Here is a 142004-nt window from a genome sequence, read left to right as displayed (position 1 = left end):
TATTTAGTGATTTAAACCTCCAACTATTTTTAAATCGGATGAAAAATCTTCAACTAAAATTTTATGTTTTTAAACCATTAATTATTAAACTATTTCTAACCCTCCATTAACAAAATTGTCTATTATGAACGGAGATCGGTTAAATTGAAACGCGAAATTTTATGCAATTACAGAAACGACACGAGATGCTTACAATCAACATATATTTTACTAGATTTAAACCTCGAATTGTTTTCTAAATCGGATGAAAAACTTCAAACTAAAATTTTATGTTTTTAAACCCTCAACTATTAAACCTGCAATACTTTTAACCTTTTATAAAAAAATCATTTTTTCTGAACGGGGACCCGTTAAATTGAAACGTAATGTTTCATTTAATCACATAAAACAATACAAGATGCTTAAACCCTATTTTTTCAATGGGCAGAGAGACAGTCATGAAAATTAGGCTTCTTCTTTCTTTCAAGAACTATCGAAGGTGAAATAAGTCAAAAAGATCTCTCATTTTATCTATATTCATTTCACACTCAAAATTAGGGTTCTTCTTTCTTTCAACAACTAGGTATGTTCACTTCTTTCATGTTCACTGCACAGTAAAATCTTATCTATAATTCATTTTCCTGATAAATTCTTGGTAAAATTTGGAGTGTGGAGAGATGGATAAGTGTGGAAATGTGGATAACCTAGGTTACTTAACATTCCAAAATTCATCGTTTTGATAAATAAATAAACAAGAGATAAAGCATTAGGATTAGAAACAACTGAGTTTATGATTTATATCACCGTCATGGTTTTTGAAAAGGAAGAAAAACCCTCTTTTTTTTTGGATTGAATTGTGATTGTCTCTGCCCATTGATAAATGGGGTTTTAAGCATCTCTTGTCATTTTCCAGTGATTAAACAAAATATTGCGTTTCAATTTAACGGGATTCCCGTTCAGAAAAGACGAATTTGTTTATGGAGGGTTAAAGTCATTCAAGGTTTAATAGTTGTTCCTCTCATTTGTTCTCAGTTCAGCCTTTCTTCACCGATCACACTGTTCATGTAGTTACAAATTGACTTTCTTAATAAATATATAAAATAAATTGAAAAGGAAGAAAGAGGTTTGAAACGGATTGACTAGACCAGAGGAACGTGTCACAGTCACCGTCACGATCAGAGTCACAGACCACTGGTCCACTGCGATGATTTTTTATCAGTATTTGCCTCTTTGGCTATGACCTTCACCGTTATCTTCTCTTTCTTTTTCCAGTCATGTTAAGTCAACTAGTGGGCTCCACGTGGCGTGCGCGCGTGCTGTAACATCTGGACCCTACTTGTTCATTCTCAGAGTCAGAGCCCGAATATGACACTTCATCATTTTCTTATACGTTTACTAATTAACAAAATTGTATTAATATTTAAATCTGATTTATAAGATCTTTAGTTTTTTCACTGGCCACCTCTCTAATCATTTTCATTGGCCTAATTACTTTGGTCTCTCTACGCAAATTCTTACGTTTCCAATTCTCAACGAGTCCGACAGAAAATTGAAAGTCACACGAATATTGAATTCTGCTGTGGTTTTAGGCATCCGTTTTTGGATTATAGTGGAACAGTGTCGAAATATATCACATTCTTTTACAGCCGCTAAATATTACTAGTATGTTTGCTATTTGCATGATCCTGTTCTATCTAAAAAATTACATTCGGTAAGAAAATTAACTTTTTCTTTTGTAAACACATTATTTTTTGAAAATTAAATTAGATTCCATTGTTTTGTTTACACTAAAATTTATTTAGGGCATGTCCATATTTTGTCCATTAAAGTATTTGAATAAATATTTCCAATACAAGAACAAACAATTATTCACAGCAAATCATATTCATGTAGTGGAAACACCGTAGTCTAGTGGTTAAGGTTTAAACACTTCTACACCTAGTTTTGGGGTTCGAATCTTATACTACGCAATTTCTTGTACATTACAGGAAATTCAGGTTTCAAGTCCCGGAAAAAACGATTTATTAAAAACAATTATGCAGACTACGAAAAAGCTTATAAGGGATCTTCAACATGGTGCAAGTAAATCTGGTCAGACGTGGATCTTCATAGGACGGCTCATGTGATGCAGTTAGGCGTAGATCCTCATAAGGCATGTAGTATTGTCGGTTGTTGAGTCGTCTATATAATCTTTCTCATATCATAATTGTAATATCATAATAAATCAGCGTTAAAAAATCATATTCATGTACAAGGAATATTTCCAATTACATCAAAATTAAGAAATAATTTGCAATACTTCTTTTAGTTTGATGGATAATTAAAATTGATAAAAAAGTAAAGAAAGATCCGAGTCTCTCTCTACCTATATATATACATGTCTTTAGTCAACTATAAAACTATCCAAAAACCATAATATATACATAAATTCATAGGTAATATAAGAGAAGTCTAAACTTTTATCTTAATCTTTTTGTTTTTCATTTAGGATACTGTTCAAAATAAAATCTTTGCACCATAATAAATAGAGGCTAGCTGCTGATAGTTTTTTTTTATGATTCTGCTATGCTAATAATCTTGGTTAAATATTTTAGGGTTTATGTAAAACAAACACATAAGAGTATAAAACTTAAGCAAACGCCGATTATTTATTTACCTTATTTTAAAAGTGTTAAAATAGCTTCTTCTTCTTTTGACTCATGGCATTCAATAAAAGTTTAGTTTTTCTAAGATAACTATATTAAAATTACTAGAGTTACTAAGATTGAAGTACTAGTTATTACTTATTACAACATTATAGCCTTAGGGTATCTCCAACTCTTCTCCATTTTTTATTCTAAAATGGAATGAAATAGAGAATTGAGTAAGAAATGCTCCAATCCAACTCTATATCTTACTCCATAATAGAGTTTATTTCATAAATAGAGTAATCTATTTTTTATTTATTCATTATGGAGTGGAATATGGAGTTGGGTTAAAGCAATTTTATTCCATTTTCTTACTCTATTTTGGAGAAAGAAAATGAAATTTTACATTGGAAATGCTTTTAGAAGAATAAAAAAGAGATCCACAGTTGTATTCCATTTAATCCTACTTCATTCGACGGCTTTTTAGCATTGTTTTGGTTTTGATTTCCACTTGATTTTACCGTCTAAGATTATTGAGACAAAACATTTTCACATATATAATTTTCTTTGATGAAAGACCTTTCCAAACTCTTTCTTTTTATCTTTCATGTTTTACGTATAATCGAATTTTTAGTGTTAAACATTATAGTATTTGGTTAGGGCATAACTCAAAAAGATAGGTAGATATTTAGAAAACAAGTTTTACAAAAATACTACCATGAATAAAATACTATGATATATTTATTTATATTGGAAAAAAAAAGTCTAGTGGAAATATGATAATTAAATTTACAGCACCAAGCCATGAAACTTGAAGTCATGAGTCATATGACCATTAGAAATTTACTGCTTAGCTATACTATTTATTATAGATCAACTCATCTTGATGTATACATACTACTATTTTCTGAGAATTATATTAACACCCATTGCATTGTATACAACTTTGTTCGCTATACATTGACAACGGCACTACAGAAACTAGTATTACTGCTTATGGAGAAAAAGAGACGGGTCGCAATGGAATATAAACTAAACTTGTTAAATTGTGCTGATATCGATCATCACTCCATAAGTTATATATAGTTACATATACCAGCTTGTGTCATACGAAATGCTAATTAGTTCCTTTTTGGCAGTCCAACTATACTCGTAGCAATATCCGTTGGTATAACGTATTTAAGTTTTATATATTCAGAAATACAAACAATTAAAATTGGTCTGAATTTTTACATTACACGTAGGGAGCTAGAATGAGGTAGAGGAAAACGTCAGAATGTCGTAAGCATGCGGTGTAATAAAAAGACTAAATATACAGAGAAATAATATTTTAACATATGAAAATTGTACACAGAGCATTTGAGAAAGCAAAGAAAAAGCTGAGAGAAAGAGAATATCGCGGAGACAACCCACACGGCCTCCCTCATGGCCTTCCATCATCCGATCATCGACTACTTCTATTTCATTTTATCCTTTTTTAAAAAGAAAGAACAGTTCACTTTTATTAGTCTAGCTTCCACTCTTTTAGGACCGAAATGAAATCAGTATCGCCGTGGTCTAGTTGTTTTTACTAGAGTAAGAGTTGCTATGTTGAATTACATCATGGATAGATTTTCATGTGAAATTTCTTACGGTCCATTTAAATACCTGGGAGAAAATTCATCTTTAAGATGTACTTTCCACCCAAAAATTATGTCTGTTTTTTTAATAAACATGAGTTTAACCATTTCCTTAGTAAAAGAATGAAATCAGGTTTTCAAAAATTCAGTTACCATAAGAAAGGCTATACATAATGATGATAAAGAGTATAACGTGTAACATATACAAATATTATGCAGTAATTGGAGAAGATATTTCTCTCTTTAAAATTAATCTTTCAAAAAAAATCTTATTTCTAAATCATGCATATATATGTATATATATATATATGATACACCAGCATAAAATCTTGCACGTTAAATATATATATATACACATCATTATGTGAGTTTGTGTTTCCATACCTAATCGCCCATGATTTTGTAATTTAAATATAAACTAACGTTATTAGATAATAAATATACAGTTCATCACATGTTTTCATATTAGAACACAGTCGATGAAATTTCATAAAGATATAAAGTAATAAGTAGTAAGATAAAAGTAAATGGTTATATACAGTCCAAAACGATCATCATCATTACTCCATGAGGAAACAATATAAATTAATCAGATCTCGACCGTCATCATTTTTTGGTTTGTAAAATTTGTGTACACACACACTTATGCTCTCAAGTCTCAACCATTCTTGTCGCCTCGGTTTGACGTTAATCTCAAAATTCTTCTTTTGAAGTCAACCTCTGAGTGATTTAATCGTTTACACGTTCTGTGTTTCGCTTTAGTATTTTATTCTTTTGACTTTAATTTCTACTTTAGTTGTAGATACATATTTGGCAGGAGTATTTCTAGTTGTGCTTCAAATGTATATATAGATATTATAGAAATTAGAAATCAAATTCATATAGTGCTCTTGGATGTTACCGAACTTAAAATATGGTGCATGGTGCAAATCAGTTCGACGTCGACGATACTCAGTGCCGTGCCTACTGAAGCAAATTTGAAGCACTCGCTTCTGTTCAATAATTTTTACAAAAAAATCATAAGGCATATATTTATATATTTTATTTTATACATACATAAACAAACTTTCTTGATTGGTTCTTAACTAAACTACATAGATTAACAAATCACTAGCAATGTTCTTTTCACTGATTCTATAATACAACTTAGATCATGTTTCTATAATCACTTTTTACCATATTAATTTCTTTAATTTTTTTCTTCTTCTTTATATAATTTTGCTTGCTCATTTTACAAACTTAACAGAAAATATGTAATTAAAAGACTGATTTGCATGTTTCAGTTTTATATTTGTTAAATAAACATAAAATGATAATAAATATTTTTGTATCTTCTACCAAAACTTTTTTTTAAATGATTACTTATTATATATTAGTTGTCATATCCATAAGATCATATGTTAAAATTATATACTATTTTTATTTTGCTTACGGCATCAAAATCCTTCGCACGGTTCTGACGAAACTGTAATAAATTATTCCAAGTGAAGGTTAGATACGCATGTCATGTGAAGTGACTTGTCCTCATATATCTGTAACTATTTTTACATATACATAGAGTTAACTGCATTTTAAATATATTTATGAGCCTATAGATCAAAAGGTCTTATTATAGTTAACCAAATATTTTTTTGTCAAATTTAAATAAGATTAGTAAAATTTCATAACTTAGAGGTAAATATTTGATTGACACGAAGAAGCAAAGTCGCACCACCATTCATATTGTCGTCGTCAAAGGTTATATATATATATATGCTTCCGTTAATCATTAGATCAAAGAAAAACTCACATCTTTGCTTTCACGAATTTTAGTTTCTCCTCTCACCATGATTTCGCTATATACATATATATATTATTCTATAAATAGCCATTTATATGCACATACAAAACAGCCATACGACTTCTTTTCTAACTAGGAGTTATATATAAAACCAAAAATCATTAGATACATATATAAAATTTAAGTGACTTTATTCAACTAATTAACTACCTTTTCCCAGAAATGTGAAAAAATGATTTCAAATCAGTAAATACATGTTTATGATCACTTTCTTACAACATTGAGCTAATACGATCTTGGCCTGAAAAATTTGGGTAAGAGTATTAAACTTCTACGATTTTTATTTCATTAGAACGGTATACAAAGCTTATTGACACTAAATCAATGTAGATTAAAATATTTGTAATTCATTACGGCTAACTTTTAAGTTCCACATAAGAAGCGATTTGAAGATTATAATGTCCATTCATCATTAATACATGAATTAATCCATAGAAACAAAAATATGTGAATGTCAGATATATTCAGCGATTAAGACCCATCTCCAATGAAATACTATTTTTTACTTTATATTTTATACTAAAATAGAGTAATTCTATTATAAAATTGGAGTTACTCCAATGGTTTACTTTATAACAGGGTTACACTATGAATGTAACTGTAAGTCACTTAGAACGATAATATTATAAAATTGGATTTATTCCAATGGTTTACTTTATAAAAATTTAATCATTAGTTTATTCTTTTATTCCGGTTACTATTTAACAGATTGTAAGACACCAACTATTTTTCTCTTGGTTTTAGAAGTGGAAATGTCAGTTACGCTAACTTTTTATTTTTATTATACATTATACATCTTATTTACTCTATAACTTTTATTCCAAGTTAGTTTACTTTAATTACTTTCATTTACTCCAGTGTTTGTCAATCACACTCTATAATAGAGTGAAGAAATATAGAAGAGTGTTGTTTTTTCAATTTATATTTGGAGTATAAAAAGCAATATTAATATATATTTCACTTTATTATAAAGTAAACTATTGAAATAAATTTAACTCTATTATAAAATTATTCTATTTTAATATAAAATATAGAAAAAATAGTATTTAATTGGAGATGCCCTAACAATAACATTTTCTATAGGTACTAAATTAAATATTGACGGAAATGTAGGCATAGAATGATTATACAATTAAATCGTTTGTAGCTTTATGTTATTGTTATTGTTTTTGTTTGTCATTAAACTCGTCGCTATCAAAACAAATCGTAGTAAGTGCATGTACGAGGGAGTTGTTCAGAATATATATATATATATATATATATGTAGAGTATGTATGTATACAAAATTATATATGTATATAGTACACAGTAAATTAGTAATATAAGCCGCCCATAAGCACTAGTTAGACGAAAGAAGAAGAAAACAAAATGAGAGCTGACCGAAATAGAAACAGCTAAGACTTCCACTTGGGCAGATCAAATATAATTGTTGTCTATCTTAATATGTCTTATAAAGGTCATAATGTGACAAAACCCCTTTTCTTATAGTATAATACTATTAATTTCTTAAATCTTCCAACTACCTTAGGATATTAAAGATCTTAGTTAATTAATCATAATTTCGCGCACTTAATTCATCGATTGCTTCATTATTATTACTTTCTCTGTTTTTAAAAGATGAATATTCTAGACTTTTCACAATTCACATATATTAAGGTTATGAATGTTTAACGCGTTCCGTAGCGGGACGAAGCGGTCCGCAATTATGTGTTACCATTCATATGCATTTTGTTTTCTTGGGTAATGGGCAAAGTAAAATAATAAACAAAACAAAATATTACTTTATAGTCTTGTCAAGGTAAAACGCAGGGTGTGGTCAATATGTATGTATAAGGTGTGGTTAGCTATACTGTAGGTGGTTTAAATATTTTTCATTTTTTGTTTCTATATTAAAAATGTTCATAAAACCAAATTTCTCTATACTCTCTTGTATTATGTATCATTGTATTTCTAAAGAAAACTAATATCAACTTTACAAAATATGAATGCTAATGCGTACATTTCTCTGTTATTTACATTAGACTTAGACATTTTATCCGAACTCGAAAACCTGCACCGGAACCAATACGAAAATACATGTTCAGTTTAAATAATATTTTATTATTTTAAATCTAAATATAGTTAATATTTTTATATATATAAACTATATTATATAAATTCAAGTACTTATTCGGTTCTCGGTTTGGTTTCGGTTTTTCAGTTTTAGAAATATAGGATCAACTAGTATAATTGATAGAATCCATACCCAAACCAAACCTAGTTTTTGGTTTGGTTTGATTTTGTTTCAGATAAATGTGCCAATGACTAGCTACAATTTTAAAATTTGAAATACAATATTTAGATGAAGAAATATGTGGATATGATTTGTAAAGTTTTTCAGATATATAAAGATTTTTATAAATTAAATAACAGTTGTTTAAATTCTACCAGCATCACTGGTATCTAAATTTATAATCTTTTAATAAATTAATAAAATATTTTTGGATATTTTAATTTAATTTTGTTTAAAGACAACTAGCACAATTATAATTTTTTAAACATAAAATAAATGCCTATAAATCTCATTTATAGCATATTAAATTTTATATTTGAGATATATAAAATATTTTTAAAAGAAAATTTATATTTTTAATAATTATACTAGTATCACTGATTTTAGTTTGTAAAATATAAATATATCATATGTATCTCGCAGTTGCACTATTTATGGTATATGTCACCATTCATACTTTGTTTTGAACCATTTTTTTAAACGAACCGCAGTTATTCCGCAGCATGCGTTTCTCTTATACAAACCGCAGCTAAACCGCACCGCAGTATCCAATCCGCTTGTCCCGCACCGTTCAAACCGCTGTTACCATTCGGAGCCTAAAAAAACTCATTAAATATGCATTGTTTTTTGTGAATAACAAATTTTTATAACTTTTAGCCAATAGAAATTTAATAAACACCATTAATTTTTTTGAAACTTACAATTTTTCATAAAATCATACACTGAAAAAGTAAAAAATGTATCTTTTTAAAACAATTTTTTTTTCCAAAACATACATCTTTTAGGAACGGATAGAGTATTATTGTAGTTTTGTTTTTTCTTTCTTTCTTTCTGTCAGACATATCTCTGCCGTACTTGCTTATTCTAGTTCTTTTTTTGTCAACTGAGTTTTATTAATGGGTCAAAGCCCTAAACAGAACCAAGCCCACAACTTAAAAGACAAAGGGGCTCAAAAGCCCAACCGAAACAAACAGACTTTGGGCTGTCAGCCCAAAAGTATAAACCGTTGCAGAAGGAAGCCGACAGGTCACCACCACGTGTTCGATCGCCCGGCGATCAGAAGACACGGGTCAGGCTGGGAGTCAGCTTGCTTCCGCCGGTACCAAAGAGGAGATGCGACGGATCCCCGCCGTCGGCGGAGACAGGATGAAGAAGAAATGCTCACTCGGAGCAGTCTTCAACCAGATCCAAATCGATCACCAGATCGACGTCTCGAGAAGAAAATACAATCGTCTTCAATCAACTCTACAATCTTCAATCTTCCTGCATGACAAGCGGTCATCTTTAATGATAAAAGAAAGCTCGAAGATGAATCGGCCCTAACAAAGGGGAGGAAGAAGCCATCGAAGATAATAGAAGAGAGACGATTGAGAGTAGAATAAGCAGAAAACGCCAATCGAACATAACCGGGATGATCCCGGTGATAAGCCGCCGCCAAACACCATGGGAGCTTGACGCGGAGTCAAAAGCCGGCCGTCTATCACCGGAGGAGAAGGGATAGGCGCCAGAGACAAAAGCCAAAAGTCCACCAAGAGATAAGGTGCGACTTCGGAGGCGATGACCGGTCGGAAAAGCCGAAGCCGGTTGAAAAACGCTGGAAACAAACCGACGATATAAACAAAGGCTTCATCAGATCTCTAATTTCGTAAAAGATAAAGGTGAGAGAACGGAGTAGAGAGAGAAGCTCTTTGTTTTTACCTATTGCTTATTCTAGTTCTTCCCCCACATAAATGTAATGATTAATTGATTATTCTGTTATAAATACATTTAAATGTATACGAATTAGATAATATGTAAAAGTTATATTTAGGTCAGCTAGTGTTAGAGTTCATATCTTGATTGATGACTTCTACCTTTGGATAATTCAATATTAGTTCTGATTTGTTGGTAGATATTAAAAAGGTGTTTTCTCACATTTATAAATTATAAATAACTGTTTTTATTTTTTCCTTTAATTTGATATTTTAAAAACAAATTTAATAATCTACAAGAAAACAAACCCAACCCCATTCCTTTATTTTTGTTTATATAAAAATCTAAACAAACCCTATGCATATATGACTGTCTTCGGCTTGGCCACTTTTGCTTTTAAATACTATTTAAAACTATGTTGAAACATTTTATAACTGAATGTTCAAAACGTTTTATAATAAAAATATAATGTTATGTATCATAACTTTTTCTGATGACTATAAAATCTAATTGAGGTTTCTAGTTAAGCCTAAATATGATCAGAATTATGAATTTAGCATTTTTTTATCAATAATTAATTGATCAAGTAATAATCGAGTTGTAATTTATCAATAAACTATAATGCATTCATCGTCACCAACTTTCACACCGCCCAAGCCATGTAGACCAAACCATAGTTCTTCTTCGTAGAGCTGATTAACGATTTGAGTAATAAATGTTCACCACCTCGTAAATAATATATTATTGACTCTGATACTGATAAATTGAAATACACATACACTAGAATCTCTATAAATTAATAATGTTGGGACTTCAAAATTTTATTAATTTATAGAGATATAAATTTACAAAACTTTCTTTGTTTAGATTTCATATTTTAAAATATATTTATTCTAAGATAAGAAAAATATTTGATTTTAGTGTATAGACATTAATTGTTATTTTTTTTAAATTTGACATTTATATTAATTTTATTATATTATTTGGTGTATGTAATATATATTACATAGAACTTAAATGTGGTTTTAGAAATAATATTACTAAATCTCTTAAAACATATATTAAGTGTTAAGAAAATATAAAGATAATTTCATTGTGAATATAAAACAAACAATATAATAATAGGTTCTTACTTATATAAAATATATATACATATAAATTATTAATTTATAATTTTAATAGGACCATATATTTACATAGAATTTTCTAAAAAAAATCTTATTATTTTATCGATTTGTATCGAATTTTGATCCGGCCCAAGTTGGAACCGACAAAATTTATTAATTTATAGAGATTACTAGAATTTGATCCGCGCTTTCAAAGCGCGGGATCGTTTATTCTTAAAATGTTATTTAAATTAATAAATATTTGTTTAATCTGTATTTTAATAGATTTTATATTTTTTTATAGTCAGTTTTTATTTTATGAAACTAATCACTAAATACAGTTAATATGATTTACAGAATATATGGTAACTAATATAAATTCAATTACCATGTCAAACATAATATATGGCAACTAATATAAATTCAGTTACAAAAATGGATGTTATAGAGAATATTCTTGGAATTAATTTATTTTGAATCCGAAAATTTATGAGTTTCTATTTATTACTAATATAATTTCAGTTAACATGTCAAACAGAATATATTCTATACGTAGTCATCAAGTTAATTTAGTTAAATCAAAACTTTTAATTTCTATATATTATCTTTTGAATTTATTGTATTTAGCAATTACGAAAATGGATGTTATAGAGAATATTCTTGGAATTTATTTGTTTTGAATCCGAAAATTTGTGAGTTTCTATTTATTATGTTTTATATTTATATACCAACTTTGATAAATATTAATATTAAAATGTGTTAAATATTATTTGTTGTTTAAAAGGTCAATAACATTGAGAACCAATGATTTCAAAATATGCTAACCCTATATTATTGAAAGGCGAATTCCATATAAGACACAAGCATTATAATGAACATCTATATATTTGGTTTGTGTTTTTTGGACAACGGGTTTTGATGGTGTTAATAGGGCTTGAATAGAGTTGGGGTTTGAATAGAATTTTAGGGTATGGGGTTAAAACACAAACGAATATGGATATGTTAGTATTACTAACTTAGTAAACATACACGAAATGGGGTTAAAAAATGATGGATAAATTATTTAAATTATTTGGCTGTTTTATTTAGTTGGACAGAAACAAATGTGTTGGGCTTTTAATTTCTGAAAACAATTGAAAAAAGAATGGAAATTTATGTAATTAATTAAATTAATTGAAAAAGGTAATGGAACCTTTTGTAATTAATTTGAAAAATCAGGGGTATTAAAATGTCATTGTTCAATTTTAATATTATTTCTAATTAGATGAGGATGTGTTTCAATATTTTATTATCTAATATGGTTTTATTTTTATAAATTGTAATTCTAATTAGTGTGAGTATGTGTTTGAATAGTTTATTATCTAATATGGTTTTATTTTTATAAATTGTAATGCAATTTATGTGTTATTAGTAAAATTGTGTTTACACATATAGGACTGCAAATCTGTCGTTTGTTTAATTCTTAAATATATCACATATATTAATTTGTTTATTTCTTAAATGTAAAATCTCAGCTTAAAAATAAAACTGGTTTTTTATGATTCTAAGTATAGATATTTTACACAAATTGGCATAATGGGTTAATATATTTGTTTATCTCTTAAATGTATAATCCCTATATAAAAAAATAAAACAATCTTTTTAATGATTTTCACTAAATATATTTTAAACAAAATGGGCCTAATGGGTTAATAATGGTTCAATTTGGACCTATCAAAAGGACTTTAAATTTTTGTAGATCATTAAAGATATTAAAAATAGTAGTGGTATGTTTTGTAATTTTTTAAAAAAGCCAGGGGCATAATCCTAAGAAGGATTCTGCTTTAATAGTATAGATTAATTTATCGAGTATTAATTTATAGAGACTCTAGTTTAGTTATTTTGAAGTGATTTAGGACATATTTAATTACTGTCCACGATGTATTTTTATAGGAGTTTTATTTAACATCTAATCTGTTAATTTATAGTTTTATTTTTAGCTACCATTAACAAGTTATAGTAGGATCACTTAAAGAATTAGTTAATATATCTAATCTATTAAATTAGAGTTCATTTTTATCTACCATTAACAAGTTATAGTAGGACCACTTAAAGAATTAATTAATACATTTGATTATTTACATTAATTATAAATTCGAATTTTATTTTTTTAATTATAACAAAATCTGTTGATAAATAATCTAACAAAATCTTACTTAAAAATTTAAATATTTTTATAACATATTAATTAGTTTCGTAATTAGTAATATAATATGTTATAAACCAATGCTAACTAAAAATTTATTATAAAATAAGAAATAAATTTTTTTTATAAATTCTATAATTATATTATGTATTATATTGAAACAAAAGTGCTATATGAATTAAATATGAAAAAATTATATTAAATAGGTAAATTAAGAATTTTTTTAATTGTTTCATTTAAATAAATTATCACTCATCATTAAAATGGGTTAAAATTCGTAAATTATATAATATTATTATAAAAAATAATTTTATGAATATAGGTTATACTATTATATCTATAACTATATATTATCTTTTTATTTATTTTGAAACTCTCAACAATATATTGTTTTAAATGTTTATATACAAAATATAATAGTATATAATAACCTTTAGTTCATATACTCCATCTGTAATAAGTGTCAATATGACATTTTTCACATACATTAAGAAAGTTGTTGAAATATATGTAAGTTATTATTAATTACACCTCTCCAACCAATAGTATTTGAGATAAATAAAATTATTTATAAAATCAATGCAGATTGTAATTAATTTTCAGCAGAAATTAAGTATAATTTGCATTGTAATTGTAAAATGACACTTTTGGTGTAACAAGAAAAAAAATGTTAGAATGACAATTATTATGAAACAGATGGAGTACTATTTAAAAAAATATGTTATGAGAAAACTATGAAAATTTAGTAATTCATTTGAAATATTAATAACAAATACATTTTTAATTATATTTTTTTATTTTTAAGTATAACAAAATATGTTTAGAAACAGTTACCAAAAAATCAAATATTTTTATAAAATAAATGTATTAATTTAGTAACAAAAACAAATTCAAAATTCATGTAATCTTCCAAACTTAAAAATTATAGTGTAATTTTTCAAAGTTTTCTTGAAAAAATATAAAATTTTGAAAATAAATATTCAAACTCAAAATGATAATATTTCAAATTTTACAAAAGAAACTAGATATTTTGTAAAATTTAAAGCAATTTAATATTTTTAAAATCTTCATTAAAAAAAAGAAAACTTAATATCATAACATATAAAAATATCCTATATCAATAATATTTACTAAAATATTAGGGCTATATTATTTAAACAAAATAGTATTTTTACTTATAAATCCCGTAAAATACTAAAATAATATATGTTAAAGTATATTTTTAAACACAACATGTAAATATAAATTATCTTAAACATATTTCTTATCTATAATATAAATAAATAAAATTTAAAAATTCAGTATAACAAAATGTATAAATTAAAGAAATAACATATTTTAAAGGAGGTTATCTATTTTATTATTTCATATTTTTATTTTATTGTACATAACTAGAAATTAAATTATTAAATAATAAAAATTAATAACTAAATAAAATGTATTAAACAAATCACTATATATTAATAATGCCGAATAAGAAATAAAAATAATAATATTATAGAGTTACATAATATATAATACTAAAATAAAAATTATATATTTAAAATATTTATAATAATATCAAATACATTTATAAAAAAAAAATATCTGCACAGACGTGCTGGTTATAATCTAGTAACATATTAACATCTACTTATTGAACATAAACTTTTAAGGACTGAATGATTGGCGATAACGAAGGCGACGGCGACTCTGGTTCTACGGAAATCGCGATAGCGAAAGGAGATGGGGGACTACTGGATATTACAGATCTCGGTGTTTCTCAGAGTAAAGAGGGGGGAAGAGGAGAATCTCCCGTTCGGAGAAGTGAAGCGGGTGATATCGGACCCGAAAAGGTCTCGTACTCTGCTGCGCTGGTAGACGGGAAGTTAGGGTTGGATCTACAACCCGATTTTGTTGTTAAGGAGGGAGTCGCGGAGGTTTCGATTTCGAAGGAGGTGTTTGCAGATGTTGAGCCTTTATGGAAGTGTTTTGTTGTTGGTTACTTTATGAATGATGCTCCACATATTGGATCGATCCACGCAACAGTGAACAGGATTTGGAATCCACCTGGGAAGAAAGCTAAAATTGATGTCCAGTTCATCGGGAAGACGACAGTACTCTTCAGAATTGAGGATGCGGCGGTTAGAAACAGAATCCTTAACAGGAAGTTCTGGCATATCTCTGAGGTTCCGTTGATGCTGGGCGAGTGGACTCCGGAAACGGCTCACTCCCCTCCTGATCTCTCTGCTATGCCTCTATGGGTTGATTTGCTGAATGTTCCTGGATACCTATATTCGAAGGAAGGTCTAAAGTTTCTTGCCAGAACTTCTGGTAAATTCATTAAGCTTCACCCAAACACGGAGCGCTGTATTCGTATGGATGTTGCTAGAGTTTTGGTGGAAGTTGACCTAACCAAGCCGTTACCAAACAAGATCAGTTTCCAGAGTAGGGAGGGCCTCCCTGTCTTGGTACCGATCAGCTACCCGTGGCTTCCCCCTCGGTGTCTTACTTGTTCGAAATGGGGCCATTCTGCTACGGGCTGTAGAGTGCAGAGGCCACTTCCCCATGTTCAGCCTCCGACCGAAGATGCGACTACAGGCTGCGAAACTGACATAGTAGAACTGGAAGGTTTTTCTTCTAAAGATAATGTGGAGAGTTCTAGCTCTGAGATTGTAACAAAGCTTCTCACAGAACTGGAGTCAATTTCTGGAAGGGAGAACCTGTCTAGTAAGACCCCACCGGTAGAGGCTGTGGATCTGCGGAACAGTGAGCAGCAGGTAGAGGAAATTAAAGAGAAGGAATGGGCTTTAGTGACACTGAAGAGTGGGGGAATGGCATCACCTGGGAAGGTTGTCAAAGCGGTTCAGGGCTGCACCTCTTTGAACGGCTTCCAAATACTGCAGGACTTGAGAGAGGAAGGTGAGATTAATGAGGATGATGTGGATGACGAGGATGATGATGAGTCTGTGGATGAGGTTGGCGCAGTTGTTGTAGTGGAGGAGGATGGTGCTCGGGGAATAGGAGGTCAGGATGCTGGCAACACTACTGTCACCGCAGCTCAAACTGAGGTAGAGGAGGCAATAGGCTCGAAAATCCCTCCGAAGAATTCTTCTTCTATCAGAGGTCGAGGCAGAGGATCAAAACGTCTGATAGTGAGCTCAAGGGGCTTGGTACATGCTGTGGTACATCAACAGAAGGTGCAGAATTCAAGCAAAAAAGCTTCCTCCAGGAAGCACTGATGTCGTCGATCTTTGCTTGGAACATGCGTGGGTTCAATAAACCATGCAAACAAAGGGCAGTTAGGAATTGGGTTAAAGCTGCTAAATTATCTATTGGATGTTTGATTGAGACTAAAGTGAAGGAAGAAAATTTTCAAAAAGTGTTTGATGCGACGTTCCCGGGATGGAGTTGTGTGCATAACTACGCAAACCATAGACTGGGACGCATTTGGGTATGCTGGTCAGATGAGGTTGAGGTGTGTCCACTAGTATGCAGATGATCACAGTATGGGTGAAGTATAAGGCTTCGGTGATACTTTTCTCTGCTCATTTGTGTATGCTTCTAATTATGCAAATGAGAGAAGAGAGCTATGGAGGGAAATGGAGGTGATAGGCTCATCAGTGGGTAACAACCCTTGGGTTATACAAGGGATTTCAACGTTGCTCTATCAACGCAAGAACACTCCCGTGCCACGGCTTCTAGAATGGATATGAATGCGATCAGGGAGTTCCAGGATGTGGTGGAGAAGTGTGACATGATGGATTTAGCGCAAGTGGGGCCCTCTTTTACATGGTCAAATTGTCAGAACGACAATCCCATTAGTAAAAAGCTTGATCGTGTGATGATAAACAGTGTATGGATAAATGAGTTTCCCCACTCTTTCGTTACTTTTGAGTCTGGGGGAGTTTCTGATCACATGCGGATGCACACACAGTTGCGAAATGTTCCTCCGGTTAATATGAAGCCTTTCAAGTTTTTTAATCATCTCACTGGCCATCCTAAGTTTCTTGAGGTGGTCGAACGGGTCTGGAATAAATCACCACCTCTTTTCCACTCCCGGTCGGCACTTGGTATGTTTCAGGAGAAGTTGAAGGCTCTGAAATTTGATATGAGAGGACTAAACAGAGATCTATATGGGGACTTACCAGGACGTGTGAAGCTGGCTTATGAGGAGCTTTGTGCTAGACAAACTGAAGCTATGCAGAATCCGCAAACATCAACGTTTGAAGCTGCTTCAGACGCTTGGGAACACTGGCATCACATATTTGGGATTGAGGAGCAGTTTTTCTATCAAAAGTCACGAGTACAGTGGCTTGGAGTCGGGGACAGGAACTCCAGATTCTTCCACAAGATCACACAAAGTCGAAATATCAGGAACACGATAAGGAGGATTGTCACTGGGGATGGTCGGATCCTCACTGCCCCAGCAGATATCAAGATGGAGGCCGAAACTCATTTTGAGTCCTTCCTAAACTGCTCTACTCCTCCAGGGCAGCATGTTTCTCAAGAAGAAATCAGTGAGCTCATTGAGTATCGCTGCCCAGTAGAGATGGTAGCGAAGTTGCAAGCTCCGGTCCAGGCTGCGGAAATAAAAGAGATCCTCTTCTCAATACCAGCGAACAAGGCTCCTGGATCAGACGGTTATCCTATGGAGTTTTATAAGGCAGCTTGGTCAGTTGTAGGAAGAGACTTTGTTACAGCTGTGCAATCATTTTTCATCTTCGGTTTCATGCCTCGTAGTATTAATGCGACTCTGCTCTCTCTGGTCCCCAAAACTACTGATGCGGAGAAAATGACTGATTTCAGGCCTATTGCATGCTGCAATGTCATCTACAAAGTTGTTTCAAAGTTAATTGCTAGGAGACTAAAGGCTACACTCTCTGAGGCTATTGAATTAAATCAATGTGCTTTTGTTGAGGGCAGGCTTCTCCTGGAAAATGTCCTACTAGCCACTGAGCTTGTCAAAGACTACCACAAGAGCTCAGTTACCTCCAGATCAGCCATTAAACTGGATATCTCAAAGGCATTTGACACTGTCAGTTGGGAGTTTATTGAGAAGACTTTGAGAGCAATGGGCTATCCGGATCTGTTTGTTACTTGGATTATGCGATGTATTGATACTGCAGCGTTTTCGGTCTCGTTAATGGGGAGTTAGCAGGGTTTTTCTCCAGTAGCAGAGGTATACGACAAGGGTGCTCGCTGTCTCCGTATATCTATGTTATTGTCAGCAACGTTCTCTCAAAGCTCCTAGACAAAGCGACCACAGATGGTCTTATTGGTCCTCATCCTCACTGCAAAGAGATTAACCTGTCGCACTTGAGTTTTGCGGATGATATTGTTGTCTTTACCAATGGATCCCCGGAATCGCTCAGGAACACACTGGAGGTGTTTGATAAGTTTGCAAGTATGTCGGGGCTTGCTATCAATGTAGCAAAGTCAACTGTTTTTGCTGCGGGTAGAGGGAAACAAGCACTTGAAGCTGCAGCAGGGGTCTCCGGTCTCTCCATCTCTGCGCTACCCATCAAGTATCTTGGATTGCCCCTCACCACGAAGCTTATGAATAAGACTGACTATTAGCCCTTGATCACAAAAATCAGGAAGAGGTTCCTGTCTTGGACGAGCAAGGCTCTTTCTTACGCAGGCAGGTTGCAGCTCATAAAATCAGTAATCGCGAGCATCACTAATTTTTGGTGCGCTGCTTTCTGTCTCCCCCAAGCTTGTATGGATGAGATAGAAAGTATGTGCTCTGCTTTCTTATGGAGTGGATCCCCGAACAACACGTCTATGGCGAAGGTTGCGTGGGCTGAAGTTTGCTGCCCTTTTAAAGAAGGTGGCCTGGGGCTGCGCCGTATTCAGGAAGTAGGTACCGTCTTTGTTTTGAAACTTATATGGAGGCTCTCTGCTCACTCATATTCGCTCTGGGGAAAGTGGGTGAGACAATATCTACTGCGAGGTGAGACTTTATGGGATGTGAAGGACACAGGGTTGGGTTCTTGGGTCTGGCGTAAAATCCTCAAGTTCCGTACGCTCGCGAAGCAATTCCTGCGTATGGACATTAAGAATGGCCAAACAGTGAAGTTCTGGACTGATGTGTGGCTCCCTGCAGGGAGACTGATTGACCTTGCTGGTGAGATTGGAACTCAAAAGTTAGGCATTCCGAGAAATGCGAAAATTTGTGAGGTTTTCGATGGGGAGGTTTGGAACCTAAGGGCATCACGCGATCAGCACATACAGCAGCTGGTGCAGGTAATTCGCCAGTTCCCTTTATCGCTGACTGTAAATGTCCCTGATGGAGTCATGTGGAGGAACGGCCCTGACGACTATGGGGATAAGTTCATCGCTTCTGGTACTTGGCAACAGATCAGACAGAGTAAAGATGAAGTTCAGTGGAGCACGATTGTCTGGTTTTCCCAAGGGGTACCTCGGTTCTCTTTCATCACTTGGCTAACTCTCTGTGATAGGGTCTCAACAGGTCATTGAATGCGCAGATGGGGTCAACCGCAAGTTTGTATATTCTGTGGCGAGCCAGATGAGACGAGAGATCATCTATATTTTGCTTGTTCGTATACTTACACTCTGTGGTTGAAAGTTGTGGGGAATCTATTTGGTGCTGAGCCTGATCCGGATTGGGGCATCACTATATCGCGGCTGATCACAGGTACATATGATCGTCTTACTTTCATATTGTTGAGACTGGTTTTGCAAGTAGCCATATACTACATCTGGAGGGAAAGAAATGATAGGAGACACAACAACTCTGTTAAGACTGTGGACCAGCTTGGCCGCATTATAGACAGGACAATGAGAAGCCGGATAATGTCGACCAAGTATTATCAGAAACAAAAGCTGCAAGGTCTGATGTGCCGCTGGTTTGAAGCTCACATGCCTTAATTCTTTTACAGTTTAGTACACTAGTTTGAAGTAGTATGAAGTCTTGAGGATCATTTTTTTTGTACATATACATTCTTTTGCTTTGATCAATAAATTAAACATTTCATCAAAAAAAAAACATCCACTTATTTTAATTTGAAAATCACATAACAGGTTTACAACTTACAATTCAGCAGATAAATATGTGATAACATATCCTTTTTAGGAGTCGACATATTACTTTGCTTATTTTCTATTAGGCTTTGACTGTATAATTTATCAGAGTAAAAGCATTTACTCCACTTTTTTCTTCTCTAATTACTATTCAAGCAAAGAAAAACACACTCAATTTTACTCCATAATTTATCAGAGTAAAAGCATTTACTCCACTTTTTTTTCTCTCTCTCTCACCATATTACTCTAATTATTTTCATTTCTTTTCACCAAATTTTTATACTCTATTTTATTCTATTTTTACCAATCACACTCTTAGTGTTTTCAAATAAACATCTTTGAAGCATCCATCACACAATATAAATATTACTTTATTTGATAAGGATTTCATATTATTCAAAAATATTTTAAATGATATATTTAAAAATATTCTAGGATGTAATTTTTAACTGATAAAAATACATATCTTAAAATATTTTTGTTATTTAAGAAATAATTGAAAACTTCCCAGTGAAGATAATCTTACATCTAGGCTAAAGTTTATTGCACTGGGCCATCACTTGATATCGCATATATATTTTAAGTTGCAGAAAGATATTACATACAAAGTAGTTTTTCATACATATTTTCTTATCTTTTTTTTTTTGCTAAACTGATACTTACATATTAATCTCTATAAAATCAAAAGTACGAGGATGATCGTCTATATTTGGATAAGAGCATAAGACATATTATTTGTTTTTCTGCTCGCATGATAGCAATACCTCATTTTTGCATCATATATAAAATATATCAATTAAAGAAAATATCTAACTGATAAACAGAAAACAATTTTTCACTCCAGTAAAGAAAAAAGGAATAAAGGACTGATGATAACAATACGAAGAGAGCAAATAATGGAGAGACTTTTTGTTTCAGCTTTTTCGATCTGCTATGATTGATTATATTCTTGAGAATTAGCTTGTTTATAATACTCAGTTGAATAATCCTAAAGAGAAAGTAACGCTATTTCTTTAACATTAGTTATTGAACTTGGGCATTTTTTGATAATCACATAATGATTAACCTATGAAATTACAAAAGTGTATATAGTTTGCCTATGCTTAGATATAGATATATTTAGCTTTTTGTATCAAAAGGATTCTATCTTTGTTACGAAGGCTTGCAACTAATAAAACTATGTTGTTGTCGGTACGAAATAAATGGTGCAAATGCTTATTCTTTTGATTTACCAATAAATTTGAAATTTCATCGAAAGGGTGAAAATATTGAAACATTTTAGTTTAATTATATGAATTGTTCAAATGAATCATTTAGCTTTAAGTATATGAATTGTTCAAATGAATCAACTTTACAACACAAAAATCTTCAGTATTAATTAGGTTCTGATAGGAGAGATGAATATAATTCTTATTTAGGTTCTTGTGTAATTTTCTTAAAACCGACAAACGTCTTTTTTGAATCTAAGAAACAACCATTTGCTTTAATTTCAGTTTTTTTTAAAACTGAAAAAAATTAATACAAATTCATAAGGTAAAACTTTGTTCAAAACCTTGAAATGGAAGTCTCTATCTCAAACGGAGGGTCTCCAAGATGTTCGTAAAGAAAAGAAACAACAGTACGATCTTTCTCAACTTTCTCAATACACAATGGGTCTTTGGGTGTTCGATTTGGTAAGTTTCCTTCAGTTTTCAGTATTTTAGATAAAAATATATATGAACAGTTTGGACATCGATGAAATAAATTTAAATTGGTCTTGGTTGAGTTCTTTCTGGTTTTGGTTAAACAACACAAACAAAACGCCTTTGAACCTGTTATACAAAGTGAGTTGCGAATAACATACTACAAATCATGAGTTTTATCATGCTGATGATGATGATGGTCAGAGTCCTGATGGTATATTCTACTAAAGCATAGCACAGAAAAACAGTTTTGGGCCATTGTGCAAAATTACACTCTTTTAACACTTCAGTTATCAATATACAAAACATCGTCTTTGGATAAGTTCATTTTCCCATTCTTCCTCCTCCCTCCTCTCCTTTGACCTCCATCAGATTCTCCTCCTCTCTATTAAAACATACCTGAATCAGGGAGGGAAAGAACTAAAACCGAAAGAAGATGAAAGAGAGAAGACAAACCTTCCTCAAGACAAAAGAGAGGTATAGATATGCAGCATCCCATTCATCAGCTGATAACGTGCCTGGATATAAAATGGTCCCAAACATATAGTTATGTTTCTATCGCAAATTTGGTTCAGAGTCAAAACACTAAGACTTACTCTGGTCTTGATTACCATCACCCAAAGCACCAAGCCTTCTCATGAGTTCTACAAACTCCGGTTTTTTCATATACTCATGGACAAACTCGTGTGAGTTCTTCACAAACACCAACTCTAGATCATACTGTTCATGGGACAATGTCAACCTGCCTGAATGATAAATAATGTTTGAACATGGAGAGGAGTAAAATTAGTTACCTCGTCGGCTAAAGACTTGAAGATGTTAAAGGGCACAATCCATTCAGGGCAATCAACAGCATCCTATCACAAAACATCTCTAAAACTTATTCTACATGCTTCAGTTTCTGAGGTAAAGTACTAAGTGAGTTACTCAAGAAGATTGTAGTACCTCAAGATGAAAGACGTATTCAATACCAAAGGGGCTGCTAGATTTGAACTTCTGAAGCATAAAAGAGAATCATCATTAACATGGAACAAGAGAAAACTATAAGAACTTTGTAAATAACAGAAGAAGTAACACACCTTTTGAGAATATTCTTCACCAAAACGAATCCAGTACACACTATTACCAATCTCCATACCTTCAGCTGTGTATTCAATATAGACAAAGAAACAGATAAGCTGAAGAGAACTCCATGTGTATAAGATCAGTGTGAAGACTTAACGCACAACTAAAATGTTTATAAAATCAAAATTTAAGCAAAAAAAAAAAAAAGGAACCTTGTCGAAGTTTTTTAATAATAACATTGGCATCAGGCATTGTTCCGATAAAGACGCCTCCAGGACGAAGAAGAGCTGAGACATTAGCCAAAGCTCGTCGTGCACGTGCCTCAGTAGTCCATGAGTAATGCATTGCAAACTACAAATTTAAACAATAATTCATTATCTTTAACTACACATCATTCGAATAACTATTTGTACGCAACCTAGTTTTAAAAAGTCGAACTAGATTCCACCAAACATGTTATGTGGAACTGGATAATGAATCTTTGGCGGAAACAAATGACTTATGAAAGATGAACCTGGCAACTGCAGATATCAAAAGGGGCATCCTCTTCAAGAATCTTGTCTAGTTCTACCTGAGATTGACAACAAATGAAGCTTTGACTTCCCTGATAGTATCATGACAAGAAACTAAAATCTAGGAGCTTATACCTCAAAACAATCACCACATAACAAACGGGAGGGAAAGCTGAACTTCTTACGGCGTTGGTGATGGTCTGCGTCCCCATTATAACGCGTTCGACAATCTTCAATCTGTCCCACATAAAATCATTACACATATCTATATATAGAGATACAGAAAAAGAACACATACCGAGCCTTCAGCAATATCGATTCCAACATAGTACCCGATCCTTGCCTTGTCCCACTTGATCAAATCACCACCCTGGCAGATGATAAAGCAATCAGTCTTAAGAAACATGAACACAACAAGAGTACAATAACCTTCCCACAGGCAAGGTCTAGAACAGCATCGTCAGGACGAGCATAAAGCTGGATCAACACACTTTTAATCTGTTTCGTTTTTGCAAAGAGAACAACAAATAATCAATATATATCATTGAAACAACAAAGAGCGGAGTGAGTCATCAGCAAACCCAATTGTTAAGTTTCTTCAAATGAATGATGGGACTAGCTTCTCTCTCTTCCAAGGTTTGGTTGGTTCTTCGACTGTAATGATCAGCTACTTTCCTCGCAAAGTTCTTTGTGCTCTCCTCTTCATCATACTCTGAATCTCCTCCTGATGTCCTCAACCCCAAACCAAAATTAAAAAAAGAATCTGACTTTTTAAGCTTTACAAATTATATTAAGCAAAATATTCCAAACCTAAAACAAGTAATCTCTTACAGTGTCAGAATAAAAGCTTGACACACCCAAAAGAAAGGGAAACAACATTCAGTGGAATCGATTCGAACCTGGAGGGTTGGGTTTGAATCTGGAGGAAGGAGGAGGAGGAGTAGAGCTGGAAGGAGATTGGGAGAATCCTCGTTTCATACCAAATTCAAAGTAAGCAAAAAGCCCCTTTGCTTCCTTCCTATATCAATCAATGTCTAATTAGCAGCAGCTGATTTGGTTTGATGCTTCTCCAGTGATTAGAAACCCGAGAGAGAGAGAGAGATGGAGTTTGTACTTGTTTCAATTGAATCTTCAAACCTTCGAATCAAAGCAAAATTGGTTTATATTAGTGTTGTTTGTTTCAGCAGCCGCAGCTTGTTGTTCCTTTCTAAACTGCAGGATATTGCCTCAGCCGCATCCGCAGCCGCAGACGCAGAAAATAGATTTAGTTCTGTTCGTTTGGTTGCTGCGGACGCAATTTTCATTTATTTCATATTTTAATTTTATGAATTTTTAAAATTATATTTTAAATAAATATTATATTATTAAATTGTAAAATATTGTAAAATTTCATATTTTAATTTTATGAATTTGTAAAGTTGTAAAATTGTAGATTTAACAACATTTTTTATCATAAACAAAAGCTAAATAATACATCAAGTCTTAAATAAATAAAACAAATATTTCAAATATCACATAGAACTGATAATCAAAGTTATAAGCAAAAAAAAAGAAGTCATTAACTCAAACATTTAATACGGTAAACGACCTCTATCATATTCATCTGTGATGCTCTTACGCAAAGCTTCCATCGCTCTATCACCGGTCAGCTCATATACAATATGTCCACCACCACCACCACCACCATCATCATCATCATCATCATCATCATCATCATCATCATCATCATCATCATCATCATCATCATCACCTTCTTTTCCTTCTTCATCACCATCAGCTCCTTCTGCTTCTCCTTCTCCATCATCATCACTTTGCCATTGTACAAAATCATGATTTTCTCGATGTGAATCACGTATGAAGTTGTGTAGCGTCATCGTCGTTGTCACGAGCTTAATCCACTTGACCAGACCATACTTTGGATGCTTACGATCCAAAATCCTCTATTTTGCTTTCCATACTCCAAATGTCCTCTCAATCACTGATCGCAATCCTGAATGCTTGCGGTTGAACAACTCTCGTGCACTAACTGGTCGGATATCCCGAGTCAACTAGATAATATTTTCCAGGAGGAGGATGTGGGAAAGAAGCCTCATTCTTCGCATAATGAGTCAAGACCTTTGTATCATGTGCTCTACCAGGTACACCAAGATATGCGTATATGAACTTCATGTCGAAGTTACATATAGCAAGAACATTCATTGTAGGATCTTGCTTTCTACCTTTATATGCTTCTGCATTTTAACTTGGAGGGCGAACCGGCACATGAGTTCCATCGAGTGCTCCAACACAATCTCTGAAATGAGGCCAATACCAATCATCATTCCTCAAAACAGGACTCACTCTTCCAAACTCGCCTTCTTGTGGTCTTAATGTATCATGCGCAAACTTGAGAAGAGCACTCAAAACTTCATCAAGCTTCCTTTGGACCGTATCCACTGATCTTTGATACCTTGCAGTAATATCCCGCTTCGTCTTATCTTGACCAACAGTCTCGAGAAACATCGCCACAGATTCTTCAAGGTAGACATGGTGAGTCTCTTTCAATCCATATCGCTCAGCTAGCATTTTGCACAAAACTTCAAAAGTCCTTTGATTCATTCGAAGAATGTCCTAACATTTAACCTCTTTGTTATAATAAGTCTCTTTGTTATTAGGTCGGTTGATAAGAAATCTGTTGGCTATGTCTATCTAGAATAATATTTAACCTCTGGTTCGGAGATTGACAAAGGAATATAGATTTTTTTTTCTTTTTTGAGAAATAGATTAATGATAATCTGTCTACAAAAAAGAATAAGGGCAATCGGGATGGATTAAAAAACAATTTCAATCATCTGAATCTCTATCTATCACCGTAATTATTGTCATCATTTCTTTTACTTATTAACCAAATATATAATATTCGTTTTCATATTTTTGCCATCACATCTTTCAAACGCAACCACCATCTCTTTGATATTTAGGTTAGAATTTATATTTCTAGTTTAATAAATAGAATTTATATTTCTATTTAAGTTTAGTGATTAATGTTTTGGGCTTAGTGTATGCAAAGTTTGGGTTGATGTTAGGGTAACTATTATCTCTTTACCTCCAATCATACAATTTAAAATTTAAACAATACTAGTGGTTAGTCCGCCCTACGGGCGGGATAATTGCCATTTATATTATTAAACAAAGAAAATTAGTCATCAAATAAGATTTTTAATTGAACTATACTGTTGTAGGTGCTTTCTATGTTGAAGGTTTTTTTTTCTTTGTTAGATGTGAATAGCTGATGGAGCCGCTAGTTTTAGAGAAGCTTGATGATGAGTTTATTTCAATATAGTAGTATGCATAACACAAAATGTTTGTTTGTTTGACATAGTGGACGTATACAAATAGTTGAACATATGGTAGAAGTCAAGAAATGACACTGACGATTTTTTTATTGAACAGTAATTGTTATTAGTCCACACATTAACTTCACCCTATTACAACTGTCAAGGTAAGAAAATGTGAATAAAATTTACAGATTTATCCTACTTCATTTTCTAGTCTCCTCTCTCTCTCTTTTTTTATCTTCCACTACCTCGGCCAAATCCATTTTTTTTCTTTTTGTCCTCGTTTCCTGTAAAAGAAAAGCCTTTCTTCTTCTACTTCAACACCACCTTAAAATTCTAAAAAAAAAAAAAATCCAATTTTCAAAGTGACGACTGTTTCAAATTTGACTTTCCCTATCACTTTTGTTAAGAAAGTTCCTAAAAAAGTTACGAAATCTCATATGCGTATCTTCTGTTTCTTTCTTTCACATATAGCCTTATAGGTTTCGTTTTTAGCAGAACGGTGTCTGAACCTGCCACTTGTCAATGGGAAACTGTTGAATGGGATGGAAGCAACCTGGTTACGATGATTTGGCCTAAAACAAAAGAGATTCGTGGAACTCCTGATCTTCACAACCTCACGGATTTGACTATGTTGGAGTTCTTTGAGTATCAGATTTCTGGTTCGATTCTTGATCTCACCGGTCTCACTCGTTTGTAGACGCTGAATCTAGACAACAATCTCTTCACTCTGATCCCAAGAATCTACTTTCTGGCATAAGCTCGCGTCAAAAAGCGTAACGATCCATGAAACTCTCAAGGAAGCGCGTCTCTCAAGAACCTCCCCTCACCAATTGAACGTAACCGAGACGATCCTTGATGTCTTCAGGTCTCTTCTCGTCCCTCTCTGAAATATATGTCATGTATAACACAGCCTCGTGTACATAAAAGTGTTCTCCTAATGGCTCAGTTTCATCGGGTTTGCTATAATCTGAAGACATGACCAGACAAACTTTTGTCTCTGGTGTAACGAACTCTCATGCCGGAACAATAGCTTCTCCGGATGACTCAATGACTACGGGTGACCCGTTACGTGCTGTAAGTATACACTATGCCATCCAGATATTAACAGAAAACCATGTCAGAAAACACAACGCTTATGTTTTTTAAGAGTCAAACCTTGTTCATCGTGCAGTTCTGGTTATTCGTCAGGCATCTTGGTACACATCATGATCGTTGTCATCACCATGTCTGGTAATTATGTTCTTGATCTTCTTAGCTTTTTCTTCATTTTCTTGTATATTCTAGTGGTAACATTCTCTTGAGGAGCTTATTCCTATGATCCCACAATATATAAGGCAAACCCATTATTAAGATTGTCTTGTTTGATTTCAATTATGGCTGCGCAAATGTATATACCTGGATGGAGAAATCATTCATGCTCTGACTGCCAGCAACAATCCTATTATGCTTCTCGATATCTACGGCCGTCAAGCAACACCCCCTTGCTTGCACTTTCTTGACTTCTATATAAATTCTTCTTCTCGTTGAAGTTGTTCTGCTCATCGCTTGAAGGTTAGAAGATTTATACTGAAATTTTGTACAATGAACCCTTGATAGCTTATTTATAGGATCCAAATCCTGAAGAATCCGAAGAGATCGAAGGTTCTGGTGAATTTAGGAGTAGTGAGGAGAGAATTTAATGAGATTAAATGTTGTGTTTATGGATTGAACATAAATAGTGATTCAGTTACTTGATCTCGCGATGAAGAAGATATTAGAGTTTCAGGATGCGGCTTGAAGAAGGGGAGTGGTTGCAATGGGCCAAAAGTAGAAAAAGCCCAACACAAATAACCATAAGTGAAGCATAAAGAACCAAGCCCAGTCAATAACACAACACAAATCCGTAAATTTTAAACGCGTGAGAGGGAGCTGACGTGCCACTCTCTCTTTCCTCTGCGGTGCCTGACGTGTCCGAATGCAGACTTCCTATTGGTCGATTTTTTTTGTGGACAGCCTCCCTACTCCTTATATATCCCTTTTAGTATTAGTTAGATGTAATATGTTATTTTGTTTGTTACAATTCTATTTTAATAATGCTTCATATATTATGTACTATATGCATATTTTGATATCCAGGTTAGGCTTTATATTTCTTTTAGGATTTAGTGATTAGTGTTTTAAGTTTAGTTTAGTGAAAGTTTGGGTTGACACTGGGGTAAACATTACATCATTTTCTCTAATACAATTCATTTGTTACTATTATATTTTAATAATGTTTTTTGTGTCATCAACTTAAATAGACTCAAATTGACTCTGTAAATATTTTAATAATGTTTTATATTATATATTATTTATATAGTTTGACATTTGGGTCAGAATTTATATTTTCTTTTAAAGTTTAGTGATTAGTATTTTAAGTTAGTTTATGGAAGATTCGGATGTTCATCAAACTATTTAATAATTTTATTAATATGAACTATACCATTTAGCATATTTTATTCTATATATATAATACCATCACTATCATCGAGAATGCTATAACCACCGCAACTCTAACAACACTTTTTCATTTAAGTGACATGGTATTACCGTCAACTGGCTTTGGAAAAGAAGAAAAACAGAAGGAAAAGAGAAAAAAATGTTCGAAAATCTAGTTACGTCAACATCAATGCAATATTCTTAATTTTGCTCTTAAAATTGGTTATTACATAAATTAACCCAAAAATAGATAAAGATATAAATTTCCCATTTTATGTAATACTCCATCCATTTTATTTTGATAGATTTATAATGTTTTCATACGTATTAAACACATGTTAATTTTTATCATTTATACTATAAAATCATTTGGCAATTATGCGAGTAATATATGTCATCCAACATTTTCATGATAAAAACTGTATTAGCTTTTATAAAACAAACTAGTTTTATCAAAATGTGTATATTTTCTAGTATCCCATAACTGCGCCTCTTTTCAGTGTCTTCTCTGTCAAAGGGTATTTCCAACCCATAATATTACTTTAATAACATTGTTTACAAACAAAAGAATATATATTATTTTAATGCAAAATCATATTATTTACTTATTTCAGCATTAAAATAATGTCCTCAAACACAACACCAAATTTCACATCAAAACTAAACTTTTTTTATATTATTAAGTTAATTTTTTTATTATATTCTAATATATAAAATTTATTATGTAACTATCAAATGCTAATTACTTGTGAAAACGGAAAATTTACCTACTAATTTTACTTGTTCATAGTGAATCACTAGTTACAAAATACAGCCCACTAGATAAAGAAAATAAAATAAATTGTGGATATAAAATCCAAAAAAATATCCTATATGAAAATAGAATCAAGTTTTTATTATAAAGAAAATTAGATTATGTATGTATGTATGTATAAGGATACAGTTGAATAAATCAGAATCTAATCTAAAATCATATGTTGGTTCTGCTTTCTTTTACGAAACGTATTCCAAAGGTTGTTTATACACATTTTTTTTGCATTATTATTTTCAACACTTAGTAGGGGTTATTGATTGTTGTATTTTAATGGATTTGAAAATCCGAACTAAATCTAGTGTTATTAGTTCTGTGATTTTCAAATCTGTATTAATATCATGTGTTATTAGTTTAATAATTCATAAATTCAATATCAAATCAAGTGTTATTCAATCGTACAGATTTACTAGTATATTTGATTTTATAATGGATTTGAATGGATTTGTTTGGATTTTTTAGTTAAAAATACAAAGACTCAAATCCGAAATAAAACCTCTGGATTTGTATATTTTACTTGGATTTATAAATAATATATAGATTTATTAATCAATCAAAATATATAAACCAATAACATATCCTTACCGAACTGACTAGGCATGGGCATTCGGGGTCCCAATCGGGTTTCGGTTTTATCCATTCGGGTTTCGGTTTTTCGGGTTTATCAAAATCAACCCCATTCGGGTTATATAAAAGTTCGGTTCGGGACCGGTTCGGGTTCTATCGGGTTCGGGTCGGGGTTAGTAAATCTTCAAAGAACCGGTATAACCCATTGTACTTTCGGGTTCGGGTCCCAATCGGTTCTTCGGTTTAAAAATACCTGATTTGTACCTATTTTGTAACTAAAACATAAATAAAATCGGTTTTTCGAATTTAAAATACATGATTTGTACATATTTTAATAGCCAAAACATAAGTAAAATTGATTCAAAAATAAGAAAAAACATCAAACGTGATCATTCAAAATCAAGCGAAAGATAAACATAGTTAGTGATATAAAGAAAACCATATAAATGAAATCATAAAACAAAAAATAAGTTCTCATGAAATGAGAAACATTATTCAATAAAAACAAAACCAAAATCTAAAAACTTCAGGCATCAACCGCCACATTCCACCATCAACCTTCATTTGATGTAACAGATAATTATTTTAGAAGTTCAATAATATCTTAAAGTATTTTGGATACATATTAAGAATTAAGATCATATATGGTAGAAGTTTTTTTGTGATTTTAAATGTTTCGGGTTCTATCGGATATCCATTTAGGTCCGGGTTCGGTTCGGATAATACCCATAACCCAAAATACCAAAAAACAGGATCTATTCGGTATTTATGTCGGGTTCGGATCGGTTCGGATTCATTTTTATCGGATCGGGTTCGGTTCGGATTTTCGGGTTCGGTTTATTTGTCCAGCCCTAGAACTGACAAAAGGAAAACTAACTTTCTCAGCAAAACCTTTCAGTTTTACTCACGAACCAACTGAAGGGTATTCCGGTCAATATAGCGTATAATGCGTCCTCAGAGTCTTTATTATAAACCGTTGATCCTTATTTTCATCCAACGGCAGCTACGTCGATCCTTGTGATTGTTTTCTATTGGACGACAATCACTCAGCCTCTTTACGCACTAGTATATAATAATAGATCTACGAGAGTCTTTGCGTCCACTGTATAATTTCGTACGCTTCCTTCCCTCTCTTGGCATTTAAAGTTTTTCATTACTTCGTCTCTCTAGAAATGGCCGGCCGTGGAAAAACTCTCGGATCTGGAGTCGCCAAGAAGGCGACGTCGAGGAGCAGCAAAGCCGGTCTCCAGTTCCCCGTCGGCCGTATCGCAAGATTTCTCAAGAACGGCAAATACGCCGAGCGTGTTGGTGCCGGAGCTCCGGTTTACTTAGCCGCCGTTCTCGAATACCTCGCCGCAGAGGTAATTAATTACTAAGTTCTTTAGATCTGTGTAGGGATCAATTTGGTTAAAACCGGTTTGAATTTTGGGGTCTGTGTAGGTTCTTGAACTGGCTGGAAACGCGGCGAGGGACAACAAGAAGACAAGAATCGTGCCGCGTCACATTCAATTGGCGGTGAGGAACGATGAGGAGCTGAGCAAGTTGCTTGGGGATGTGACGATTGCTAACGGAGGTGTGATGCCGAATATTCACAATCTTCTTCTTCCTAAGAAGGCTGGTGGTGCTTCCAAACCTTCCGGTGACGACGATGAGTAGATCTAGAGCTATGTGTTGTTGTTTGAGGATGGTTCAGTGTGTAGCGTTTAGATTTAGATTAGGTCGTTGTTTTATCTCTTCTGTTGTGTAGAAGTCCTTTTCGTTTTGATTGAAATCATGTGATCTTGTTATGTTTTGACTCTCGGTTTAAACGAACCCACATGCGAATTTTAATTCACAGACCAATAAACCCAAATTTGAACTGGATCAAAGATGCTAACTTTGTGAAATTCAGATTAAGAGACCACAACTTAATCTCTTGTTCTGTATCTTATAATCTTGGTTTCCCACAACGGTTGTAGTTTGTTTACTTTTATCAAGTCTCAACTGTATTGCTTTTTTTTTATTTATATTCAGTTGTTGATCGGTTCTTTCAACAACTTCTTTTCTTCTATGCTGATATGATCTGTTCAAAACAATGATTGCCTGACCTTCCTAGGTAATCAACATAAACTCTCTCTGACTGGTCTTAAAGATTTGATTAATCTTTAACTTGTAACAAGTTTCTTTGAATTCACCATAAAAGAGATATAATCTGGTAATGTGTAAGGCTAAATCTGAGTAGTCCTGCTCTGGCTCAAGATCGTTAAGAACCAAGGCGTGATAGGCTAAACAACAACTATACATTAGATTGTGCATTTATCTAAGATGAGAAGAAACAAGCACCCACGATGGAAATAGAAGCCAGGGACGATTGAGCAACATCAGATAGCATTTAATACACCGCAACAGTCTCTCAAGGCCTGTTCTTTATCAAAAACACCGACCCTTTTATAGGGATCTCTCTTAATCCCAAGGAACAAGAACACACTACACATTGGACAGTTATCAACTACTTCTTCCCAGTGATATTAGAAACCAAATCCTTAAGGAACTTAGCTGATTTGGTGATAGGTGAGTTCATAGCCATCAAGTTATACAAAACAAGCTCAACTTCCTCCATAGAAGGCCTAGCTTTGAACTGCGAGACCACTCTCAAAGCCCCATCCCCTTCTTCCTCTTCAACGAGAACGTTCCATCTCTCACCACTCACAACACCGTCCCTCACACACTTAAAGATCACTCCTTTCCTCTTGCTCAGTATCCCCCTCACTTCCAAACCCGTAAACGCGTAAACCACATCAAACGAACCCACGAAGTCGTCTCCAAAGCTCTTCTCCTCCTCGAACAACCACCTCGGATTGATCATCACCACAGGCTTCGTGGCGAATCCTTCTGTAGATAACCTCACGTCTTCAAGCTGCGATCTCTCGGGAGCCATGAATACCGCCACGTCAGCAGATTTTAAAGCTCTGTTGAGTGGTTCTGAAACGGGAGACATGGCGATGTGGTTGGTGTTGTCGGAGCGGAAAGCTTTGACTGCTGGTTCGACGAAAGAAGGGTCTGGCCAGAGGAAGAGGAGCTTGACGGAGTTGGAGCCTCTTCTCGAGATGGGCATGTCGCTAAAGATCGAAAACGCGAGCTGGGAGAGAGAGGAAGGCGAGTCGTCGTCTAGGATGGGGATCTCGAGACGGAACCGGGGCTGTTTGAGTTTCTTGAGCTTTGGGGAAGCGAGCTTGGGGTTGTTGAGGGGTTTGAGGAGACAAGAAGAGAGGCAAGTCTTGGCTTGGAGGATGGCCTCTTCTTTGGAGGCGGGAGTAGAAGAAGGAGAAGGGAGAGAGGAGCAGAAAGGAGCCAAGAAACGAGTTCTGGTGGTGGATTCTTTGTTGAGCCGTGGTGAATGGCGTGAGAGTGATGTGGGGAAATGAAGATGTGAGATTCTGGACGTAGGATGGTTTGATGAAGGAGGTGATGGGTTTGGAGTTTTGAAGGTCTGTGAATGGAACTTGAAGAGGGTAGAAGAAGCCATGGCTGCTGACGAGAGAGGACGAACAAGAAGGAAGAGGATAAGGTCACTCAAATAAGAATTTCGCATGTACGAAGTTATCCTCACACGTGTGGATTTAAAAAACATATTCAGTAAATTAATGTTGATATTAATTGATAAAAAAAACTATAATAAAAAGATATACTAATAATTATGATTCTAAATCAGGTCAGTATATATTATATATAATTAAATAAATAATCAAATTTAAATAATTTATGTAAATATACGGGTTCAAATAACATCATAAATTAAAATTTAAAATATATATAAGATTGTGGAAGTAAATGTTATATATCTACTCTATTAAAACACAATCATGTCCAATTGATAGATGTTTGGTCCAATTATTTACAATCCACTTTTTAATAATTAACTAACAGTATTCAACATATTAATATATATCTATAAACGCATTTAAACTGCCACTTATTTGCAAACTATGTATGATTTCATACTCATTGACGTTTAACGTGAGTATGATTTCATATAACAACTTGCATAGGTAATGGGTATATGGATATGGTTATACAAACTTGCCTAAGTAAAAATATTACATACGGGTAAAAAAAAAATTTAAATTTGATATCAAAATCAAAATGTATTAACACAACATTTATTATTGTGCCAGACTATCTTACACAATATTGCATCCGTAGTGACATCGTGCAATAATAATTGAAAGAATTTGGGAGAACGAATACGCCCGATAATGATATTGAAAAAAACTGTAATATATAAAGAAAACATACGATATCAATTCTTGTGGGGGGGGGGGGGGGGGGGGGGAATGCAACTTAAAGGCTAACTAGTTCGTAATACGAATATAAATCGAAACTGTAAAGTTTGCATAATCAATTAACTTTTCTATTGGGCGACATTTCTTTTTACTACGTAATGCTTCAAAAATGTTGGGAACATGATTTAAACTCTAATATCTTCTAGTTTTGCATATTGTCAACCCTTAGATTTTAGTTTTATCTATTTTTGTTTTTAATCAGCTTTCCACATTTGCTTGAGACTTGTATTAATATTAATGCTCCACTAACCAAATGTTTACTCTTTTTCTTTAGAATCATCACCAAAACATGCAAGCAAGTCTAGTGAACTTCCAGTAATTTTTTTTTTACCAAAAAAAAAAATTCTTTGATTGACGTATTTACCTTTCTAAAAATAGTAACAAAAATTGATTTGTAAATAACCAGGTTTTTGTTATGGCTGGGCAAATAAACCGAATCCGAAAACCCGAACCGAATCCGATCCGATAAAAATGAATCCGAACCGATCCGAACCCGATGTAAATACCGAATGGATCTTGTTTTGTGGTATTTCGGGTTATGAGTATTATCCGAACCGAACCCGAATCTAAATGGATATCCGATAGAATCCGAAACATTCAAAGCCTCGAAAAGATCTTGTACCAAACATGATCTCAATTCCTAATATGTATCCAAAATACACTAAAAAATATTGAACATCTAAAATACTTATCTATTATATGAAGGTTGGTGGTTCTATTATATGAAGGTTGATGGTTGAAGATGGCCATTGAATCTTGAAGTATTTAGATTTTGATTTTGTTAAACAATGTTTCTCATCTCATGAGAACTTGGTTTTCGTTTTATGCTTTTATTTATTTGGTTTTCTTTTTATTAGTAAATATGCTTACTTTCCGCTTGATTTTGAATGATCACGGTTGATGTTCCTTATTTTTGAATCGATTTTACTTTAGTTTTGGTTACAAAATAGGTATAAATCAGGTATTTTAAAACTGAAGAACCGATTTTACTCATGTTTTGGTTATAAAATATGTAAAAAACTAAAAATCATGTACTTTTAAACCGAAAAACCGATTGGGACCCGAACCCGAAAGTATATTGGGTTGTACCGGGTCTTTGAAGATTTATTAACTCCGATCCGAATCCGATATAACCCGAATCGGTCCCGAACCGAACTTTCATATAATCCGAATGGGACTGATTTTGATAAACCCGAAAAACCGAAACCCGATTGGATAAAACTGAAACCTATTGGGACCCCGAATGCCCAGGCCTAGTTTTTGTATAGTAAAGTTGAATGAACTTATGTCTACCTCATTTGCAAACAACGCTTTGATTTCCCTGTCCTTTTCTTTTGAAGAAATTAGCTTTGAAACGGTTGTATAATATCCAAGTGACATCTTCTATCTGAACAGCGCTTAAAAAAATCAAATGATATAGATTTGAGCAGAATATAAAAAATGAACAGAAATATAGTAGTCACAAACCTCTATTAATTTTTGCTGATACACTGAAAATTGGAAGAAAAAAACTGAGGAAGAATATGAAACATGGAGAAGAAGGAAGAGAAAAGCAAATATATATAAGTTGAAACTGTTTGATTTTTTGTGCCATAATTTGGGAGTTACATATGACGTTAAAGTGATTGTGGAGATTTGAGAAAATGTAGGATCTGAAAACTAAAAAGTCTGTTTATTTATTTTTTTTGTTAAAATCATTTCTCTCACAATTGATTTATTTTTTTGTTAAAATTAACGTAGCTTCAAATTTCTGAAAAAATAGAAGTGGACAGTTAATATTTAGACTGCAGAAAAATAAGGGATGCAAATAAATTTTCAATTATTTTTATTTTTAATTGTTTTGATTTTTTTTTCCACATGTCAATATTTGATTTGCCAGTCGATTTATAATTGCATAAACTGATAAATACTTTAATTTTAACATTATTGATTTATTGTATACTAGTGTTTTGCCCCGTAACTAAGATATATTCACTGTGACTATCTTACACCATAGTGCACCAGCTTTCAAATGAGTTACTCTCTCATTAAGAGAAACATATTTGGTTCACGATCGAGACCAAGACTTCATAGTAATTTGTATGAAATGAATTTAGGGTATTTAGGATCTGGGTTCTGATATCATGTTAGATTCGAGTTTAATTATGGGCTTCCAACTTAAAACTAATTGGAAGCCCATAATTAAACCTGAATCTAACATTCAACAACCTCATGGTAGTCTAATGCAAGAAGCACCTTTATAATTCCCTAGTCGTGTAGACGCATTAGAGCCCGTAAAATTCGTATATATTTATTTACACCAAGATCCAAGCTTACGGATATCAAATAAAAAATGTGTAGTAACTTTTTTTTCTAATTTACTGGTATGGTTTTTTTATTTAGAGTATCGCCAAAAAAAACTCTTCTATTTTAGAGTTTGTAAAACTCTAAATTTGAAATTTGAATTATCAAGGTATTCTTCTAAATTTGAATTTTTAAGGTATTCTTTTAAATTTGAAGTTTCAAGGTATTTTTTTCCAAAAGCAAAACTACAAACCTAACTTCAAAATTATATGTATTTTACACTATGGTCTTTATATTTGTTATAATTAATATAAATCCAAAAAATTATAAATATATAAAATATTACAATACTACTAATTAATAAAATCGTACATTAAATATATAAAATTATAAATAGAAATACATAATTAAATATTAAACTACAAAAATACCATATTATTTCATAAAATTATTTCCGTCACGCTCCATCTTTGGATACACAAAAAGTTTTGGACAATATTTTGAAAATTTTGAAGGTTCGAGAGCAAATTTACCAGACTATTAATGTTGTTGTAATATTTAAAATTTTCTAATAATTATGTCTTCATGTATCTTATTTAAAAGTTTTTTTTATTAAGTTTCTTTTATAATATTCTTGTTTTCTAATTATAGTCTTATATTATAAATCTTATTTTAATTTTTTTATCTGATTTTATGTGCAAAATGTTAAATCATAAAAACAAATTTGAAATATTTATGATTTATAAAAAAATAAGGATTAAAACAATAAATGAAAAAATACTTACTCCTAAAAACTTTAAATTTGAAGTTTTAAAATTCTCTTTTGAAGAGGAGAAAACTCTATATTTGAAGTTATAGAGTTTCTTTTGTCAATGCTCTTTGGCCCACTAGATGTATTATTGATAAGACACATATTTTGAAGTTTTATTATTGATAACATATAGCATGTGATGTGATCAATGATGAGAATCCTGAACTGAACGTGGGTATAACTTTTTGTTTTGCAAATTTTTTTTTTTGTTTGCTTGTTATAGTTTGTTTGGTTCAGTTGTTTGAGTATTAGCCATTGAGATTTCATGCAACTTAGTTGATGATTGGTGATTAACTTCAATGTGTTTAGTCAAATTGGTCCAACTTTAAATTATTTTCTCCATAACACCGCATTGTCAGTAAAATGAACATCAATCTAAAACCAACTCCGATGTTGGACATATTGTCCCTAATACACACCAAACTCAATCTCATTCCTAATGCAAATCTAAAATATACTCAATGGTTAAATCAAGTTGTTCTTGTTTAACCGAAGATAGATTCATATTAGCTGCACCAAAAAGTGAAAAGATGGAGAAAGAAGGCATACATGGTCCAAACTTCTCTCTTGTACGTATGATCAACAGTAAAAAAAAATCATTTGATGATTCCTTAACCATACCAATAAGTATATTTCTCTTCACAGACAAGTCAGGTCGATTACACAAAATAAATATATTCCTATGAAGAGTGGCATCATCCACAAACTAGAGCTCAAATCGTAGATTTGTAATTTTGACATGAAACACCTTTCGAGCCCAAGGCATGTGATAAAGCAAATCCATGTCCAAATAATAGAGGCAAATAATACACAACTCAGGTCGAGTCAGATAATTCACACGTGCGAACCGCGTATCCCACGCACGTGCCGGCATTACAGTAACAACAACATCCTCAAGATCCCATAGAATTGATTAATCAAGAAAGAAAGACGCAACCTTTATCGATCCCACGACGTCTTTGGCTCCAGTTTCTCGGATCTGGTGGGGGGATCGATCGTACGTAATCAGAGAAGATCATCGGGGGTGAAAATGGAGTCGATACTGGCACGGGCCTTGGAGTATACTCTCAAGTATTGGCTCAAATCATTCACCAGAGATCAATTCAAGCTTCAAGGCCGCACCGCTCAGCTTTCTAATTTAGGTCCTCGACTTCTTCTTTAGTAGTTGGGTTGTGTCTTTATGAATCTGAGTTCGTTTGTGTGTGATTGCAGACATTAATGGGGAAGCTATACACGCCAGTATGGGTTTGCCTCCTGCCCTTAGTGTCACCACTGCCAAAGTTGGCAAATTGGAGATCATGGTTTGTTCTGTTCTTCTGACTCTTTGGTTATCTCATTTATTTAGCTACTCAAGGAACATCTCATTGGGGCTAGTTAAGGAATCTGTAGCTTTAGGATTTATTCTCGAGTTGATTTTGTTGGAATTAGAACTCTCTAAAGTCTGTATATCTCTATACCTTTTACTAGATATAGGTTTAGGATTGTACAATTTTGACTATTTGGGCAGGGACTGTCGGTGGGATTGTAATAGATCTGTTGATTTTGATGGGACGTGATCCATTTTCCAATTGTACCTGACATATAGAGTATAGATTCAAGATTCTGAACAAGTAGTTGGGTCAGTTTTGTTTCTGTTAACGTCTGTCATCTCTGTTGTTCTCCACAAGCACTAATTTATTTTCTTCTTTCACTCTTCTGCTCAAATAGCTTCCATATGTCAGTAATGTGCAAACGGAGCCTATAGTTGTGCAGATCGATAAACTCGATCTTGTTCTTGAAGAAAATCCTGATGCTGATGTAACAAAGGGTCCAAGCAGGTAGGGGAACCTACTTTATCTATTTTGCTTCTACTCAGTCTTGATCGAGGCTATTTTTTACGTTCAGTGCTCAGTCTCCTACCGCCTCTGGAAAAAGTAACGGTTATGGATTCGCTGACAAGGTGAGGTGTCTGCTACGTGGTCAATATTTTCAAAAATATACCAATAAAAGCACGGCGGCAATATTAGTTTTCTACTGATTCAAAATAGTCCAGCCTCTTCTTGTTGATATTTTGTGATTCATGCAACCGATAACTATCATCATTGTAGTACCATTTGCCACTATATTGGCATATTGCTGATAATGTTTTGGCCAACATCTGTTTGTGAGTCTTACTAAAAGAGCGAGTCCGAAAATTGAAAAATTGAAGTTATGGTGTTTTTATCACTTTTGTGGTTTCGTAGGTGGTTTCGTAGGTGGTTTCGTAGGTGGTTCATTTTTGGTCTTTCTTGTACATATGGTTGAAGACTAGTTAAGCATATATTCCTTTTGTTTTCTTGGAGCAATCTTGTCAATTTGCCAGAGTGTCTTTCTTCGGGTGTAAAGTTCTATTCATTTTCGACTCAGAGGTCCTCAGTGCAATTATATTCTTTCTTTATGTTTTTCAGATTGCAGATGGAATGACTTTACAAGTTAAGGTGGTGAACCTTCTTCTTGAGACTGGTGGTGGTGCTCACCGTGAAGGAGGGGCAGCCTGGTAAGCTGTTTTTACTTATCCATTGTCTCTAGCAGTTAGAAATATAGCTTTACGTCTATGGGTGTTGGAATCTCGTTACTTTGTGTTCTTTGATGCCTTACTTTTAATCACTTCAGTTAATTTATGAGTTTCACATTCGACCTGCCTTGTTAATACATTTGGATTGTTGCTATTGTATGTCTAAGCTCTTATACTTTGTATCTAGGGCTGCTCCACTGGCATCTATTACAATACGCAACCTTGTTCTGTACACCACTAATGAGAATTGGAAGGTGAGCTCTGCGAGCATGATGTAGTAAAATCCTCTTCTGGAAGAATTAGTATTTCTAATCTGAATGAATTATTGATTGCAGGTTGTAAATCTGAAGGAAGCAAGGGACTTCTCTACTAACACAGGATTTATTTATTTGTTTAAGGTATTGATGTCAATTTTTTAGCTAGTTGTCCTTGATACTACTATATTCTTTGATGGCTCAAGATTGGGCACTCCATGTTAGCAAAAATAGTAACAAATAATCGATATTCTGTATGGCGCTTGCTTTCCATTCTGATTATCTTCTTTGAAGAGACAATTTTTTACATTTTTTATTTTTCTACCTGTGACGCATATACTTTCCATGTCAGAAACTTGAATGGGAAGCTTTATCAATTGATCTCCTGCCACATCCTGATATGTTCACTGACGCTAATTTAGCTCGTTCTGAAGAAGCAAATCTGAGAGATGATGATGGCGCAAAACGAGTTTTCTTTGGCGGAGAACGCTTTCTAGATGGAATTTCTGGCCAAGCGCATGTAAACATTTGTTTCTGAATTGTATTTTACTTGCATATTTAGCAGGCTGCTTGAAGTCATTTAATATTTTGGTGTGCAAATTGTTAACCCTGATGGTGCCCTCTTGTTTAGATCACAGTTCAGAGAACAGCACTAAACAGTCCACTTGGGCTTGAAGTCCAGTTGCACATTCCAGAAGCTGTTTGTCCAGCGTTAAGTGAACCAGGTTTGAGAACACACTCCCTCTCTTAGTTTTTAGAATGCTGGTTGGTGGATATGAATAACTAAGCCTACCTATTATTCTTGGGAATAGGGTTACGCGCTCTTCTCCGCTTTCTAACTGGAATGTATCTATGCCTAAACCGAGGAGATGTGGATCCAAAATCTCAGCAGGTCTTAAAATTTTATATTCCATGTGGATCTTTAAAAAGGAAAAGTTCGATATGAAATCTTTTTTTTCACTCTTTAATGGTATGCCTCAAGCAGTCTGCTGAAGCAGCAGGACGGTCTTTGGTCTCTGTTCTTGTGGACCATGTGTTTCTTTGCATTAAAGATGCCGGTGAGTTTCTGTATATGCTTAAACTGAAAATATCATTTATTTGGCTGGGTTCAGAGTCTGATTCACTTGTTAGTTAAGAGTGCATTTTTGCATGGAACCATTACTCTCTTCTTTTTTTTTGGTTTAACTTTTTACCACTCTCCATGGCGTTTCAGAATTCCAACTGGAACTACTGATGCAATCACTCCTCTTTTCTCGGGTATGCTCTCACTGATTTTTGGATTATTAGCTAGTAACTTTCATGATATCGTTTCCTGACAGTATATGCATTGAAACAGTTCTGAAAATCGTAAACCAAATTTCAGGAACTTTAGGTTGTATGGTTTTACTGTATGCATGTATAAGTTTAGTATGAGTTGGAACATGAAACACACATTATCTATTGGATTCTGAACGAAGGAGTTCCATAAGTAAAAGATCCAGACTAGACTTGCTCTCTCATTAAAATTTCTTATAGTAAATATTACTATATTTCTCTTCCATTGATGGTTTATGCTCACTAGAAAGTTAAATCTCCTCGTGAGAATAGATGCACTTCATTACTCTGAGAATCTTGTTATATGGCTCGGAAAATCTAACATCGGTAGCCATATATGTCTGCAGGCCTGTGTTTCGGACGGAGAATCAGCCAACTATTTGACTAAGATTTTGATTGGTGGGCTATTTTTAAGGTAAATAGGTCGGACCAAAATCTCTGTTCAGAGTGAAATGTGTAAAGCCTTAATTAAAGATCAAACTGCTTCCTGACATGATGAGCACTTTGTAATTACTGTTGATCTTCAGAGAATTATGTTTTTCTTAGTTGTGACTTACCCTTTTACATACTCAAAAATCTTAGTTTCTGATGACTGTTTCGAGACTTTATCCTATTACCTTTTGTTACCTACATACCCAAAGAATTGCTGGATAGTATATTCTGAGACGCGAAACAATTTCAGTTATTATGGAGTGCTATTTTCCCTTCTTCATTTATTTGTTTCACATACATTTGCTAGTTAGGTGAACCATTGCTTTATGTTTATAATATTTGATATAGTTTCATGTGCATTTGTTGTTTCACAACTTCGAATTTAAAGTTCATGGTTTAAATTCAGGGATGCTTTTTCCCGCTCTCCTTGTGCTCTTATCCAACCATCAATGAAAGCTGCTGCCGAAGACCTTGCAGTTCCTGACTTCGGTATATATAATTCTGAACTGTATATTACAATAAATTATTCTTTTGTGATTTGTTGAAACATCTTCATACTGATCTATTTTCCTTCATACATTTGGGGCAGCCAAGAACTTTTGTCCTGTCATATATCCATTGGACAACGGGCCGTGGCAATTAATCCAGGATGTACCCTTGATCTCCTTACACTCTCTTCAGGTCAAGCCATCCCCAAAACCCCCACACCTATTCTCAAAGACGGTTATCCAGTGCCAACCACTCATGGTATGTTTGTGTATATCAAGAAAAATCCAAATCTTCTCTTTTCAACAAAAGTGTTCACCATTCTCTCTTGTGATCTTTCTAGGTTCATCTTCAGGAAGAAGCTTGTTTAAGGATCTCTTCTTTTTTGGCTGATGGCATAGTTGTGAACCCCGGTGATGTTTTGCCAGATAATTCCGTTAACTCTCTTCTTTTCACCCTCAAAGAGTTAGATGTCTCTGTTCCATTAGACATGAGTAACTTGGAAGACTCAGCAATCAAAGAAGATCTTTCAACAAAAAAGATCTTCTCTGGAGCAAGGCTTCATATTGAAAACTTATCTTTTGCGGAATCTCCTACCCTCAAAGTTCGGTTACTAAACCTGGAGAAGGATCCTGCTTGCTTCTCTCTATGGCCGGGGCAGCCTATTGACGCCAGCCAAAAGAAATGGACAGCTGGAGTCTCACATTTTAGTTTGGCTTTGGAAACATCTCCCAACTCTACTGAACATCAGAACTCTCGTGGTCCGGAAATGGGTTTATGGAACTGTGTTGAAGGAAAAGACGTGTGTATAGAAGTTGCTATGGTTTCTGCGGATGGGAAGCCACTGATAACAATTCCTCCTCCTGGTGGTATTGTACGCGTAGGAGTTGCTTGTGAGCAATACATTTCGAATGCTTCAGTGGAGCAGTTATTTTTTGTGCTGGACCTCTATTCTTACTTTGGTAAGGTCAGTGAAAAGATCTCAATTGTTAAAGAAAGCAAACGCCAGAATACTGCTTCTTTGACTGGAGGGTTGTTGGAGAAGGTTCCTAGCGATACAGCTGTAAAATTAGCTTTGAAGGATCTGCAGCTGAAGTTTCTCGAGTCTTCCTTTACTAGTACTCAGGACATTCCACTCGTTCAGTTTCTTGGCAAAGATCTTGTTGTGAAGGTAACTCATAGAACCCTTGGAGGCGCTATTGCAGTATCTTCCAACGTATACTGGGAAAATATTGAGGTAGATTGTGTAGATACCGAGGTACAACAAGAACATGAGAATAGCTGTAATGGTGACTTAGTTGTCTGTAATGGGTCAACCCCATTGAGGCGTGTCTTTTGGATTGTCAACGGAAGACATGATGGGCATAGTGGCAGCAGTCTTGTGACGCCTTTTCTTGACATAAGCATAACCAATGTGATTCCCCTCAGTGAAAAGGACATGGAGTGCCATAGTTTAAGTATCATGGCTTGTATTTCAGGCGTGCGTCTAGGAGGAGGAATGAACTACACTGAAGCTCTTTTACATAGATTTGGAATTCTGAGCCTTGATGGTGGTCCAGGAGAGGGACTGTCTAGAGGGTTAGAGCATTTATCTTCTGGACCGTTGTCAAAAATTTTCAAAGCATCTATTGTTGATGACAGGAAACAAGGTACTGGAATGGAATAGACCTCTTTATCATTGGCACTCTTATCATGTTCAAAAAGTATCAAATATGCAGATTTTTCTCGTTTACAGCTTCAGCGCTGCTAACCTTTATTGCTAACATATGCATCTAGATGGAGCTCTAGGAAGTAGGAGCGGAGATGCTTTCGCACATTTGGGAACGCCAGATGATATTGATGTCTGCATTGAGTTAAGAGACTGGTTGTTTGCTTTGGAGGGTAGAGAAGGTGTGGCAGAAAGGTGGGGGTCTATCGATGATGAAGATATTGGAAGGGAAGAAAGGTGTTGGCACACGAATTTCCGTTCTTTCAGAGTAATAGCCAAGAGTACACCAAAGCTTGTGGATCCAAATGTGACAGAGACCAAGAATGATGCTCACAAATTTCCTGTAGACTCAATTATTGTAAGTATCTCTGTACACCTTATTTTCTCCACAGCTTATTTCCTTTCCTGAACTTTCTGAGGTTAATGATAACAATCAGAGCTGCCTTTATCTTCCTGGTGTCTGACAAAATTACATTCTTATGTACAGTAATGACTGTCAACATTGAGGTTACTGAGCCTTATATATTTTATTTGTAAAATGCATTATAGGTCAATGTGGAAGGTCTACAGACACTGAAGCCTCAGATGCAGAAAGAAACCATTCCAAATGGACATCACGAAAATGGTCACCTGCCTGGAGGAGTAAACATTGAAGCTAACATTGTGGCATCTGAAGACAAATCTGGTCATGATGACACGTTGAGCTGGGTGGCAGAAAGTCTGAAATTCTCTGTTAAACAACCTGTAAGTGAAGCTGAGCTCATTGATTTCTTCTTTATATATAAGCAGATTTTGTAATAGGCTTTTTCCAACTTGTTCTTCCTCCTGCAGGTTGAGGCCGTGGTTACAAAGGACGAGCTGCAATATCTGACATTCTTGTGCAAATCTGAAGTTGACTCGATGGGTAGGATAGTCGCAGGCGTTCTACGCGTGCTGAAGCTTGAAGAATCTGTTGGACATGCAGCTCTAAATCAACTAAGCAACCTTGGTACACTGATCTCAAACTCACCTGCTTCTATATCAAGAGAATAGGCTTAACTCACCTGCTTCTATGTTGCAGGAAGTGAAGGTTTTGACAAGATGTTCTCCCCAAAAGCAAGTAGAGCAGACACTCCCAAAAGCTCACCTTTTGGTGCAGCATCAGATTCAATGAGGGAAATTTCTTCACGTGCAGACCTGGAATCTACCATTTCCTCCATTGAAGAAGCATCAGCAGAGCTAGAGGCCAAGTGTTCAGCTCTAGCTTCTGATCTCAGCGATTCAGAATCAGAAACTTCAGCAAAACACATCAAAGACCTGAAGCAGAAACTCGAGAGCTTGCAGAGCTTGATGGCTAAACTACGAACCCAAATCTAAAAGTGAAGCAGAGGAGCTAATTCTTTTATGTATATAGCATATACGGAGACGTGAGAACCACTACTTGAAGCGGGAAAGTTTTGTATTTTAAATACGTCCAGAAACTATATTTGTGTATGCATATGAGCAATGCTCTGTTTTTGCAGTTGCCCAAAAAGAAACTCTTTATGATAAAGTTTTGAGATTTACCAGAAAAGCCCTGTTTTTTTTTTTGTGTACGTTCTTCAATGAATCTGCGTGGCAGTTAATAAAAAGGATAGTTTTACGTCTCTCCAGTGATGGCTGCTTATGGGGAGAATCTGATTGTTTCAAAACCATACTTATTTGACCCTTCCTTGTACCTCAAGGCTCTCAAGCTATGCAGCTGCCAAAAGGTCGAGAAACAGTTTGTGTTGATCCATGGGAACTCTGTGACAAATGCGTTTGTCTCCAATCTCCAGTTGAACAACAGTTTGTTGAACTTGTACCTAAGACAAGGAAATGTGAAACACGCACGCAAACTGTTCGATAGAATGCCTAAAAGAGATGTTGGTTCTTGGACTGCTATGATCTCGGGATATTCTCAACGTGGATACCACCGGCGGGCGTTGCTGTTGTTCAAAGAGATGCGCCGGGAACCTCTTAGGGCTAATGATTTCACTTACGGGAGTGTTTTAAAGTCGTGCAAAGATTTGGGATGCCTGAGAGAAGGTATGCAGATACATGGTTGTGTGGAGAAGGGTAAATTTACAGGGAACTTAGTTGTGAGGAGTGCATTGCTTTGTCTTTATGCTAAGTGTGGGAAGATGAAGGATGTTCGTCTTCTGTTTGAGTCGATGAAACAAAGGGATTTGATTTCTTGGAATATAATGATCAATGGGTATGCTGTCTCTGCCTGTGCAGATACTTCCTTTAGTCTGTTTCAGTCGATGCTTGCGGAAGGTAATCTATACTTGTCTCTTCTTTCTACATATATCCAAACCTTTGACAGCTTCTTGTGCTGTGTTATATGTCAGGGAAGACGCCAGACTGCTTTACCTTTGAGAGCCTCTTCAGAGCTTCTATTCAAGTCAAGTGTCTTGAAATGGTTAGTGAATTACACGGATTTGCGATCAAGCTGGGTTTGGAGAGATCACATGAACTGATTAGGTCTCTGATTGATGCATATGGGAAGTGTGGTAGCCTTGGCAATGCTAGGAAACTGTTAGAGGGACCAATGAGAAGAGACTTGATCTCTTGCACTTCTCTAATCACAGGTTTTGCACAGCGAAACAGCTTCACAAGTGATGCTTTTGATATCTTCAAAGAGATGATACTGATGAGAACTCAGATGGACGAGGTTGTCGTATCTTCAATGCTTAAGATATGCACCACCATCGCTTCATCATCGACTGGAAGACAGATCCACTGTTTCGCCTTAAAATCCTCCCAAATCAGATTCGATGTTGCTTTGTGTAACTCTCTGATAGATATGTATGCAAAGTCTGGGGAGATTGAGGATGCAGTCCTCGCTTTTGAAGAGATGGAAGAGAAAGATGTGAGATCATGGACCTCTTTGATTTCAGGATATGGAAGACATGGGAATATCGAGAAAGCAATTGATCTTTTCAACAGAATGGAGCATGAAGGGACCAAACCGAATGACGTCACGTTTCTTGCTCTCCTCTCTGCTTGTAGCCACACAGGAGAAACTGAACTTGGCTGGAAGATTTTCAACACAATGATCAACAACAAGTATGGTATCAAAGTTCGAGAAGAGCACTTATCTTGCATGGTAGATATGCTTGCACGCGGTGGCAACTTAGAAGAAGCGTATGAGCTGATAAGAAGTGAAAACAGCATTACAAGTCTTAGCTCATCAGCATGGGGAGCTTTTCTTGATGCATGCAGGCGTCATGGGGACATGCATCTTAGTGAAGTAGCGGCCGCGCAGCTTCTGAGTATGGAACCGAAGAAACCGGTCAATTACATTAATTTGGCAAGTGTATATGCAGAGACTTGTGACTGGGACAATGCTTTGAAGACTAGAAAGCTTATGAGAGAGAGTGGTTCCTGCAATAAAGCTCCTGGATACAGCATTGTGTATTGATCAGAATACATCTCAATAAAAGTTTTAAAGATGCAATGTTTTAACACCAAAGTGAAGTTATTGAGTCTATAAATAGCATCTAAAATGTTTCAGGGAATAGTAATAAACTTTCCCAAATTGTAATGTGATAAATATATATGAGTTACAACAAAACAATATTATATCTTCTTCCTCCAGGCTCCTAATCCATCAGTTCTTAGAAGACTCAGTTTACTACTTGGTGATCACGTCCCAACGCCATATGGTCCCGTCCTCGCAGGCAGCAAGAATTGTGCTACAATGTCATTGAAAGGATCAGTCATCAAATCAATGCATTGGTGAGAGAGAAGATGAATATAATATACCTTCCATCAACGGACATAGCGGTTTGCCTGATCACACATTTGGATTGATTGTGTGACAGCCTATTTAACAACAGAGAATCATGTCAAGAATACAAAAAAGACACCAGAGTGAAGCTTTAATTATTTGATTTAAAGACCAAAGATTGTGGTTGAAGACGGAAGTGAGACTTACTTTGTAATCAAAACAGGAGGGCAACTTTTCAAATCCCAGACATAAATCTTTCCTTCCTGATTCCCTGTTAAGTGATAAATGTTCCACAAATTTAGCAAGAAGATATTTAAATTTACAGTTTAATGCAGAATAGTATAGAGCGAGTGAGCTTTCTGATCACCTATTGCAAGAGAGCTTAATTGGAAGTCGCATGAAAACTTGATAAACCAGATGTCAGACATTGGAACCGGGTATCTTTGGAGAACATCTGAAGTACCCTGCAAACAACAACAACACAACTTCAGTCTTGTAACATTTGTGATTTAATGAATGAAATGAGCTCCTAACCTCTCCCGGAGAGTTCTCTTTCAGTTGTGGTTCCCACAACAAGATCTCGTTGTCCACACTCTGAAACAGATATATAAGAGTGTAACTATAGCTTATTCCACTAAAATAAATCATCTTTATCTTATATCATTGAGTAACTAACCTTTGAAAGGATAAAATCACCAAACCAACGGTTACAATCTACATAGTTTGTATGAACTGAAGCAGTAAATACCTACACACACACACAGAAGTAATATTATCAACAAACTCCATCAATACATTGTTACAAGACGAATAAAAAGAAAAAATACTTACAGGGAACTGTACAAACTTTGTGGGGAACTTTGATGGATCATCCGTCCATGTGTATGACTTCTCAACATAAGTCCAAAATTCTGAAAGCAACCAAAGAATAAGATCATACAAGCCGTATTTCTTAAAAGGTTTCAGCAAATGTAAGATCCTTTCACTGCATGGTTACCTTTCATTGACCATATCTTAATAGTGGTGTCCATACCACAGCTAGCAAAACGGTAAATCTCAGTGGGATGAAAGTCCTAAAAAGTCAAGAGATGGTTATACTTTAACAATCAGATAACATCCAGTGTGTTTAAGGGAATATAAAATACGATATTAGTAAAGGTGCTTACCACACTTAGAACTTCGTAACGATGACCTCCGGCTCCAGCAAATATCAGAATACATATCCCAGTTTCAACGTTCCACAACCTAACAGATTCATCCTGATCCAATCAAAACGTAAAGAGCTCTGAATCGTCAAGACATGATAAAGAGAAACAAAAAAAGGACAAGAGGGATACCTTGCTTGCAGTAATCACAAGCTGAGGTTTCATAGGTTGTGTCCTGATTTCATTCACTGAATCCCCGTGGCCCACAAGGCTCTGCACATGTGAGAGAGCACAGATTATACAACATCATTGTAAAGCTAATAAAATATGCAATGATGATACCTTATGAATCGTTTCATTGTTGACGTCAATGACTCGGATTATGCCTTTCACTCCTCCAGCCGCAACAAATGGGTTCCCCTTAACGCCACACGCCCAGCTTACAGTGTAAAACGACTCCTCCTTCTGATCTCCAGAGCACATACCCAAATAACCTCAATCAAACTTTTTTATGTAATGGAAAAGCTAGTAAATATATATAATAATATGTATACTTGCTTACATCTTCATCAGAATAGGATTGCAATGCAGATATGGCACCATCTTCAAGACAATTGTACAGCGTAATCTACATCATAAGAGAGACACACCAATGGCAATAATGAGATCCATGACTCAACCAAGATAGAGCAATCAAGTTTATTAGATAATGAAGCCATAAACTCAAGCTAGTCTTAAAACAGATAAAGCCTTAAACTTTCAAAAAATCTTCAACAGTAAAAAGCTAATTACAATCAGCTATGTGTATCATCAAGCAAAGTTTTTTCAGACAAGTGAATCGACAACATCCCAAAACAGCAATCACAAACCCCAAAATCAGACAAATAAGGAAGATTTTCTATAAGGCAAATCGAATCTCCACCAAAACCTAAACAGACTCAGAACAATAAAAGGAGAAGACTTTACCTTATTTCCACCAGCGGTGACGAAGACATTGAAGAAACGAGAATCAAGGAAGTTGAAAACAACAGCATACAGAGGCTTCTTCCCTTCTTGAATCCTATTGGTCACTTTGTACGACTTCTTGTTCGATGGAGTCAAAGACCCAACAAGTGATTCGTTCCCTAAAGCTATCTTCGACATTTTTGAATCTCTCTTGCACACTGTTCCGTTTCTCTTTGTCTAATAAGCTCATGCAATTACAAAGTCTTTGTAAGTTTCGATAGTTATGGGTTTCCGAAGTTACTGTTAATTTGGATTTGACCTTACGACCAAATTTTATTCTTGACCAGACAACCAAAAAGATAGCAAAGTTTGGTAAGAAAATCGGAATTGATATTTTACCCAAAAAAAAATCGGAATTAATATAGTATTTAGAGAAAAATATCTAAATTAGCACTAAAAACTGACTAAAATAATAGAATTTTTATGTATAACATATTTAGATTAGGATAGAATATCTCTAAGTTGGAATGATATATGATCTATACTATTAAAGCAAAATCTTTCTTATGATTATGCCCCTGACTTTTCCAATTAATTACAAAATTTTCCATTAATTTTTTTTAGTGATTTTTCCAATAATAAACCTGATTTTGTTGGTCAAAACAATAAATTAAATTTGTAAGGGCAGTGGACTTGGGCATATTAAAGTAAAATAAAATATATGTTTGCTTTGCTTTAAAACAATTATTTGAAATGATTTAAAACAGAAAGTATCCAGAACCGAAAAATTCAAAATTTTTATATATCCATACCACACAAAATATCAATATTCAATCACTTTAACCAAAACTCAACTTCATATATAACCAAAATTGTTCATATATTTCTAAACTAAAAACCACAACCAAACTGAAAGCGAAAACTAATAAAAGCAAATTAGAGTCGAACGAAAACCAAAAATGTTTATAACGAAATAAATTAGTTAACAAACAGTTATATCAACAAATTTGTCAACAAATATATTCCTGCGCTTTGAAAGCGCGAGTCAAAATCTAGTTTGTAATTAAGACAACAAGAATTGGCCAATCTACAAGTTTTGATTAAATTCGTTGAATATGGAATATTGACTGCATATACATGTTAATCTTGTAATTGGTAATCTTGATAACATTTTTTTCCATTGAATACTATTTTACAAATCTTTTTAACAAGGTATTTTTTTATATTAAAAGTTGCTTTCCAAAAACACAACGTTAGAACGAGTTTTTAAATGAAAGATTACCAATGGTTGTTAGCTCCAATGTAAAACTGAAATTCTAGACCATTGAGTGGTTAGATATAAAGTTTTAAGTAGTTGCCTCACTACACAACATTAGGCTCAATCTTAGTTTTGATCCAAATCTCTATCTCAGATCTATTCTTTTTTTTTTTATGTATAACTTAGAGTATCCAGCGGGCTGAGGTTCAATCAACTAATTTTCTGGGGTCTATTTGTCTGCGTCAGAAAAACCGTAGACATACCTGATTGATCGCAGTGGAAATTAGACCCATATTGTTTGACCATACATGTTTAGTGTCGTGGAGTTGATTTGAATCTGGATCGCTTAATTCACTGAAATTCGCCTACCACTAGATTATCCATATGTATTTATCTCAGATATATTCTTTCCATCTCTAAGGGAAGATAAATCCTCTATATATTTTATTATAGTGCTTAAATGGCAAAAGAAAAAACTGTCAAAATCTATCTCTCGTAAAATCAAAACATATTGAAAATAAACTTTTAGTTATTAAACATTTCAATTATTTTTGAATTTAGAGAAAACCACTCAAAAAATATTTTAACATTTTAGATCCTCAACTTACAAACAAGTAAGACCAGTCCTGATGAAAACCTCCAAAAAATGCATTCGAAAATTGGTGAAAAGGATATACTTTGAGTTGAAAGGATCGACTAAAGGATAATGATGATTTTCACAAACGTATGCAGAAGGTCTAAATTGAAGATAACTTCTAGAACCATAAGCGTCAACTCACAAGGTAGTTAAGAGAGTGTTGCTTTCGGGATCACTTGTCTAAAATATTATAATGTTCCAAATATGAACAAATAATTCAACAACATAAAATATGATTTTTTATTAAAAAAGGTTGAATGTTTTGAAATGAAACATATTAAAAACTTAAATAAAACATTACAAGCTCTTGCATGACAACCTAGAAAAATGTAGAAGACAAACTAGAAAAATACAAAATTTCAGTGATTTTTTGCATGCGAGAGAGAAGCTTTCCTTGCATTTAATTCACTAATTTTTGTCAATTTTCTTGAGTAGCAAAGAAACCACTTGATTCTAATTCTTCTAAGACTTTTAAATTCATAAAAAATGGGTTGCCTTTGATGTATAACCTCTTAGGCCTTTTTCCTTATCAAAACACAAATCAAAACCATCATATTCAGCCCAAATCGTCCACACACATAACTCAAGCCTTCATTTGATTCGTTTCTGCTACTGAATAAGGTTGCATCAAGTCCCCTTCTATCTAATGCTGTTTATTTTGGATGAAAATAGTTAAAATATGTAGTCAATGGATTTTACCACCATAAACTTGTAAATTAATTTATAAAAGTTCGTAAATACTAGAGTTTTTTTTATAAAACCATTAAAATGAATACGTTTTTTAAAATAAAAAATATATAAGAGATTATAAATACATATAAAAACATTTTATAGCCTTTCTAATCACTTATAAAATATATTATAATCAGTTGTAAGAGTTCTAAAAACAAAGAATAAGTGTTTTAAATTGTTTAAAATTATATTTAAAACCTTTTAATCATTTAACCTTAGAAAAGTTTAAATGATTTTACAAGATTTTATAAATTATTTTATAAAATCTTATCTTTCTTTGTCAGTATAAAATCGTATCTATTTTAGTAATAAAATGCTTCAACTATTTTTCAAAATTTCCATCCAAAATAGACGGCATTGTAAGTTGAGGAGTTAAAACGTTAAAATATTATTTGTAAAGTTTTTTATTCAAAAATAGTTTAAGGATTTTATCAATAAAATTCCATCAGATAATAATGGGAGTTTCCGGTCACCAACATCCGCCGCTCCTTGTCCAGCGACGAGTTCACAATCACGAACTCCTACCCCTGCTCGTCTAAGTAAAGCATCGCAGTTGACAAGTTACACCTCTACTTTGACAACTCCCTCTTTCAGCTCTCCACGCAGCTAAGACAACCAGCCCTCCACTATCATCGATGAGTTTAAACTTATCAGGCTCGCTCTCGACGAGCTCGAACCCGTTACCGCGACACAACCTCTGCTTCTTCTCTAGCTTGTCATCACAAGTTTCTACCTTCGTTCGTCCAAAGATGACCTCGTCGTCATAAGCGATCCACCTTTGCTCGTCCAACAACAAATTAATTAAAAGTGCGAGCCGGGCAGAGCCAAACGACGATCTACACCTCTACTTGTCGACGAGCTCGACAAAAGACAAGTACAATCTAATCCCAAACCAACGAGTTTCAAACAACTTTGGATATATGCTGAAAAGACAACCTCACTTTACCAAACCCGAGCTCACCATTTCCAAACCAGACGACCTATGTTATGCTCTCTTGCCGACCTAATTTTTACTCAAAAGAATTAGAAGAATTCACCAAGATTCAACATTTGGCGAACTAAAGGGGGGGGGTATTGTTGGAGATGAGCTTAGCACATGCCACTAAAAGCTAAGCCCAAAATCAGGCCCGGCCCGCTAAACAACAGATGGTGACTTCACTAGAAGATAAAACGTATTTTACTATAAATAAATGACGTCAGACTCAATAATGAGATGGTCAGAGCTCGCCCTAGACGACTTAAGACCCAAAAAGACGACCAAAGACCATAAATAGATATACTTGTTTACATGACCTGTATAGACGAGCGTCTCTAATTCTTGTAATTGACCGAGTTTGTTTACTTTTGATTATTAATACAAAAATCTCCACTCTTTTACATCTTTTATTTACATTACACCAGCGACCGGATATGGAACTTACAATATTTCATAGTTCATACTAAAATCACTACAAGCTTGAGTAAGATATTAACGATATGTTCTGATCACTGTGTTACAAAAAAAAAATTGGTTGGAACTTTGTATTTTTTCCGCATAGCTTCACTACATTTGTAAGAGCATCTCGAAAAAGGAACTCTATTTTAAAGTTTCCAAAACTCTAGATTTGAAGTTTAAAGGTGTTCTTCTCCAAAAGTAAACCTTCAAACTCAACTTCAAAATTATTTATATTTTATAATATGGTCCTTATAGTTGTCATAATTAATTTGAATTAGTAAATAACTAGCACATATATAAACATATTACAACAATATTAATTAATAAAATATTCATTAAAATATAAAAATTTAAATAAAAATAATTTAATTAATACTCCCTCCGTTTCAATATATTTGATGTTTTAGAAAAGTTTTGTTGTTTCATAATAGATGAAGTTTGCATAAATCTATGTAACTTTAACTTTATCAAAAACCGTGTAACCAATTGGATTTTTCTTATTTTTATTTATAATTAAATAAACTAATTTTATATTGTAATTTAATGATGCTTTTGATAAGAAAAATAGTTTTTCTTAATATTTGTGCATTGTAGTAAAACATCAAGTAATAAGAAATATAGGGAGTATTAAACTTCAAAAAAAATATCATATTATTTCATAAAATGATTTTCGTAATGAATATATGATCTATTAGTGCATTTCGAAGTAAAAATGACTCTTCTCATTTCACTTTGTAGATTACGAGCTAAAAGGTGTTGAAATCGGATAATATTGATACTTGTAAATACATTAGACCGAAACAAAAAAGTAAAAGATAAACATAAAATATTGCAAAAAGACTAATTTATTTTTGATGATATTAATACTCGTGAATATATTCGATATGAACAAGAAAGAATTGTACGAAAAAGACATAAAAAACAACAACAACAACCATCTTCAGTTACACAAACAAATTTGGACAATATTTGAAAATTTTGAAGGTTCCGGATCAAACTTACCTGACTATTAGTGTTGTTGTAATATTTAAATTTGTGTAATAGTTATGTCTTCATGTAATTTTTTAAAATATTTTTGTTAAGATTTTTTTTTTGTATATTATTGTTGTCTAAATCTAGCTAAAAATATTTTAAATCTTATTTTTAAGTTTATTTAATTTTATGAGTAAAATTTAAAATCTGCAAAGAAAATTTAAAATATTTATGAGATATAGTTTTTTTTAAAGATTAAAACAATAAACTAGAAAATATTCATGAATCATAAAGGTGATGTGTGATTGTAGGGATCAAAATGCAAATAAAAATATGAAACTTTAAATTTGAAGTTTTGAATAATGAAACTTCAAATATAGAATTTTACTCTTCAAAACTTCAAGGAGAACAAAAAATTTCATATTTGAAGTTATAAAGCGTAGATGCTCTAAGTTCGCCTAAACATAATGCTAGGCCTATAAAAACTTTAAGATATGGCCCAATAATTGACTGATCTTTTCATATATTTTGCTTTTCGACTAGTCGTGTTTTTCCTTCTAACTTGAATATCAAAGATTCAAGAAGAATAAATTTTTCTTTTGTTCTTTCAAAACTATTTTGTATTTTCAAAAACACTTTCAAAACTATTTTGTAAATACATTGGCGAAGAAAATCGTGCCCTCGCCCTTACAAGAACCCGTAATGTTAGAGTTTTCCATGCTCACCAAAATGCCACACAACCTCTTCCATTTCCTCCATCCCGACATGTGTTGTTCGATATTGATCTATAAATCCTTCCCAAAACAACAAATTCAATAGCTTTATAAGTTGTTGATTCCTTCCCAAGGGTAGGGGCAGAAGTACCTTGATAAAGGATTGAGCACTTGGTTTGGGATACAAGAAACAATTGGAGGAGCTGGATAAAATCTTTTATTTAAAGCATTCTTTTGATTCTCTAAATACAAGAAAAAACTGTGATACTTGATGTAAATAAGCTTCTTTGGTTGAATAAATTTTACATTCATTCAAAAAAAAAAACTTTTGTACCAAATCTACCCGTCTTACTCCAAGTAGATTTAGTAATGATTTAAAATACACCAATGGGCCACCACCAGAAACACATTAAAATCTTTACAAAGAATATATAACTAATAAAAATTTCCAAAGTAAATTATTTAATAAATAAGTATTTTGTGGCAAGGAATGAAGGGATATAATTTTATTTCCAAATTTGATAAAATCGTACAAGATCTATAAATAAATATACTTCTTCCAATCAAATTAGCTACATAGTTTTTTTTATAAAATTATATAAGGGAAAAGAGCCTCTTGGTGTAAATTCTCATCTTCTCTTCAGTCTTCTCATGTTATTTTCATGGTTGGTCTTACATAAGTTTTACCTTTTTTTCATATTTAATGATTTTATTCGAAATGAAGCTTAATTTGTCATTTAGCAATCATGATTTGTAGATAATCACATTTCTCATGCCTTACTCTTGTCTCTTAATACCCGCGTCTATATGAATATAACGCCCATATATTTGTCTATGTGTATATATAATTACACCAAAGCAACACACGATCTCTACAAGATTAGCGGATCGATAATATTCAGATCTGAAAAACTAAGGCTAAAACTAAAACTTGTGGATCGATTTTGCATAGTCAGTCATCTCTGTAAGTGTATTAACACATACCATTCATGCTCATTTTCATTTGTTAAGTTTGTTTATATTGTTCTCCGAAATTTTTTTGTAGATTGAAAATTCACATGATTATATTCTAACAGTTACATGTATTTTATTGATTTTTTTCTTCAAATTTCCATAGAGAAAATGGAGAAGGAATTTGATTTAACACTGAGGTTAGGTTTGCCAAGTCCTACTGTTGAGACACATCTGAGCTTAAACACTCTCACCACTGATCAGGTTTTATTTCATTAATATTATCCTTTTCACTGATATTGATTGATGAAGCCATGAATAACATGAAAAATCACACGCACAATTTTGTAGAAGTGATTTTATCGCTGTAATTTTGATATAATTCAATGAAATTTTAGTTGGAAAACATGAAATGTCTGATGAATTAACCCTAGAGATCTATTGACACCAATCACCACTACATAACATTTGAAAAACATGACTTGGTAAATGTTTATCGTAAATCTCACACAGAATTTTCATTTGAATAATTTCATGTATATTCATTGAACTCATATTAAATTCATTAATCTTTGTTTAAGAAAAAAAACTAACCCCACACTGTTTTAGAGGTAACAGTTGCAATTTGGAGGAAAAAAACATTTAATCCTTGTCATCATTTTCTTTTTACAATTAATACCCTTTATAACAGTGCTACATATGGACAATGATTACATATATATTATGCATTAAATGCTAATTAATTAAAAAAATAACACCATAATAGGGGAACAACGTCGACCGAGACAACAACGACAACGGTGATATTCGTGGCCGCCGTCACATTCTTAACAATAATGAATCGACTAACGGCCACGAAGGTGGGAGAAAGAGCGTCGACGTCAACACCAGATACTACAACTTAATCGTCAACCACTTCGCCGGCGTCGGCAAGGCCTTGAACTTTAAACCTTTACCGATGCAACCATCTCCGGCTCCTGTGCCGGAGACTCCTACGGGAAGTGACTATGTGCTGATTGATGTCCCTGCTAAGAGAGCACAACGTAACTCTTTAGCGTTTAAAAATGCTGTGGACGCTCACGAAACTCTAGGGCGGCGTTGGGGCTGCAGCGGCGCCTGTACAGCAGGAAGGATTAACGAGATGAGGAAGTGTACAAACATGAACTGCAAGGCAATTAACACTCCTATGTGGCGAAAGGGTCCTCTTGGTCCCAAGGCAAGTTCATTATCCAATCTCAAAATCTTTGACTTATTAACCAAGTTCGAATAAGTTTAAGATAATAACTGCGCAGCTTAAACCTAAACTTTTAAACTAAATGAATGTTGATTGGTTAACTAATGTTTTTCAGAGTTTATGCAATGCTTGTGGGATAAAGTTCAGGAAGGAGAAAGAGAGGAGATGCAATGGAACTGAGTGATTGTGGTTGTCTTTGTATTTGATTAATACATAAACAAAAGGAGAGAAACAGACTCATTGTTAATTAAGCATTATATGTCTCTGATTAAGCTTTTTGAGAGGAAAGCTAAACTATGGAGATTTAAGCATATTTATTGAAATGTCATTCATTTTCAATATGTTTTTTTTAACACTGGGTAACACATTACATTTTTCAATATGCTAAATATATGAATTTTCAGCTTTTTAATGAAAACAATAAAAAAATTTCAATATACCTACATTATTAGAGTTTTAACAAATTATGCTAAATAAAGGCAGTAACTCTTCAAATAAAATACCATCTTGATTTTTTTAGGTTTCTTCGATATGTTTCTATTCGTTGTTTCGAAATCGATCTGTGCTTCCGTTTCGGTAATTTTATGGTACGACTTTATGTTTGTTTTATTATTCTTTGTCGTCTATCTTTACTAGTTATCGGTTAGATTTCTTTTGTGATCATATATTTCCGGAAAGATTTCGATCTTTATTGGCTTCTAGTTCCGGAAAGAACGTGTTTTTATTAGTTTATATGCTACTTGTTTTAATAGAATTTTTAGATGATAAAAAATATTCCTTTCGTTTCAAAATGTTACATATTTTAGATTTTCACACTTTTAAATAAAACATATTAAATTTGAATATTTTTTGTGATTATCGCTTTCTCATAATTTTAAGCTAATAAAAATCCAATAAGTGTAATTAGTTTTTTTTTAAGTTTACAATTAGTTAATAAAACATGCATTAAAATAGATTTTTTTGAAACAATTTTTTTCCCTAGAATATATAACTGTATATATGAAACGGAGGGAGTACTATTAGTTATTCAAAAATACAAAAGCATATTCAATCATAGAGAAATACTATATATCAATAATTTTAAATGAATGTTTTTTTTTTGAAAAGAACATATCCGAAATAATACATATTCGCACTACGAATTTACATGAAATATCATTGGTTCATTTAGCTACTTTTATCAGGTTTCTGTGTGTTTTTTTTCCACAGCAAGTTTCAGTTTTACAGTAATTCACTTCTAGTGATGAATTCATTCTTCGTCATAAGTCATTTAAAAATTGAAATATTGATGTAAAAAGAAAATCATATTACTGATTTTGATACAGACAAATTTCAAAAATGTATTTTTTTTCTTTTTTTGGTTAAACGTTTTTATTAATTCAAAGATCCAAAGCGAAGGATACAGAAATTAAAGAGAGAGCTGATTTGGATAGCCATCAGCAAGTACATTTCCCAAAGGAAATTTGATAGAGGTGAAGGATCAAATCTACACGCGGATGTCATGGATGATACTTAAGGGCCATCGCCTCCGCAATTTAAGGCGAGGCAGCATGAGTTCTGCTATCAAAACCTTGCCTGATACCTGTAGAAGCTTATATGAACCAACGTAGTCCACAATCACAAGACAAAGGATTCCAAGCAGCATCAGAGTAGATAATCTTTACATTAGCATTCATGGCAATAAGATTTTTCGGGTCAGCTTTAATGGAAGGGAGATCTGGTTTCTTCTTCAATTTGATCTGTTGGTAGTCTTTATTTTCTCAAAATACATCCCATAGCACTGATTTACCGTTTCCTATCAATTTTAATGAATTCAAATGGTTTTGGACAGTTAGAATTATTCTACAAGGATGAGATTTACATATTTTGAACTCTGGTTATCAGGTTATGTATAGAAATAAATAGTTTCAAAGTAAAATATATTTGATATTATTACAGCTCTATGTATGACTGTACGTTTACTAGAAAGGAACGTTATTCTTCTTCTTTTTTGAGCAATAGAGACGTTACATTGGTTTTCTTTGTTTGTGTTCGAGTTGTTGCATATATTAATGGTAAGTATCTAGCCCACAGCAAGTAGTTATAATTGCAAAACCAGTTACATTGGTATTAGAGAAATGTTGTTTTTACTGGCGAAATCGACAGTTAAAATAATGATATTGATTTAAGTACATTGATAGGAAACGGTCATTTTAAAAATCAAAGTAACAAATATTTTATTTCTTCATAAACAAAATGAAATTGCGACATATGAACACAATTTTCCTAAGCAGCACCTTTATTCTTCTGTGTTACAAGAAAAAAAGAAGATAAAATGCCTCTCTAATTCAAAGCCTACCCCATAAACCAAAATAACAATCCTATCAGAAGTTAATCCAATAAACATTTGTGTCCACTTTATAAAACATGCTTGCTAGTTACTACAAAAATTGAAACCATAGGTTATAACCCAGCGGTTGTGGTCTAGTGGTTGTAGGATCGGGAGCGAAACGGCCAAATCTGATCGCACCCTGAGTTCAATCCATCGGTAGAAATTTATACAAAATTTCTGGGCCAGCTGGCTTTCTGAGTTTAATGGACCGATATTTCATATGATAGGGGTACGTACCTAACGAGGCACCACATCCCATACCAGCTAGGTATCTGAGTTATCGAAAAAAAACATAGGTTATTGATGCAGCAACATCTACACCGCCTCAACTTTAGTTACCTTATTTCTCACGTTTTCTTTGTTTCCTTTTCAATAAGTCTTAATGCTTTGTTTTCCTTCTTAGAATAGGAAAGATTATCATAAGTTGGTTGTCACTTTGACGATGGATCCCTATATATTGTGTTTTGGTTTTGGCTTTTAGAGATAGACTTTTGATAATTAATAAAACTAGCTTTGGCTTTATACCTTGAGAGAGATTTGATTCAATTCATCTATTTCGAGAAGCCTTGAACAAGATTCAATTAGATTCATCTTCTTCAAGTAGCAGGTCTCTAGCGATTTCTAATCAAAATCCCTAGATTGAGCTGAACTATCGTTCTTACCCGCCATCAAGTTGGTATCAGAGCAAAACAAACCCTTCCGCAACCATGCCGCGCACACGCAAAGAAACACAAGCCAAAATTTAACAACACACTATGGAGCATATGCAAGAGCAACTCGGTCAACTCACGCAGGCCATGCAAGCCTTGGCCGCTAACCGTAATCCCGCTCCAGTCGAAGAACTTAATAACGATGACCTAGCTGAAGACGAGGAAGATGCGAACCCGTTCGCTGTTCTCGGCCGCAACTGACCTCGTGATCATAATGCACAACCTTCCGAAGAATGATGGGAATGGCGCTTTAAAACAGAAATTCGGAATTCAGCGGGGGACCAACTGCAGAGGAATTACTTGATTGGATCGCAACCGTATAAGAGATTTTGGAATTCAAAAATGTTCCCCTTGATCAGTGTGTTCCTGTATTAGCTATGCGTTTCCGCACCAGAGATGCCGCTTGGTGGACACAGCTTAAAGCAACCTGAACCCGTCTGAATAAACCAAAGATAGCATCATGGGACAAGCTGAAGAAACACCTCCACAAGACATTCCTACCATACAACTATGATCAGCTTATGTTTCAAAAGTTGCAACACTTACGACAAGGAAGCCGTACAGTCGAAGAGTATGCCACATAATTTTTCTTACTGCTCACGAGGATTGATATCTATGATTCTGAAAGACAAATAGTGGCTCGCTTTATTGGTGGCTTACGACAGAAAATTCAACACACGTTGAATTTATTCAACCCTCTCACGATCTCAGAAGCTCATCAACAAGCACTTACAGTAGAACCTCAAAACAAGACAATTTTTTCTTGGAACTCCACACGACAACGATCAACAACCACAACCTTCCCGCCTGCAACCACAAATCCTACTCCTACGGACACAACTGTTGTTCCCGTGGATCAGACTCGACTTGCCCGAACTGGTACTCTTTGCTGTTTCGCCTGTGGCGAGTTTAAGTATGTAGAAATTGGAATATTTTCCCATAAATCAAACCATACTTTCTTTTTTGTTTAAGTCTTTTGTTTAAGTCGTTTGCTTCCTCTTCTTATCTTATTGTTAGGTTGATTTGCTGAATCTTGTAATTATGTTTGTATTTGATTTCCCAGAAAAACCAGCATGGACACCTGAGCATGTGCGCTTTTGATTGGTTTGAAATTGGAAAGCTTTGGTCTGAAATAGGCAAGAGTTACAATGCAAAATTCCAGAAAAAGCTCGTTATGAATTGGCACGCAGATGGTTGGCGCTTATTTAAACCGGGTACTACCGAAAATCACTAACCATGATTCCAACTTAACCGGCAACAATGTTGACTCCAACCTTATTCATGTTTTATCGTTATTCAATGGTACGTAGCCCATCTAAACTTAAATACGAACATAAACACATCAAACGACGTAAGATGAAAACCTCACAAATATCTATGAAATTTGACCGCAGTTGGAGATCACCGCAACGGGTATGGAAGTATTCGTGCTCAAAGCCATAATGCTCGTGACCCCATACATTCCTTGAACAACTTGGCCGAACACAACACACTCGTCGTCCAGATCCGGATTCGCCTTTGCGTGGATCATGAACTGAGATCCAGTGCTGTTTCGACCACGGTTCCACTTGGAGAGGATACCTGGACCGGTGTGCTTCTTGATGAAGTTCTCAACCTCGAAAAACCTACTGCCGTAGATACATTCGCCTCCGTTTCCTTTCCCTCCGTCAATGATATCTCCTCCGGCAATCATATAACCGGGATCGACATGGTGGATGATTGATCCTTTGTAATGGAGTGGCTTGCCAAGCTTCCCCGTGCATTTCTCGCCAGTACAGAGGGCGCGGAAGTTCTCTGCCGTCCGCGGGGTCGTGTGGGCGAAGAGCTCCATCACGATCATACCAGCCGGTTTGGCATCCACCGTCATATAAAAGAAAACCTTAGGGTTAGCAGGAGCCAGGAGAAGGAACAGGGGATCCATCAACGGCCGGAGGTGGCATAAGTCGGCCAACATGGTTAACGTCAAGTGTGCACACACCACCAGACGCAACGTTAATTATGATGTTTCTGTCGGTTTCATTAAAGCGAACGTTCCTTTCCATATTCAGAGTAATTTAGGGCTGTTTCTGCGAGGAGACGAACTAGTTCCGTGCAGTTAAGATGGAAGTAGTCTAACATTATAATGAAAGGTTTGAATAATCAAATATATCTCCCTACTTTCATAGGTTTTTATGGCTTTTAAAGCTAGCTAGATTTTTTAACCGCGCTATGCGCGGATAAGATATTATATGTATTTCTCAATTCTGAAAAAATAATGTATAATATTGTATTACATTATTTAAAGAATATAAAATAAGACTACATAACATAAATATATTTTTTAAATTTTCTTTGTGTAAATCATTATATTGTCTGATTGTTGTACTTGATTCACATATTTGCATAGTTATTTTTGATAGATGAGTAACTATATTTTTATTATCAGTAAATAATATATTTATTATATAATATAAGAAAAATAAAATTATTTACTTTTAAACCAAACTTGTCTCATGTTGGGGACTCAGTTATAAACATATCATATTCGAATGAGACATTTTTACAGTTATCAATCTTCTTAACAGTCAAGAAACAAATCTGAATATCAAAACAATATCTCATACGATCTCTTTGTGGAATAACTGCTCTGAAGAAATTGAATTTATGCATCAAAAAGGACTATAAATGGATGTGCAGATGTGTTATCTAAGTCAGCTTTACAAAATACTATTCATAGTTCATATATCATTTATGTTCATCCTATTTTTTTGTCCATCTTATCTTAAACATCTTGAAATAACTGATGCTAATTAATAACTTGATTTTAACCCGCACGTTCGTGCGTATATTTTTTCATTTTATAAATGCATTAGATATTATAACAAATGTTTTAAATATAAAATTTTCATTTTAGTATTATATATTATGTAACTCTATAATATTATTGTTTATATTTTTTTATTCAGCATTATTCATATATAGTGATTTTTAATGTTTATTTCTTACTAATATATTTTTGAGTTATATACAATAAAATAACAATATGAAATAATCAAATAGAAATTTATACATTTTGTTATAATACATTTTTAAAATTTTAATTTTATATTATAGAAAATAAATATGTTCAAGATAATTTATATTTGCATGCACTGTTTAAAAAATATACTTTAACATATATTATTTTAGTATTTTACAGAATTTAAGTAAAACAAAATTGTTTAAATATTAAAGCCCTATTATTTTAGTAAATTTTATACATAGTAGCATCTATCATATTATTTTACTAAATTTTATTGATATAAGATATTTTATGGATGCTATGATATTAAGTTTTTTTTTAATTATATTTTCAAAATATTCGATTGCTTTAATTTTTACAACATATATAGTTTGTTTTTTTTTCGTGGTGCATTTCAAAAAGTTATTCTTTATTATCTGTGATTTAATATTTTGTAAAATTTGAAATATTATCATTTGAGTTTGAATATTTATTTTCAAAATTTATATTTTGTCAAGTAAACTTTAAAAAATTACAGTACTATATTTGAGTTTGGAAGATTACATTTTGAATTTGTTTTTGTTACTACATTTAATACATTATTTTATAGTAAAACATATTTAAAATTTTGGTTATATTTTCTAAATTTTCTCAACAGATTTTGTTATAACTAAGAAAAAATTATAATTAAAATTTGATTTGAACTACTACAATTTCATTGTTTTCTAATAACATTCTAGTAACATAATTTTAAATAGTATATGAATTAAAGGTTATTATATAATATTATATCTTTGTATATAAACATTTAAAAAATTATATTGTCGAGAGTTTCAAAAAAAATAAAAGATAATATATAGTTGTAGATATAAACGTTTAACATATCTTAATAAATTTATTTTTTATATAAAAATATTATATAGTTTACGAATTTTAAATCATTTTAATGATGAGTGATAATTTATTTAAATGAAACAATTAAAAAAATAAAATTTGTTAATTTACCTATTTAATATGATTTTATCATATTTAATTCTTATAGAACTTCTATTTTTATATAATACAGAATCTAATTATATAATTTATTAAAAAATAGTATATAATTTACATTTTGTTTTTTATATTAAAATTTTAGTTAACATTGATTTATAACAATATTATATTATTAATTACAAAATTAATTAATATGTTATTTTATAAAAATATTTAAATTTTAAGTAAGATTTTGTTAGATTCTTTCTCAACAGATTTTGTTATAATTAAAAAATAAAATTCAAATTTATAGTTGGTTTGTTATTAATGTAAATAATCAAATATGTCATATTAACTATTTCTTTAGGTGGTCCTACTATGACTTGCTAATGGTAGATAAAAATAGAACCCTAAATTAATAGATTAGATAAAATTTTGGCTGGAAAAAAAATCAAATTTGTCTAATTATCGCTTAATTTGTCTAACTGATATATATGTATTTCTCAATTCTAAAAAAATAATGTATAATATTGTATTACATTATTTAAAGAATATAAAATAAGACTACCTAACATAAATATGTATGTTTTAAATTTTCATTGTGGAAATCATTATGTTGTTTGATTGTTATACTTGATTCACATATTTGCATAGATGTTTGTGATAGATAAATAAATATATTTTATTATCAATAAATAATATATTTATTATATAATATAAGGAAAATGAAATTATTTACTTTTGAACGTAACGCTCCTACCTCTCTCTAAAAAACAGATCTTAAGACCCTAGCTCCGGCTCGGCGGCCGCCGGAGCCGGAGGCTTTCTCTCCTCCCTTAACTCGTTTTTCTCTTTTGCTCCTTCCCTGGCCGTAACTCCCTCTGTCTCTTTGCTGTGAGCTCTGAGCTGTCGAGACCAGGACGAAAAATCTCCCTTTTAGGGTTTGACGGCGTCTGTCTCTGGCTTCTTTCGGAGTAACGGCGAGGCTCTAGGGATGACGGAAAGGGAACGAGTCGGCTTTTAGGGTGAAGGCCGCCAGATCTAATTTTCCTTTTCAAGATCTACGGCGTCTCCTTCCTCAGCGGCGGCGCGTGTAGCGGTCAGACACCTCTTCCAGAGCGGAAGTCCTCTCCTAAGCGGCGGTGAGACTCCCAGAGAAGTAAATCTATGGTCAGCAGAAGATGGGTTTGTCCTCCGGTTCTCGGAGTCAACATGTACGGGGTCTTTACGGCGACGGCGTTGTCAACCAGAGACGTGAGCCCTGACGGTGTACGTGGCGGAGATCTACATCCCGGCGCCGGAATTGATGTTCTGTCTCGATCCGGTGGTACGAGCTCCACACCCTCTGAAGCGAAGATTTGTTGAACCGGCTCACGTGTAAGCTGCTGAAGCCCGAGTTTTCATTCCGGTCTCCATGTCCGGCTTCTCGGCTGAGAGTTTGAGATAATGAACCCAACGGACTCGGGACAATACGGGAACGCGCCTCTTGGTGTTGGCCTGTTGGTACAAGAACGTCAAGCTTATTCCATGGATGCTAACAGCTTGAACAAGGAATGATAATCCCGTATAGGTTTCAGGTCAATTGTGTGTTGAGTTATCTTGTATTTGAGGTCGAATTTTAGGAGGTTAAAGGGTTGGTTCACTTCGTGTCGTGGAGTGAATTCAATTCCATTGTGGTTAAAAAATACATGATGCACGTTAGGTTACGTTGGATCCAACTTAGTGATTCAGGGTGGAACTAGACTGCTTCATTGTATTATGTGGTATAATCTCTAGTGGGGTTAAATCTTTGTACCAATGCTTTGTGAAATGAATGTTGAAGTTGAGCCAAAAAAAAAAAAAAAAAACAAAGTTGTCTCATGTTGAGGATTCGGTTATAGACAGGGGCGGACCCAAGTGAAGCAAAGGTGTGGCATGTGCCCCACTCTCATTTTTATTTTTGCTTAAGTATTTAGTGTTTAATTTCTTATATATCCTAATCTATGTATCTATTACATTAAGTGCCCCATACAATATAACTTTCTGCGTCTGCCCCTGGTTATAGACATATAATATTCGAAGGATACATTTTTACAGTTATCAATCTTCTTAACAGTCAAGAAACAAATCTGAATATCAAAACAATATCTCATACGATCTCTTTGTGGAATAACTGGTCTGAAGAAATTGAATTTTGGCATCAAAAAGGACTGGAAATAATGTGCAATTGTGTTAACTAAGTAAGCTTTACAAAGTACTATTCATAGTTGATATATCATTTGAGTCCATCAGTTCTTAAACATCTTGAAATAACTGATGCTAATTAATAATAAACTTTTGGCTGGAAAAAAAAATCAAATTTGTCTAATTATCGCTTAAATATTTTATTAGTATTGTCTAAGAAGCTTTCAATTGATATCATAGTTTAATTTTTATTAGTTTTTTTGTTAATTTTAGAGTTTTTTGTATTTAAGATTTTTTTTCTATATTAAGCTTATATTTCTTTCACATAATATATATATGTCATAAAAATTACCATCAAATCAGTTTTACTTATTTATTATTTTTTTAATGAAAATACACTTTTTAAATAATTCAATTTAAAATAAAATTATATATTTTCTCTGTTTCACATTAAGTGCCATTTTATATTTTCAAATTTGTTTCATTATAAATATCGTTTTACATTTTCAATGAAAATATTAAATAAAATTTCCAGTTTTTACCTTTAGTTTTAATTCATTTCATTAATTAATAAAATTAAACAAAATAATATATTATATAGGAGTAAAAGATGAAAATTACTCCATCTGTGTGTAAACAATTTAAACGAATCTTATTATGAAACATAAGGAGTATTACCATTTACCCATTTGGTTCATTTACAAGGTACAACGTCTTTGATCTTTCTTTCTTTTCCCTCACCTCTCTTTTTTGAGAAAAATATGTTTAATCATGTGCCCCATAAGGCCATAACCAATAAGATGCCTTCGACCCTGGTTCTGAGCCAACACAATGCTGCATCAGTCTTTGAAGTTGGGATAAGAGCAAACACATTTTCTGGATCTGGCCTAAGACAGTGAAGAAACATTTACGTTTACAATTACGTCGATAAAATTGTAACATCCCGAGTTGTGATATATGGATAGACTTAAGAGAATTGATTTGGCTACCTATGTCACCAAAGTTGACTTACCTTTTCCGTCACACCTCCGTTTAGAACTCCAGAGTTAAGTGTGCTTGGACTGGAGAAGGATGGGTGACCTATCGGGAAGTGATTCGCGATACCGTGCGAGTGAGGCCAAAACACGAGAAAAGGTCGGATGGTGATTGCAGGGTCAGTAAACAATGATTTCGAGCCTTTGAAATAATTAACGGACCGATAGTTGGAACGGGATGGGGTCCACGAGCCGAGAGAGCGAGTGATGCAGCGCATCTTACGTCTTCTACACGTTTATTAAAGAAACATATTTATGGGCTTTCTTTTGGCCTTTACTAATTATTGTCGGGTTTTAACTTATTCGTTAAGTTAGGGTTTTTTTTTTCTATTTAAGAAGCAATTAGACTAATTTGTAAGACAGATTTTGATATATTTTAATTCTAGAGAGATTTTTCTGAAACTCTTGTTCTTGATTCGATTAAATTCATCAAAACAGGAAGCCGGTTGATATATTGTGTTTTTGACACATTATATGTATGTTTTCTAATTGGTTTTCAATTCTTTATCGAGTCTTCCTAGTCCTTTTCGAGTCATTACAGGTCTGGAGTTGCATTGGATGAGAGATGCACCAGTTGGAACAAAAGATGCAGAAAAGAATGCAATCAGGTGATTTTCATGCAGAACAGTCGACCGGAGCAGTGTGAGTGCATGCTCCAGCGACAGAGATAAAAAAAAGGAAGTTTCCAAATATTTTGGGATTTTACCTAGGGCTTCCCCCTTTTTCTCCCTGCCGCCTGTGGCTTCCATATAATTTCTTTTTATGTTTTTCTATAATATACTACGCTAGTTTTTACACAAGAAACCATTGGAGACTTTTGTACTTGAAGATTTGCTACCTTGAAAGGGAAAAAACTTCATCTCTTTCACCTTGAAAAGATTCCTGAACCCTATCTTATTTATTTATTGATTCAACATGTGTTCTTTATATATTGTCTCTGTGATTTCTCTGTTCATGACTGAGTAGTCGCTTGTTAGGTTTAGGGTGTTAGGGATCATGGATCAATGAGTTAGACACAAATAGGATTTTTATTCTTTGATATCTCTATCTATTGCTAATCTTAATGTTTGTGTTAAACTGGCCATTCAGCATCTGATTACAGGTTTAATCTAATCATCAAAAGTGTTTTAGGTTGCTAGAAAAAGCATAGATAGGCGATTTGTCTTTAGCCAACGAGAGCTGATGTTAAGGCAAATCCTGAACCAATTGAATCTAAACTTAATGCTTGTCATCATTCTCTAATCCAAACGAGAGTTTAGGCATTAGGATTGCTTGATAAATTGGTAGACACCACGAGAGTGGGTTTATCTATTCTTGTTGTTCAAGTTCTAGATTGACTCTTATTGCCTTCCTGAATAGTTGTGTAGCTCATGATCCTAAGGATCCCGATGAATCACCCTGAACCTAGCTCTCTTAATCATCTGAAAACCTTTAATTAATCTTGTTACTTGCTTGTCACGAAACCCTCAAATCTTAAAACTCCCACATTGTTTTAGCTTAATATTGATCTCATAAAGATAAAGTGTAATTGTTGGTCTATGTGGATTCGATCCTAAAGTGCTCCGGTCTCAAGTGATTAATCCCTTGATTGAGCGAAGCAGGTCCCAAGGAGGATTAGCAAATCCCTTGGTTGAGCTGATTATCCAGTTCATATGCTGCGCCAGGTTGGTATCAGAGCCAGGAGCGGAAGCAATGATAAACAGCTCAACCAAGGGGTTATGAAAACCACGCTTGGGACCTGCCAGCTCAACTAAGGGATTCTAGGAATCCTCGCTTGGGACCTACTTTTTGATTGATTAATTTAATCAAATCAATACAAGGGATAGAGAATACAATTTTCCCAAAAGCCAAAGCTCTTTTATTAATCAAATCAAACTGAATACAACTTTAGACTTAAATGTCTATTTATAATAAATCTATGAAAGTCCTAATCTTAATTAAAATAGGAAAACTACTAAAATATAGAAAATACAATAAGAAGTAATTATCTATGTAAACTAATAAATAATAAAAATATTTGGATAATTTCTAAATATCTTGCTGCATCAGCGGGCGTGGATGGCTCATTAGCCGTGGACGGTCGGGGCGTTACAAGTGGTATCAGAGCTGGTTAGCCATCTCAGTTCTGACCTGAGAGGCGTTTTGAGACCTGTCGTGGGGTGCAACGAGGACGTTGCGTTTTTTGAGAGGGGTGAATTGTAACATCCCGAGTTGTGATATATGAAAAGACTTAAGAGAATTGATTTGGCTACATATGTCACCAAAGTTGACTTACCTTTTCCGTCAAACCTCCGTTTAGAACTCCAAAGTTAAGCGTGCTTGGCTGGAGTAGTGAAAGGATGGATGACCTATCGGAAAGTGATATGTGATACCGTGCAAGTGAGGTCAAAACTTGGGGAAAGGTCGGATGGTGATTGCAAGGTCAGTAAACAATGATTTCGAGCTTTTAGGAAAATTAACGGATCGATCGTTGGAACGGTATGGAATCCACAGACCGAGAAAGCGGGCGTGGATGGCCATTAGCTGTGAGCGATCGGAACGTTACAAAAATATATAAATATTTACATAATGAGTCACATTTACACTTATTAATAGCACTATCTATCATCACTTTGATAGATAAAGTGGTAAAAAGTTAACGTATAAACATTAATGTTTATTTATATCTCAAGTTTGATTCCCTCTTGTGTTTTCTATTTATGAGTTTCTCGAGTCACATGCACTTTTGAATATGAACATTCATTCATTCATTTTTAATAAATTTAACATTTCAAAAACAAAACGGAAAAGAAAATAAATTTTAAACACTTTTCGGAAAATTTGAAAATGCGAAATTGTCAAAACAATTTAAGGGTGCTAATAATAGTTCCACTTCCACTTCAAGGAAGGTAAGAGACTAGAAAGTCTCTTGTTAGTCTTGTTAGTCTCCATACACATGTAAAGCCGATCACTTCAAGGGAAAAAATAGCCAATCATATAATTGACCTTTTACAAACCAAACCACAACAATTTAAGTTTTGTTTTCTAAAAGACAGATTGAAATCAGACGTGGATCGGAGACTCAGATTGTAGCATGAAGGCGAGTCTTCGTTCCTCAAAGGAGTACTCAATAACTTCAGCCTTTTCAGGGAGAAATCTTGCATTGTTGTTGTTGTTGAGTGGGGTTGGTGCAGTTTGCATGGGGACAGAGATTGTTGCTGGTGTTGATGGGATCGGAATCATTGCTGCTACATTCTTTGGTGTTTGCATCATCATCATAATCTTCTCCTCTTCCAAATTCTTGATAATGTTGTTGTTCTTGACCGGAGTTGCAAATGAGGATATCTCGTTCACTGCGTTGCTTTTCGAGCTTGGAACAAGTTGCTGTGGCGTTGCTATGTTGGCCTTTGATGCAACCACCGTGGTCGAGATGGGTGAGAATGGTTTACGAACTAGCGGAGACTGTAGCTGTTCACAAGGATTCATTGACTGTTTCCTCGAGGGAAGTCCAGCAACATCAAGCCCTCTCCTTCCTGCAGGAGATCAATGCAATTAAGAGAAGCACCCAACACTATGGATAAGCAATTTAGTTCCATTTTTATTGTTAAGACAAAAGATTACCAGTTGATAAAGCTCCTTCGGCTTGGCGTTGATCTGCTTTCTTGTTAGGTTTAGGAGTCTGATGCGTCCCTGCACCTAAGGAGAGTCTTCGGTTGGTTGCGGCACTACCGGTTGACATTCTTGGAGCCTTTTTGCCACCTAGGGGTTTTGATGGGCTCGGTTTTGATCCATAGAGCGCCTCTTGTTCTGCTATGAGCTGTCCTTGGAGCTTCTTATGATCCTTTAAAATGCAGAAAACATGTAGTTAGTTTAAGAAGATTGTATTTGCCAAAAGTTTCTGATGGAAACAAAGTGAAGTACATACCCGTTGGCGACGGTGTTCTTCTTCTCTTTCCTGCCTCAGTAAGTTATACTCCTCAAGCATGGACAAAAGACGAATCTAGACACAGAAACAGAGGACTACAAATGGTCAGCGATGACATTATAAATAATTGTCAACTGAGAATTTATAGAGAAGTCATACACCATCATAGAGGAATTCAATTCCCTTCTCTTGTTCCCAAACTATTGTCTTCGAAGCCAGTGCTTCTACCATTACTGGATGAATGAAGATGAAAAGACATTATAACCATAATAATCTATTCAGAGCATAAACATTTGTGATATGTTGATTAACAAAGAGTAACTTACCTGGAAGTTTGTTAACAAGATTACGAGCTTTCTCAGCACGCTTGAGAGTAAGATGAGCTCCTCGTCCAGCATTGTATCTGTTATCGTCCTGTAGAGTGGAAAAATAAATAGAAAATATCAGAAAAAATGTAACGAACTTTGTGACTTTATAAATGTTTCTGTGATTCCGAGGCTCTAACCCTGTTGTATTCTTCAAGCCAGCTTTCCTCATCGCAGGCAGACAACCATTTCTCGACCTTCTCAAGTATCTCTTTCCTACTTAAAGCTTCCTCTTTGACCTTAGATATATGTTGCTCAAGATGCTCCAGGACCAGTGTGGCGTCCACAATACCAGATTCTATGGCTACTATAGTCTGATCCATAGCACTATCTGAAACTGGTAACATGTGGGTTTTCCTACATATCTCCTCTAGCTCTGATCTCTTCTTCATAACAAGTTCTTTCATTTTGCTTGCCTTTACCTCGCCCAATCGGACAACTTCTGCCTCAACCTGTATATGGCAATGGAACTCACGGTAAGGTTTACTGACATGCACATTAAAAAAAAACTTCCATTTACTTGTAGCTTGATTATAGAGTTAACAGTGTAACCATGAAAAATTCTCAACAGCTTACGTATTTGATGAAGTCTTGAGAGAGACTATTGGCTTGAGTTATTTCATGTTCTGATGCAGCTATATTGCAGGTAATGTGCTGATACTCTTGCTGCTCTTCTATGGGTGTATCCATCAAATTCCAGAGCTCTAACATGGTTGTTGCTAGATCTTGAAGCTTCATAAGAATCCAGTAAGCAACTATGAGTGACAACAACATCAAAGACACTATCTAGATAAAACTCGCAAAAGCAATTATATCATTTACCTTCTGCATTCTCTGTATCTTAACTTCCCTCAGCTTTTGAACTGCAGCATCCAAGGTGTCAATGGTATGATCACTTAAGCTTCTTGGTCCCTCTGGATCAGTTAATGTGGGATTGACTTGGCTAACAACCTCATTGAAGTCCATACCAAGTACTGAACAATGAGAATATAGAGTACACAGGTGCTTCCGAATAGTCTCCACTCGATCACTCTGAAGGAAACAAAGTAAATAAACAGATAACCCAAAAAAAGAAGAAGCCAAGTTCAAATGAAATATTCACCTTCTCCTTCTGAAGTGCTTGCAGATGGCAGTGTAACTCCTCAAGCTTTCTCAGAGACAAGTCGGTCTCATCGATGGGTGGTTTGGGGAGAACAAGTTGTCCTTGACCTTTGATATCATTAGTGATATTCTCAATTTCTTCAAGGACAAATAGGAACTGGTTTCTTCTCTCGGTTTTCCTCTTTTGCATCTCTTCCAATTCAGGAAGAATCGTCCCAAGCTCTTGTTTCAAGCTCCCAAGGCTTTGATCAGACTGTCTAGTATGCACAGGGCGCTCCCCCATTGCAGAACAGATGGCAGCAAGCTCTGCTTCAGCATCAGCAATAGCTTGTCTTAGCTGAGCTCTGCATCGATTAGCTTGGTCAACTTTTCTTCGGTAAACTTCCAAGCATTCACGTTCAAGCTCAAGCAGCATTTTATCTCTATCAGTTTCAGTTTCTCCAACTTCATCCCAAATAATCTGTTTTTTTAAAGAAATAAAAAAAAACAAGATCTCAATACAGATAATAATGATACGAATAGTCTTTTTTTTTTTTTTTAAATTATCAAACTCACACCACCTGAAGTTCGTAAAGGAGAGATCCACAGGTTGTTTCTACTTGAAGAATCGGATCTTTTGCCATTTCGAAATGCTTCTTCTGCCTGTAAAGGAAACCTTAACTAACTATGTCATTCCCAAAAAGGAAACTGGAGATTCGCTAACCAATTGAATAAGTAAGCAATGAAATCGACTATGTAGAATCGATTGGACATCTAAAATTAATCAATGAGAGAGAACGCTTGCCTGAAACTAGAAATTTCTCGTAGATTGGAAGGAGATCGATCCGATTTTGGATTTTCGAAATAGAAAAACAATTTGAAACCCAAGATTGAATTTTCTGTAGAGAGAAGAGAGAAAAAGATGTTAAAGGTCGATGAGAAGAGAGAGAGTGATGATGAGAATAGATTTGGAATTTCCGTCCGTTACCGGATCCTTTTTGAGCTTTTGAATTTCAAATATTGGGTCCCAATCGTGTGCATCGCGCTTCGACTCGACAAATAAATCTAAACCGTCAAATTATAAATCTTTTTGAGTTCATTCTTTTTTTTTTCTTTAGAGTTCAGTTCATTCGATTGAAAACAAAATCGAAACAATATATTGGACACTATAAATGTTTTTGTATTCATTTAGAAATATAATACGGACCTAATTAGCTTATTGTGCTTTTTAATAGGGCAATTGTCAATAATAGCACATTTTGAAGTTTATGTCTCAAAAATAGCACTAGAGGGAGAAAGTCACAAAAATGACATTCATTAAAAGATAAAATATCTCTAATACCCTTGGTTTAAAATTAAATAAACAAACAAAAATAAATAATAATAATTAAAAAAAAATAAAAAAAAAAGAAAAGATAAATTTTTTTTATAGTTTCAGATTATATGTTTTCAGATTCAAAATTTTTATAATTTTTTTTTGAATTTTTTTTTATTTTTTTTTTTCAAATTTTCTTTTTATAATTTAAAAATATTTTTTGAAACTGTTTTTAAAATTTTTATTTTTTATTTTAGTATTTATTTTTTATAAAATTTTAAACCAAAATTCCAAAACCTCATCCCTTAACTCTAAACCCTAAGGTTTGAATTAATTAACCCAAGGGGTATAAGTGTATATTTACCTCTTTAATGAAACCTATTTTTGTGACTTTGAGCCTTGAGTGCTACTTTGGGAACAAAAACTTGATTTAGTGCTATCTTAGTCTTTTTCTCTTTTTAATATACAAATTGTTTTATTATTTTTTAGATTTTCATTTTTTTTAAATTAGCATTTTTAAATTATTTATAAAATAATATAATTATGTGTTTATCTATACAGTGAAAATAATATTAGTATGATATATATATATATTCTGAAAACATAAATAAAAATATTAAAATAAATAAAATATCAAATAAAATATTTTTATAAATTAGAAAGTGAGGGTTATAAATGTATTTTCTCTTTAAAAATGAGAGTAAAAATGGTTAGTATAAACATAAAAAGTGGTATTATGAATGTAGTATTTTTGACAATTTCCCTAAAAAATTTGGAAGATTTGCTCAAGTTATGTACACATTAACTCAATTTTAATTTTTTCATGTTTGTAACATATTAAAATATATAATATGATTTATTATAATAGAAACTGTTTATTTCAAAATTAAATCAACTAATATTAATTGGATAGTTTATTTTATAGTATTAAATTTTAAATTTAAATATGTTTACATCTACATTGATTTATTTGTGTGTTTATATTAACTTTACCATTCTAGAATTAGATGGTTTAGAGTTGAGAGCTGGGAAATGGTTTTTGGAATGTGAAATTTAGAATTCTAATAAATATATAAATATATACATAAATTTTTTATTTTTTCAAAAATAGTTTCAAAAATAAATTTTGAATTTCAAAAACAAAATTTGAAAACAAAATTTGAAAAAAATTTGAATTTTTTTTTACAAAAATATAATTAAAAAGTTCGATTTTGAAAAATTTTAATTCAAAAACATAAAAATTATATTTATTTATTTAAATAATTATTTATTATATATATATATATAGTAATGGTATAAGAATTTTTTGCCTCTTAATGAAGAAAATATTTTTGAAAATATTTCTTTAGTGATGATAAACATAAATAATGACACCAACAAAGTAGTAAACGTGAAAATTTTCCTATTTTCTGATTATTTCATTAAACACACAAAATTTTAGTTTATTAAGATACATTTTAAAAAGAAAAATACCATAGGATAACCCTACAATTTTTTTTAATCACAAATATAGCAGACAAGAATTAAAATGATCAAAATAAATTTTATCAAAGAGGTAAAAGTCACTGATATTTTTATGACACTATGATAAGCTAGACATTTACGAGGGTTTTTTCGGTGTTGAGGGTTTATGAAGAAGTGGAGATGTGACGAAAATAAGTTAGACAGTTACGAGGGTTTCTCGGTCGTCCGAATTCAAAAGGTGAAGATTTGTCGAGCTTGACTTCAGTCCACGTCTGATGTGCCTTGATATTGAAATGAGTTAAACAAGGCGAAACACAAGGGAAATCGGTTCGTGATCAATTAAAGCCCAATTCGTTTCAGCGCGAGTGATGAAGTCATTATAACGACATGTGAGTCAATGTCTTCCTCAGCCAGCAACCTGAAAACAAAGAATATTTCTGCTAGAGAGAGAGAGAGAGAGAGAGAGAGGAGAGAGAGAGAGAGAGAGAGAGAGAGAGAGAGAGAGAGAGAGAGAGAGAGAGAGAGAGAGAGAGAGAGAGAGAGAGAGAGAGAGAGAGTTATCTCAGTGAATCTTGTGAAGAAGTCTTTTCAGCCGCTTCATCAAGGAGAATACGATTGACGGTTGTGTGATTGTGTATCTATGTGAAGATAGCAAGCATGAATAGGAGATTGTGTCTATACTCTAATATTGATTCCTAAAGCTGGTAACTATTGATATTTTTGATCTCTTGTTGTAGGTACGAAAGCTAGATCAACCGAATGGTCGAAGAAGCTTAAAACAAATCGACCAAAGAGATGATCGGCTGGGCGATATGAATGGAATCTGGCTTTTAAACCTTAAACAAATGGAAAACGAATGAGATGCTAATGATATAATAAGAATAAAAAAGTATAAATGAACAAAGGATAGGATGGATCATGCTGCTGGTCATGTGACATTCTCAGCTTGATCAGTTGATGATCGAAGTGGATCGAGATGGTGCTTTGCTTGCTGGTTATGTAACTCTCTCAAGCTTAGCTAATGGGTGGGATGGACGTGATGGATTGAAAGACAACACATAGATCTATGGAAGGGATCTTTAATAAGTCAGATTGATATGAAGTTGTTTCTCACAACACTATAAAGAAAAACCATAGTTTTAAGAAAACTAGAAAACTGGATATTTCATAAATTTTCAAAGATGGGTGTTTTACAAAGATGAAAGGCAATGTGCATATGTTTCATAATGTCAGGGGATAGATGTTGTGCTCGTAAAATCTGTGGCTCGGCCAGAGTTTCACCAAACCGCCCACTTTCCCCACACTCACCAACAATAGTGATGATCTTCGCCTTAGCTCACGACGAACTCTGCCTCAGCTCGCAACGATCTTTGCCCACGCTCACCAACAACAGTGACGAGCTCCGCCTCAGCTCGCGACGAGCTCTGCCCCTGCTCACCAAAAAACAGTGTCGAGATCTTCCCCCGCTCACCAACAACAGCTATGAGCTCTGCCCTCGCTCACGAACAACCGTGATGAGCTCTACCCATGCACGCCAACAACATCATCCTCTTTCTCTTCCCTAACATCAATGTTCTCCTGCTCGTCGAAAACATCAACGCTTCTCGAAGTTCACTCCATCTCTCTGTCAAATCCATCACTACGCTCAACACCAAACTCTGCTGCTGCTCGTCTAGATGATGACCTCGCCGTCACCAACATCCACTGCTCCTTTGTCCAGCGACGATTTCACAATCACGAACTCCTACCTCTGCTTGTCAAAGCATCTCCGTTTACAAGTTACGCCTCTACTTCGACAACTCCCTCTTTCAGCTCTCCACGCAGCTAAGACAACCAGTCCTTCACTATCATCGATGAGTTTAAACTTATCAGGCTCGCTCTCGACGAGCTCAAACCCATTACCGCGACACAATTTCTGCTTCTTCTCTATTAGATCTACCTCAGAGCTTGACATCACAAGTTTCCACCTTCGTTCGTTCAAAGACGACCTTGTCGTCATAAGCGATCCACCTCTGCTCGTCCAACAACAAATTAATTAAAAGTGCGAGCCGAGCAGAGCCAAACGACGATCTACACCTCTACTCGTCGAGGAGCTCAACAAAAGACAAGCACACTCTAATCCCAAACCAACGAGTTTCAAACAACTTTGGATCTATGCGGAAAAGACGATCTCAGTTTACCAAACCCAAGCTCACCATTTCCAAACCAGACGACCTATGTTATGCTCTCTTGCCGACCTGATTTTTACTCAAAAGAATTAGAAGAATTCACCAAGCAACATTTGGCGAACTAGGGGGGGGGGGGGGGGGGGGGGTATTGTTGGAGATGGGCTTAGCACATGCCACTAAGAGCTAAGCCCAAAATCAGGCCCGTCCCGCTAAACAAAAAATGGTGACTTTACTAGAAGATAAAATGTATTTTACTATAAATAAATGACATCAGACTCAATGATGAGATGGTCAGAGCTCGCCCTAGACGACTTAAGACCCAAAAAGACGACCTAAGACCATAAATAGATATACTTGTTTACACGACCTGTATAGACGAGCGTCTCTAATTCTTGTAATTGACCGAGTTTGTTTACTTTTGATTATTAATACGAAAATCTCCACCCTTTTACATCTTTTATTTACATTACACCACCGACCGGATATGGAACTTACAATGCTTCATAGTGCATACTAAAATCACTACAAGCTTGAGTAAGATATTAAGCATATGTTCTGATCACTGTGTTACAAAAAAATGGTTGGAACTTAGTATTTTTTCCGCATAGCTTCACTACATTTCTAAGAGCATCTCCAAAAGTAAACCTTCAAACTCAACTTCAAAACTATTTATATTTTATAATATGATCTTCATATTTGTCATAACTAATTTGAATTAGTAAATAACTAGCACATATATAAACATATTACAACAATATTAATTAAAAAAATATTTTATTAAAATATAAAAATTTAAATAAAAATAACTTAATTAATATTAAATTTTAAACAAAATATCATATTATTTCATAAAATGATTTTCATAATGCATATATGATCTATTATGCATTTCGAAGTAAAAATGGCTCTCCTCATTTTTACTTTGTAGATTACGAGCTAAAAGGTGTTGAAATCGGATAATATTGATACTTGTAAATACATTAGACCAAAACAAGAAAGTAAAAGATAAACATAAAATATTGCTAAAAAACTAATTTCTTTTCGATGATATTAATACTCGTGAATATATTTGTTATGAACAAGAAATAATTGTACGAAAAAGACATCAAAAACAACAACAACAACCATCTTCAGTTACACAGAAAAAATTGGACAATATTTGAAAATTTTGAAGGTTCCGGATCAAACTTACCTGACTATTAGTGTTGTTGTAAAATTTAAATTTGTGTAATAGTTATGTCTTCATGTAATTTTTAAAAATATTTTTGTTAAGATTTTTTTGTATATTATTGTTGTCTAAATCTAGCTTAAAATATTTTAAATCTTATTTTAAAGTTTATTTAATTTCATGTGTAAAATTTAAAATCTGTAAACAAAATTTAATATATTTATGAGATATAGTTTTTTTAAGGATTAAAACAATAAACGAGAAAATATTTATGAATCATAAAGGTGTTGTGTGATTGTAGGGACCAAAATGCAGATAAAAATATAAAACTTCAAATTTGAAGTTTTGAGTAGTGAAACTTCAAATATAGAGTTTTATTCTTCAAAATTTCAAATTCAAAGTTTTTTTTAGAATAAAAAACTATATTTAAAGTTATAGAGTGTCTTTTGGAGATGCTCTAAGTTTATCTAAACATAAGGCTAGGCCTATAAAAACTTTAAGATATGGCCCAATAATTGACTGATCTTTTGATATATTTTGCTCTTCGACTAGTCGTTTTTTTTCCTTCTAATTTGAATATCAAAGATTCAAGAAGAATAAATTTCGTTTTGTTTTTTCAAAAGTATTTTCAAAAACACTTTCTAATAGTAAATACATTGGCGAAGAAAATCTTGCCCTCGCCCTTACAAGAACCTGCAGTAATGTTAGAGTTATCCATGCTCACCAAAATGCCACACAACCTCCTCCATTTCTTCCATCCCGACATGTGTTGTTCGATATTGATCTATAAATCCTTCCCAAAACAACAAATTCAATAGCTTTATAAGTTGTTGATTTCTTAGAAAGATAAATTTTGTACCAAATCTACCAGTCTTACTCCAAGTAGTTTTAGTAATGATTTAAAATACACTAATGGGCCACCACCAGAAACACATTAAAATCTTTACAAAGAATATATAACTAATAAAAACTTCGAAAGTAAATTATTTAATAAATAAGTATTTTGTGGCAAGGAATGAAGGGATACAATTTTATTTCCAAATTTGATAAAATCCTACAAGATCTATAAATAAATATACTTCTTCCAATCAAATTAGCTAAATAGTTTTTTTATAAAATTATATAAGGGAAAAGAGTCTCTTGGTGTAAATTCTCATCTTCTCTTCAGTCTTCTCATGTTATTTTCATGGTTGGTCTTACAGAAATTTTACCGTTTTTTCATATTTAATAATTTTATTCGTAGCGAAGCTTAATTTGTCATGTAGCAATCATGATTTGTAGATAATCACATTTCTCATGCCTTAGTCTTGTCTCTTAAAACCCGCGTCTATATGAATATAACACCCATATATTTGTCTATGTGTATATATAATTACACCAAAGCAACACACGATCTCTACAAGATTAGCGGATCGATAACATTCAGATCTGAAAAACTAAGGCTAAAACTAAAACTTGTGGATCGATTTTGCATAATCAGTCATCTCTGTAAGTGTATTAACACATACCATTCATGCCCATTTGCATTTGTTAAGTTTATTTATATTGTTCTCCGAAATTTTTTTGTAGATTGAAAATTCACATGAATATTTTCTAACAGTTACATGTGTTTTATTGATTTTTTCTTCAAATTTCCATAGAGAAAATGGAGAACGAATTTGATTTAACACTGAGGTTAGGTTTGCCAAGTCCTACTGTTGAGACACATCTGAGCTTAAACACTCTCACCACTGATCAGGTTTTATTTCATTAATATTATCCTTTTCACTGATATTGATTGATGAAGCCATGAATAACATGAAAAATCACACCCACAATTTTGTAGAGGTGATTTTATCGCTGTAATTCTGATATAATTCAATGAAATTTTAGTTGAAAAACATGAAATGTCTGATGAATTAACCCTAGAGATCTATTGACACCAATAACCACTACATAACATTTGAAAACATGACTTGGTACATGTTTATCGTAAATCTCACACAGAATTTTCATTTGAATAATTTCATGTATATTAATTGAATTCATATTAAATTCATTAATCTTTGTTTAAGAAAGAAAACTAACCCCACACTGTTTTAGAGGTAACAGTTGCAATGGGGAGGAAAAAAACATTTAATCCTTGTCATCATTTTCTTTTTACAATTAATACCCTTTATAACAGCGCTACATATGGACAATGATTACATATATATTATGCATTTAGTGCTAATTAATTAAAAAATAACACCATAATAGGGGAACAACGTCGACGGTAACCGCCGAGACAACAACGACAACGGTGATATTCGTGGCCGCCGTCACATTCTTAACAATAATGAATCGACCAACGGCCACGAAGGTGGGAAAAAGAACGTCGACGTCAACACCAGATTCTACAACTTAATCGTCAACCACTTCGCCGGCGTCGGCAAGGCCTTGAACTTTGAACCTTTACCGATGCAACCATCTCCGGCTCCTGTGCCGGAGACTCCTATGGGAATTGACTATGTGCTGATTGATGTCCCTGCTAAGAGAGCACAACGTAACTCTTTAGCGTTTAAAAATGCTGTGGACGCTCACGAAACTCTAGGGCGGCGTTGGGGCTGCAGCGGCGCCTGTACAGCAGGAAGGATTAACGAGATGAGGAAGTGTACGAACATGAACTGCAAGGCAATTAACACTCCTATGTGGCGAAAGGGTCCTCTTGGTCCCAAGGCAAGTTCATTATCCAATCTCAAAATCTTTGACTAATTATTAACCAAGTTCAAATAAGTTTAAGATAATAACTGCGCAGCTTAAACCTAAACTTAAACTAAATGAATGTTGATTGGTTAACTAATGTGTTTCAGAGTTTATGCAATGCTTGTGGGATAAAGTTCAGGAAGGAGAAAGAGAAGAGATGCAATGGAACTGATCAGTGATTGTGATTGTGGTTGTCTTTGTATTTGATTAATACATAAACAAAAGGAGAGAAACAGACTCATTGTTAATTAAGCATTATATGTCTCTGATTAAGCTTTTTGAGAGGAAAGCTAAACTATGGAGATTTAAGCATATTTATTGAAATGTCATTCATTTTGAATATGTTTTTTTTAACACTGGGTAAGTACATTACATTTTTCAGTATGTTTTTTTTTGTCATCAAATACAGACTCATATTGACTCTGTGAACTACTCCGGTAGATCTTGATCCATGTGAATGACAAACAATAAAAAAATTTCATATATGAATTTGCAGCTTTTTAATGAAAACAATAAAAAAATTTCATATACCTACATTATTAGAGTTTTAACAAATTATGCTAAATAAAGGCAGTAACTCTTCAAATAAAATACCATCTTGATTTTTTTTTTAGGTTTCTTCGATATGTTTCTATTCGTTGTTTCGAAATCGATCTGTGCTTCCGTTTTGGTAATTTTATGGTACGACTTTTATTTTTGTTTTATTATTCTTTGTCGTCTATCTTTACTAGTTATCGGTTAGATTTCTTTTGTGATCATATATCTCCGGAAAGATTTCGATCTTTATTGGCTTCTAGTTCCGGAAAGAACGTGTTTATATGCTACTTGTTTTAATAGAATTTTTAGATGATAGAAAATATTCCCTTCGTTTCAAAATACATATTTTAGATTTTTCACACTTTTAGATAAAACACATTAAATTTGAATAATTTTTTGTGATTATCTCTTTCCCATAATTTTAAGCTAATAAAAATCCAATAAGTGTAATTAGTTTTTTTTTTTAAGTTTACAATTAATTAATAAAACATGCACTGAAAATGTAAAAAATAGATTTGTTTAAAATAATTTTTTTCTCCAGAATATATAACTGTATGAAAAGGAGGGAGTACTATTAGTTATTCAAAAATACAAAAGCATATTCAATCATAGAGAAATACTATATATCAATAATTTTAAATGAATGTTATATTTTTTTTTTAAAAGAACATATCCGAAGTAATACATATTCTTCGCACTACGAATTTACATGAAATATCATTGGTTCATCTAGCTACTTTTATCAGGTTTCAGTGTGTGTTTTTTTTACAGCAAGTTTCAGTTTTACAGTAATTCACTTCTAGTGATGAATTCATTCTTCGTCATAGGTCATTTAAAAATTGAAATATTGATGTAAAAGGAAAATCATATTACTGATTTTGATACAGACAAATTTCAAAAATGTATTTATTTTCTTTTCTTTTTTTGGTTAAACGATGATTTATTAATTCAAAGATCCAAAGCGAAGGATACAGAAATTAAAGAGAGAGCTTATTTGGATAGCCATGAGCAATTACATTTCCCAAAGGAGGGTTCAAAGGAAATTTGATAGAGGTCAAGGATCGACTCTACACGCGGATGTCATGGATGATACTTAAGGGCCATCGCATCCGCAATTTAAGGCGAGGCAGCATGAGTTCTGCTATCAAAACCTTGCCTGATACCTGTAGAAGCTTGTATGAACCAACGTAGTCCACAATCACAAGACAAAGGATTCCAAGCAGCATCAGAGTAGATAATCTTTACATTAGCATTCATGGCAATAAGATTTTTCGGGTCAGCTTTAATGGAAGGGAGATCTGGTTTTTTCTTCAATTTGATCTGTTGGTAGTCTTATTTTCTCAAAATACATCCCATAGCACTGATTTACCGTTTTCTATCAATTTTAGTGAATTCAAATGGTTTTGTACGGTTAGAATTATTCTACAAGGATGAGATTTACATATATTGAATTCTGGTTATCAGGTTATGTATAGAAATAAATAGTTTCAAATTAAAATATACTAGAGGCAAGTCCCCGCGCAAGCGCGGGGTTTTTATGTTGAACTCGAATTTAGCAACTTGTGATAGTGGATGTTATTTGTAGGTATATCGTAGTTGTATGTTAATTGGGTAAATATATTATGTTAGTGTTTGTTTGGTATTTTTTTTGTTGTTGTTATATTTTGTTGATACTGCTTCATGCTAAAACCGTGTGTGTGGCGAGCACATACCTGAAATGTTGCTGTGGCCGATTTATAATACTTGAAATGCGGATAAACTAAAGATATAACTAAATCGATTGATAATATTGGCATACGTAGTATTGATTTTTTCCATCCAATCGTTAAATATCTCAAATTTATTTGGTTTGATTCACTTGTGTTGTAAAAATATTATTATCGAAGGGATTAGTTTCTTTTAGTGCTATTTACTTGGTTATTATCAATTTTGATTTTTTATATATTTTTTTTAATTATTTTTCATAGTTGTACCCAAGTGTTTCCTCGCTTCGGTTAGTAAGCCCTCTGTATAAAGTATTTTACGCAGTGGCAGGGGGTTTGATGTGTATTTGGTACGCCTCTGCGATGGCAACTTTATGGAAATAAGAAATTATATGAAACTTCTTAATATTGCGCTTAATAACTATAAATATATAACACCGATGGACCCACCAGAGGTTGTTATCATTTTAGTGTTTGATGCTTTGTCAAAATCATCAAACTCATGGATATATTCATGGATTAAGTAATGGAAACGCTTGTTTACTAAATACGCAAAGAACCGTCAGTATTTCCTTTATATAAAATAAAAGTTACAGTTCTCCGAGTGGGAGATAGTTTGTATATAACTGAAGACTAAACTAAAATTCAGAGAAGGAAATGTTTTTAGGAAAGTAGTAATTAGAATAGGCAGGAACACTAAAGTGGAGATGACGGTTTGTTGGACTGGAAGCAATCACTCACATGGGCGTTTGCGGCTCTTCTCTTTGTCTGCCCAGCTTGGCAGATTTGGGTCATCAACTTCATTTCTTTGCCGGGCACACCACCAGATGCTGTTGGTTGTCCTGATTGGCCATTCATCACTGGAGATTTGTTGTTGCCGTAGCTCTGTAAAACAATTGGACGTGTTAGGTACATTAGCTCAGCAAGTTTGCTTATTAAAAGAAAACATAAATTACACTATCTTGGAATATGTTTTACTTGCCAGTTAAGATAGATGTGGAGTTACGATAGAGGTTGCCTGTAGATGGCCGAGTGTGTATTAGATGATGTTATAAAGCTTGATGTACGTATGAAGAGGTTTGCGGAAAATATTTAGAATGAAAGTATGTGCTTGTCAAAGAGAAATGAGTATACCTCCACATCTTTTTTTGGATTGACCATAACAGACTGGGTGACATCGGGTGAGTTCAGATGTCCCTTAAAGGTTGCGGCAGCAATGTCCCACAAAGACAACTACACTACCACCGTTTTGTTTCTATTAGAGTAGGGAAGTTATTTCAAAAGAGGAATAAATGGAGGTAATGCAAATTACTAAAAGGTTTTGTGAGGGCTTACATGTCAATAAGAAAATGGCTCACAACTCGTGTAGTTGCTGTGACATTGCTGAGATCAGAGCCTTGCTAGGATCGTATTAGGCGAACAACATCTGAAATTTTCAAAATTGTTTTTTGAATCATTAGCTAATATAAACGTAGGGGATTGGTTATTTTAGACTTGGAAAGTGAAATATAACAATATACCAGGAAGTTATAAGAAAGTGTTTGCTAGAGCCTGGAGATGCTCGAACTTCCGGAGCAGGAACGTCTGAAGGTTGATGACAGGGCAAGTGGTAAGGACTTCATCAATGGTGGTGGTGGGGATGAAAGGATAACAAAAGAATGATCTATAATCTTATAATATAGATTAGAGCAGAAACGAACTTCAACCGATCAACGATGGCACTGGTTCGCAGAGACTCACATAACTGATTGGCACGAGCAGATGGGATGAACCCGTAGATGACAAAATTCTGCAGTCAGACAGAAGAGTAAACTCATTAAGACAGTACAATAAGACATAAGAGACAACTTTCTAAACCAAATGTTTGTATGTCGAGTAAAAAGTAGTGGTACAAAACATTCATGTCTGAGTGAGTATGTCCATACCTTTTGATCTAGTAAGAGTAGGGCGGTCCTCATAATTCTCCATTCTTCTTGATGCTTTGTGAATCCCAGAAGCGGAGGAGGTGGCCAACAATGAACTGTGAAGACCTACCGAGGCGGAGTTTAAAGAAGGTGGCGCGGAACGGCGGATTGAGCAAGGGAGGCAGACATTTTGAAGTAGTGAATAGAAGAAGCTTCGCAATAGCGATTTGATATGAGATGTTGGACCCTGCTTCTATCATCTATATATAGAAACGTCAGTGGTGTTATTGATCGTATGAATAAAGAGGGGAGGTGGAGAGATAGATAGGGGAGACGAATGTTCTTGATCTGGTGGCTAGCCCTAATTCTCCGCCGGAGACGAATAATTATGGGCTGGAAAATTAAGTAGTAGGCCCGAAAAACCAATTGGACCAATCGTGAGCAAATGAGTTAGTCCCGTAAAAATGCATGATGACGATGATCTAAATATTTTGTTCAAATGAATGACATGTCATTAAGTTCTTATTTGATTGGTTGATTAAACATGCTGATGTGGACACTCTAGATGTTGATTATATTCTACTTTTAGTATAGGATAGATTGATATTATTACAGCTGTATGTATGACTGTACGTTTACTAGAAAGGAACGTTATTCTTCTTCTTTTTTGAGCAATAGAGACGTTACTACATTGGTTTTCTTTGTTTGTGTTCGAGTTGTTGCATATATTAATGGTAAGTATCTAGCCCACAGCAAGTAATTATAATTGCAAAACCAGTTACATTGGTATTAGAGAAATGTTGTTTTTATTGGCGAAATCGACAATTAAAATAATGATATTGATTTAAGTACATTGATAAGAAACGGTCATTTTAAAAATCAAAGTAACAAATATTTTATTTCTTCATAAGCGAAATGAAATTGCGACATATGAACACAATTTTCCTAAGCAGCACCTTTATTCTTCTGTGTTACAAGAAAAAAAAGAAGATAAAATGCCTCTCTAATTCAAAGCCTACCCATAAACCAAAATAACAATCCTATCAGAAGTTAATCCAATAAACATTTGTGTCCACTTTATAAAACATGCTTGCTAGTTACTACAAAAATTGAAACCATAGGTTATAAACCAGCGGTTGTGGTCTAGTGGTTGTAGGATCGGAAGTGAAACGGCCAAATCTGGTCGCACCCTGAGTTCAATCCATCGGTAGAAATTTATACAAAGCTTCTGGACCAGCTGGCTTTCTGAGTTTAATGAACCGATATTTCATATGATAGGGGTACGTACCTAACGAGCCACCACATCCCATACCAGCTAGGTATCTGAGTTATCGAAAACAAACATAGGTTATATACTTATATTAGCCTTGACAAGAGCTATGTACTCCCAAAGATAAGAAATAGCCATTCACAAACCATATTCACTTGTTAGTCGCCAGAGCTTGCTCATTCGGTGTTTCCACCATTAATGTTATCTTCCTTGTTGCTTTCGATGTTAGGAAAAACTTTCTACAACTTTTTCATTTTATATCACTGGACTTTTGTTTAGCTTCATTTATTTTATTGGTGTTGTCTGACAAACTTGTGAGACTTATTTTGATGCCAAGTCAAAATCGGATGAAACTGCTTCGGTTGTTTTCTCTACTGCACCATTGTGCTTGTCAGCTATATATGCAACAACACTAGAATCCCAAAATCATTAGCTTAACTATATATACAATTTTGAGAATTATTGAATATTATGTACTTTCAATAATTCTTACAAGCTGCTTCCGAAAAAAACACTTGTAATGATGAAAAATATTATTTTTATTATTTTAAAAACTAAAACACTTCTTCCAAAAACTAAAACGAATATTATTTTTATTTTAAAAAATATACATACATAAAATGAAAAATATTATTAACAATTAATGTATAGCATAGAAAGTTTTATCTCTCCAAGCATTTATGAATAAAAAATAAATAGAGTTATAGATTTATGAATTACAGTTTAGACAGAAAGCAATTATAAAATGTCAGATGAGTAAAAAATATATAGATAGATTAAATGTTTATTTAAAAAAGTATCTAAATTTTGATATTTTACTTATTTAAAGAGATATGAATCCACAGAAGTATTAATTATATAAGAACTTGATTAAAATTAGAATTTTTATTAACTGATATAGTGAGTTGCTAGCTTATCAAACATTAATTTGTACAAAAATAGTATTTATTTGAGTTATATTTTTTATTTTCTAAAATAATTATAAAAGTTCTATAGATTTCTTCTTCATTTATTATTTTAGGGTTTTAGTGTATATCTTTGTTCTTGCAACTTAATTTTAATTATGTATCAAGTATCATCTAGAAAATTGTGTGGCAATCATAGAAAGAAAAAGAAATAGATGCATGTATATATTTGGACCCGTCTACTTCCTCCTCAATCAGGGCCGCACAATTAAAATGAAACCCTCTTCATTTCACATATAATGGATATGGAAAATGATCAAGAGGTTCTGATGCCAAAGAGTAGAGGGAAAGGGAAAGATAAAGATGATGATGTTTTTGCCAATGAGATATCAATTATCTTCTGTAGTGAATGATCGACATTGGTGCATTGTGTTTTCGTTCAGCCAAACCGTTTGGTTGAGGAGTATGAAGACAGGAGATCATCTGTTTGATTCCACATTTTGACAGATGATTCATGAAAGCCTTGTTGATAAACTCTCCTTCACCATCACACTGAAACTGTAATACTTTTGTTGACACTGATTTTCTACCATACTTTGAAAGCGAAGGAATACTGAGAAGAAATCAGACTTGAGCTTTAAAGGATAGAACCATGTGAATCTTGATTTATTGTCAAACAAAGATTACATAGTACTGAAACCCTTGAGAAGACATAACCGGACATGGACCCCATAAGTCACAGTGTATTCTCTCAAGTGGTCTATTTGTAACAGTTTCAGAAACTAAAAATGGAAGCCTACTACTCTTCCCTACTTGACACGCATCACAAAGAGTCTTGGAGCTTGTCTTATTGGAAACTATCGCATTTTTTCTTGAAAGATGTTGAAGAATGTCCTTGTGAGGATGACCCAACCTCTGATGCCAAACCTCATCACTTGTAGCTTGTTGCCGGTTAGAGTAAAAAACTTGAGACCTTGCATCCTTCAACATATACAGATCCTTAAGTCTTCTTCCTTGTGTTATTACTGCCTTTGTCACCTTGTCCTTTACAAACACATGATCAGAATCAAAGGTAAACTCACAAGGATAATCTTTTGTCAACTTAGACACTGATAATAGATTCTTTGTGATTTCAGGACAAGCCAAAACATCATCTAAAGGCAGCATTGTACCTTGTGGAGTGTGAAGAGCAATAAAACCGACATGTGTGATTGGAAGAAAATCACCATTTCCTACTATTACTTGATCATTACCTATATACGGTTCAGAGGAGTGTAACTGAGACGATTTGTTGGTGATGTGTGCAGAGGCAGCTGAATCAGGATACCGTTCTTGACCAGACAGTTGCTCTTGATTAGATAGTCTCATGGTTGTCAAGGCGTTGTGAAGGTTGTCTAAGACTTGGTAATCCTGATCGAATCTGTTGTAGCACTTCGCCGCTAAATGACCGTATCTACCACATATCTGACATGTTCATCTGCTATTCGATCCAGACGAGCCACTGAACCGCTGCTGGAAACCTCGACCACTTGTAGAGTATGAGCCTGATCCTCTTCCTCTGAAACCTCCTCTATTAACAAAGTTACCACGACCACGAGATGAGTATCCATGTCCGTTTCTGGTGTGAAACGCTAGGTGAGGGCTTACTTCTGCTGGTTGATTGTAGATATGTAGCTTGTCATCGAAATTTATGAGCTTGAAAACTGCATCTTCGAAGGTCATCTAAGAAGGGGAATCCACAGAATGCTCGATGACAGTGCAGATAGACTCGTATTCTTTTCCAAACCACTCAATGCACCGTAAATCATCTCATATTCTGTTATTGGACAACTGATAAAATCCAACTGTCGCACACCGCTTTGATATCACTTAGATACACGGCCATGGTCTTCTGCTGCTTCGACATCCTTTAAAGTTTTCTCTGAAAATCCAACTTTCGGGTTGCAGACACACGGTTGTACTTCTGACCGAGACAGAACCAGACTTCCTGAGCAGAATGGAGACCATAGACTGAACGCAGTGCTTCCTCTGTGAGAGATCAAAACAACCACGCCATAACAAGTTGCTCTCGTCGAACCCACTTGACAAACTCAGGGTTAGCCGCTTCTGTAACCACTTCGCCGTTGGTTGTTGTAACAGTAGGAGATGGATGAGGAGTGGAACCATTGATGTAGCCACTGGCTAGAAAGAAATGACTCGAACTGGGTCTTCCACAAAACATAGTTTGTGGAAGATAACTTGAATGTTACGCACTGTGAAATGCTCAATGAAGGAGCAAAAAATGTGTATGTGGTTTCTTCCATGGCTCTGATACCATGAAAGTATCACAAAGCTTTGAAGATGAAAACAACTTTTAATTTATTATTGTTTTACGACTTGAGAAACAATTATAGAGTCATCTGTCCTTTTATACATGAAATGAAATCTTATCCCAATGCTGACATCAGCAAATGATTGCACATGATTCAAGGCATCCAAATTTGTTGGTGGTAGAGATTCCTTTAGCTGTCATCTTTTTACACTCTTGACGGCAAGGAAGTTTGTTGTTCTTTTGACTGTGAGTAACATTAGAGACTTTTAACGGCTATTTCAGAACCTAATCCTTCTGATTGAGTTGGTGTCTTCCCACAAGCTGAACCTTCTGCTTCAGTTAAAGTGTTTGGGGGCACTTAGTCTAATAGCATGAGCCGGCCAACAGGGATAACTTTAATTGTGCACACACCACCAGCCGCAACGTTAAGTATGATGTTTATGTCGGTTTCATTAAAGCGAAAATTAGTTTCCATTTTCAGAGTAATTTAGGGCTATTTCTGCGAGGTGACGAACTAGTTCCATGCAGTTAAGATGGAAGAAGTCTCACATTCTAATGAATGGTTTAAATAATCAAATATTATCTCCCTATTTCATAGGTTTTTACAGCTTTTACAGCTAATTTTAGACCAATTAAATTTGAATGAACTCTTTAAATTTGTGTGTTCTTCATGTAAATGTGGCTATTGTATTTTTTTATTAGCTAAAACACACAAATATTTAACATAGTCATTAATAAATCGGGGTAAATCAAAATATAAACCAGTTGATTATTTATATTGGATATTGTTTTACCAAAATGCTTATCAATTGTAGTAAAAAACAGCAATCAGATTATACAATTAGTGGAATTAGCTTCAATAGCTACTAGATAGTTTTTGGAAGATAATTTAATATAATGAAACTTATAATTTTATATGTTTTATCGAATTTTAACTTTCGAACTTTATATTTTCATTTCTGTGTATTATTATTTTATTTGTTTTTCTTATTGAATTTTTTTTTAATTTCTGGTAGAATAGACGTGGAAAAAACATAACCTATTGGCTAACACCACCCGTCCAGTTTATACAACATCATCGATTAAGACGGTTTTGATGACCTTGACAAATAAGTTAAGTTGTCTCGAAAAAGGTTTTTAACAATACGTTATATTATCTCAAATAAACATTTTTAAGTTTTTGTCATAAAACTCTACCTCTTAACTCTAAACCCTAAGTTTTAGTTTTTATTTTGAAAATTTTAATTTTTATTTTTTATTTTTAAAATTTGAAATCTTATCCCCAAAACTCTACCTCTTAACTCTAAACCCTAAGTTTAGATTAATAAACCTTTGGGTATAAATGCATATTTAATCTTCAAAAAAAATTACTTTGGTCATTTTCTTCTTTGAAATCTATTTTTATGAAAATAAATTAAAAAGGACAATTTAAAGGAATTTCTCTATCTCTTATATCTAGAATAATTTATTTTCATTTTCTATGTGTGTGTGAGTTTGATCGCTTGTCCGCTTGTCAATTGAAGCACTGCCATGCTCTACTACCACCGAGCCACTTGCAACAAACCCGTTTGCTTTCAAGTATAATGGGTACTCAGATTCGATGTGGTTCAAGTGAAACACATCACCATTGTTCAAAACATCAAATTACAAAGGCTGATAAAAACATAACAACGACAGTACATAAAATTAATTCCAAGTTATATATGTATAATATGAGAACTTACATTGTGTTTGTCCCCAAGTATGGGGGTGTGTAAACTAAAAGAAGCTGATGATGAAAGAGATTCACCCAGCCAAGACCAAGAGAGGTTTAGACAAAGAGACGTCCCCAAAATACTACATGGTAAGAGTGAATGTAAGAAGACGAGATAAAAATAACCAGAAGATGGAATCTACTACCAAGGCTTAGAACCACAAGGAAGCATCATGCTGCTTTTGATGCATACCATCCATCGTCCCAGCTGCTCCTGGCATTGACATATCATCTCTGTAAACGAATGAGGCCATATCGAACGGTGCAGAATCATAGACATCCTGAAACCTGTTGCTTCTACTGTTGTTTTGCGCAGCTTCAAAGTTGTTGTTGTGAGTGGTGTCGTAATTGAACCCATTGATATTGTTCCCTTGGAAAAACATTTGGTTGTTGTTGTTGCTGTTGTTAGCTCTGTTTGGGATGTTAAACTCTTCAAAGAAACTTCCTTCCACAATGTTTCCTTGGAACTGATTCTGGACCATTGGTTGAAGCAGTGTCACGTTTTGATTCTCCACAACCATAGAAGTTTGGTTGCTCTGGACGTTCCTGTCGTACATAGACATAAGCTCGGAGATCATCTTCTGCCCATCTTCAGGAACTCCAATACCGGTTAAGTCAATAGGTTGGTCCACTGAGTTCACCGGCCATGGCTGAGAAAATCCAACGACAGGCTTAACTTCGTTGACATGGAACCTGGACGGTCCTGCTGCTCCATACGGTAAGCAACTGCCTCGGTGTAGACAACCTAATTGATGGTTGTCTCTTGAGCTCCTGTCCAAAAACCCCCTGCTGATTTCGCTATGGACACATCCAGGATTCTCACAGGTGAAGAAGACCGTTCTATCCATTATAGCGTTCAAGTCTCTGTCAGGCTTCCTCTTCCTCATGAACTCTGATGAGACTTCTTCCTTCACAGGCTTGACCTCTTCCACTTCATAACGAGTCTCCTTCTCAAACCCTTCAACATCGTACTGATCACAATCATTCATCAAAAGCGAGCAACTCCCACCGCCTGATAAAGAAGAAAGAGGAGGGCAAGACTCAGGATAAAGCTCACGAGCCAGGGCCTCTTCCTGGTTAACAATAGCAAGCCAAGTAGCACTCTCCTTAGCAGTCATCTTATCCTGCAAGCATTTAGACTGCCTCACGAGCTTCCGAATCTTACCAACATCAGGAAACATATGCTTAATAACCGCAGTCAAAACGCCCACTTTCCACGCCTTCTTCAAATCATGAGGCTTCTTGTAAGGAGCAGGACCTTGGTCTTTACCCAAACCAAGCTGACACCACCAGTCCTCTTTCCCGTTAGGCCACCACGGAGGAGGCACACCTTTCTCCAAAGGAAACCGTCTCTGAGGAGGGTCACAATGCTGCATCAACGCAGACAAAAGCGACCCAAGAGTCGTGTCCTGAAGCTCTTGCAACGTGTGCGGCGTAGGTCCAATCAAACCGTTACTTTCACAAGCCCCAGGGACGTTGTTATCCGCTTGGTACTTACTTATAGCAGCAGGACCGTTACGATCAAACCTGACTTTATCTTTCCACCACTCACGGAGATTATCGGAAGCCCCGGTGACAGGCTTCCCGTTCTCGGGGATGATACCGTAGACAAAGCCTTGAGCTTTGCAGACTTCCATCATCTTCAGCATGTACTTCAAGATCCCGTCTTGCGCTCTGGACATTTTCTTCCTCCTCGCTTGCTCCTGAGACTGTCTCTGCTTGGCGGAATCATAATCAACTCCTTGTTTGCTGCTCTTGTTGTCCTGCTCCTTGAGACGTTTGAGACGCATCTTGTCTCTCCACATCCTCCTCTCGAGCTCGTCCACATCGATCTCGTCGTCATCTGTGTAGTCGTCTTCAACAATAGAATCCGGTTCAGGGTGTGGTGCGGGACAGAAGTCGAGTTCCCCGAGAGAGGAAGAAGAGTACAAGTCCATGTTCCCGCCTAACATTCCCATCTCGTTAAACATAGTAAAAACAGAGCCGGTTAAACCTAAACCAGAGCCAGTAAGAGAAGAACCGGTTAGTACAAAACCAAAACAGTCAAACCATAATCTCAGAATTAAAAAGAGGTCAAACAATATATGAATTCGATTTCCATAAAAGGGATGAGATCGTCAACTTCGAACAACTCAAGATTACGGAAAATGAAAATTTGACGATAAATAATGTAAATATTTAGAATATTTTTCCTATAGATCAACCATACTTGATGAAGACTAAACAATTAGTATTTGTCTCATCCTAGACAGTAGTAATCTGCAAACTCATAACACATCGATCTACCAAAACCTCCCATGTAAAGATCTATCTAACTACCTATAATCGTATATCTTGAATATCAATAATCGATTGGAAGAAAAATAGTTACCTGGAGATATATAAACAAGCAGCCCAATAGAAATATGACAAAAAAAATAAAATATATGGATTTCTTTTCTTTTGGTTGGATTGATTAAACCCTAATTCATCATCCTCTGAAAAGGTTAGGAGACGAGAGAGAGAGAGATGAAGATAAAGGAGAAGAAGAAAAGTCGACGAACGATCACGTGTGTGGAAAGCGACTTGCGTTTCTTTGTGGAGTCTCTCTGTCTCTGTACATCATGGAGAGACAGGGTATTTATATATTTTATTTTAAAATTTATTTTAAAGACATCATTTATTGACCATTTATTTAAATAATTCCGAAAATATATAACAAATGCGCCTCTTGACTTTTTTTCTCACTGCTCCTCCTTTGGGGTTACTTCATTTCTCTTTTTTATATTACGCGGTGTGAGTTCAACTGTTTTTTAACACGTATTATTAATTGCTTCGAAATTAAAATACGTTTATTTATTTCTCTCCATTATATTATTGAAAATAAATATTTCTATTATCCTCTTTTTGGTCAAACATATTTCTATGATGTCAAAAAAAAAAAGTCAAACATATTTCTATTTCAAATCCTCATTAAAATAGGTAGTAAATAAAAGGCATGAATTTTGTGACATCATGACGAGAAAACTTACGTCATCGACAACTATTATCGATTAGGACAAAGTTTTGATATGAAGAGGTGTAAAAAAACATTTTAATAAGTTTTCGAGCCTCTTTATTAATTATTATATAATTATTGTCACGTTCTCCTATACGTTTGTTAGAAACGAACCAGAGTGTTAAATCTTATGTTCCATAAAATTCTAGTTTCTTTTTGCACTTTTTCTAGTGTCTATAATCAATTGCAAACAAAAATATTCAAAAAAAGAAAAATATATTTAGATATAGAAATGAAACATATTAGAAATTCTATAATTAATATTCTATAAATTAATAAATTTTTTCGGTTCAAAATATAACACAAATCAAAAAAATAATATTATTTAATTTTTTTTATATATATGGTTCCGTTAGAATTAAAGCTTAATAGTTATATATATATATATATATATATATATATATATATATATATATATATATATATATTTATATAAGTATACATAAATAATTGTATTATTTGCTTTATGTTCACAATAATTATATCTATGTATGATGTTATAAGAAAGTTATCTTTATGTTTTCTTAATGCCTTAATATATTTTGTTAATATATAGTAAAATTATATATAAACCACATTTAAACTTTATAAAACGTGGAATATTTTATATAAAATAAATAATACAATAAAAATAATATAAAATTTAAATTTCAAAATTTTAACTAATATATATACAATAAAAATAATTATTATATTAAAAATATTTTAAAACAGAAAAATCCAAAAAAAAGAATTTAGTAAATTAATAACTCTATAAACTAATAAAATATCATAGTTCAAATTTTTTTTAACATATAAAGTTTTTATTGTAGTAAAATACAATCACTTAAACAATATGAGCATGATGACAAAAGTTGGGCTGTAGAGATCAATGAGGTTGAAATGGTTGGGATAACTAGGGCTGAGATATATAATTTCTATGGGTTCTTCACTAACTCCAGTTTGTGTTGCATTACTCTATTGACATCTCGTTATCCACCTGAAAAGCATCATACAAGGATTCAGCTAAAAAACAAAAAGTTAAGATGATGCCGCAAGGGAAACTTTAAAAGAGATGCATTATAAGTGGAGAAGCTCGCTTCCATTTCTCTTTATCTTTCTACATGGTTCCATATAAAAGCGACGGTTATCATCCATGCTAATGTTAAGTTCACTTATATGGCAACACGTGAGATAAAACTTTAACCTCTGGGAACTCTCTTTTCACTGTGTTGCAAGCTTTGCTGCGAATGAATGCACATGAATAAAAAGGAGGATGACCTTCAAAGACCTGAGCACTGAACATAGTTTCCAGGAAGAAGTCAACACTTAAAAGAAACAAAGGTCAGATTAGCCACAAAGAAGGTAAAGATCATTCACTTATGTTGTGCAAATAGGGGACATGAAGGTCTCAATGAGATCATTCAAGACAGTTCCATACTTGGTGTTGCTGTAGTTATAGCTGGACAAACCAAGGTTTCTTTAATCCTTATTTGAACATTACAAGACGAATTGCATTTGATTTTTCTTTACTAACACCAGCTCAAAATCTTATGCTTTAAGGTTGAAATCTCATTGAGGATGCTCAAGGCAGGAAAGCACGTCCTTCAAAGTGACTTGTCCACTTCATTTATACTAAAAGACTGCATTTTTAGCTTCCTTTTGGTTACACATTTCAAGTAGCAATCACATTTTGTGACGTTTCTCTTTCTTCACTAAAATGTGATTGCTACTTGAAATGTGTACCAAGTTGAAACACTAAAGATTTTTTCTTCTTGATATGTTGCTGTCATGGATCGTTTCGCACAGAAGGCAGCTGCTGCGGTGTAATTAAGTTGATGACTGCTCTTGTTTGAACCACCTTGGCATTTTGTGTAAGATCCATGGATCCTTAAAAAATGAGAAACGTATAGTTCTGCAAGCTCCCCATGCATTCCTATATGGGCTGTGGCTGAAAATTATCGTTTTGAACCAGGTTTTGTTGAGGTAAATGCTACGTAAGGGTATTCTTGGCACTGTTGAGAAACTACACTGTTCTTCAAATGTGTGGTGATTAATTTTGGCAGTTGAAGAAACTGGGGATATGATGAACAAGAGCCTCGTCTACCATACGTGGAAGGTGCTCGTGCCGTGAGGCAATGCTTGAATCTAGTGCAAGAAACGGAGCTGTAGTTTCTGTAACGAAGTTCTAGCTTTAAAACTTTGGTAAGTATGATCTAATACATAAAGAGACCACCAAAGCTTTGATGAATAAAATTTATGAATACATTATTTGTAAACAGTCCTATATTATCGAGAGCTTTCTTAAGTTAATAAAATAATTACAATAAGAATTTCAAACAGATTAAAAGATCTAAGTAAAAGGCATCAAAAGCAAGCACATGAATAAATTAGAGAAACAAACAAAACAAAAAGAACACTCCAAAGGATAGGCTGAGATGCATTCAACTCAAAGCATGTGCTCAAATCCTCCACCTTGATGACTTGGGACTCGACCAACTCCAACATTGTGAACCAACTGTTGCAGCCACCTCCTCGCGATTTGATCCTCCTGAAAAGAAACACAACTCCAACTTTTAACTAAGCCATTTCTTACACGAACAAGTTCAAAATATAGCAATGACTTACGCGAAGACAATTGCTGAAGGTTCCATCTCGTAGAGAGTCAGGGAGACAGCTTCCGAGTGCAGCACAAGCCCTAAACAACACACAAGTGAGCCAAGAGAAACTAATGTGATATATTTATCTCTGAGTAAGGTTGTTTTGAGCTAAAACAAACCTTGGGTTGTCTGATAAACGGAGGTAACAACGAATGATATGCTTAAGAAGGCGTGGAGAAGGCTGCTCCACTAGTGACTGAACCATATTGCCCAAAACTCGACCAACAGCAAAAAAACGCTCTGCTGTTGTGCAGATGTAATCCATCCCCACATCATCTAACAAGATCTTCTGAACTATGAATGTCGCAACCTAACATTATCATCACAGCATGTTAATTAACAAGGCGTTAGTTAATGCACATTTTCCACGAGTTCTATGAAACTTAACAATCCTAGCCTAGAGCATTCTCATACAGTTCAGTAAATAGATAGAAGAATAGCTGAGACTCAATTTTGGGTAGAGAGTTTAAAAATGGGACCAGCAGCCATTTACATCTCAGATGAGTTTTGTGATTTTCAAAAAGTAGAAGGAAAAACTCGAATGTGAGTATATATATAACTGCGCAAAAAATGTTATGGTAGGATAAGAGGCTTACGGTTTTGGACAGCTCACTCCCCATCTCCATGGTGCGAAGGCAGAGAGGAATAATTTCCGTTGAAAGAAGGAAGCTAATGACCTCTGTATCATCAACCTGGTGTAGAGAGGTGAAAGAAGGATGCCAATGACCTTTCTTATTTCATACACTAACAGAAGGGGAAAGGGAGGGGATGGGTTTACCTTGACAAGAGCACCAATGACACCTAGGCTAGTAAGGCGCAAGTACTCAAAAGGTCTAGACTTACTCGTTGTATTAAGGAAGGGGTAAAGGTAGAGTGGGATGTGAGCTGCAAATAAAGAACAAACAAGGTATAACAACATACTCATCAATAAACACGTGCATAAAAACTGAAACCATAGAAAGAGATAACCACCAACCATGATAGACATCCCCAATGGTACAAAAACATTAAAATGCATAGCCCAATTAAAAGAAGGAAAACATTACCCTTGAGAAACAACATTCTCGTGTCGGAATGAGATGCTACACACTGCAGAGTGAGATAAGGCAAGACGAATTGTATAAGATTAGGCAAATAGATGAAACATGAAATGTAACAGAATCATTTGACCTGAAGAAGGGCAAGTGAATTGCAAACACGGTTGGACTGAGCAGGAGTCAGATTCGGAGGTGCAAGAACAGAGTAGATCGAAACTATCTCCTGCAATCAAGTGTAGATGAAAACTTTCAGTAGACACTCTTACCAAAGAAAATGTATTGTATTCATACCTGTAATAAGGCAGCAATGGTTCCAAAAGAGTTCCACAAGAGAGGCGCCAAATCCTGAAACAGTTCTCTTTTCTACAAAAAAGAACAACAATAACTGATTCAGACAATGAGATTGTCAAAAGCATAATGCGATGTCGGTAGAAATAGAAACCCTAAGCTATTGTTCTCCAATCAGACCAAACAAACAAAAATAAAGACAACCCATACGAAGTGAAAGCAAATGTGAGATTAAAAGGGATAACCTTGGAAAGCTCGAGGAGAGCGTTCTCTCTGAGTTCGGGATTGCTGAGATCGAGAACCAACTGCTCCGCGGATGCCAAGTTCCGATCTTTGTTCGCCGGAGCTCCGGCAGAATTGCTGGGACCACCGAAAGGAGTGCCCATTGAGAGAGATGGAGGTAGATTCGCCATTTTGTTCCAACCAGATTCGATTAACTTTGTTTAGTTTTTTCTAGTAACTAGCTTTAGTCTAAATCTCCTCTTCCTCCTTTTTCTCGAGTTTGAAGGGACATCACCTCCAATGCCCACCCTCCTTATCGGTCAATCTTTGAAGGACATGAAACAAAAAGGAAAAAATATAAAATGGCAAATTGCTGGAATTTACAGTTAACCCTAAGGAAGGTAAACTATTTACGGGTTTTACCAAGTTTAACCGGAGAGAAAACCGAATCGAATTGAAATACGAACCAAAGATCATAAATTAGACTTAACCGTTCCCAATCCAACTTAAACCCTCCGATCCAATCTCGATTTTAACCATCTCGAACCCGAATCCAAATAACCACTCAATTTCGATTTAAACCAAGTCTCCCCTTTATTTCCATTTCCCCTCTCTCTCGGGATCCCCTCTCTCTCAACGGTTTCCCCCAAATTCGAAAACGTAACCCTAGAACATCCCACTCCCCTTCGATTCCTTCGATTTCCCTTCGATTATTCACCGAAAACGTGTGAATCATGGTTGAAACTAGGCTGGGTAAGAGAAAGGATAGGCCTCCTCCAACGGCTCCTCCTCCGCAAAAGAGCGGGACCTCGAAGAACTCGAAGAAGAACAAACCGAAGAAGAGTTCCAAGAAGAGAAAAACGACGGATGAGGAATCACCGGCGGTTGATTTTGTTGGAACCGTGGGAGTTGCGGAGGAGAATGAAGTAGAAGAACCGGCTAAGGATGTAGAAGATCGGGAGAAAGAGAAAGAAGAATCGGAGAAGGAGAAAGAAAGGGAAGAAGAAAATGGAGACGAAGATGAAGAGGAAGAAGAAAATAGCGATGAATCTCAAGAAGAGAAAGACGAAAATGGAGACAAAGATGAAGAGGAAGAAGGAAATAGCGATGAATCTCAAGAAGAGAAAGACGAAAATGGAGACAAAGATGAAGAGGAAGAAGGAAATAGCGATGAAGAAGTAGAGAACAAAGATGAAGAAAAAATCCAAGAGGAGGAAGACACCGGAGAAGAAGAGAACGGGACTCCCGAAGAGAACAGAGGTCAAAATGAAAATGAAAATCAAGAACAAGGAGAACCCCCATTGGAAGCGGAATTAGGAAATGTTGATGGTGATGGTGAAGGGGTTCTCGGGCAAGGAGAAGAGGTAATAAGTGTGGAACTTGAATAGGGTTTAACTAGATATACTAGGAAAGGCTCGGATAACTTAGGAGAACTATGTTTTAGTACTTGCATAACTGATGTAGAACACAATGTTACTTGCAGGAATTAGAGGCAACCGAGGCAATCAAACCGTTGAGGATGTACTTCTATGAGTCGGAGTACAAGAAACAAATAAAGCTAGCGACCAAATGTTTCGTCAAAGACGTTATGGTTACATTTGACAATCTGGAACCGCCGATGAGTGATACTGAGAGGAAGTGGTTTGAGAAGCATCCACAATTCTGTCACGTGTTCCACCTGGAGAAAGACTCAAACCACATGGTCCAAGGAATGTGGATGTTGCTATTGCGGACAGTGGATAGCTCGAAGAGGAAGGAAGTGTGGTTCATTGTGAATGGTGTTCCCATCCGCTATGGCCTGAGAGAACACGCTTTGATCTCAGGTCTTAGCTGCCGCAACTATCCACTTGGGTATAAGGAGTTTGGTGATAGAAAGTTCGTGAAGCGCCATTTCAAGAAGGGAGAATCAATAAGGCTTGAGGATGTCAAAGCGAAGCTGTTGGCTATGGGAGAACACAGAGACCGGCTGAAGATGATGGTTTTGTTCTTTTTAGGAAGTGTTATCTGTGCGCAAACGAAAGTAGGAAAAGGCGCCAGAGATGTTTTGGAATTCTTCCAAAGAGCTGTGGACGATCTCGAGTTCTGCGAAAACTTTCCATGGGGGAGGTACTCGTTTGATTACATGGTTAAGGAGATATCGCACACCATAGATCATTTTGGAGGCCGGGTTAGAGAGAAGACTTTATGGCCACTTCCAGGTTTCTGTCTGCCACTGGAGGTAAGCAATTGAAGATAATCACCTTATCATTTGTTAATTTTATTGTGTTAAGTGTTTGTACATGATTGGTATGTAGTTGCTTGCTTTTGAGGCAATTCCCAAGTTGGGATTGAAGTTCAGAAAAGAGGTTGAAGACGTCGATGTAGACTGTCCTAGGATGTGCAGATCAGTCTTTAAATCAGCAGGGATGAAAGGGTTTTCACTTTCAAAATTGAATCGGGAACTGGACAAACTGGACAAAATAACGGTATGTTTCTTCCCCTACAAACTTTGAAAATGTTGTAGCATTATACTAACATAAGATTATTTTTTGGTTTTAATTTTTTGGTATCAGTCACGGGATATCCACAGCATCCTTCCTACCAAGACAGAAGAAGAAGTAGCTCTTTTGGAAGAGATGACTGAAGAGGAGGACGACGTTGATGTCGATGATATTTCTGTTGACAGTTGGATAAAGCGTCTTGCGGAAGGACATTCAGTCTTTTTTGAAGAGATGTATGATGTAGACGTTGCTGCGCGTGATCCAAATGCACAAGAGGCTGTCGACGAAGATCAGGATGACGAAGAAGGTGGAGAGGAAGGAGGCGCAAGCCAGAAGAAGATGATGGAGGAGTTGATCAAACAAGTGAAAATGTTTGGCACTCAGCTAAAGAGAGTTAAGAAGACAATGGACAAGTTTGAGGAAAGGATGGTGGTTCCGTTTGAGGCGTTTATGAAGAAAGCTATGGATGAAGGGCAAGGAAGCAGGGAGTGAAGAACTCGGTTATGTATTTTGTAAACTCGGTTATGTATTTTGTGGGAAGTTGGACCCATTATTTTGTTGTTGTGTGGATGTTGGAAACCTATTGACTTATTAGGTATGTTGGATGGAACTTGTTCTTGTTATCATGGATGTTGCAATCTTGTTATCATGGAAGTTCTTATGATTATTTTTTGAATGTGCCTCTTAAGGAAAACTAAGAAAAGTAGGATAACTTAATGAAAACTAGGACAACTAGGAGAACTTGTAGAACTTAATGAAAACTAGGAAAACTAGAAATACTAGGAAAACTAATTCTTCAACACCACACTTAAACTAAGCATACAATTCTTCAAACTTCCTAACAATGTCATCTTCTTCATTTTCGTCATTCCCGCCCCCGCCCTTCCCTGTCTTCTTCTTCTCCAAGTGACTTTTCATTTCAGAAATGGTCTTCTGTAATTGCTCAATCACTTTATCCTTCTCCTGGATTTCATCACGGGCTTGAAGCAATGCTCTCCTTTGCCATTCTGTACCAACCTCTTCATCGAACCAAGAGAAGTAATTGCATTCATTTCCAAGCTGCAATAAGGTCAAAATTCAAACCCAATTCAAATTCAGATTCCATTATATCCAGATTCCATCATATATTCATACCTTAAAACGCGGACAGCCATAAAAGTGTCGACCAGGATTTTTCTCAGTCCAAGCTTGCCTTATTTTCGCCGGCAAGCCACAGTGACACAACCTCAGACAAGAAAATCGGCGGCGGCTCCTTTGCGATAAAGACGAACCCGAACCCGAACCCACTTCCATCTTCACTTTTTCCATCTCACTTGCTCGGCGAGGGGGGAAGAGAATTCGATTCTCAAAATAGAGAAGAGAGACGAGAGAGGGAGAGAGACACGGGAGAGAGGGGGGGAAGAGGAAATGGGGGGAGAAATAGAGAGAAAGAGAGAGGGAGAGATGAAAAAGGGATAAAAAGTCAAACTGAAAGTACTTGAAAGGCTTTGGGAGGGGAGTAAATTTGTGTGGTTGAGATAATTGCCCAAAAAAAATTTGTTCATAGTTATACCCAAGATACTAGTATTCCCAACTTTGGTCATAGTTATATTTTTGTCGGTTTCTAATTTATTTAGTGTTACTAATCTATTAAAATTGGTTATCTAGTTTTACCTTCAATATTACTAGTTTAAATTGTTATATATATAGTTCCGTGCAATTATATTTAGCGAATAGATATAACTCGAAAGTTTCGTTTGTAAGATGTCTTTGGCCAACAAAGTGTTATTGGAATTACAAGGTCTCGTAAGGGATACATGAGAGTTTTTTTCCTAAATTTCAGAAATTGATAACCGAGTTTTATTATAAATATATGTTAGAGTTGCGAAAACAAATATAAAACAATGATATTCAGGTTTTGATAGAGAAAAAACTATGAGATTCGAGTTTTGATATAGATAATACTAATGTCATTACAAAACAAAGTAGATTTCAAGTTTACGCAGTTTTCCAAGTCATACAACACGATACAACACGAAATGAAACAAAGTTCAAGAGCCACAAAATCAAGTACCCAAATGCATTACTCGAAATATGCATTACTCCAAATTCATCCAAATTTAAACTCTTTTCCTTCCTTGCCGCTTGATGCGATATGGAGGTATGATCTTCACCTCCTTGATCTGATCTGGTACATTCCAAGAAGCCATGTCGGGCACAACATTAAGTGTTCTGGAATACGCCAAATGCCACATTTCCGTCCAGTAGTATTTTGAGCACAACTCATGGATATCAAGGCGCCTGCCATCAACATTCCTAGCGAAATAGATATAAGCTGCCAGTCCATGCAGACAAGGGAACTTTTCATAGTCCCACACCTTGCAAGTACAAGTTTTTCCAACCAAGGTCGCCCAAAACACCTTTCCTGCAGTGTCAGTGATCTCGTACTTAAGCTCGTAACTATCAAGTTCCCGCACAGGTAACTTATGTGCAACAGCCCATAGATCGTGCAAGTAGTTCTCAACCCGAGGCACCAGTCTTGTATTCATTGATCTAGAAACAACATCCTTCCGTTGAGTGAACCAATCAGAGAATTTCCTAATGATACAATCCAGCATTGGTATTAAGGCCCACCTTGTTGCCTCTTTAAACACGTTCTTCATTGATCCCAGAGTGTTGCTTGTATCCAAGTTGTACCTATCACGTGGGAAAAAAACCCTTGCCCATTTGTCCTTTTCAATACCACATTCCTCCACATACTTGTACGCAGCTGGACATCTTATCTTAAATGAGTCGTAAGCAGAATTGAAGTCATCAACCGTGTAATATCTGCCCAACTCCATAAGTTTTTGCCCGACTATATTCTTGTTGACGTTACAAGCATGTAATTTCACCTTTTCCTTCAAATGCCATAAACAATGACCATGGTGAGCCTGTGGAAATACGTTTCCTATGGCGAAAATCAAGCTCTGATGAAGAGTACTAATGAAAACCAGTTCAGAAGAGTCTGGTATAACACTTTTAAGCATCTCGAAAAACCAAGTCCAACTAGCAAGATTCTCACCATCTACTACTGCAAACGCAAGTGGATAACTCTGACCATTAGGATCCTGAGCTTTCGCGAAAACTAAAACACCACCGTTCTTCAGACGTATCCCCTCCACAGCTATCACCTTCCTCATAACTGCAAACCCTTCAATGCAAGCTCCCAAAGCTATGAAAAGGTACTCAAATTTACTTCTATCATCCAATTTCAAACAGGTTTTTGTCCCCGGATTCACTTGCTCTAACATGTACAAATAGCTATACAACATCTTGTAGCTCTCTTTCGGACTACCAGGTATATCTCTGACGTGATTGCTCATTGTGTCCTGCCAAAAGGAACCAAACAAAAGAAACTCACTACAATTTCCCCTACTATTATCCTGCTACAGTTTTACCAGTTATTCGAATTTTTCCTGTTTTCCTAATTCTACCAGTTGTACCCAGTTATTCAGTTTTACTACAATTTATCAAGAACAATTGAATAATCTAGGGTTTATCCCTATCCCTCAACTCCAATTCACCTACCGAAATTCATTATACCGAAATTTACCCCGAAACTAAACAAAACTTGTCACAATTACAAATCTATTAAAACCCCCAAAACCTACTTCCGAAATAATGCTCGAACAGAGCATAACTTACCGGCAGCGTTCGAGAAGCTGAGAGAGAGAGGAGTGGAGGAGGAGTGGAGGAGGAGTGGAGGAGGGGGAGAGTGGAGGAGGAGCTGCAGGAGGAGCTGTAGGTTGGGTGGTCTGGGGGGAGGGGAGCTCGGGGAGAATCGGGATTCACTTTTTTCTTTTTTTTTAGACCAAACCAACAAACATAAGAACCACTTTTAATTTTTTTTACAGACCAATCCAATTCAGATCCGACCAAACCCGAGTTATGTTGGATGCCGATTTTGGTTTGGGACATTCTTGGTTCCAATTAAAATATGTCCTTTTGGTCTTTTCACATATTCATTAATGCTTGATGGGTATAGTATATTTTATGGTGCATAGGAGATTGATTGAGGAGGAGATTGGGCATTGGAGGTGATGTCCCGAGTTTGAACCATTCGGTCTCTTTCTTCTTTCTCTGTGAAATTTGCAAATGACAATTACGCCCTTTCCGTAAATTTTTTTGTTTTTTTTGTTTCCTGGTAAATCTGTTAAGGACAAAATTTAGTAAAAATTAAATACTCTCTCCCTAAATGAATAACCTCTTTAAATTAATACTATATAAATTAATATACACTAAAAATCTCTATAAAATAATATAATTTTATAATACTAAATTAAGTTTTTGGTTCAATTATTATATCGATAAATTAATATCTATATAAATTAATAAAAATTATAGTTTTGGTGTACTCCCAACATTATTAATTTATAGAGATTTCACTGTATGATGTTTTAGTTTTTTACTTGTATACAAATTCAGGATGTTCTATTTATAATTAATGCAATACTTTAAAAAAAAAAATATAAATCAAAATGTAGAAATGCAAGTGATTTAATTTTATTGGGAATCAAACAAAACTTTAAACTAACTAAAAGTAAAACTAAAAAGTAATAGACAAAAGTAAATATTTAATTTTTTTAATATATGTGAACAACCTTAAACATCATACATTTGTATTGAGAGGGAGTATGTCTTAGTATTTTTTTTTTAATTATCCATAGATATCCTAGCCTCCACCGAAATGGATCTAGAGTAGCCACATGTTAACAATCTACGTTATCGGTCCACATCGATCCCCTATCCATAGTGATGATTTTATTTCTCTAATGGTCAGGATTCTGACCCAGCTGTCTTTATCGTATTGAACTTCACCCTCGAGATAAGATCTGACTTTATGGTATAATTAGAGTAAAATAAAGTATGTGAATTTTTTAGCCTATTTACTATAATTTTACTCGTGTTATCATGTTGCGAAGGCCGCTTAGGAGAGATATATTATAGAGTTTGTAGGAAGGCTAAAGCTTCGGGCAGGAAGATGGTTTGATTTGGTCTACGCCTGTGTTGTAAAAGACAGTTGGGAGCTTTTATATCTTAACACATAGACTCTGTGTGTATTCTCATGGTTTATCACTGCATTAACAAGAAAAGGTTTTATGACATTTGTAAGAAAAATTGCGTATGTTGAGTAACGCAATGGCCGAAGACCCAGTTGAATATGAAATGAGTTAGTATTCAGTTGTATTTTGCCATTGTCCAGGAGCTCATCCTTTTCATGAGTTAATTGATTAAAAGGTCTTATAAAAAACATTCTGAATTTTATAAGTTAAAGAAACACATGACTTTGTTTAGATATCAAATTTTCGTTTCTTTTATCAATATTTAAAAGGTCAAATTTCTAGAAGTTAGAGACTGAGCTTTTTGTACCTTTTTGGACAAAGAACTTATTGTACTTTTTTATAGAATTTTATTAAACTTCTTTAGAAAATAGACTGTCTATATAAAAATATTATTCTTTAGAAAATAGACTATTTCTATATAAAAACGCCATCTTCATGTTATTTACTTTTTATACAATGGTTTTGAATGTAACACACGACAGATACATAATAAATGCATGACATTTTAAATGCAGATTGGACTGTAACTTTTTTGCCATTCAACACATTTTTTGCAGATAAAAATAAATAATTAAAAAAAAAATATCTGCATGCAGATTTAAATTGCACATAAGGCTTTGAATGTAACACAGGACAGATGCAGAATAAATGCAGGACATTTTAAATGCAGATTGAACTGCAACTTTTTTACCATTTAACACATTTTTTGCAGATAAAAAATGAATGATTAAAAAAATAAAAAATTTGCATGCAAATTTAAATTGCACATAAAATTTTTGATCTGCAACTAAGGAAGAGGCGGTACACTTACAGATCAGTAATATAAATTTATTTATATTGGCTATTAATTATTAATAGATAGTCTATTTTACTAATTCATGTTATTCACTTTGAAACTAAATAACTAAATCTTTAAAACAAAATTTAATATTTTTGTTTTATAAATAATTTATTTTAAAAGGAGTATATTTTATAGAATTTAAATAATTTTATAAAACATTTACATAAAAGTATATATTCCACATATTCCTATTTTTATATATTATGTTTGCAATAACTAGATATATATATATATTATTTTTGTATTATCTATTTTCTTTGCTTTACTAAAAATCATTTATAATATTTACATTCATAGAAAACATATATATTTTATTTTTATTCTTGTTATAAGTAATATAATTAAAATAATTAATATTTTTTTATAATTTTTTATTTTCTAATATTTTGTAAAAGTTATTCTAATGAATATATCTATGATGTTTGGTAATTCAAATTTCTTTATTTATAAATAAGAATTTGTATATTTGGTTTATATATTTAATTTTAATTATTATTTTCTAACATTTAATAAAATATGATAATTTAGTAAGTTTAGTTGATAAATAAAGATACAATTGTTTTGAATAGTGTTTGAAAACCAGATTGGACTGGCCGGTCAAACCGTAACTCATCCATCTTCATGTTTTGGGTTGCTTTAAAAATCGAATTTGAATTAAACCTTCAAATCTCGTAAAAACCGGTAAAACTCGTAATTTGGATTATAAAAATAATTAAATGGAAAAGGAATATTCTTAATTTTTAAGTTTCAATATATTTATTAGAATTATTTTTTTTTTGTTCTACGATTTAGTTTTGTTATAATTGTGTTTAACTTTTATATAATGTTCAAACTTTCTTTACATTTATTAAATTAATAAAAAATAATTGATAAGAATTTGTATTTTTGTTTTAGATGTTTAATTTTACAAAATTATTTTTAACGTTTGGTTAAAACACTAATTCGATAAATTAGCTTAACCAGTTAGATCTGTATTTGTTCTGTATAATCTGCTTGATCTGCATTTGTTCTGCTTGATCTGCGTTTTGGGTTTGATCTGCGTTTTCTTGATCTTTAATTTGTGAGCTGTTACCCATCAACTCTTTGGAGTTCGTGGATGATTACTAATCAGAAGCAATAATTGTAATTTCCTGACATGTAATAACACCCGCAACAACCTGACCTACCAACTATGATAAACTTAACAAGTATAATAAACAGTGGTAAGAGGAGAAACTGGAATAAAATGTGAACTTGTTGGTCTTAGTTGCGAGGCTTGTCAAACACTAAGCTGTTATTTGTTTGGATAGACAAAAATAGGGCCATGTCTTAGGCTTTATTAGAAAACTCAGAGCTGAATTAGTAGTAGGCATTGTATTTGGTTAGGTCTCGGTCCAAATATCTCTAGATTAAAAATAGAAAAAAAAATAGTCAAAGATATTTGTGATCTGGCAACAACCACCGGATTCAAACATGAGTATTAAATCTTTTTTCTGACATATTCCTAATTAATAACATGTGTTAGGATTTAGGACATGTTTATTTGAGGTTTTTATAGTAGGGTTCTTATCGTAATATAAAAACTATCTTTTAATTTTTAACTAAGAAAAATTAAGAACCGACTCTTAAATAAAAGTTTTAAGAAACGGTTTATAGTTTTTTTTTAGTTAAAGTTAAAGACGGTTATTATATCACATTAAAACCTTACTCTAAGAATCCTTGATAAACATAACCTCATATTTTATCATTTATGAATACCAAGAACAAAAGATGTCTCGTTGTAATTTTGTTTCATGCACCCGTCGTTTAATACAAAATCGTCGGTGCTGAATTAAACGCGGACTGACTTGCGACTAATAATGTAGATTATGTAATACATAGCCATTCGTTAGTCACAATGTAAATTATGTAATAGTGGAAGTGATTGGAATAAGCCGTAGCTTTATATTTTTTTGCTGTAGAATTTGAGCTGTAGATTTATTTGATGTAAATTATTTTACTGTAGTTTTTTAAAGCACTATTTTCTTGTTTTCAAAATAAAGTTTTCTACAGCCATATTTTAATTTTGCAGAGATTTTTTTATTGTGATTTTTTTTTTAAAAAAGTTCGATTAGTTAACATATATGACTTTAGATTAAATTTTGACTGCCTAGAACATCTACACCCGCAACTAATCACCAGAGCCGTGCGAGCATTTTTGGTTGTCCGAAACGAATCATAAAAATCTCTATAACAAAAATAATAATATACATTATGATAGAGAAGAAATTATAATAAGGTAAACTAACAAACAAAATATGAATTATACAACAAGATACTTAAAAATATTAATCAAATATTTATTATTAAAATTTATAACTAATTTTTAAGATAAGATGATTAAACTACTTATTTTTATGCCATAATCGAACAAAGATAAAATTTATCAACTTTGTTTTCCAATATCTCAAAAATGCATTCAAAATTGTAATCCAACATCTAATTATTCTTTAGCAATTAATAATTGTGTACATGTAAGAGCATCTCCAATGTAATACTCCATTTTTCCTCCAAAATGGAGTAAAAGTAAAAATGGAGTAAAAATGCTCCAACCCTACTCTATTTCTCATTCTATTATAGAGTGATAAACAAACAAAAAATATATTACTCTATTTATAGAGTAAACTCTATTATGAAGTGAGATTTAGAGTGGGGTTGGAGCAATCATTACTCTATTTTTACTTTTACTCTATTTTAGAGAAAAAAATAGAATGGAGTTGGAGATGCCCTTGGGAAATCCATATTTTTATAAGCCCTTGTTCAAATCCTAACTATTATACTGCTTTCCTCGTGTAGTTTAAATTCTTATAACTTTATGCCTCTCGTAGTAAATTAATAATAGATGATCCCTCAAATTTTGCTGCCATAAGCGAAAGTTTCTTTTTTTCATACTGTGGCACGGCACTGCCAATCACCATCGTAATACATGACCATTCGTTTCTATCTTGTAATCCCAATCTTAGCCAAAGGCAAAACCTCAATAATTCATTTATTCACAATATCAAATATTGTCAACGTGACTACAATTATTTGCGACTCGAAGACAAGCGTATAAAACGATTAAAATGCAAAGGATATCACTACGTGGCGTCTTGTAGGTGAAGCTTATCCGAACCGGCAAGTCGCATCGGAAAATCTAATCGTAGCTTCAATTATTTGCATGGGAACTCTCCCCCACTTTCAGTTTCTGTCTCTTTTCTTAATTTGTCTGCATGCTTTTCTATTAATATCTCATGAAAGTGCTTCATATTGTAATTCATGTATGCGTGTGTTTTCTACATATTTGCGTCCATATAATTGCTATAACCCATGGGCTATAAGTATAACTAGTGTTTTAAACCATTTAATCCCATGTTTCAGTAAACAAACCCACATGTTAAAAAGTTATACACTTTCCAGTTAGGAAAGTAAATATTTCCAAAGATTATTTATTATTTTTATTAATTAAATTTAGTATATTATTAGCATGTGGGAAAATATAAAAACTATCTTTCAGTAATGAAAATTGGAAATAAAGAGAATATCAAATATTATTTAATTTTAAAATCGTTTTGTAGTATTCATTCCATGAATTAGACATTTGTATTTGTTGTTGACTACTTTGTTAGTGTAGAATTTTCATGATTAATGAAGATTACACGAACACACCACTACCATTGTAAATGTCTAATCACATATTCACAAAATCGAATTACTATTTGAATAACTTGTGCGGAAAAAGACATCTACAGAAAAAGCCATGCATTGTCATTTTTCTCAGTTTATCAATATTATTTTTAAATCCCTTTTTATTATTATTCGCTATTTATATGCCATAAGACGTTTATCTTCTACACTCACCATCATCACAAAACGATGAAACTCAATGTCGTCGTATCACTCCTTCTCCTTCTAATCTCAACCGCCACGTGTTGTCCGCCGTCAGACCTCCGTGCACTCCTAGCTTTCCGTTCAGCACTCCACGAGCCATACCTCGGCATTTTCAACTCATGGACCGGCCAAGACTGCTGCCACAACTGGTACGGCGTTAGCTGCGACGCGGTCACTCACCGAGTCGCCGACATCAACCTCCGCGGCGAGTCAGAAGACCCTATCTTCGAGCGAGCTCACCGAACCGGTTACATTACCGGCCGCATCTCTCCGGCGATATGCGACCTCGCTCGCCTCTCCGCCTTAACAATCGCCGACTGGAAAGGCATCTCCGGCGACATCCCCAAATGCATCACGCGCCTCTCTTTCCTCCGTACTATAGACCTCATCGGAAACCAAATCTCCGGCGAGATTCCGAACGACATCGGGAGATTAAACCGGTTAGCTGTTTTAAACGTCGCGGATAACCGGATATCCGGTTCGATTCCGAAATCGCTAACCAACCTCTCCAGCTTAATGCACTTGGACCTCCGTAACAACTTAATAACCGGTTTAATTCCAACTGATTTCGGCCGGTTAACAATGCTTAGCCGCGCGTTACTAAGCGGTAACCGAATAACCGGTCGGATCCCCGAGTCCTTAACCAAGATTTACCGGTTAGCTGACGTTGATCTCTCCAGTAACCAATTATACGGCACAATCCCACCGTCTCTAGGCCGTATGTCGGTTCCAGTGGCGAAGCCAGGGCAATGACAATGGGGGCACGTGCACCCATAGTTTTATGACAATAAAAAAATTTGTATGTGAAAACACAAAAATTCAGCTAGAAAAGATGGTTAATGTCCTCTTGTGCACCCCCTTGATGACTCAAGTTCGATCTTCTATATCATATATTTCATTTTACATTAATTATGCACCCACTAAAAAAACTTTCTACATTCGCCCCTGGTCGGTTCTCGCGACGCTTAACCTCGACGGGAACAAAATCTCCGGCGAGATACCTCAAACGCTGATGACGTCATCGGTGATGAACTTGAATTTGAGCAGGAACTTGTTGCAAGGGAAGATACCGGAAGGGTTCGGACCAAGGTCTTACTTCACTGTTCTTGATTTGTCTTATAACAATCTCAAGGGACCAATCCCGAGCTCGATATCTGGTGCGTCGTTTATTGGTCATTTGGATATTAGCCATAACCATCTCTGTGGGAAGATCCCGGTGGGGTCGCCGTTTGACCACCTTGAAGCGGCGTCGTTTATGTTTAACGACTGTCTTTGCGGCAAACCCTTGAGGGCTTGTTTAAAACACTGACTATGTAAATTTTCTTTGTTTTTTGAGGTTGCTTACTATATTTCTATGATTATGCGTTTTAGAAAACGTATTAGTGTGCTCAGCTCTGAGTGTGCTGCTGCGTTATGTGGTGTATGATGAATTATTATCACGACCGGCTCTACTTAAAACTTTTGTAAGTTATATCCGTAACATACAAAAAATATAATTTAGACATCATATCTAATGTACGAACGTTAAACTTTTATAATTAAATCATTACAAAATACAAATAGATATCATCAGGCAGGTAAGATCATTATTTATTAAAACAAGTAAACTAAAACGATTCTTTGGAAAAAAGTGAAAACGATTCTTATTTTCTTTTCCATTTTTATCATTTGCTTGGATGAAATTTTCTTTCTTTTTGAAAGACCACTTAAAAATGGCGTCCAAAGAACAAAAAGAAAGACCAGTTATAAATAAATACTCCCTCTGTTTTTTTAAGATGAATGTTCTAGGATTTTCACACTTATTAAGAAACCATATTAAAACTTAGTTATTAATGCATAGTTTTTTGTAACTTTATATTTTTTATATTTTTAAACCAATAGGATTAAAAGAAATGTAACTAATATTTTTGAAACACACAATTTTTCATTATTAATTGACAAAATATGCTTTGAAAACATGAAAAATACATCTTTTGGAAACAAAATATTTTTCTAGAACATCCATCTTTAAAAAACAGAGGGAGTAGCATTTTACCAGAGGTGACAAGAGTCAAAACTGGGAATATCCAGAATATGGTATCTATATCGAGTTACCGACATACCACACGGATACAGCTCCATACCCTTTTTTTTTTCTTTCTCTGAGTTTTATTAAGAGACAGAAGCCCAAAACGGGCTAAAGCCCAACAACAGAAAAGACAGAAGACCTAAACAACGGGCCAAACTTTACAGAAACGATTTTGGACCCTCAGCCCAAAAAAGAGAAAAACCGTCGAGGAAGTAAGGCGTCTCTGTCCACCACGTGGTCGGTTGCCCTGCAATCTGAGTCCACGCGTCAAGACAAGAGATGACTAACTTCCACCGGTGCCAAACTGGAGATGCGACGGAATTCCGCCATCAGCGAAGACAAGCCGAAGAAGAAACCCGGACAAACCAAGCAATCTTCAAATCGAACAAGTCGCTCACCGGATCTAAGCTTCTGAAAACAATCTTCATCGATCCATCCTACAACTTCCGATCTTCTTGCATGGAAATCAGTCATCTTTATAGATGAGAAATAGCCCGAAGATGAAAAAACCTTTAAGAGAAAGGAAGAAGAAGGCGTCGGAGGTGAGGAAGGAGAGAGGATTGAACGGTGAAACAGCAGGAAGCATTGATCGACAAACCGAGAAAAAATCTCGGGGAAAGCCGCAGTCACCATGGAGCACGACGTGGAGGCAAAAGCCGAACAGCCCCGTCAAGGAGATCGCGAGCCGTCGGAGTCAGAAGCCAACTATACCCGTCGAGAAGACCACGGTATACCAGAGACAAAAGTCACCGAAAGAAATCGGCGACGGGAACAAACTTCATCTCTTCATCTTCTTCGTGAAATATTTTTGAAAAAGAACGAAGAAGAGAGAGAAACTTTTTTGTGTTTTTTTGAACATGGCTCCATACCTTTTAGAGTCATGGCAAATGTATTTTCATACATATTATATACTATAAGTACACATAACAATGAATGAATTCACTAGGGTGTTTAAAAAAAAAAAATCAAGTTAGTTTTTGAACATTTACTCTAGACCTAGAGATATTTAATGCGAGAAAAGTACTAACTACATGAAGAAGAAGAAGGAAAAATCAAAACTATACTAAAAGCACAATATAAAGCCCTATGAAGCCCTCCACGTCGGATAGAATAAACGACCAATAGTAATGCAGCAAACAGCCACGTCACCGTCGAGTTAACTTTGTTTTGACTTTTGGTTTGGGCTTCGATGTTTCTGGCCTGTATGGTATGAATGTTTTTGAGCCCACGTTCTGGAGATGAAAGACCAACGTATTACGCAACATGTTCTTTTTGTCTTTGTCGTAACCCTAATTTTGTTCTTCACCCTCCTTTCGTCTTCCTGATCTTCCATCTCTCTCTTCTCTAAATCCGTTTTCTTGAGTAACTTCACCACTAAATCCTGTAATCAAACCTTGGTTTAACACATTCAATGGATTCTCTTCACCTTCCTCTTTATTTTCCTATTTATAGATCTGATTTCTTGGCTTATTACTCTATCAAAGTTCATAAGATTCTCTCAGACAGTCATCGCGATGGAAAACACTGGCAAATCTCCGATCTCCACTGACCGTAAGACCAACGAGAAGAACGTCGACTCCTCTCCGTCTGCAAAACCAAACGGGAAGTCCATTGCTTCCTCTGTGACCATCGACTCTTCTGCGTCTGTGAAGCCAAACGAGAAGTCCACCGCTTCTTCCGCGATTGCGAAGAAACTTAACAAGAAGGCTGCCATTTCATCTGCCAATCCGATGTACCCAACCGCTGTTACCGCTCTCTCCTCCGCGCATGGCGACCAAGTGATGTTGTTCAGAGATATTTCTCACGGCCCGCGCGAAGCCGAGTTGATGTTTCGTTTGATTCACTTCTGGGAGGCTCGCAATCCAAATACAAAAGCCTTAATTGGACAAGAGATGCTCCTTATCGACGAAGAGGTTTGTCTATTTTATTTTTTTAATTTCTTCCTCTTGCTTTAATATTGCTCGGTTGTGAGAGTATGGAATTTTAGATTTTTCCTCTTGCTTTCGAATTTCTTGATTGAGATAGTCTTATATTAATCAATGATTTAATTTTATTCTCAGGGTACTGTTATTCAAGGTTTTGTTCCAGCCAGCCGTGTCGGAACATTTGATTTGATAGCTGGTTCTGTGTTTAAACTGATCAACTTCTTCGGATCCAGAAGCAAAGATCAGTATCGGGTTGCTGATCATGTCGCCACCGTCTCATTCACTTGGAATTCTTCTTTGTCCGTGCTTGAGAACCCTCCGGTTCTAATTCCAGAAGATAGGTTCAGGTTCCACAGCTACGAGGAGTTTAAGGCCAACTGTGACTCCAAGGGTGATCTTTATGGTAAGATATGTCTACCTATTTAGAGTAAATGTTCTATTTGAACAATAGATGAACCTCTTATATACACGTTTGGTATATTTTTATAGTTGATGGTTGATGTCTGCGAGTTTAAATTTTTATATCTCAGATTACCTTGGTCACATGAAGCTGGTGAATGGACAGACTATCACGGACCATATGGTGCTTGACGAAGATGCCATAGCAGAGAAGCGGCATCTATGTGTTCATGTTCAGACACATGAGTAAGTTTGTCTTCTGCTAATCGTTTTCATTGTTTTGTCTGTTAATTTTAACACAATTTTTTTTTTATGAAGTGAACCGGTGATGAAGCTTTATCTGTGGGACAAGGTTGCAGCCGACTTCTGCCAGAAATTCAAGTCGTATGGAAGCATCCCAAGCGTTCTTTTGGTCACCACTGTGAACCCTAAACATCTTGGAGGTTAGCATTTCTCTACTAGACTTCATACTCATATAGATAGCTTATTTGGAACTGTATTAGGTTATTCTTTTATTGTTAGATGAGGCAGTGGCAATGTATGTTATGGATAATCACATCGGTTCATTTGCTATTAGCAGGAACCCTTGCTATCACTTCTATGCCATCATCACGTGTGTTTATGGATTCCGATGTTCAGCCTACCAAGGATTATCTTGAATGGTATGCACCTCTGTATTCAGTTATTTGTCATGTGAATGTTGTTTTTTTACATTTCGTACGTCATTCTAACATATTTTGGACTCCTCTCTTTTTTCAGGTTGAGTTCCAACTTTGATATTGCTAATAGGATTTCTGCTGAGGTTGTTACTAAGCCTGAGACAGTGACTCTTGAAGAGCTATTCACTTACATCAAGCAGGAAGCTTCTAAGGTACTAGAGTTGTTCTGTTTTTATATTCGTTTCCATATGCTTGGGTACTTATTAAGTTTATTTAATTTTCTACAATGAAGGTTGCTTGGTTTGAGTGCATAGCAACTATAGATGATGTTGTCCAGGGTTCTGCTTGGTATTACATTTCCTGCGATGGATGTAATAGCAAGGCTGTCAAAGGGCCTACTTCTATGATTTGCAACAATAAGAAGTGTGGGAAGAGAGAAGTCACAGGAGTGCCACAGTAAGTGCTGAGTCTTTGTTTCATCTATGTTTTTTCAGCGTTGATATCTAATCTTTTTTGTTGTAGGTACCTCACGAGGCTTTCTGTGTATGATAAGAAAGAGCAAGCAGTGTTTGTCATTCTTGGTGATGCTGGCAAGGAGTTAACTGGGAAACATGCAGCGGAATTAGTTGCTAAGTACTTTGAGGTAATTTCAGACCTGTCTATACATATGAAATAAATTTGTGTTACGGGAAAGTAGTTAGAACATCACCGAATCATGTATTAATTCAACTCACGTACATTTTGGTTGGATGTTAGGCTAACGATGGAGTAGGAGCTGAACACTGCGTCCCGGTTCCACAGGCTTTGCTTGATACAATAGGGCAGACGCGCAAGTTTATTGTTAAAGTTTCGGATCATAATCTGAAAGGCAAGATTCAGTCCATAACTGTCACCAAGATTCTCCCACTAGAAGCTCCACTTCCATCAGTTGTAGGTGAGGAATCTGGTTCTTCCGGAGGCTTAGGAGATACTGCAGGTGATAGGGCTAGGAAAGCCGCTGAGACCCTTGAGTCAGATGCAGCAAAGCGTTCAAAGAGTGGCTAATATGGTTTCAGCTTATTTTCTTGCTGCAGTTCAGGTCGTGTTTTTTTAAGTTTCCCTAATGCCTTTGTGTTCTTTTCATTACAAACTTCAGGCTTTTGACATTTTCTGTTTAAGTTTTTTTAATACAATTTCCATTATATGGTTTTATCTTATCCTTATGAGCATTTTACTTATTGCATTATGATCTTTCCATAGGTAGCGTTATAATCTTTCGAAAGAAATCGCTTTGGTTTGAATATAGTAATGATCTGAAAGAAATCGCTCTGGTCATTTAATTTGTGAACTTTGGTCCGGGAGCATTAAATTTAAATTTATATGAAATTATTACACAATCCCGAATTTACATCAATCTTAGTGTGAAAAGGAAAGTTAATATTCTTCACAAATGTTTCTTTTAAAATAAGTAATGTCCCAAAAACCTAGCTTCTTGCCGAATCCAACAGACGCTCTCTACCATCTTCTCACGACCATCCTCCAGAGACTCCGTATACGTATACTGATATACCTAATCTATAGTGAGTTGGTTATAGAATCGCTGCACAAGTCAGGAATGTATAACACACCCTCCGATGAACCCATAGCACTTGAAGGTAAACAATTCATCTACTCTTCTTTCTCTGAAAAGTCCAATCAAAATGAAACCATGGTTAGATTACGTATAATACAAAACAGAGAGAGAGTATATGAATAGTTAAATCTAAAAAAAAAATATATGTGAATAATACTAAGAATGAGTATTGAATATGCTATGTCGCTCTTGAAAACTGTAAATTGTAAACATCAAAGTAACTTTATTATTCGTTACTTTTAAGCTAGCCTCTACTCCTAAGTTTTTATAATTGTTTGAATCATTTTGTGGTGTTATTATCATGGTTGCAAAACGTTAAACAAACCCTTTATTTATTAATATTGGCTGGACAATTACATAAAGAAGAATTATAGACTAAATATAAAAAAAATACTGAGAAAGACTGCAAACCTAAGTTCAAAAAAAAAAAAGACTGCAAACCTAATGTTTTAAATGTATAATTTATATTTTAGTGTTATATATTGTGTAACTCTAAGATACTATTTTAAAATAATTTCAGGCTCTCTATCTCGAAAAAGTACTATGTCTCTCTTCCCCGATAAGTTCACCATCTTATCTATGATTTCAGTTCTTTTTTTTGTTTAAATCTTTAGTATCTGCACTTAATAATATGATAATCGCTTTATCAATGCGTTGTTTTTACTGCGTTTTTATATTTGATATCAGTCAAAAGAATCAATATTTTGTCATAAATATAATATGCATGAGGAAATAATATTTTCAAATAATCCACTTAACAATACTTATAAGGTTTGTGTAATCATTTTAAAACCATTGTTAACCAGTTTTATTAGCACCGTTAGTAAGAGGCCATTTGTTTAAATGGACACGCCTCAGCATAAACACCATTTTCATGAAAGCAAAATTATTTAAAATATCCTGTTCGTTTAAAAAAATGTAATATATGTTAAAAGCAAATTATTTTGAATGGTTTTATTTTTATAAACTACTCCCTCTGTTTTTAAAAAATGCATATTCTAGATTTTTCACATATATTAAGAAAACTCATTAAATATGCAATGTTTTTTGTGAATAACAATTTTCCATAACTTTAAGCCAATAGAATTTCAATAAACACCATTAATTTTTTTGAAACTTACAATTTTTCATAAAATCATACATTGAAAAAGTAAAAAATATATCTTTTTAAAACACATTTTTTTTCCAGAACATACATTTTTTAGGAACGGATGGAGTATACGGTACTGAAAAATAAAAGGTAAACTTAGTCCTATTAAAAACAATCAAACTTTAAAGTAGGAGCTTCATAGCTCAAACAGACGTAACTTTAAATTCTAAATATATTCATGTCCCACCAAATTATATATTATTTTTAATTTATGTATAAGCTCACCCAACCATTTTTATTAGTTATTTTTCTTTACATAATAAAAGAGTTACAATACAATTTCACCAGAATCTACTATCTCAAATTTAAGATACACAAGTTTAGTTCAATTTATTAATATTATAGATTTAATTACATTTTAAGCAAATTTATCATTGTATTTTTTTAAATCTCTACTTCTCTAAAACTCAATTTCTGTCTTTCAAACTTTGCTAAACAATTTAAATATATAGAGAATAAATTAAAAAGACATAATCTGCGCGTAGCGCGGACAATCGATCTAGTAAAGATAAAAACATTAATAGAAAGTGGCGTGGGATAATAAATAATGAAGGTAGTAAATGGGCAGAAGCATTGCACGTGAAACTCTGTAAGCATTTTGCGGTGAGTGTGACCTCTGGACCTGTCGCTGCTTCACTATGGGTCTATTATGTCACTTGCATTCATCTCTTATTGTCTCTAAATTAATTTAATATTTTATGTATTTTTGTAGAAATTATAATATGTATCGAGATCTTATGAGCCTAAAATAGTTGGGCCTGTGGATGATCCAGATTTGAGCTATGCCTTGCTACAATCAATGATACTCTATCAGCTAGTAAAAATACATAGTCTTTTTTTTAACGCTGATTTATTATGATCTTACAATTATGATATAGGAAATATTACATAGACGATTCGACAACCGACAATACTACCTGCCTTATGAAGACCTACGCCTAACTGCATCACCTGAGCCGTCCTATGAAGATCCACGCCTGACCAGATGTACTTGCACCATGTTGAAGATCCCTTGCAAGCTTTTCCTCTGTAGTCTGCATAATTGTTTAATAAACCGCTCTCTCCGAGACTTGAAACCTGGATTTCCTGTAATCTGCAATAAATTTGCATAGTCTGGGATTTGAAGCCCAGACCTGGGTGTAGAAGCCTTTAAACCTTAACCAATAGGCTACGGTGCTTCCACCTGAGTGTAGAAGCCTTTAAACCTTAACCTTAAAAATACATAGTCATAAAATTGTTCTTTGCTTACCTTTATAATATGTTTTGAGAGTTAGCTTCTAAATTACAAATTGTTTTTTTTTTTACTTTATTTAGAAGTACAAAGCCGATGAACATGAGCACACATTTGAATCTAAAACAAGTAGCAAGTTTTGATGAAACATCAGTTTAATTTACAGATTTTTGATGAAACACAATTTTCGTTTGTAAGAATTTTGGTACCTATTGCAGATGCAGCCACATACTAGAATGGTCAACAAAAACAGATATTGTTTATCTCAGACTAAATAGTACGGTTTGATTGATATCTTTGAATTTGATTATAAATTTAGAACTTCATTGTTCTATTATATCCCAATAATAAACACATTCACATATATATTCCATTAATATAATTTACAGAAACATTACAAAGAACTCAACATGATGGTAGAGAAGAAAACAAATTCATTGACTTTCTCATAATGCAAAAAAAAAAAGAATGCAATAGTGAATATATAGTACATTTTTACTGATCTAAAATTTAATTATGAATTCAAAACCTCACGACTCTATTACATTCAAGTATAAACATTAACCAATAATTCAAAACATATATTCTTCCAATATTTAACCAGTTATCGAGTATTATATATAATGCTTCCTGAAAACATATACATAGTAAGTGAATGCAAAGATCTTCCGTTTGACTTTAAAGGAAATAAAAGTAAAGATCAAGTCTTGTGAATGTAAATACCAAATTAAGAAAATCACACTTTATTTCCATCAAATTCATCATATCTATCATTGTTGTTTGGTTCTTCTTATTTTTTCTTAGTTCTGATTTGCAAAGCATAGTGTATACTATATTATTTCTTTCTATTTATAACTGATTGATATTGTTACTGTATAGATTGAGCAGGTTGGATTACTTGGATGCATGAGTTTGTAGAGAGAAGAACGTCTGTATTTGTGACAAATTATCACATCAACTTAGCTAATTATTACATAGTTAACTGATGAGTATTTCCACTCCAAATACACCAAGAGATTTTTTTTCCTGCTTTTAGCTTTGTTAGTGGCTTTGGTCATAGCCAATACTTTATTTTAGACAAACAACACACCCTAGACTAGTGTCAACTACCAACTTAAACCATGGCTAAACACGCCTAGTTATCATTTCGGCCTAAACTTAAACTGTAAATCAGTCACTAACAACAAAGTCTAATAAGTATCGTTTAGAAAACAATTGATAATACTGAATACTTAGTGTCATGTTGACCAAAAAAACACTTGATAATTAAGATTAAACAGGTTTTTTTATTTGTTTCTAAAGTAGTAATAATGGCTATCAATTTTGCAATGTTAGCCAATCTAAATTCAAGAAAAGAAAAAAAACAGAGGAACAAAAAGAAAAAAACACCCGACCAAACATCAAAACAACACAAACAACCATTGTACTTGAAAATATCTCAGACCTATGAAATCAGACCGCAGTCAGCGATCACCACGGGCCTGGAAAGCTTGTCCCTAACATGTTCCTTTGAAATGATCCTGACCACATCCAATCCTTCAACAACTTGGCCAAACACGACGTGTACATCGTCAAGTTCCCGGTTCTCCGTCAAACAGATTATAAACTGAGATTCGTTGGTGTCAGGACCACGGTTGTTCATGGAGATGATACCCGGACTGGTGTGCTACTTTTTGATGAAGTTCTCATCCTCAGAAAATTTTGGGTGGTTTAAATGCTTTTTAATAAAAAAAATCAAAAACTTTTTGATACTTTTAATATACTTTTGAAGTGCATAGATATATTTAGATTGTGTATATGAAATTAACATAAATTTTTTATGTATTTGGATATTCATTCGATTCTCTGTTCGTTTCGCTTTGATTATTTTGGATATCTTTATATATAAAATAGGCTTTGCTTCTCTCCCAGGGTGTCCACCTCAGCTGCCAGCTCATAAATTCGAGCTCCATGGTATCGACACGTGTCATCCCCAAATTATTTCATCTTTACGTTTCTTCTTGGCCTTTAATGATTCTTTTGATACGGACCTCGGTGTGATGATCCAAGCTTCGGTTGAAACGAGACTATGACAAAATTCTCAAAGAAAAAGAAGAAAAATTCTTCTGTAGAGAGAAGAAGACAGACGATAAGAGATTTGGTTTAATATAAGACAAGATGAAATCATGTTTTAACCTGAGAAGAAGACTAACCCTAATCCACGTTGATACAGGTTTTTTCTCGCTGGGGTATGAAACGTAACCACGTCGGTTCATCTCTCCCTCAATTCAATTGACAGAGTTATTAACAGTAATTATAGTATGCAATCAATTCATCCACTTTTTCCTCATCGATCAAGATTTTTCACCTCCCCCATCACCGAAGCTATATATATATATGTGGCGCAAGGTGCCCAAGAGAAATCACAAAGCTTCTTCCAACGAAGAAAGTCGTCTCAAGGGGATCAGAGTCAGAGGAGTCGACGAGCATCACCAGCGTCGTCTTCTTCCGCCTACGGTGGAAAAACCCAGATCGTTGATTGCCTTTAAAATCCTTGGTATGACCATCCAATCACACCTAAAGAGAATATTGTTTTCTAATACTGATTTCTACTATGTTTCTGAGGAGTTACAGGAATTCGTATTTGGCATAAATAGGTGGATTAGAGACAGAGGATTTGAACATATTAGAGTTGGATCATTATGTGTTGCAGCCACAGCTGCGAGAGCACTAAAGTAAGTTCTTCAAAGAATTTTCCAATCTTCAGAAGGGTAACAAATCACAATATTTTTTTGGCACCTTTATGAAATTTTGAAAGTGATCACCAGTATCCCTAAGTTTTACAGTCCACCTTGGTTCAAGGTTCTACCGGGGCTCATAGACTCAATACTTTGAAGCACCTGTTGAAGGAAGATGCCATCTATGTGCTAAGTGTATTCAATGTCACAAGAATTAACATCCACTTCAACTCACTGACTCACCAGTTTCCATTCGCTTCAACGACCTGACCAACTTTGTGGAGCTTATGTAGACGTCTTTATTCTACAGAACAGTTCAAGTTTCAGAAATATGAGCAGCTCATGCCTTTAGTTAATACAAACGTGGATTTGCCGGGTATTTGTTTCTAATCTTGGTTTTTCAATTAGCTAACATTTTATTGGTTTAATATTTGTCCATCTGTATTCAACCTTTCTTACCAAATTTTTCTGCAGACATTGTTCGTGTTGTTTGTGGCATCAAGAACACCTACAACAAAGGTTGTATGCTATCACTTTTAATTTCCCTTTCTCTTTCTCATTTACAAAGTTAATTTCTTTTGTTAATTCATTATGTAGGTACCATAGAATTACTCTCGGACTTTGTAGTTTGTAAATATTTTTTGTTCTGAACGTTGAATTTTCAGTGATTATATTTAAAAAAATTTGGTGAAAAATATGACTTGATCCAAAATTATATCATATACTGTAATATATTAGTTGATAAAGAATATCATATAATTTATTTTAAAATTGAGATATATTATTTTATACGAATATAAAATATTTAATCACAAAGTAAATTGACTTTTAATAATAAAATCATAGTATTGTATCACCTGAACATATCTAACATCAAATGATCATTGTTTAATAACATACATATCTAACAGCAAATGATCATTGTTTAATAACATAAATGGCAAACATCCAATAACAAACATAAAGTAGGAATCGATTCATTTTTCCTTGACCTTTTGCAGTTTTTCCGATTTCTTTAACTCAAGCTTCACAATCTATTCTTCTCTTCATTTTCTTCACGGTCTCTCCCTCCGTCAACTCGATTCATCTCCTTCAAGTAGCCAGTTTGGATTTGATTTCAAATATTTCAAATTTATATAGTAACTATCAATATTACATCTGTATACTATCTAGCTAACAATTAAAAAAGTTGTAGTGAATCGTTTATTTTATTTTTTAAATCACAAAATTAATATGTATTAAATAAAATGTATAAGAGAAACTATAAGTTTGAATTAACAAAAATATTACAGGTATAAATAAATTATAATTAAATGTTATATTTGAATTACAGTTTTGAGTAAATTAATACATTTTTATTATTGATTATAATAAAAAAACATTGATGAAAATGTGAAATAGTGACATTCATATCATAATACTTTAAAATAAAACAAAATATTCAATATAATATTATTTTATTTAACTATATATTTCATAATATTTTGATTGTTTTCACTTGCTTACCCGCCCGTAGGGCGGGTTTTACCCTAGTAGAAATATAATAAACATTCAGATATTTGAGGGTTTTAGTTTAGTTCCGGTTTAGAGTATTTCAGTTTCATTTCGGTTTGGGTCTTCAATTCTGTTTTTTTTTCCTAGACCTATTACGGACTATAATATCTATCATCTGCATAAATACCTATTCGGCCCTAATTACTTTATTTTAGGCAAACAGAACATGAGAACAAGAATCTCTTAGAAATAAATGACTAAGGTCAAATTCTAATAAGAATTTCTTAAAGGAAAAACATGATAAAATACGGTTGCACAGAGTTTTTAATATGTTTCTGCAATAGCAAACATGATATCATTATTCAATGGTAGCCAATCTAAATTCAAGAAATAAAAAAAAAACAGAGTAACAAAATTAAAAACGCACCAAACATCAAAACAAGCAACCATTGTACTTGAAAATATCTCAGATCTATGAAATCTGACCGCAGTCGATCACCACGGGCCTGGAAAGCTTGTCCCTGAGAGGTTCGTTTAAAATGATCCTGACCACATCCAATCCTTCAACAACTTGGCCGAACACGACGTGTACATCATCGAGTTGCCAGTTCTCCGTCAAGCAAATCATAAACTGAGATTGGTTGGTGTCAGGACCACGGTTGGTCATGGAGAGGATACTTGGACCAATGTGTTTTTTGGTGAAGTTCTCATCCTCGAAAAAACTACCGCCGTAGATTGATTTGCCTCCGCATCCTTTCCTTTCGTCAGTGAAATCTCCTCCGCCAATCATATAATCGGGGCATATGGTGGATGATTGATCCTTTGTAATGGAGTGGCTTACCCTCCTTCCCCATGCCTTTCTCGCCTATACAGAGGGCGCAGAAATTCTCTGCCGTCCGTGGGGTCGTGTCGGCAAAGGCTCCATCACGATCCGACCAACAGGTTTGCCGCACACAGTCATATCAAAGAAAACCTTAGGGTTAGCCTTTCCTGGAGATGGATATGGAAGTTTAGGGTTTTCAGATTCATATTCCTCCTTAACACCACCAGCTTGAGGTGGCACGAGTAGGCCAACAGGGTTAAGCTTAATTGTGAATCCACCACCAGCCTGAGAATAAACACGGGCTTCATTAAAGTATAGTCTACGGTCAATCTGTGGTACGAGTCCGCCAACAGGGTTAATGTGAAATGTCAACTCACCACGTACTGGAACGGTAAGCCTATAGTCTGCTGCTGTTGTGCGAATATTAACTTCCATTTTCGGAGAAGGAATCAGAGAAATATTAGGGTTTATGGGAGGCCTTCGTCGTATGGCACCAAGTGATAAGTATAAAAAGAAGAAAACAAATCACGCAAAATGATATTCTCTTGATTTTAGGAGGATTGACCGAAGAATTCCGTTTCATTTTATATTTATATATATGATGATAAGATCTCGAATTATAGGTGGAAGCACCGTGGCCTAGTGGTCAAGGTTTAAAGGCTTCTACACTCAGGTATGGGGTTCAAACTCCAGACTACGCAATTTCTACAGGAAGAGGTCTGAGTTTCAATTCCCGGAGAATGCGAATTATGCAAAAAATTAGAGAAAATGCTTACAAGAGATCTTCAGCATGGCACAAAGAGTACCGTCAGGAATGGATCTCATAGGGCTACTCAAGGTGATGTAGTCAGGTGTGAATCTTCATAAAGCAGTTAGAATTGTCGGAAAAAAAGATCTCGAATTATAAATTACCAAATCTAGTGGTATTTTATTGCTATGTTTAAAATACTTCTCTATATTTAAAACTAGGGTCGGCCCGCCCTATGCGCGGAATATACTTTACTTGTGATTTAGACTATTATTTTTTGTATAATTTTGTGGTTTGTGTTTTAAGTTTGTATTTCAAAGAGATATGTATGATACACTACAAAAAAATATATATTTTATCACATAAATATTATCAGAAAAACAAATGATATATTAATCTTTGTTAAGCAAATGTAAATCAATTAAAATATTGTATTTTACTATTGTTTCTGTTGGTCTTATTAGAAATCAAAAGTTTGATAAATTAATTAAAAAATTATCTTTTTCATTGATGTAATTATTTTACATTTTTAGTGTTTGCTATATTTTTACAGTTGAAACTCAATACATAAATTATGAATTATTTTTCATTCTTATATATTTTTTTTGAGTGTGTTGGTACTTTTTATACATTTTTAAACCTATTGAGTTAGATAATGTGAAAAATGAATCAATTTACAATTTGTTTTCTAAAGTTCCTTAAATAACATAACAATCTAAAATTGATTATTTAAGTATACACACATTTTATTAAAACATTTATCAAATAAACCATATCATCCAAACTTTTATCAAATAAACCATATGCAGAAGCGAAGGTCGTACTACACTTTCAGATTAAGTAACACTCATTCATTTAAGTAGGATTTTTTAAAATTATATTACTGTGAAATTAATAATACCTTATAGTCTTACTATAATATAAAGTTATAAAAAATAGATTCAAATCAATAGTTACTTTAAAATCATAATATGTAAATTTTGATGTTAAAAAAGATAATGTATCTTTACTTTAATAGAATTTCAACCAATATATTTTTTTGGTTAAGTTCTTAAAGAACTTTATGAAGCATATAAACGTTGTAATATCCATAACTTACTGGGATGACTTGTCCTAGGCACTCGATATACATAGGCCTTCCATCTTCATAAATTCCATGATTCCCTTGATGGTAATGCATTATGATGTTGACCAACTCTTTGAACCTGAAATCTTGTTTCGAGCAATAAAGCCAAAAACTTTATTAACTTGGGCATGCTACTATATACTCCTTTCTGTAACATCTAAGACCAAATATAATAGTATCAGTTACTTACCTACATACCTTCTTTAGGAGTGAAAGAACAGTCTTTTATATATAAAGATGGTAAGACCTTCTCCGAAGATTATGTGAGATCAATATTTACATAGGATATATATTTTCGACGAAGTTGTTAAGATTAACCTAAAATTTTGTTCACAAATAATTTAATTATTTATACAAAATATGAATATAAATTTTGGAAATATCATTTAATTAAAGAAGAGGTTTACTTTTCTTTTTCGACCTCACTTTAAAACCTAATCGACGTTGTCCTTTGTTAGAGCATCTCCAAAAAGGAATTCTATTTTGAAGTTTCCAAAACTCTATATTTGAAGTTTCAATGTGTTCTTCTCCAAAAGTAAAACTTCAAACCTAACTTCAAAATTATTTATATTTTACACTATAGTCCTTATATTTATAATAGTTGATGTAAATTCATAAAACTTCTATAAATAACTAGTACATATATATATATAAATATTACAGAAATATTAATTAAAAAAATCTTACACTAAAATATAAAATTATAAATAAAAGTACATAATTTAATATTAAACTGCAAGCAAATACTACATTATTCCATAAAATTATTTTCGTAATGCTCCCATATATGATCAACTAGTGCATTTCAAAATAAGAAATGATTCTCTTTATCTTTTATTTATAGATTACGAGCCAAAAATTGTTGAAATAGGATATCCTCATAATATACCCGCTGATAGTTTGATATCATCAAATGAAAAAAATCCTTGATCTTTTAAATGAAAGTACAACAAGCAGGGAAAAAAAGTCATGAGATGATTGAATTACGACTGCAAAATGAAGCAAAAAATTAGCTTTTAAAGAAGTAAAAGAGGAAAATAAAATATTGCTAAAAAACTTAGCTTCTATCAATGATTTTAATATTCGTGAATACATTCGATCTGAACAAGAAAGAATCGTACGAAAAAGGCGTCAAGAGCAACAACAACAATCATCTTCGTTACACAAAATTTGTTTGGACAATATTTTGGAGATTTGGGAGGTTTTGGAACAAATTTACCTGACTATTAGTGTTGTTATAATATTTAAATTTGAGTAATAATTATGTCTTCATGTGTCTTTTTAATAAGTTTTTATTATGGTTTTTTGTAATATTCTTGTTGTTTAATTCTAGTTTTAAAATATTATAAATCTTGTTTTAAATTTTTTATTTAATTTCATGTGTAAAACTTAAATTTGTAAAACAAATTTAAAATATTTATGAGATATAGAAGTTTTAAGGATTAAAACAATAAACAAAAAAATATTTAAGAATTATAAATGTGATCTATAATTGTAAGGACCAAAATGCAAATAAAAAGATGAAACTTCAAATTTACAGTTTTGAAAAGTGAAACTCTATATTTGGAGTTTCACTCTTCAAAACTTCAAATTTGAAGTTTTGAAGTTTCTTTTTAGAGAGCAAAAAAACTCTATATTTAGAGTTATAGAGTTTCTTTTGGAGATGCTCTTAGTCATAAACGATAAAAATATTGAACTTGCAAAGATTTGGTGCGTGAGCAGTGAGCTCATATCACAATACTAAAAGTAGAATAATCTCAACACCTAAGGTGTCCACATCAGATTAAATAATCCACCAATCAAAATACATTTTAGTGCCACATCATTTTAGAATTTACTTTTCTATTTTTTTTCTATAAATTTTAGCTTTTCACGTTTCATCTTCTTTTTCAGTCTCTCAAACGCTTCCTTCTCCCATAAGCCATAACACGTATCCTCCTCCCCCTCACCAAACTCGAGCCCTACTACCGTTTATATGTTTGGCTCATATCCCAACCCTGATTTTCTCTCTCACTACCGCGATAGTAGAGATGACACCAAACTCTCGATTCCTTCTCCTCCATGACTCTAACTTCCGAAGATGCCAATCGAAATTCTGATCATATTTTGGATACCAACCTGGACGGTAATATTAAACGCCTATATATCCACATTCCCCGAGTTCACTGGCGACGCCTCCTCCATCACTGATTCGGCTCCCCTACAACCAAGACACATTTGCTTCTCCGCCAGCACGACCGCGGCTTCCAGATCCTTAACCGTGTTCCATTTAACTAGATTTTTCCATCGTGATTTGGATCGTGGGGGTGAGGTCACCGTCATGGAAATTCTTTTCATATGCAATATACTGGCCTTTTTAGGCGGTAGATCATGCATGATTCGGGACGATCACCAAAGCCTATGTTTCGGCGAATTCTCCTTCAGGTCCGACGTTCATGGACCGCAAGTTGATGCATCGGATTGAGCCCATCGCAAGGTGTGATCTTTGTGGAATAGTTAGATTGCAACTCTGGTTGTTAGAATTTTTTTTGTGGATTCCTTTCGTTTTTGCACCTCAAATCCCAAATTTTTGGGTGGTACTCATGAGGAAATGTGTTAATCCCAAAGTAAGATCGTTGTCAAGCTTCAAGTGAGGAAGTGAGGGTAGCTCTTGGTGAAAAAAATGGCAAAGAGGGGATTGGCAATGAAGTATGTATCTGATCTTCGTGCTTGCTGGATATAGCTGATTCCGCTGCAATCTTTATTGTTAGAGGTTTAGTGTTACACAACTTGATTTCTTGATGCAGATTGACTTGATGATATCTGGCGATGGAGCAGTTTCAGTAGTAACGAATCTTTCTGACCTGAAGCTGTTTGGGGTTGTCTTTGCCTTACCATCTTCATCCGAGCCTGCAACATCAGAGAAGTTTAGCACGTACATCTCATTTCTACTCTTAACATTCGGGAACTTAGAAAATCGGGTTCCATGACGCTGCTATTGCACCTTTGACGCTGCTATTGCACCTTACATGGATGTAAATGTGTGTGTTTGTCTGTTTGACGGCTTATCTTGCGCATTTCATAACTAATTTGAAAGCTACGGCTCTGAGCCAGCTGTTTTGTTCACTAGCATCAACCCCAAAGTAGTTGGAGGTAAGGAAAATACTTTTTCCTTATGTGTCCCACGTTTAGACAAGACTTATTGCGCACAAAAAGGAGAAAAACAGTTGCCATAATGAAGAAGCAGAACCACCATGCAAGTTAAGCTCTTCCATTTACTATGGAGGCCAAGAAAAAAGTTCTTCTACGATGACTACCACCAAAGATACTGTAAGTCGTAGTCTCACCTATCATACACATAACACCTACGTGAGAAACTTACCAAAACTTATATTATTTTCTTTACATGTATGTGTAGTCCCTATATGTATTAGTAGTTTCAAGATTATGCGCTTCTTCTTTATCTTTAACTTATGCGGGACAAGAGAGATGGAGAGGAAGGCGATTCCAAAAGCGCGTCACGAGAAAACTGGTGAGAAGGTATCATTGTTTTCCTATTCAAATTTTAAGATTTATTTCGTGACGAAGTTCGTTTTACCACATTGTGCAGAATTTATTAGTTTTCGTTGCAATAAAAATTATCTTTGGTGAATGCAGGGTTGTTTTATTACTAACATGCACTGCATGTCATGCAATCCTGAATTTGAGCAACTATTAAGGTATTTACATATATTAAATGAAATGGATGCTCCATACGCATTAAGATCCCATGCTTTGTGGCAATTTCTTCACCTAAAGATATAAAAAATGAAATCTAAATATAGTGGATACAAATATCAGCTTATTAAATCACCCTAAGGCACCTTTTTGTTGGTGTGTAGTTAATATTTTCTTTTAGGCACACAAATTATACAAATGTATCTCTGATCCGGTCTTTATTACCATTTTGTAGGGAATTATGAGACATCATGGTATAATCTTAATATGAAATTTGAAGGATCACTATGAGATAAAAAAAAAGAGTATATATAAAGAGCGTAGCATATTTTATAAAAGAAGAGCAACTCAACTCTTGAGTCTTGACATGTTGATTTGGTTTGTTTACGAAGAACGTAACACTAGAGACAAGCCTATTTCTGATGATATTGTTTGTCTAATATTTGCCTATGTGAAACAATGCTTTACGAATAATCGAATTAGTACTTTATAATTAAATCATGATGAAGAAAAGCTCAAAAAAGCAAAATATAGAAAATCTTAAAAAGAACAAAATATAGAAAAGCTCAAAAAAAATTACACTTTTAAAAATAAAAATATACATTTTCAAATAAATTATATTCTTTCACTGAAAATAAAAAATTGAAAAATCACACATTAATTTCAGTGATTTAATTTTAGTATCTACTAAATCATTTTTTTTATTTTCACAACAAAAAAGTGACGACAAGTAAAAATACAATATATATATATTTACATCTTATTTCGTTTAGAGAATGAAACACCATAAATTAACAAAGTTCAAAGTTTACTTTATCGAACCAATAAAAATATTTAATTTTATTGAAAAAAGTAATTGTAAACAATAAAAAATATCAAAATAAGAAAAAATTAATTGAAAATTACATTTAAAGCATTAATAAAACTTATAAGAACAATAAATCAGCAACATATAGTTATTTAGTCATATAATATCTATTTTCAATATTATTAGCATTTGCACTCTAATAATTTTAAATTCATTTTATAAATTATATTTTGTAAAAATTGATAGATATGCATTATATATATTCATATAGTAGTATAATAGATTAAATTAAAAAAAAATTATAGAAAAAACCCGGGCGTAGCCCGGGAAAACTACTAGTTTCATTTAATAGTAGAACTTAAATGTCGATGATAATAATTATATTCATAATTTAACATCCAAATCAGATCTTTTTTATTCAGAGTAATTGATATTAGTGAAAATTAAGCCTCCAGGATTTGTATTTGTGGGGATTACAATCTTTTCATCGGAGAATGCTATGGGCGCTTTTCTGTTTTCCTTTTTAGAGCTTAAGGATCCTTGTGATCCTTGTAAAATTACCTTACAGTTTCAACAATAAATCATAGATGAGAAAAATCTAACAATTTGGGCCTGGTGTAAATGTAAACCAACAACTTGTTAAAAAAGAATCACAACTACACAGGTGTTGTTAGCTGAACCAATATGGGGATAGACATCCTCTAGTGCACCACATACATATCAAACTGAAAAACTGATAAAGCATATGTGAAATTGTGATCCATCCTGATTTTTGTGTATCAATACTATTAAATTAGGAACATGTCCTATTGATAATAGTTGAGTCCAACTTAAAATAGAACTGCATTTAAAATCAATATTACATGTTTAAATATTAAAACTACCTTAATCTACATATTACAAAAATGGTTATTAAACTAACTTCCCTTTTAATTCCTATATTCTCGGGACCATCACTCTTATCAATACTAACTAATTAAACTCCATGGTTACATTCCAGGTTTTGTATATTTGTTGAACATACCAAAGTATCACTCGGTTGAATCTGTAATCATTTCCAGGTTCTGTAACTAATTAAAAAAAAAGTTAATTGTCTCAAAATCACTCTCCAATTAACCTATATAGAATATTCAAATTTTTAAAAGTCACGTCTACCGTATTCAAAAACAAGATTTAGAATTCACGGTTACATAATATATTTGAGCGGGTGGAAGAATATGACCATAAAATTGAAATATATATATATATATATATATATTTAATATATGTGTGTGTGTTCAGAATTCAGATGCTCACTCGATTCGGTGTAATGTTGAGGCCTGAAAAACTGAACAACAAAACCATAATTGTAATATTTATAACACTTTTGAAAAATACGATATTTTTCAAATGAAATACTTCTACATAAAAAAAAGTTTATTGCCAAAGTATACTATTTTGTACTTGATAAATTCCTCTATATATTACTATTTCAAGTGTTCAATAATATCTTAAAATTATCAAAAAATAACTTTTAAATCTAAAATAAAAAATATAATCTTATAATAGGTTATTAATATTTCATATCAATTAATTTATTTTTATATATTACCATTTTTTCTTTTTTGAATGACATCATAACAATTTTATCAAAATCTACGGAATCACAAATTTATTCAATTTTATGTAATTTACCGAATACCATATTAACCTATATATATATATATATATATATTTAACATAATATATTAAAAAAAAATTTATCAAATATTTTTCAAAAACTTGTGTTCGGTTTTCAGTGCGGGTTGGGTTTTATATTTGTTTTCTGATATAACACTTTAAGAATTACTCGAGTATATGGGTCAGATCTAAAGAGTATGAGACTTTGATTTTTGGGTTGATTCCGAATCGGATTTTTTTAGTACGAATATTTTTGACGAATTATGTTAGGTAACTACTAAGAAAATATAATATGTTACAAACTTTAAGAATAAAGTTTAAAAATAATTTCTGAAATGCATATGGCACAAGTGTACTGTTATGCAATTATTGACATCTAAACTATTAAAACAGAAGTACATTTTGTATTTAACCCTCACTTTTCCACAATAATTACCATCACATGCCATTAGATTAAAGTTTAAAATAAATTTTAAAAATTAAAATTCTCATTAAGGATGTTTTTGTCTTTCATCTTACTCTAATCTAACCAGCAAGACGACGTTAAGATCATAAAGATCTAAGATCAACAACACTTACGGCTTCTACGACGAATGCAGATGGAGATTTACGTCACTGAAAAATATTCACCTACCCGAAGTTATGTATGTTGTAACATTTTCTTCTTTGCTTATCCTTATGGCAGAAGATTTGGATGGCTATGAAGGTGACGAAGACAGGATTCAAGGTATGTCTATCGCTCTGCTTTTTCATATTTATATAATAGACTAATTTTGATTTTCGAATGAGAAAATTTTCTGATGCAAAAATATGTGTTATGAACTCCAAGGATCATTTTTTTCAAAGCATCTGATTCTGGGATCTCAATGATGGCCTCCAATCTGATTTTGGGACTTATTCTCATTAGCATATTGTTTCCTATAAGCATGGTCTGACCTTAATAGGTCACTCATTTGGGTGTTGTTGGAAGAAGAGTGAAGCATGTTTTGATGAATGCAACCTCTACATAATCAAGTCCATCTCAGAAACTAGCTCTGATTCTTCAAACAAAGTAGATTTCTACTCTTCTTTTTTTGCAAACATATTTCTACTCTTCTTGAAGGTGAAAAACGTATATAAATGTCTATTACTAAGCTTTAGTCAAAGAAACTGAATGTTTTACTTATTTGTTGCATCTAATGTTTGTTTCTGGATAACAGGTGTACAACGATGAAGCTGATACTTTAATTATCAGTCTTGAGAATGTTCATCTCCACCAGGAGGCATCATCACTGTGGTTGCCGCTGGTAGCTGTACTCCGAACAATTCGAAGATGGGAGCTTGCAGGTTCATCTGAGCAGATTGACACTGCTATAGTTTGTGACAAAGGTGAAGTAGACTTTAGAGGTGATAGTAAATTCGGAGAGCATAGCTGTGAGTGAGCTTGTCAAGTCAAAGATCATGTCAGAGCAAATTAGTCAGTATCTTCCAATATATTCTGTTAGATATGAGTTGTTGCAGGTCATAAGAGAGAACCAGGTTAAACAGTAACTTGACGAGGATGGTTATACTATAAACGTAAAGTAGGTTGCAACCAAGGCATGTAGCAGTAATGAGTGTTTTTTTTGAACTTTAGCAGTAATGAGTGTTGCAAAAGCGAGTAAGCTAAGTATAGAGATGAGAATAAAGTTAGCTACACTATCGTTTCAAAGATGTAACTGGAGTTGGGTTGCAGCTAGACATATTAAGTTCCATCATCTTTAAAAAAATTGTGATTCTTACTTATAATCATATTCTTATGTATAACCATTACAATAATTTGACACTACTGTTTTACTATGTTTGCATGTTATACTATGATTTCCGCTTAAACTCAAGGTGACAAAATATTAGATTTATGAAAATATACTAACATTAAAGTTACAAAAATGTTATTTTGTTTTACATATCAAATTTGTTTTGTTTATCATCAATTCAGTTGAGCAAGTATTTTGGTTCGTTAATAATTTGTTTAGAAAAGTAATTATTTCCAAAAATCTAGACTATAATATTCATTTAGTTATAAAAAATTTAAATCAAAGTAAAATTAAATGCTAAATGATATAAAAATAGAGATATTACATATTAATCAATGTCAAAATCATAGGCGATTAATTAATTGTATATTCAAATTACCTACTAAATTTGAATAGAACCATTTTTGTCAACCAAAAGCACGCAATTACCTAATATCAATTTTTAAAAACATTAATCTAACTGTTTTAACGCAAATTTAGTCAAGATGTGTTTTGGGCCATTAGTTTATAATTAGTCAAAGCATCTATAATTGTAGGAAATTAAAGACTATTTTATATTAAATATTTCAGATTGATTTAATTTTTAAAAGAAATTTAGCTACAAATTATATATACATTATTTCAATTTCTAATTTTTAAAAAACATAATACACCAAGTTCTTTGAAAATCATGTTATAATATAAATATAAACATTTTAAACAAAATATGTTAATAATTCTCATATCAATATAATTCACACAATTTTATTTGAATTATAAAATATAAAAAAGGTAAGTAATTTCTAAAATATTAGTATATACTACATAAGCAAAAACAAATATTCTCAACATTAATATTACCTTAATTCTAAAACTATTTATTTATGTTTTTAAGTGTTGTATATTTCTCATTTGTTTAGCATATAAAATTATCTGAGAGACATATAAAGTTGAAAACAGTAAAAAAATATTAACCATAAAATATTTGGTATAGAAAATAAATGTATTAGTATAAACAAATATATTAAATGGCAAAATTTATAAACAAATATAATATAAAAAATTTCAGCATAGTAAAAATGACCAAATTTATGTATATATCATTTTAGTCGGTTTAACATCTAACCAACAATACGAACAAGCAAAAAATATACAAACATTTATAATATATCTATAAATCACAAATAAATTATAAATATTATTTTGTCCACATAAAACTATCCCGTGCAGACGCACGGGTCAAGATGTAGTATTTAATATTTACTAAAAAATATATTAATATATAAAACAAAAAATATACCCGCCCTTTTAAGGGCGGATCAGAATCTAGTGTATCTTAGAAAGTAGAAACCCAATTTATAATTGTATCAAGCCGATCCATGTATATTGATTTCAGTTTTACCTTGGTTTGATTTATGAAAAAAAAAAAGCTAAACAAAACAGAAAAAGCCGAAAAGATTTTCTTTTATAACTTGGCTAGCAGTCAAGGATCGATTATCCACGGGTGTCAGAATGAGGGCCTGGGGAGTAAGGCCAGTTTGTATGTTCTGTGGCGAGCCTGAAGAATCGAGAGACTTTACTTTTGCTCCAAATCGAAGTCGTCGTTTATCTCTCTGTAGTTAATCTCACATATTTTACATATTTCATCTGATAAATTCATATGGTGGTTGTCAAAAAAAAATTATATATGGTTCATGCAAGGGGAAATTACATGTTTATCATTTTCATGGTATCACTTTTCATTTTTACCACCACTAAAGAGACATTTTCAAAAATATATTCTTCATTAAGTGGCAAAAGACTCTTACGCCTTTGTTATTTATATATATAATAAATCATTTTTTTTATAAAAAATAAAATACAAAAATTAAAAAATTAAAAATTAAAAAAAAAAATAATAATAAAAATAATAAAAAAGTAAAATTTTTTTATGTTTTCGAATTATACTTTTTCAAATTCGAACTTTTTTATAATTTTTTTTTTTTAATCTGTTTTTCAAATTTCTTTTTGAAAAACGAAAATTATGTTTGAAACTATTTTTTAAAATTTTATATATATTTTTTAAGTAATTATTTATATATTTATTAGAATTCTAAATTTCATATTTCAAAAACCCTACCCCACCCCTCAACTCTAAACCCTAAGTCTAGACTAGTTAATCGTAAAGATATAATTGTCTTTTACCCTTCATTAAAAGTAAGGGTAAAAGTGGTTAGTGTAAACATGAAAAGTGGTATTATGAATGTGCTATTTGTGACAATTTCCCTTCATGCAAGTTATTAAAATATATAAAACTAAGCAAACATAATTATATTTAGCCTTATGAATGAGAGGCATATTTGCGTTTACTTAGGGCCTAACTGGTTCAAACGCAGCAGTTGCAGTTGCGGTTGCGGTTGCCGGAGTTTGTGGATGCGGACGGTTGCGGTTTCTAGCGGTTTTAAGAGATTTGTACGACTGGTATTGCGGCTAAAAATTGGTGCGTTTGCGGGTGACTTATGACTGGTTAACTACCAAATGCGGTAACAGTCAAATAATAAATTAACAATATTTATATTTAATATAATTATAAAAATATCAAAAATCATAAAATTATAACAAATATAAAATTTATATTTAGAAAGTTATAATTTTAATTTTTGAAAATATATTGAAATTGTTTTTATTATAAAATTTTATAATATTAATTAAGATATAATAGATATATTTTAATATTTTCATAATTTCAATTTTAAAATTTCTATTAAATATTTTTACTTTTGTATGTATATTGTTTTAAAAAAAGAAAAAAAATTTACCTTCCCGCAACCGCCCGCAACCGCAAACGCTAGCTGGAGCCAGCTTTTGAATTTATGAGATTCGGAGCGGCTTGAAGCGGTTTAGAGCGATTTGAGTGATTGTTGCAAACCGCCGACAACCGCTACCAACCAAAAAAGCTGCGTTTGTGGGTGGTAGCGGAAAAACTAGTCGTCCCCTTAGTTGGCAGACTTGCAAAATGTCTATATGTTATTTGTAGACTTCAAATACAAAACATGCCTTATGTTTAGTCGACATAAATACAGAAGACTTTCACGAAGTCTACAAAAACATTTGGATTTAACTAAGGAGGGTCTATTCAACTAAGTAGGGGTTATTGGATGTTGTATTTTAATGGATTTGAAAATCCGAACTAAATCTAGTGTTATTGGTTCTGTGATTTTCAAATATGTATTAAAATCATGTGTTATTGGTTTAATGATTTATAAATTCTATATCAAATCAAGTGTTATTCAATTGTACGGATTTACTAATATATTTGATTTTATAATAGATTTGAATAGATTTGTTTAGATTTTTTAGTTAGAAATACAAAGACTCAAATCCGAGGGAAAACCTCTGGATTTGCATATTTTACTTGGATTTATAAATACAATATGAATTTCTAAATCAATCAAAATATATAAACCAAGTGTTAGATGATTTATATTAAAATAACAAATCCACTGTTATTTAAACGAGGATTTTAAAAACCACTTTAAAATCCAGTATTATTGAACTTGTCATTTTATAAAACACTCTGAAATCTACTGTTATTGAAAAAAATTAAGTTAGAAATTTTAGAGTGTTTTAAATATTTTAAAAGTGTTTGAGAGTGATTTCTTAGTTATAATAATGAAAATCTAAATCCCATGAGATTCTAGAATTGTTAAACAAAAATCACACGAAATTATAATATTCACCTAAAATCATCTAAAAACTCACTAAAATCAAATCATTTTAGATTTCAGATTCAATACAGCCCTTAAGTCTACCTATGATTTGGAGACATAATGTAAGTCCACAAGCTCAAAATTTTGGAAACAGACAGAAATTCGTAGATTTCAAGCTAGTCTACCAAACATCCATAAAACAAGAGTAAGTTTGCGAAATTGATTTCTAGAGTCTACCTAAATCTTTTAGATTTCATGACTGTCTACCAAGTATCTGTAGACTTATATTTTGATCTACCAAAAACTTGTAGATATTGTTAAAGTCCACTAAATATATGTAAACTAAACATAAATCTGCAAAAGTAGTTCTTAAAGTCTACCAAATTTTGAAGATTTGCTAAACGTCGGTTGAATGTTTGCAGACTTAACACAACTCTACCTATGCATTATGCCAAACCAGCGCCGTCTCAAATTAATTTTACACCATTCAAAAAAATTATTAATCGTACATTTTATCAAGTAATTTTAAAATTTAATAACTTTGTCTAATTTTTTTAATTGTAAATTTTAAATTTAGCATTATATCTAAAATTTTAAAGTTTCTTACCATAATTTATCTATATATATTTTTTTTAAATTAAATTTTTTATTTTTATATTTCGGGCCCTATTCGACCGCTCCACTTGCGCGTGCTATTAGACGGCCCTGTGCCAAACACACACACTTCAAAGTCCTCTGAGCTATTTTTTTCAAAAACATGACAGACTTTGTGTGCTTATCATCTTCTACGACAAAATTTTTTCTCTGTAACATGGATCTCAATAAATCATGAATCATGAAATTGAGTGTCTGTTTTTGTTCTTTTATTGCCATCATTTTTGATAAGTAAAACTGATGTTAATATTGAGTTATAGGATAACTATATATGATGGATTTGATCTTTGATGCTTTTCTTTTCTTTTCTGTTCTCTTTTTAACAAGTTAGTACTTAGAAACTTAAAAATTAGATGGATGAACAAAGAAAATACTATAAACCAACGACATTGATTTTCAAAACAAAAGTTTTCATTTTTTTAAATTAAAATTGTTTTCCTTTTTTAAAAGACTACTGATTGTTTTTAATGTTTGGTTTATTTAAGTTGATTTATTTCTTTTTAGTTAATTTCGTTTTCTAAAAATAAGCTAATTAATGAGAATATATTTGTAATTAAAGTATTTAATATTTGTGGTAAATAAACTCAAGGTTATCAACAGGGGAGAGGATACAAAAATGGAATGGTAATGTTGATGCTTCTTGTGTTCTATGTCAAGAACCGCTGGAGACTCAAAGCCACTTATTTTTTGAGTGTCCTTACTCAACACAAATTTGGGAGACACTCATGAAGGGTGTACTAAGAGATCAGTACTCTGCGAATTGGGACATCTTGGTTAGTCTTCTTACTGGAGATTTGAGATGGAGCAAAACTAAACT

General features: G+C 33.7%; 17 protein-coding genes, 2 long non-coding RNA genes and 1 pseudogene across 44 annotated transcripts in view; 10 read left to right on the top strand and 10 right to left on the bottom strand.

Moving 5' to 3' along the window:
- The window catches only part of LOC103835879 (transcription factor bHLH123), a 19121-nt gene extending 5697 nt beyond the window's left edge, over positions 1–13424 (bottom strand). The window contains exon 1 of one of the 2 annotated variants that reach the window (XM_009112077.3): positions 1–13424. This exon is cut by the window's left edge and continues 2644 nt beyond it. The gene's annotated coding sequence lies outside the window, so the exon portion shown is untranslated. The other variant, XM_009112070.3, reaches the window with a different exon arrangement.
- Positions 13425–22127: 8703 nt separating this feature from the next.
- On the bottom strand, positions 22128–24874 carry LOC103835855 (mRNA cap guanine-N7 methyltransferase 1). 4 transcript variants are annotated; one of them, XM_009112052.3, is made up of 14 exons: positions 24720–24874; positions 24505–24623; positions 24187–24329; positions 24035–24103; positions 23904–23975; positions 23741–23842; positions 23608–23664; positions 23306–23444; positions 23108–23172; positions 22974–23024; positions 22823–22885; positions 22625–22748; positions 22485–22546; positions 22147–22413 (listed from the first exon to the last, which is right to left on the bottom strand). In XM_009112052.3, the coding sequence occupies exons 2-14, from the start codon at positions 24581–24583 to the stop codon at positions 22315–22317; spliced, it is 1125 nt and encodes a 374-aa protein (XP_009110300.1). In that variant the 5' UTR covers positions 24584–24623; positions 24720–24874; the 3' UTR covers positions 22147–22314. The 4 variants fall into 4 exon arrangements, with proteins under 4 accessions (XP_009110293.1, XP_009110300.1, XP_009110307.1 ...); XM_009112059.3 differs by having other exon boundaries at positions 24743–24846; XM_009112045.3 differs by having other exon boundaries at positions 22128–22413; positions 24505–24802.
- Positions 24875–25099: 225 nt separating this feature from the next.
- On the top strand, positions 25100–30589 carry LOC108872047. The gene is made up of 2 exons (XR_004448834.1): positions 25100–27790; positions 27872–30589. It is a non-coding gene; the product is annotated as an uncharacterized LOC108872047 (long non-coding RNA).
- A 1264-nt stretch (positions 30590–31853) lies between these two features.
- LOC103835846 (probable histone H2A.2) lies at positions 31854–32590 on the top strand. The gene is made up of 2 exons (XM_009112033.3): positions 31854–32121; positions 32201–32590. Exons 1-2 carry the CDS (start codon positions 31933–31935, stop codon positions 32414–32416), a joined length of 405 nt encoding a protein of 134 aa, XP_009110281.1. The 5' UTR covers positions 31854–31932; the 3' UTR covers positions 32417–32590.
- Positions 32591–32950: 360 nt separating this feature from the next.
- LOC103835837 lies at positions 32951–34337 on the bottom strand. The gene has a single exon (XM_009112022.2). The coding sequence runs from the start codon at positions 34329–34331 to the stop codon at positions 33249–33251; it is 1083 nt and encodes a 360-aa protein (XP_009110270.2). The 5' UTR covers positions 34332–34337; the 3' UTR covers positions 32951–33248.
- Positions 34338–39206: 4869 nt separating this feature from the next.
- On the top strand, positions 39207–46529 carry LOC103835827. The gene is made up of 20 exons (XM_009112010.3): positions 39207–39318; positions 39389–39477; positions 39884–39993; positions 40061–40115; positions 40603–40691; positions 40897–40963; positions 41045–41107; positions 41316–41483; positions 41595–41688; positions 41776–41855; positions 41949–42021; positions 42177–42220; positions 42625–42692; positions 43116–43198; positions 43299–43456; positions 43539–44844; positions 44972–45261; positions 45453–45647; positions 45735–45891; positions 45964–46529. Exons 1-20 carry the CDS (start codon positions 39207–39209, stop codon positions 46257–46259), a joined length of 3597 nt encoding a protein of 1198 aa, XP_009110258.1. The 3' UTR covers positions 46260–46529.
- On the top strand, positions 46483–48480 carry LOC103835804 (pentatricopeptide repeat-containing protein At3g20730). The gene is made up of 2 exons (XM_009111990.2): positions 46483–47180; positions 47255–48480. Exons 1-2 carry the CDS (start codon positions 46538–46540, stop codon positions 48325–48327), a joined length of 1716 nt encoding a protein of 571 aa, XP_009110238.1. The 5' UTR covers positions 46483–46537; the 3' UTR covers positions 48328–48480.
- Positions 48322–51088, bottom strand: LOC103835815 (polycomb group protein FERTILIZATION-INDEPENDENT ENDOSPERM). Its single transcript, XM_009111999.3, has 13 exons — positions 50748–51088; positions 50344–50409; positions 50124–50246; positions 49974–50054; positions 49803–49895; positions 49634–49709; positions 49468–49547; positions 49313–49384; positions 49171–49230; positions 49004–49100; positions 48844–48907; positions 48672–48731; positions 48322–48601 (listed from the first exon to the last, which is right to left on the bottom strand). The coding sequence occupies exons 1-13, from the start codon at positions 50922–50924 to the stop codon at positions 48541–48543; spliced, it is 1110 nt and encodes a 369-aa protein (XP_009110247.1). The 5' UTR covers positions 50925–51088; the 3' UTR covers positions 48322–48540.
- A 4709-nt stretch (positions 51089–55797) lies between these two features.
- Positions 55798–59009, top strand: LOC103835793 (GATA transcription factor 29). The gene is made up of 4 exons (XM_009111981.3): positions 55798–57437; positions 57591–57688; positions 58191–58640; positions 58774–59009. The coding sequence occupies exons 2-4, from the start codon at positions 57596–57598 to the stop codon at positions 58840–58842; spliced, it is 612 nt and encodes a 203-aa protein (XP_009110229.2). The 5' UTR covers positions 55798–57437; positions 57591–57595; the 3' UTR covers positions 58843–59009.
- Positions 59010–59262: 253 nt separating this feature from the next.
- On the bottom strand, positions 59263–64144 carry LOC103836577 (peptidyl-prolyl cis-trans isomerase). The gene has a single exon (XM_033287615.1). The coding sequence runs from the start codon at positions 63691–63693 to the stop codon at positions 63115–63117; it is 579 nt and encodes a 192-aa protein (XP_033143506.1). The 5' UTR covers positions 63694–64144; the 3' UTR covers positions 59263–63114.
- Positions 64145–71684: 7540 nt separating this feature from the next.
- On the bottom strand, positions 71685–75478 carry LOC103835782 (65-kDa microtubule-associated protein 3). Of its 2 annotated transcripts, none has more exons than XM_018656289.2 (11): positions 75043–75478; positions 74819–74891; positions 74260–74718; positions 73980–74189; positions 73734–73889; positions 73298–73609; positions 73119–73206; positions 72952–73025; positions 72793–72867; positions 72489–72708; positions 71685–72400 (listed from the first exon to the last, which is right to left on the bottom strand). In XM_018656289.2, exons 2-11 carry the CDS (start codon positions 74879–74881, stop codon positions 71931–71933), a joined length of 2127 nt encoding a protein of 708 aa, XP_018511805.2. In that variant the 5' UTR covers positions 74882–74891; positions 75043–75478; the 3' UTR covers positions 71685–71930. The 2 variants fall into 2 exon arrangements, with proteins under 2 accessions (XP_018511805.2, XP_009110219.2); XM_009111971.3 differs by having other exon boundaries at positions 74819–74900; positions 75043–75474.
- Positions 75479–76043: 565 nt separating this feature from the next.
- On the top strand, positions 76044–84274 carry LOC103835771 (GATA transcription factor 29). The gene is made up of 4 exons (XM_009111962.2): positions 76044–81840; positions 81993–82090; positions 82591–83049; positions 83184–84274. Exons 2-4 carry the CDS (start codon positions 81998–82000, stop codon positions 83253–83255), a joined length of 624 nt encoding a protein of 207 aa, XP_009110210.2. The 5' UTR covers positions 76044–81840; positions 81993–81997; the 3' UTR covers positions 83256–84274.
- Positions 84275–85864: 1590 nt separating this feature from the next.
- On the bottom strand, positions 85865–96280 carry LOC103835754 (protein ETHYLENE INSENSITIVE 3). Of its 17 annotated transcripts, none has more exons than XM_033275584.1 (7): positions 95831–96280; positions 87242–95452; positions 86837–87105; positions 86652–86742; positions 86451–86571; positions 86295–86334; positions 85865–86201 (listed from the first exon to the last, which is right to left on the bottom strand). In XM_033275584.1, exon 2 carries the CDS (start codon positions 95427–95429, stop codon positions 93612–93614), a length of 1818 nt encoding a protein of 605 aa, XP_033131475.1. In that variant the 5' UTR covers positions 95430–95452; positions 95831–96280; the 3' UTR covers positions 85865–86201; positions 86295–86334; positions 86451–86571; positions 86652–86742; positions 86837–87105; positions 87242–93611. The 17 variants fall into 17 exon arrangements, with proteins under 17 accessions (XP_033131475.1, XP_033131461.1, XP_033131508.1 ...); XM_033275570.1 differs by having other exon boundaries at positions 86451–86554; XM_033275617.1 differs by having other exon boundaries at positions 86451–86549.
- A 2423-nt stretch (positions 96281–98703) lies between these two features.
- Positions 98704–107440, bottom strand: LOC103835726 (CCR4-NOT transcription complex subunit 9). The gene is made up of 10 exons (XM_009111922.3): positions 107234–107440; positions 100706–100961; positions 100464–100535; positions 100306–100395; positions 100182–100224; positions 99914–100020; positions 99732–99827; positions 99255–99445; positions 99104–99173; positions 98704–99026 (listed from the first exon to the last, which is right to left on the bottom strand). The coding sequence occupies exons 2-10, from the start codon at positions 100871–100873 to the stop codon at positions 98925–98927; spliced, it is 939 nt and encodes a 312-aa protein (XP_009110170.1). The 5' UTR covers positions 100874–100961; positions 107234–107440; the 3' UTR covers positions 98704–98924.
- LOC117126663 (uncharacterized protein At3g43530-like) lies at positions 100961–103829 on the top strand. The gene is made up of 4 exons (XM_033275372.1): positions 100961–102046; positions 102166–102900; positions 102977–103147; positions 103235–103829. Exons 1-4 carry the CDS (start codon positions 101417–101419, stop codon positions 103652–103654), a joined length of 1956 nt encoding a protein of 651 aa, XP_033131263.1. The 5' UTR covers positions 100961–101416; the 3' UTR covers positions 103655–103829.
- LOC103835706 lies at positions 103754–107227 on the bottom strand. The gene is made up of 2 exons (XM_009111901.3): positions 106829–107227; positions 103754–106512 (listed from the first exon to the last, which is right to left on the bottom strand). Exons 1-2 carry the CDS (start codon positions 107099–107101, stop codon positions 105262–105264), a joined length of 1524 nt encoding a protein of 507 aa, XP_009110149.2. The 5' UTR covers positions 107102–107227; the 3' UTR covers positions 103754–105261.
- A 5475-nt stretch (positions 107441–112915) lies between the features above and the next one.
- On the top strand, positions 112916–114482 carry LOC103835696 (DNA damage-repair/toleration protein DRT100). The gene is made up of 2 exons (XM_033275857.1): positions 112916–113697; positions 113924–114482. The coding sequence occupies exons 1-2, from the start codon at positions 112961–112963 to the stop codon at positions 114282–114284; spliced, it is 1098 nt and encodes a 365-aa protein (XP_033131748.1). The 5' UTR covers positions 112916–112960; the 3' UTR covers positions 114285–114482.
- A 236-nt stretch (positions 114483–114718) lies between these two features.
- Positions 114719–125431, top strand: LOC103836567. The gene is made up of 12 exons (XM_009112852.3): positions 114719–116956; positions 117104–117371; positions 117499–117613; positions 117686–117810; positions 117948–118029; positions 118127–118238; positions 118319–118482; positions 118549–118669; positions 118783–124555; positions 124624–124769; positions 124861–125112; positions 125211–125431. Exons 1-9 carry the CDS (start codon positions 116558–116560, stop codon positions 119068–119070), a joined length of 1674 nt encoding a protein of 557 aa, XP_009111100.1. The 5' UTR covers positions 114719–116557; the 3' UTR covers positions 119071–124555; positions 124624–124769; positions 124861–125112; positions 125211–125431.
- Positions 125432–126548: 1117 nt separating this feature from the next.
- Positions 126549–129537, bottom strand: LOC103835668 (annotated as a pseudogene).
- Positions 129538–130409: 872 nt separating this feature from the next.
- LOC103835658 lies at positions 130410–137688 on the top strand. Of its 5 annotated transcripts, XR_004450884.1 has the most exons (6): positions 130410–131615; positions 131714–132446; positions 132564–132625; positions 132859–135817; positions 135920–136141; positions 136290–137688. It is a non-coding gene; the product is annotated as an uncharacterized LOC103835658 (long non-coding RNA). The 5 variants fall into 5 exon arrangements; XR_004450883.1 differs by having other exon boundaries at positions 135920–137688; XR_004450885.1 differs by having other exon boundaries at positions 132859–136192.
- The last annotated feature ends 4316 nt before the right edge of the window (positions 137689–142004 follow it).

The sequence above is a fragment of the Brassica rapa genome, chromosome A01, assembly GCF_000309985.2.
Source record: "Brassica rapa cultivar Chiifu-401-42 chromosome A01, CAAS_Brap_v3.01, whole genome shotgun sequence".
In the NCBI taxonomy this organism is placed as follows: domain Eukaryota; kingdom Viridiplantae; phylum Streptophyta; class Magnoliopsida; order Brassicales; family Brassicaceae; genus Brassica; species Brassica rapa.
Note: the sequence above shows the minus strand (reverse complement) of the source record. Positions and strands in the feature narration are given on the sequence as shown.

Coding starts and splice junctions, on each gene's coding strand:
- LOC103835855 (XM_009112052.3), bottom strand. CDS start 24,583: ATGAAACGAGGATTCTCCCAATCTCCTTCCAGCTCTACTCCTCCTCCT. Junction 23,843..23,903: donor TCGATATTGCTGAAGGCTCG/GTATGTGTTCTT, acceptor TATGTGGGACAG/ATTGAAGATTGTCGAACGCG. Junction 23,665..23,740: donor TATGTGGTGATTGTTTTGAG/GTATAAGCTCCT, acceptor TGTCAATCTCAG/GTAGAACTAGACAAGATTCT.
- LOC103835846 (XM_009112033.3), top strand. CDS start 31,933: ATGGCCGGCCGTGGAAAAACTCTCGGATCTGGAGTCGCCAAGAAGGCG. Junction 32,122..32,200: donor TCGAATACCTCGCCGCAGAG/GTAATTAATTAC, acceptor GGGTCTGTGTAG/GTTCTTGAACTGGCTGGAAA.
- LOC103835837 (XM_009112022.2), bottom strand. CDS start 34,331: ATGCGAAATTCTTATTTGAGTGACCTTATCCTCTTCCTTCTTGTTCGT.
- LOC103835827 (XM_009112010.3), top strand. CDS start 39,207: ATGGAGTCGATACTGGCACGGGCCTTGGAGTATACTCTCAAGTATTGG. Junction 39,478..39,883: donor TTGGCAAATTGGAGATCATG/GTTTGTTCTGTT, acceptor CTGCTCAAATAG/CTTCCATATGTCAGTAATGT. Junction 42,693..43,115: donor ATTGGTGGGCTATTTTTAAG/GTAAATAGGTCG, acceptor GTTTAAATTCAG/GGATGCTTTTTCCCGCTCTC.
- LOC103835804 (XM_009111990.2), top strand. CDS start 46,538: ATGGCTGCTTATGGGGAGAATCTGATTGTTTCAAAACCATACTTATTT. Junction 47,181..47,254: donor TCAGTCGATGCTTGCGGAAG/GTAATCTATACT, acceptor GTTATATGTCAG/GGAAGACGCCAGACTGCTTT.
- LOC103835815 (XM_009111999.3), bottom strand. CDS start 50,924: ATGTCGAAGATAGCTTTAGGGAACGAATCACTTGTTGGGTCTTTGACT. Junction 49,385..49,467: donor CAAAGTTTGTACAGTTCCCT/GTAAGTATTTTT, acceptor GTGTGTGTGTAG/GTATTTACTGCTTCAGTTCA. Junction 49,101..49,170: donor AAGAGAACTCTCCGGGAGAG/GTTAGGAGCTCA, acceptor TGTTGTTTGCAG/GGTACTTCAGATGTTCTCCA.
- LOC103835793 (XM_009111981.3), top strand. CDS start 57,596: ATGGAGAAGGAATTTGATTTAACACTGAGGTTAGGTTTGCCAAGTCCT. Junction 57,689..58,190: donor ACACTCTCACCACTGATCAG/GTTTTATTTCAT, acceptor ACACCATAATAG/GGGAACAACGTCGACCGAGA. Junction 58,641..58,773: donor AGGGTCCTCTTGGTCCCAAG/GCAAGTTCATTA, acceptor AATGTTTTTCAG/AGTTTATGCAATGCTTGTGG.
- LOC103836577 (XM_033287615.1), bottom strand. CDS start 63,693: ATGTTGGCCGACTTATGCCACCTCCGGCCGTTGATGGATCCCCTGTTC.
- LOC103835782 (XM_018656289.2), bottom strand. CDS start 74,881: ATGGCAAAAGATCCGATTCTTCAAGTAGAAACAACCTGTGGATCTCTC. Junction 74,719..74,818: donor CTCTCCTTTACGAACTTCAG/GTGGTGTGAGTT, acceptor TTAAAAAAACAG/ATTATTTGGGATGAAGTTGG. Junction 72,868..72,951: donor TTGAATTCCTCTATGATGGT/GTATGACTTCTC, acceptor TTCTGTGTCTAG/ATTCGTCTTTTGTCCATGCT.
- LOC103835771 (XM_009111962.2), top strand. CDS start 81,998: ATGGAGAACGAATTTGATTTAACACTGAGGTTAGGTTTGCCAAGTCCT. Junction 82,091..82,590: donor ACACTCTCACCACTGATCAG/GTTTTATTTCAT, acceptor ACACCATAATAG/GGGAACAACGTCGACGGTAA. Junction 83,050..83,183: donor AGGGTCCTCTTGGTCCCAAG/GCAAGTTCATTA, acceptor AATGTGTTTCAG/AGTTTATGCAATGCTTGTGG.
- LOC103835754 (XM_033275404.1), bottom strand. CDS start 95,429: ATGTTTAACGAGATGGGAATGTTAGGCGGGAACATGGACTTGTACTCT.
- LOC103835726 (XM_009111922.3), bottom strand. CDS start 100,873: ATGGCGAATCTACCTCCATCTCTCTCAATGGGCACTCCTTTCGGTGGT. Junction 100,536..100,705: donor CTCTCCTCGAGCTTTCCAAG/GTTATCCCTTTT, acceptor TCTTTTTTGTAG/AAAAGAGAACTGTTTCAGGA. Junction 100,021..100,181: donor GAGAATGTTGTTTCTCAAGG/GTAATGTTTTCC, acceptor CTTTATTTGCAG/CTCACATCCCACTCTACCTT.
- LOC117126663 (XM_033275372.1), top strand. CDS start 101,417: ATGGTTGAAACTAGGCTGGGTAAGAGAAAGGATAGGCCTCCTCCAACG. Junction 102,901..102,976: donor GTTTCTGTCTGCCACTGGAG/GTAAGCAATTGA, acceptor ATTGGTATGTAG/TTGCTTGCTTTTGAGGCAAT. Junction 103,148..103,234: donor ACAAACTGGACAAAATAACG/GTATGTTTCTTC, acceptor TTTTGGTATCAG/TCACGGGATATCCACAGCAT.
- LOC103835706 (XM_009111901.3), bottom strand. CDS start 107,101: ATGTCCCAAACCAAAATCGGCATCCAACATAACTCGGGTTTGGTCGGA. Junction 106,513..106,828: donor CAGCTTCTCGAACGCTGCCG/GTAAGTTATGCT, acceptor TCCTTTTGGCAG/GACACAATGAGCAATCACGT.
- LOC103835696 (XM_033275857.1), top strand. CDS start 112,961: ATGAAACTCAATGTCGTCGTATCACTCCTTCTCCTTCTAATCTCAACC. Junction 113,698..113,923: donor CCACCGTCTCTAGGCCGTAT/GTCGGTTCCAGT, acceptor CATTCGCCCCTG/GTCGGTTCTCGCGACGCTTA.
- LOC103836567 (XM_009112852.3), top strand. CDS start 116,558: ATGGAAAACACTGGCAAATCTCCGATCTCCACTGACCGTAAGACCAAC. Junction 117,811..117,947: donor GAACCCTAAACATCTTGGAG/GTTAGCATTTCT, acceptor TGCTATTAGCAG/GAACCCTTGCTATCACTTCT. Junction 118,483..118,548: donor GAAGTCACAGGAGTGCCACA/GTAAGTGCTGAG, acceptor TTTTTGTTGTAG/GTACCTCACGAGGCTTTCTG.